Below are 122,240 nucleotides of genomic sequence, written 5' to 3'. Positions count from 1 at the left end.
TTTTTAGAGTGTGGCCATTTTCACATTGTTCTTCCTGTCCATGAACAATGGATATCTTGGGAGAAAAAAATGGCAGCTTGCTAGGAGGCTGAGTGCAGTCTCTATGGAGAAATCAGATCAGATGCTAGAATATGACAACATGGAGAGGGCCAGACAAATAGATAACGATTCTTATTAACCAAGGTGGGAACCGAAGGGAAAAATAAAACTAGGAAGAGGGAGGAAAAGCGTGGGTAGAGAGTTGAAGCCCAACATGCTCACTGAGCCCTGTTCTGTGCTGTACTAGGTGCGCCTGGACATCCAAGGTCACGCTGAGACCATGGCTGCCGATAACGGGAATCAGCAAATCCTGCACCCTTAACAGGAGGATGCATCACAGTGAGCAGTGGGTCCAAGGGGAAAAGCTCTTGGCAACTGCTGGAAATTGAGACCTGGGGCCCTGTGAAGCAGCCAAAGCCACTTGGCTGCATGGGAGGAGACTACAAGAAGCTCCTGGGCTCTGAAGCCAGACACTGTGCAGTTTTCTGACTGATCTGCACTGGGAATGCAGTGAAGACATGTGGTGCAGTGTGCAGTGGACCCAAGAAGATCTGCGTTGATTTCCGGTGAGTACTAGGGACTGGATTCTGAGGCTGCTGTCACTGGCTGAAGGACATCTTGGAATTGGGCAGAGCCTGCCACAATGGTGGCATCAGGACACAGAACTGGTGGAGGACATCTTGAAGTTGGGCAGAGCCTGGCCCTGGCCCAATAAGCAGATACAAAATTGTTGCAACTCTATGATGCCCACAAGGTACAGCCTAACTGGCAGATTGACTGGCACAGAGGCTGGAGGCTCATGTGCACCATCCCTGCATCCCTGCCTGTACCTCAGATAACAGCAAATTGTGGAGGGCAGCAGAAACTCAAGTCAGCATGCTTCAGAAAGACCCTAAGCAATACAGAGAGGGCCAGAGACCCCCAAGACACACCAGTCTGAAAGAAACCAGAAACATGACAAGAGACAGAAATTTAAAAAATCTCCAGCTGCTGAACCTGGGAAAATAAGCCCAGGAAAAGTAAATACAGAAAAGAACCAGCACAGTAACCATCCAATACTAGACACAACATCAGCTGATATAAAGAAATACCTTCATAACTTCATAGACAAATTTAAAACTGTACTTCTGATCCAAGTGAGGCAAGATATAAAGAGATTAATTGAAGAAATTATAAGCCCCTCCCAAGAGAACACAGATGGAAGAACGGAGGAAATCAGAAAAGAAAGAGAAACCTCTGATGAAGAATTTAAACAAAACCTAGAATACATGAAACAGATCCAAAGAGATTACCAGGAAACTAAAAACTCCATTGAAAACTGGCAGAATGCCTTGACAGAAACTAAAGTTAGCCTTTTGAAACTTGAAGAGAGATTTATGATATATGATTGTGAAAGAAAAGACCTCTTAAAAATAACAAGGAACCAGAAAGAAACAATTCAAAGGCTAGAAGATGACAAAAGGATGCATAACTTAAGAATAAAGCACACGCGCGAGGAAGCAGGAGTAACCAAAAATGAACTACAAAGAATATTCACTGATATATTAAAGGAAAACTTTCCAAGCATAGGAAAAAGAAATGATATCCAGATGAGGCATACAGAACTCCAGCCACCTATAACCAAAACAGATCTACAACCAGACATATAATAATCAAGGTTCCAGAAATCCACCAAAAGAACAGAATACTAAAAGCAGCCAGAGAAAAGAAGCAGATTACCTACAACAGAAAAATTATCAAAATAATAACAGACTTATCAACACAAACTATCAAACTGAGAAGAACCTGGGGAGAAATTATCCAAGCTTTGAAAGAAAATAATTTGCAATCAAGACTGATGTACCCAGAAAAACTCTCTCTCAGAATTAATGGAGAAATAAGATGTTTCCAAGACAAGGAGGAACTGTGGGAGCTCATGGCCACCAATCCAATCCTACAGAGAGTGCTGAAGGACATTCCAGAGAGAGAGAGGAAGGGATACCAGGATTCCAGCAACAGTGGCAGAGAGGCCTCAATGAACGGGGCAGACAGTGGAATGAGGGATTAAGGTGGACAAATTATAGCAGTAAAGTGGAGTAGCAGACATAAGGCAGAGACGGTAAGATATAATCTTTAATATAGATAGCCTTGATACACTAAAATAAAAAAACAGGCAGAGTAGATTAGGAGTCCATTGAGATGCTCTGAATGGGAAATACACTCAGCCCGAGGAGGGTTAATAAACTGAAAGCCAAAGATGAGAAAGCGAAGCTATATGTGACAGGAAACCAGAGAGAAATTGGGACAACTCATCCAGCAGCCGCAGATAAGATTGTAAAGCTATGACACTTTTGGGCAGACTAGAACTACACAGCTGGAAGGAAGGAAAACCCTATGACTTTAGAGTGTAAAGCAGTACAGCTCAAGATCAAGCTCAGAGGTAGAAAGGTTCAGCAACACTCAGAGAGACAACAGGCTGGCCCCTAATCTAAAAACTAAAGGTGTTAGTGAGACTCAAAACATACAAAGCATCCTGAGAAGGGGAAAGGTGAAAAATAGCCTAAAAAAGGAAGGCAGAGGTCATTATTAATAGTGTTTCATGATTTAAAAGTCACAGTAGTCTTATCACTCTTTAGTTTGAATTTATTTTGTTCCGGTCTGTCTACTCATATCAGACTTGAGGGCAGACATCTAACCCAAAAATAGCAGGTTATACCACGGTAACTATCTTTAATTTCCTATTAACTTAAACTGAAACCCTGTATTACTTACATTGTCTTACTATGACTGATCTTATTTGAATCTGGTTTGTTAGACTGCGGTTTTGCCTTGGCTGATTTTATTCGAATTTGGTATGCTTGATAGTATCAAGTCTGAGAGTAGAGGCAACTGCTCTGAAGATGACAAGATGTAAAAGATACCCATTCTGGTTTGAGTATTAACTGCTTTCGAAGTTCTACAATGTCTCCAAAGTTTTATTTTTATTAAAATAGCTATGTATATAATGCTATGTTCAATTATATTATGTCTGATGATGTAGACAATTCTATTGAAAATAACAAGAGAAAGCATAGTAACTATTGTAGATCACCTAATATATATCTTTTTCTTATATGTCTTTTATGATCTTATATGTCTTTTTCATTTCATGTTTTTCTAGGAATTCGTTTTGTTGTCTTGTTATGATCTGTTTTTCCTTATAATACAGAAAGGATAGATATACATATAGAGATTCACACATGGGGAGAATTTCTAAACTATTTACAGGAACAAATTATATAATGCACAATATGATGAACAGATACTCTGAAGAAGAGACACTAAGAAACCCCAATGCTAATTCTGTAGCATTATGATATAAAATCTAGCAATACTATTATTCACTGTTCAGAGTGATATTAGTCTAGTCTCTTATCTTCAATTTTTCAGCATATGTAAAGATAAGGACAGCTACTATGAAGAGAATGAGAGACACTATGGTAGTCATTATTATCTTCCCCAATGTCAGATCTTGAAGACCTAAAAAGCCTTCATCATCCTGTAATGATTTGATTAGTTCTATAATATGCAGTATCTCATTTTTGGTTTGAAGTTCACATTGTCTGCAAACAGAATAGCTACCCTTGCTTTTTTTTTGATTCTTGTCACATGGAATATTGTTTTCCATCCTTTGACTTTCAGTCTATGAGTTTCTTTTTCATTTTATATGTGTTTCTTTTATACAACATAATGCTGAATCCTGTTTCTTGATCCATTCCACCAATCTATTTCTTTTAATTGCTGAACTGAGGCCATTAACATTGATGGCTATAACTGACATGTATTGGCTTAACTCTGTCATGTTATTTTCTTGATGTTGGTTCCCTGCATTCCCCTCTTGTTTAATTGCTTGACCTGCCTGGTGATTTCTTTCTGTTGTTCTGTGAATTGTGTTGTCTAGTATGTCTTTCAGTGCTCTTTCTAGGGTTGATTTGGTGGATGTGAATTTCTTCAGTTGTTCTTTATCATGCAAGTATTTTATTTCTCCATTAATTTTGAAAGAAAGTTTTGCAGGGTTGAAAGCTGTTTTCTTTCAGGTTCTTGAAATACTTCATTCCAAGCTTGTTTTGACTTGAGGGTTTGTGTTGAGAAGTTGACTGTGATACTAATGGGCTTTCCTTGATAGGTGAGCTATTTCTTTTCTCTTAACAGCTTTTTGTATTCTGTTTTTATGCTGCATTTCTGTGATCTTGATTATTATATGTCTGGGTGTAGATTTATTTTCATTATGGCTGTTTGGAGTTCTATATGCCTCACTTACCTACATATCAGATTCTTTTCCCATGTTTGGGAGATTTCTGGTAATTCTTCTGCAAATAGTTTTTTTAATGTTCTTTGCATTGTCTGCTGCATTTTCATTAACACCTATTGATCTTATATTGTTTTTCATTGCATGTCTTGGAACTGTTGAATTGTTTTTCATGGTCCTGGTCCCTTGCTATTTTTAAGAGTTATTTCCTTTAGTGTTTGCTAGCTGTGATTCTCTTTTCAAGGTCTGAAAGTCTATCTTCTGTTTCATTCAAGCAGTTTTGCCAACTTTCAATGGAATTTTTAATTTCCTGGATATCTCTCTAAATTTGTTTCATTCCTTCTATTTCTTTCCTATATTGTTCATTCAAGGGTCCCATCATTTTCTCATGCTTCTGTACTTTTTTATCTCTGTCTTCTCTAGCTATGTTGAGAAACTCCTTTATTAAGGTTGTCAATTCTTTCTTTACCTGAGAGATTATTTCTAACATGATTTCCTCTATAGCTTCATGGATTTCTTTCTTTATTTCTTTTGCTGTCTTTTCAGAAATTTCAAGTGTGCAACTACCTCTGTTTTGAAGTCTCTTGTACTTGTTCTGGGTGGGCTGGGTGTTTGAGATTGCATTTTCATTTTGTCATTTCACCTCTTGGGTTAATATTTTGCTCTTTTCAATCCCACTAGTCTTGAGTGTCTGTCATGTGTGTCTTAGGGTCCTACTGTGTGGTTGATGCTTCCCCAACTGCTGGGTCCTACACTGTAGGGGATGGGCCAGTCACCTGAAGTCCTCCTGCAAGGCCTATTGGGTGAATCCCATATTCTTCCTAGGCTGACTAATGTAGGAGTGTTGATGTGAACCATTCACTAGCTCATATTGTTGCTGTAGCTTCAGGATGTTCCAGGCAGCTGAACCCACCTGCCTATATTACATACCCCAGCTGGTTCCTCCAGGTGGGGTAAGGCCTTTCCAGTGCTCTGGCCAGCCCACCCACTGTTCTCTGTATGGAAGAAAGACTCAACCACACTCTTGGCAGCTCACCAAGGTGCTTCAGGCAGGAGGAAGACTTGTCAAGGCTCTGCTGACCCACTGAGATCCTCTGCTTTGGTGGGATCACACCACATTCTTGCCAGCCTGCTGAGGTCCCCTGGGTGAATGCAGAGCCTGCTGAGGCTCCCACCAGCTCACAGAGGCACTGCAAGTGGTACTGTGGGCTGCTGAAGTCTTTCAGGTGAGGAGGGGGATGTCTGAGCCTCTTCTCAGCTGGTGAGGTCATCTGGGTGGAGGTGAGGCTATCACAGTAGTTTTATAGAATAATTTTAAGCCAGGTCTTGCCTTTGTTGCCTAGGATTGGTTTTGCTATTCTAGATCTATTTTGGCTCCAAATAAATTTGGAGGATCTCTTCTCTAGTTCTGAGAGGTATGCTAATGAGTTTGATTGGAATTGTGTTAAATCTGTATGACAATTTTAGGTGTATGCCTCTTTTCACTATGTTGATTCTTCCTACTCATGAGCAAGAGACATCATTCTATTTTCTGATATCCTTTTTGATCTCCTTTTTCAGAGAACTGTAATTTTCACTGTATAGGTCTTTTATTTCCTTTGGTAGATTGATTCCTAAAGGTTTTTTTTTCTATCTTGCTATTGTGAAAGCTATTGTTTCCATAATGTCTCTGTCTCTCTCTCTCTGTGTCTCTCTCTCTCTCTCTTTCTCTCCCTGTCCACTCTGTGTGTGTGTGTGTGTGTTGTTTGTGTACAGGAATGCTATTGATTTCTGATTGTTGGCTTTGTATCCAGCTATACTACTGAATTCAGTTATTAAATCTAGATGTCTTTTTGTGGAGTTTTTTTTTTTCAGTAATGGGAATTGAACTCAGGACCTTGTGCTTGACAGGCAGGCACTTATGCTGCTGAACTATATCCCCAGCCCTTGGTGGAGTTTTCTGGTTTTCCATGTAGAGTATCATGTCATCCACAAAGAATGATAATGTAACTTCTTATTTTATTTTCATTATTCCTTTTATTTCTTTCCCTTGTATAATTGCTCTGGATAATGTTTCTAGATATCTTTGCTTGTTTCTGATTTTGGAATTAACGCTTTCAGTTTTTGACCATTTAGTATAATGTTGGCTATTGGTTTGTGGTAGATAGCTTTTATCAAATTGAGATAAAAATAATGTATTCAACTTTCTTTAGGGTTATTTTATCATTAATAGGTGTTGGATTTTGTCAAATGCTTTTTCTGTGTCTATTTAATTGACTTTGTGAGTTTTGTCTTTGGCTCTGTTGACATGTTGTATTACATTTATTGATTTGCATATCTTGAGCCATTCTTCTATAAGTTTCAGATCATATTCTTAGCTTCAGGGTTTGTAAAGGCTAGTGGTCTGCTAAGCTTAGCATAAGTTCTACAAGTTTTACCTAATATTCATGAGGAAAATAGGTCACAAACAGAGGTTTAGAGTTAGTGAATAGCAAAGGGAGTAGGAGAGCCCAAGATAATTTTGATGAAACTGCAACATTCCATGTTTTCATAACCACAGTGTTTTACTTAGCCAAGATCTTAGCCATGCAGTCTGGAAGAACCTTCAGAGAATCTTGGAGGTGGGGTTACTTTCTTTGATTTCTATTTCATTTGCAAAGAAACTTATGAATAAATACTTATGAAGGTGTTTTTCCACTCTAAAGGCCTGCAATTAATTGATTTTACCCATACTACTGGTTTCAGAGAAGTGAAAGACAGAGTAGCTAAAGGTGTAGACACTGATCAGAATGGGTTTAGCTGCCAGTGCCACTTAAAAAATGAGACTTTTTTTCACATCAACCAATTCTGTGATTCTCTGGACATTAACTGGGTTTTCAAAAATTGAATTCAATTCCGACACTTAACTCCTCAGAATTAGTGCAACCCTACACCTAAAGGGCTAACTTTCATAAAACCACCGCCATTAAGAGGCCAATCTCAAACTCAAGGCCACTTGTCCTTCTGACTGACCAACTGTAAGTCAGGGTTCCCATAACCTCCTCCTTGGGTTCAATAGTTGTTAGACCTGCTCAGGGAGCATTGGAGCAGACTTTAGTTTCACTGGTGAGTTTATTATGAAAAATAACAATCCAGGAACAGACAAAGGAATCAACACTGAAGGGCATGGGGCCTAGAACATCCATGTCTTATCAGATCATGTCTCCCTCCAGGTACCATCTTCCTACCCCAATTCCCTCAAAATCTTCTTTGGAAATCACTGTTCAGAAGGTATTAGAAAACTCAGACTTTATCCATATCCTCTTGTTTTTCCTTCTCAAGGAGATAAGTTAGGGGAAGAGGGCTTTACATTTCTTTACATTCTTTACATTTGTCTAATACAAATGTGTCCAATCCCCGAAGTCCAGCCCATTTCTGTCCCTGAACAACTAGTAATGCTGCTCCATAAGCTCATGAGCTTAAACATTATTGTGTTTAATTCAGTGATTTTTTTTCATGATTCTATTGCATGGAGCTCAGCACAGAAAGTGACAACAGAACACTGTGCAGCAGATGGCACAGTGCAGAGCTAACTCCACCTCCTGCACCTCCTGTGCCTGCTACACATTCAGTCAAATCAAACTTGTCTTACATCATGTGTCATACTGTTTCATTGGTGTGAGAAACTGAAAGAAAAGAACATGTATATGTGTGTGTGTGTGTGTGTGTGTGTGTGTGTATATATATATATATATTTATATATATATGTATAATAGTTAAGATAGTTATACTACTGATTTCTTTGAGTTCACTGAGGAGAAAGATTTGTGCTGGTATTGTTCGGACAACTGAATGCAGATATCTTGTGCTCTGGGTGATTTGGGGATGACAATGTGCAATGTACGTACCATTGTTGTCCTGATTGATGTGCTTTGAAATTTTGTTGTAGTTTCTTCTTCCTTTTCTTTCTCCTTCTCCTTCTCCTTCTCCTTCTCCTTCTCCTTCTTCTTCTTCTTCTTCTTCCTCTTCTTACTTTCTTTCTTTTTATCCTTGAAATACAATGGATTTGAGGAAAAATATCAAACCTGTCCTTATTCAGATGTTACATGTGACATTACATATAATGTGTGTCATGATGACACATAATATTTCAACTTATATATGATAAGATTATATAGTGTGTCCAAAAGATGAGAAGTATAAAACAAAAGAGGCCTTTATTCTGAGAATGCAGAAAGAGAAAACAAAAAAACCCCCCGACCACTGGAGTTTGGCTTTCTCTCTGGCGGACACGTGTCGTGGGGACATATAAGTAACCTAGGTTTGGGGTGGAACCTAAAGGGACGTTAGGGATGCACAAGTAGCCCATTGGTCTTTGTTTGGTGCCATAGGTAAATTCCTAGGGGTGGGGGAGATGGGAGCTCCTTGGCTCCGGCTACAGTGTCCTGTCTGGGCCAAAACTCTTTCATATCCCGTCTTATGATTATTATTATGAAAAGGGGTGAAGATTCCTCTCCTTAACTGCTTCCTGCTAGAAGAGGGCACTGTACTGGGGTCTAGGGGAGTCAACGGGATGACGGTTGATGCCCAGGTAGAAGCTGGTGCCAGGTGTTTTAGCCGGGACAACTCCACTGGTGAATGCACGTATGTTAACCTGGAAAAACAAAGAGACAAAATGTTATGAGGAGGCATGGCACTGTCATATTTAAGGACCCAGGTGAGGTAGAAGGAAAGGTGCCTTTGATTTAGGCATGTCATTATATCAGGACCACATTGAGATATGATCATTTCTATGGTAGGGCAGAATTCTGAAAATTAAACGTGGGGTTATGAGAGGTGATTACTCCCCCATATGAAAGGGTAAAAGTTAAGATGGTAGGTAGGTAAGGCTTGTCTCTGGTATGTATGACGTTGGAGTCTTTAGGAAATACTGTTAAGATCCTGCTGTAAAAAGAATAAGAAATTAGAAACCAAACTGGATAACAAAACATGACAGCCTGAGAGTCGTGGCTCTGAGGCCTTGGTAAGGCAGAGATGAGTAGGCAAAAGGATGGTTAGATCTAGGGCCTGAGTGATGCAAAACCAGAATGGCAGTCTAGCAACTTTGATCACTGTTGAGGTTGCCAAGAATATCAGGTATGGGTTACTGTAACCTGGTTGTAGTCCTTGGAATGATTTGCTGTAACAGAACTTTAGCAAGTATATCAGCAGTCTCCCTGGTTGTGTGAAAGGATTTTTGTATCCTGAAAAAGTATAAACAAAGTGAGAAGACAAAATTTATCTGTCAATCTTGACTAGGGTTGCCTGAGAAATTGGTGAATAAGAAAGGAAGGAGGTAGTCGTATATCACTGAGGAGAGGTTTACTAGCGATAACAGGTGTAAGCTGTTGAGACCTCAGTGTCTGGGTCAGCCTGTATAAACACAAGGGAATAAGAAGCACTTTTTAAGATTTAGGACTGAAGAGTGAGTGGTGGAAGGAAGATTTGGCACCACTGGGTGGACTGGGAAGAAGCACTCTGGGACCTGCATGAAATAGGCCTGTTTGTAAATGGCATAGGTTGACCATCAATACCCCCTAGAGTTTGAGGACTTGTTATAGTGGCCTGAAAACTCAGGAAGAACTCTGTACATATGGCCTCTATGTCCACAAGTATAGAGAATGTCTTACCTAAGATTTTTAGTGGGACTTGGACTCTGAGACGGACACCCATAAAGTGGGCTGTTGTTGGCCCTGAGCCCTGTCAGTCTTTAGCAGCAAGTTTGAGCAGATCAGTCAGTGAAGAATCTGGCATTGATGGAGTCTCCTGTGAGGGCAAGGAGTTAGAGGATGGCTTACCCGCTCACTGGCAGCTAGGACAGTCTCTCTTCCAATGGCCCTTAACGTTGCAGTAGGGAAACGGCCCTAAAGGAATGCCAGGGTTGGGGCAGTCTTTTGCCCAGTGTCCTTGTTTGCTGCATTTAAAGCACAGTCCGGGTGGGGCTCAGGCAGCCACGCCTTGTTTCAGATTTCTTGTCTTAGGAGCCCCAAGTGCCACTGCTAAGAGATCAGACTGATATTTAGCAAACTTTATTTTTTGAGTTTGTTTTTCCTCTTTTTGAATTTTATCTCTGTTGTTGAAGACACAGAAAACTAATTTAAGAAGATCTCCCTGTGGAGGGCTGGAGATTTAGCTCAGCGGCATAAGCGCCTGCCTTGTAAGCAGGCAGTCGTGAGTTCGATCCCTGGTACCGATAAAAACGAAAAAGACAAAAAAAAAAAAAATAGCTAAGAAGATCTCCCTGTGGAGTTTGAGGGCCATGTTCAACCTTTTGTAATTTTGCATGAATATCAGGAGCAGACTGGGAAATAAAATAAGAGTTAACAACAATTATTCCTTCATGAGAGTCTGGGTTTACATTAGTAAACTTAATTAAGGTTTCCTGAAGCTGATTTAGGAACATAGCTGGGTTTTCATTAGCCTTCTGGACCTGTTCTAAAAGTTTGTTACAGTTAGTATGTTTGTGGGCAATCTTATTAAGGCCCACAATTAGACATTCAATCATCTTATGTAATTTTGTTGAACCTTCTCCATTTTGATAGTTCCAGTTAGGATCCTGTTCTGGCACTGTGGAGGCCCAGGGTCATCATCAGTGGTGTTTGCCTTATGTCTGTGATCAGCTTCTTCTCGAGCTGCCTGCCACAGCTGAGTTCGCTCTTGTGAGCTGAGGGTAGTATTTAGAATCACATAAACATCCTTAAAATGCAAATCATAACAAATAGTTATAAATTCAAATTCCCTGATATAATTCTGTGGGTCAACAGACAAGCTACCTAATTTATGGGTAGCTTCTGACTTATGGGTATTATTTCTGACTTGTCTGAGATAAGTCAGAAAGGGAGAAAGGCACATGTATATTAACAAGTCCCTCGGGGCCAGCTTGCTCCTGAAGTGGTAGCAGAGATTGAGGAGAAGATTGTGGAGTAGATGGTCATTGGGCAGCCAACCGTCTGGTAGGCACGTGTGAGCAATTATCTATAAATTGGCTATAAAGTGCCTGCCGGTTAACATGGGATGAGGAAACACAGGCTGTTGGCAACTCACTGTGCCTTGCAGCGATTTAGTTGCTGTTCTCAGCACAGTAAATTGTCATGTGATCCGCAACAGGGTGGCTGTTGCTGATCATAAGAGGAGGCACAAGGGGGCGGCCATTGACTGTGAGATCTGTCCCAAGATGGCAGTGCACTTTCACATGGAGGAGGGCCACAACATGGCAACTGTCCCCTGTGCGAGCTGCAACAGTCATGCAGCCTGCCAGAAGGATAGTGACCAAGACCTAGTATGGTGGGTGGGAGGTGAGAAGGCTGGAGGGGACAAAGAATTCTCAGGAGAGTGAGAGGTTGGAGACTTCGAAGAAGTGCTAACAGAGGGATTAGAGCTGCTGGGAGAATTAGGGACCCCGGGAGATGGAGGGGAAGATGATTGCACAGCAGGAGATAACTGCAAAGATTGATTTTGGAGATAGGGAGGAGGTGACAGATAAAAGACTGGGGGTACTTCCTCCAGTGTATCATGAGGGCAGGAGGAGAGAGTTTGTGGCAGAGTAGAGTTAGCTAAAAATATCTGAGCAGGTGTACAGGATTTAATGAGAGACAGGTGCGTTCTCAGAGTGAGGAAAGCCTATATGTAAGGGATTTCTGTTAACTTGTTGCCAGTTTGACAAAAATCATATAAATTTTTGAGAATACAGGGGTCAAATGTCCCCTCTTTGGGCCATGGGCTGCCGGTGAGTGGGTAGGTCGGCCAAGCCTCCCGGCAGTAAAAGATTAATTGTTTAGTTTTTATGGTTCTTTTAATTTTAAGAGTACTCAGATTGGAAATCAAGCATTGCAAAGGTGTCTTTTGGGAAGTAGAAAAAATGTTTCCCCTGGCAAAATCTCAGGCAAGAAACGGGCCGTGGTCCAGAGGTTGGGCCGTCACCCATCCTTTGGGACAAACAGTGGTTAGGGTTCCAAATCTCGTACTTCTCAGTCGTCACTGAGAGATCCACAAGTGGATTTCTCGTGGGTTTTAGTAACAGCTCTGCCCATGAGAGCTTAAAGCTCTGAAGGACATGAGAGTCTCTCAGTGTGAACCCAGGGTGGTCCACACTGGGTTCTCTGCCTTAGGCTGTCTTAAGGATGTGAGAGTGTCACACAAACCCACAGAAAGGGGGAGAAAACCCGTCTGGGGCCAAGCCCAGCACCAAAGAATTCCCCGGAGTTTGCTCACCTGTGATAAATCAGGCCAGTGTTGTGTGCAATCAGTTGGCAACAAATTAAGCAGGTCCCATGAGTCGAAAAGTGAAGGATTAATCCAGGATGTAATCCGGTTCGTGAATTGGCTGGGGACTCGAACTGGGTGGATCCCAGGAGTCAATTGCCTGCCGATGGAGTCATGGCACCAAATGATAAGATTATATAGTGTGTCCAAAAGATGCGAAGTGTAAAACAAAAGAGGCCTTTATTATGAGAATGCAGAGAGAGAAAACAAAAAACCCCCCGACCACTGAAGTTTGGCTTTCTCTCTGGCAGATACATGTCATGGGGGCATATAAGCAACCTAGGTTTGGGGTGGAACCTAAGGGGGCATTGGGGATGCACAAGTAGCCCATTGGTCTTTGTTTGGTGCCATAGGTAAATTCCTAGGGGTGGGGGAGATGGAGCTCCTTGGTTCCAGCTACAGTGTCCTGTCTGGGCCAAAACTCTTTCAATTTACACATATATGTGCCTATGAGGACAAATTTTACTGTTATTAATCAGACATTTAAGTTTCTTATTTAATTATTAAACTTGGGCTTGTATTATTTCATAAAATAATTTAATGAGTTAAATAGCACTTTATAGTGATACCTGTGCATGAATCAGTAAACATGCAAACGTGTTTATGGCATCACAATTGACAATAATTAAACTGTGAAAATACCCAGAAGCCCAGTCAACATATGAGCGGGTTGTTTTATTTTACCTCAATAGCTATCATCACAGCTTGTGTTTCTCTGGATCAGCCAGTTGCTTACAGTGCAGAGGAGGGGGGCTTGGCTCTTCCTGTCTACCAGGCCATGCAGCGGAAGGGGCTGGTGTCTGGTTCTCCCCTCAGAGGCCCATGCATGGCACTGACTCACAGGGAGGGCTTGTTTCTTGTTGACTTCTAGTTCTCCTCCCCTGTAGTCCACAAATGGTGCTGACTCATGGGGAAAGGCTGACATGTGGTTCTCCCCCAGCAGCCCATGCATGGTTAAGCACAAGTCTTGGTAACACATTAATTAATATTGACATTAAGCATTATTAAATCTACATTGTTGAGGATAAAAGATGACGAATTATTGATCAGAAGAAAAATACAGCTTCTCTTGGCATCTAGCATTAAGATACCTGGACAACAAAACTTGGAGAGAGAAAACAGTAGATTAAAGGGAGTTGAGAAGGAACTGACAGAAAAAATCAGAAATGATAAATAAACTGGAGAAATAGACCAAGATGCAGAGAAAGAACAAAAGCAATCTGGCAGCTCACCTGGTTCCCAAGAAAGGCAACCTGTCTCCATAGACACAATACAAGCCTAGAAGGTTGGCAGCTCTAAGGAAAAATGATGGACTGAGCCAGCCAGCAGTGCTGGACCTAAGAAAAGCCAATGGTTACTGCAACATTGGCATGAGGTTTTACTTTGCAAGTGATTTCTTCCACATTACAGGCTAGAGTTGGAGAAGGAATCTAGTGAGGCACCCACCATGTTTGAGAGGGTTTAAACAAGAGCTATTTTGGGAAGAGGTTAATTATTCAAGACTGAGCCACAGAACAACCTCACGTCAAAGTTTCCAGTGTTACCTACCACAGTGACTGTGGAAGATGCCACAAGAGATGGTCATAGAGAGGTTGCAGACAAGACCTAGACCTGCTGAGAGGTTTAAGCTCAGGCTTGTAAGGTCGTGAGGCTCCACACACTGTGGTGAGAAGCCAGGCCCAGTGCTTGTGGCTTTCAGAAGTGTCTAGGTCCAGCAGTTTAAGTCCTGGATTTAAGCCCAGCAGTCTGCTTGAATACCCATCTTGCTGCCAAAGCAGAGACCAGTGGTCTGATTGTTTTAACCCATCCACCAATATGAGCAAAGACATGGCTTGGTTTGGACAGTTGCCACACCCTGGTTTTATGGACAGAGGGGCTCTAGAATGAGGAGAAGAGCTTCACAAACCCACAAAAGCCAGCCTGATGACTTGTTGATTCTAAGATTGTAGACCCTAGAAAGAAACCACTCATTTAAAAATAGAGGAATTTTTTACTCATTTTCTTTAGGGGGGGGGCTTTTTATTCTTCTTTGTTTCTTATAATTTTTCTTTTTTCTTATACTTTTTCTCCTCTTTTTCTTATTTGTTCTTTTCTTACTTAATTCTATTAAGTTCCTTTTGCTTCTTTATAAACTTTTATCTAACTTTTCTCTCTTCCTTGTTATCTTCCATTACTTTAACTTTTCAACTTTACTTTTTTCATTCTCTTGCTCTCCTCCCCTCCTGTTGAATTCTGTTTTATTGTTAGTGGAGCCATAGTTGCATTTAGTAGATATTTTCATTATACCTGCATTTGGTTGGTCTTAGTGTTTATAATATAACTGTAGATTTCTTTTCTCTGGTAGTTATGGTATGTCAACACCCAGTTTTATTTTTAAACTATTACTGTGGCTAATTTTGTTGCTGTTACTAGAGTAGTGAAGTGGTTGCTATTAATTGGTTTTCTCTTTATGCCAATATTTGAATTCCCTTTGTATCATTAATACAGCAGCTCATTACTAGAGAATTGAGTACTGTGTCAACTATACTGTGTCGTGCCCTCCCACATTAATGGAGATGGTTGAATCTTGGGACAGAGGCAAAGGCCTCTAGTTACACAGAGGATTATTATGTAGAACACATACAGAACTAAAAAATATTAGACCTCCAAGATAAAAGACCCAATCAAAAAAATTGGAAAATAAATAACACTTCTCAGAAAAAGTACAAGGAGCGAATAAATGCATGAAAAAATGTTCAACGTCACTTTCCACTAGAGAAATGAAAATTGACACAACACTAAGATTCTATCTTCAGAAATAATGATTATCATCAATAAATCAAATAGTAATAAATTCTGAAAAGACTGGAGGGGAACAGAACACTTCTTCATTGTTGGTGGGGATGTAAATTAGTACACCAACTATGGAAATCAATATGGCGATTTCTGAAAACACTAAAAATGAAAATTCTGTTTGATCCAGCTATTCGAAGTCTAGGTATCTTCCCAAAAGAGTCAGAAATGTCACACTACAGTGCTACATGCATATGCATGTTTACAGCAGCACAACTGATTTACTGAATTTTAGTAGTGACCTAAACATCCATCAACAGATGGATGGACAAAGAAGATGTAGTATTTATATTCAGTGGAGCACTATTCTGCTGTAAAGGATAAACTTGAGTCATTTGTAAGAAAATGGATGTACCTTATGAAAGTGAAGTAAATCAGACACACAAGGTTAAATATTGCATGGTTTATCTTACATGAAGAACACAAAATATAAGTAAGGAGCAAAATAAAAGATAAATAATAGGATAATAGAAAATAGATCTTTTATGAAAGGAGACCAAGAAGTGAAGGGGAAAGGGATAAAAAGGTAAGTAAATGAAAATAAGAATTAATTGTCATGTATATGACAATTACATATATATATATATATATATATATATATATATATTCCCCATCAGAAATGTAATCATTATGTACTACAAGTATGTATTGATACAAATAAAGCTTTCATGCAATTTTTAAAATATACAGTGTGGGGCCAGGTATAGCTCAGTGGCACAATGCCTACCTGGTAAGCCCAAGGTCCTGAGTTAAATTCCTGGTACCAAAATAAATAAATAGATAAATAAATAAAACATGAAGTGGAAACATAAAGAAATCTACGTTATAACACTTAAATTATGGAATGTCAGGAAAAGAGTAAGCATCATCCTAAGAAAACCTTTGCTTTTCAGGGAAGAAAACTAGTGCTTTTTAACTTGTATGCAGGAAAGTTGTATCGTGTTAGGTGTAATTACAAACTCCTGTTGTATTTGGAGATTCAGTGTGGTTAAGGAGGTGTGTCTGGTTGTCAGCTTGACAAGAGGCGGATTCTGACCACTAACTGTGTTATGACAACTTGACTTGAGTAAGAACTGCCATTATAGCACAGTGCTGGGGGTGTGTGTGGATAACGTATCATTCCAGAAAGCTAAGGGGGAAGACACACTCTAAATGTGTCTTGTACCCTGAGTAGAATAAAAGTAGAAAGAAGAACGAAATGTTTCCTCTTTCAGAGAACTCCAGTCTTTGCTGTTTCTTTTGGACATTGGTCTCCAGTTTCTGCAGCCTTGTGGGGTGCACTTACACTAAGCTCTAAAGTGAGCTTCCAGGCCTTTGATCTTTGGGGCAATATTCTTGATCCCCCTTATTTTGTGGCTTCCATCTTCTTGGACGGAGTAGCTACTGTGTCCTTCAGCTCTCCAAAGAGCAGACGGTCATTGTGTACCATACTGTAAGCCTGCCTAACAAAGCCCCCTACACAATTACACATAATTTTTATTTGTTCTCTAGAGCACTCTAATACAAACTCTAACGCTCCTTACTCTATTTCCCACTCTATGTGGCTTTGGTAAGTTTTTTAACCTACTACTGCTGCTGAACCAGACCTATTTTGCCTACCACACAATATGTCAATCACTAACACGACATGTTTTTCAAAAGAGAGCTTTATTTATGAAGTGGCTATGGTGGAGGCAGAACAGGAAGAGCAATTTTCAAATCTACCTCCCAAGGATGAGGTTAAGGGTATTTATGAGATAAAGAAGCAAAGTAATCTAAGGAATGGCAAGAGATGGTTGGAAGTAAGAAAACAAGCTTTAATCTGTGTGTGAATGATCAAATTTAATGGCTCTTCATCAGATATTTGTTCAGAAAACGGTGGGGTTGCTGTGATGGAGGGGTACAGGTTTCGATCCTCTCATGTCAGAAGGACACCCAACAGACACTTGTACAGGCCCACATGGAGTCATTGGTTTCAACTAATTTTGGCTCATTGAAGTCAGCCTCCACAATCCTGAAAAACAGTTTAGGCAACCATTACTGTGGTGACCAAAGTGTCAGAGGAGTTATCTATAGCAAAGCTAGTGGGAGATTCAATATTGCTTAGCTATGTGACATTAAAAATTGGTAATTCTTTTCGACACTGCAGATTGAACTCAGAAAATGCTGTTACATGCCTAGACCTTTGCCTTTTATTACGTTGAGTCAGGGTTTCACTAAAATTGCCAGGCTGACATTGAACTTACAATCCTCCGTCTCTCAGCTCTCAAGTAGCTGGGATTACAGAAGCACTGTGCCCAGCCTAATGGGTGATTTTAAGTCAACTAAACGCAACTAACTAAAAGCGAGTGAAGAGAGGTAAGTCTAGAAGTTGATCAGATTTTCTCTTAGTTTCACCGCAATGGCAGGCAGAAACACTGGATGACACCCACGATTTGGAGGCAGGTTTATTTATGCTGATCGGCACTGATCAGGATCATGCCCAGAATATCAGGCCCTGATCTCTGATGGTCTAGCACTTTTATATGATGCACACGCAGGAGGTATGAAGGTGTGACAGAATAGCCTGGCAGTTCTTCTGATTAGCTAGCAGGGTGAGATCACTGGTTACAAGGGTAGATTAATGACCATCAGTTTATGAAACTTGGAACAATGGTACAATCAGGCATCCTGCATGTTTAGACATGCTCTCGTGGTACAGGGGTGAAGAAAGTAATTAGAAAGCTACGGAGCAGTTACAGAGCTAGACAGTTGCAAAAGAACAACATTTTAGAAAGAACAATTTCTCTTGTACAGTTTTTTCCTTTCATCACTACGCCCTACAGTTTCCTCAGCTGTAACATGAGCTTGGTAATAATAGGATTTCTCTCAAAAGATGTCACAAGATTAAATGAGTGAAAAGCAGGAAGACAGCAGTTGTCCTTGCTAGACCTTATCCAGTAGCTCCCCTTTATCCGCGGGAGATGTGTTCTATGATAACCAGTTTGCCTGAACTTGCAGATCCTGTCCAACACTGAATGCACTGTTTTTTCCAACATGTACATACTTACGATACAGTTTAACTTATAAGTTGTATACAAAAACAACTAACAACAGTAATAATAAATTAGAATGAATGTAACAATATGATAGGGTAATAAAATTTGTACAAATGTCTAAATATCTTATGGTAGCTGGGTGTGGTGGTGCATGACTATGACCCTAGTGCTTGGGAGACTGAGGCAGAAGGATTACAGAGGGTTCGAGGCCAGTCTAGACTACATGGCAAGACTCTGTCCCCCCTCCAAAAAAGAACTTATTGCTCTTTCCTTTTTTTTTTTTTTTTTTTTTTTTACTGAAAAGAAGTACTTTGTCAGTGTAAAATAATGGCTCTTCTTCCAAGGAAATAAACTAATTGTTTACTGTATTCTGAGATAAATATGAGTGATCAAGGCCCAGAAACACAGATTCAAGTTGCCTTAAAAAGTGTTCTGAAGACGAAGAAGTTGTAATGAACTTTATGGACAGAGAACAAAGGTAACCATAAATTCATACATTCACTGGGTGCCCAGCACTCAGGAAACTGAGGCAGGAAGGTCACCACAAATTCGAGGTCAGACTAGGATATATATTGCGTTCAAGCTCAACCCAAACCACATAGTGAGATCCTATCTCAATATGAGACAAAATGAAAACTAAATAAATCAATATATCCGGGAATACTGTGGTGAAAACATTGCATAATTACTACGTGGGTTAAAGTGAGGAAATTCTTGTCACTGAACCAAGACATCTTACTGCATTCTTAGTGAGAAGACTGGTCAAAAGGATTTGTTTTTTGTCCACTTGTGGCTGATGAACCAAGTCTAGCACTCCATCCTGGAAAATTTACCTAATAGAAATGAGAATGTCAGTTTAGAAACAAAAAGTTAGAAGGAACGGCTTGGCTTCTAAAGGCTCAAAATAGCCTTACGTCACAAGCCTCCCAGTACCTGTCTGTCAGTTTTGAGATGAAGAAGTTGCCCAGCTGGTGCTTGTTTGAAAAAATCTATTGTAATACAGTTTCTTCAGGAATGTGTAATTTCATAACTGAAGGATTACCTTTGACATATTCAAATGCCACTATTAATACTCTTGCATTTGGAGGCCCTTATGAGGTAAAATAAAGATTATGTGAACACAAGTACTGTTATACTGTGAGAGTTGATACAGTAACTGAACGGCAGTGACTAACGGGTGGGTAGTAAATACAGTGTGGATACCCTGGACAGAGGAATGATTCATATCTTAGGCAGGAAGGATTATATGAGATGTTATCATGCTACACATAACAGCAAGCAATTTAAAAGTCATGGATTACTTATTTCTGTTATTGGAGTTGAGACTGGATTGAGGTGAGAGGTCCAAAGCTCTCTGAAATCACTTAAAAATCACCAATGATGGTTGAATTTAAAGTATGAAATTATCTAAACATAACCCTTAAACTGTATTCTTTTTTTCTGAGACAGAGTCTGGCTATGTAGTTCATCGAAGCCTTGAGTTCACTATTTAGCCCAAGATGGCCTCGAACTCATGACAATTCTGTCTCAGGCTCCCAAGTGCTAGCATTACAGGCATGAGCCATCACACCCAGTTTAAAGTTTAATCTAAAATTATAAATTTATCTAAAAATTTTACATTAAAACTCTGGCCAGACCTATTAGAATTATTTATAGTACTGCTTTATTTAAAAAGGAATATGGAATAGGAAGCCTCTTAAATACCCTATGGGAATGATGTGATAAATTACATGAATGTGCAAGAGAAAGACAAGCACTTCTGGGACAGCACTGCATTTTAATAAATCTAAACTAGTGAGTGTGGATAGGAGAAAATTAAACAAAATAGCTCTGGATTAAGTTCACTTAGGGCTGTGCAGAATTTTTTGATACTTCTGTCTAGTGACTCTTCAGAAATAAGTCCTGGTCCATAGTCTTTCCAAATTTGTTTTTCATCAAAACTGGTATACCAGAAGACACATTTTGAAAAATGAAAAATACTTTTCAAAATTCCAGATAGAATACTGGCTATAGTTATCCAGGGATCTCTTAATTTCTTCAAACTCATTTGCCTAAAGGTGCTTCCAGGTTCATGAATTGAGAGATATATAACTTTTTCACAAGGGCAGTTTATTGTTCTTTTGCTCAGATCAAAAGTAAGGTCATATTGTAGCACTTTTGTATTCAAAATGTTTGAAAACTTAGATGTGTCAACAGTCTGCAGTGTTCCTTATGCTTCTGTAAACAGGCTTGCTAACCACGAGACATACCAGAGATACAAGCTGTGCCCACTCTATTTCTGTTTCCAGTTTGTTCCCATGTAAAGTTCCACTGGCTCACAAAAGTCTCCCATTCTACCTGATAAATGGTATAAAAGTAACATCCTATTCTATATCGGGTCTCAGACTTTGGAGTACACAGCTCCTTTGGGTCCACGACATAATAAGGCTTGGTTCCCTCTACTTCTCTGAGTGCTGCTTGGTTTTTTCACCTCTGGTGAACTTAAAATTGTTATAACAATATATGACTTTTTTGCAAACCTTACATTCAATATGAACATTTGTCAGCAAATCTAGCTAGATCTAATTTCAAAATATAGTCTATGCTTGACTTTCTCAGTACCCTGGATTCTGAGCTTGTATTAGTTCTTTATTGCTAACAAAACACCTCAAAACTTAGTGGTTTAAAACCACAATAGGGGAGTGGAAGAGGAAATAAAAATAATTAAAATGCGTTACTTACATGCATCAATTCCTCATGATGAATGAATATGATCATTACGTACTGTAAACATGTACAAAAAAATAAAATAAAATAATGCATAAATAAAAATAAAATAAATAAAGAAAATAATAAAATTTTTAAAATAGCATGGGCTATCTCTCACAGTTTCTGTGAGTCAGAAGCTGGAGCACTTTGGCAGAGGAGTTCTAGTTCAGGGTCTTTTAAGAAATTGCAGTCAAGATATGGCCAGGGCTGGGGTGACCTGGAGGGCTGCCTGATGTTGGAGCTAAACGATCTTCTTCCGAGGTCACTCAGGCACGTGGTTGGAATGTACAGTGCACAGTGATCCTTTTCAGAGGGCTTTCTGAGCATTCACCCGATCCTTATCCACATAAGTGGCTGACATCTTTGCCTTGAAGGAATAATTCAAGAAGCTGAGACGGAAACTGCTGTCTTATATGACCTAGATTAGGAAATTATATCTTTTCACGTTCCTATCACTGGGGAAAAATACCTTCTATATACACCTTAAAGGAGAAGAGCTTTATTTGGCTTCCAGTTTCCAGTTTCTATCATGGTTGAGTGGCTGGAAGGAATGATGAAACATGGCAGAGGGAAGCTGCTCAATCTTTGGTAGCTAAAAAAGCAGAAGGAGGGACCAGGGACAAGAATAAACCTTTATAGGTCAGCTCCCGGTAACCGACCTCCTCCAGTCACTGTGTGAGTCCACTGAGGGGTACAGAGCGCCATGATCTTATCCCATATATTTTTTTTTTATCTTTTTCCTTTTTTATCGGTACCGGGGATCAAACTCACGACTGCCTGCTTGCAAGGCAGGCGCTTATGCCGCTGAGCTAAATCCCCAGCCCCTCTAATCCCATATTTGAACATATGACACTTTGGGGGAACGTTTTAGAACTAAACCACAATACGATTGGTCTTAGTGAAATAGAATGTGAGTACCAAAGGAGAGGGTGGCTAGGAGGCATCTTGTGCTGGCTCCTTCACTGTTACCTCCCATCTGGTTGTACCATTGCTCCTTAACTGACATCCTGTTTCTGCCTTCCTGGTGTCTATTTTCTTTTTGTTTTTAATTTTATTTAAAAGGAAAAAGAGAAAAAACAAAACAAAACAAAGCGGTGTAAGGGTACAAGTAATACAGAACTACAAAAAAAAAAAAAAAAAAAAAAAAAACCAGTAAGAAATCACCAGTTAATAGATTACACATTATCATCTTAGAGATAGTTGTTCAAGTCACAGTATCAAAGCATACAAAGTGCACATTCAAACAGTGAGACTGCAAACAGTTGTGTTCAGTGATCCAACCAAAAACATTAATATGGTCATCTATTTAACACCCCTAAACACACTTGCAGTTGTATCCTTTAGAGCACTTGTTTCCCTCTCTTTTTTACAACAAAATTTACACATTTTGGGTTTTATTACTCCTTATTTCTTATTACTTTTTTTTTGGAAGAGAATAAAGTCAAATATGGCAAAACAAAGCTGTCAGTCAAAACCAATGATAGACATAGCACATGATGTAAAAACAGAGTACAAGGTTATCAACAATGGTTACCATAATGCCTCTTGCTTCCTTAAAAAGAATTGTCTATCTCATTAGGTATTATAAAGTTGAACAACACAGTAAAGAACAAGACCAATAAAACCTAAACCTTATAAACATTACAGGACTTCCAAAGAAGATAATAGTCAAACCAGAATGGGCATCATAGTGAACCTTATTGCCTTCAAAGTAGTTGCCTATACCCTCAAACTTGATACTATCATACAGAAAGGAACAGAGTCTAATCAGTCAAAACAAGATAGTGGGAGTATTACAGGACTTCAAATCAAGTTAATAGGAAATCAAAAAAGTTACTATAATATATCCTGCTAATTTTTTTATTTTTCCCTTAATTAAAAAATCATAAAAAATAACTTAATAATTTTTTAATGAATAAGGGAGAGATTGAGATAAAAGAGGACATAACAACATAACAATACAGGTCAACGCATGACAGTTTCAGCAACCTAGTGCTTCACTACCAAATAACCCGACTTAATAGTAGTTACCATAGTGTCTTTTTCCTTGAAATAATTGAATATAACTTAGCATCAAACATATCAAGTCAGTGTAAAACCATTCAAGTGGATGAAAGCATTGTAGGGTATTTAGAACCAGCTACCAGAAAATGAACAATGGTTTCTATATTATCTCTTTGCCTATAACAATTTTTGTTTATACTATCACATATAATAAAATCCAGCAAGATACATCATGATAAAACCAATAGAGACAGAAGAGCCATAGTTTGGTGGGGCTTCAAAACAAGATGATAGTAAATCAGTACTAGCTATTATGATGACTTATCTTCTTCAAAATAGCTGTTCATTTCATCACAGGCCATAATATCAAGCAGCCCAGAATAAAGCTGTTCCAATTAATAAGTGAAAACTTTACAAGGCTTCAAGGTCACATAATGGGGAATCATGATCACCACATACTTTTATATATTTGAATCATTACTTACTTTAGGGAAACTATTCAGTATTCACAAATGCAAGATTGATTTATTTCACTAATGAGTATGGTCTCAAGCTGCGCCCATTTATTGATAAATATCTCAACATGATCCTTCTTTATAGCTGAGCAATACTCCATTGTATAGAAATACCACAACTTTTTTATCCATTCCTCAGTTGATGGACACTTGGGTTGTTTCCAAGATCTGGCGATTACAAATTGTGCTGCTATAAACATAGGTGCATATATATCACTGTGGTATGATGCTTTCAGTTCTTCTGGGAATATGCCTAGAAGTGGAATAGCTGGAACAAATGGGACTTCCAAACCCAGATTTTTGAGAAATCTCCAGACTGACCTCCACAAAGGTTGTACCAGTCTACACTCCCACCAACAGTGTAGGAAAGTTCCTTTTTCCCCACAGCCTCTCCAGCATTTGTTGTTGTTGGTTTTCTTGATCCTGGTCATTCTTTCAGGAGTGAGATGGAATCTCAGTGTGGTTTTAATTTGCATTTCTCTAATGACCAATGATGACGAACATTTTTTCATGTATTTATTTGCCATTTGTATTTCTTCATCTGAGAAGTGCGTATTCATCTCCTGGCGTCTATTTTCAATACAGCAACAATAAATTTCTTACCATATCATATTGCTTACCTATTGAAAGCCATAAAACAGCCTCCAATAGCCAGAGAAAAGCCGGAGTTTGCCATGGCCAAGACCTTTCATCATTTGGTCCCTATCACTTAAGTGATTTTCTTTCATTTTCTTTTTATTTGCTTTATTTAGCACAAATACTACATCTCTCAAATGCACTAAGCAGATTTTTGCCCCAAGGTCCTTATACTGGCTCTTTCCTATCTGCCTGGAGTTGTTTTTCAGTAACTTGTTCATTTAGATCTCTGTTCCAAAGTGAGACAGGACTTTTATGATAATCACAAATAAAATAAGTGACATAAAATTGCATTCCTGTCGTTTCCTTCTTTATAGTACTTACCAGTTATAACTTACTTTCCTCCACTAGAATGTAAACTCTACAAGAGCAAGGAACTTTAGTTTTTGCTCTTGTTTGCTCTTGAAGCTTTGTCATGAGTGACACAGACTGACACATTTAAGTCTTCCCACAGTGTCAGAACTTATTGACTGTTAATAAATTCACAAGCTGCATCATTTTCAACAGCATTACATCACGGAGCACTTCTAACCAGCTGGTAGTTGTGACCATGGCAATTGCAACTTCTTTATTCCATTTCTTTTTCTCTTTGTTTCTTTTTTTTAAGTACAGAGGATTAAACTCATGGCTTTGCACATGCTAGGAAAGAGCTTTATTATCACCTAGCTACATCTCCAGGGAGCCCCATTCCAATCTTAATCACTACTATCTAAGACACTCAAATCACATCATGCTTCAAAAGGTCTATTCTATTACAGAGAGGCTAAGAAATGGCCAAGATAGCCATAGGACGTAGACATATGGTACAGAGAGCAAAAGTAAAGAGTCAGTACTATAGGAATGTGACTACAGGTGGTCAGATAAAGGGTTACCAGAGCTATCAAGGTGAAAGAATCTGGATGATTTTTAAAGTGGACAGCATTAAAGAGTAAGGAAATCTACACTGAGCTGATTTCCAGAATCAGAGTCAGAAACTTGTCACCATGGTGACCTGCTGGGCAGAGGCTCTGAAGTGTGGTCTGTAACAGGTGATGCTATTGCTATGTTACTAGCCACTTAGGTTCTTAGCTCAGATTCCTTTGCTTTTTGCTGACCAAAACAAGGGAGGCCATATATTTTAAGACAAAGGATGTATTTAAAGTTAGGTTCAAGAGTTAGAGGGGTCTATTTGCCTTATCATCTCACTGTGTAGGGCAAGGGGCTTTTATTGTGAAGGACGAGGGGAGGGGAAGCACAGAGAGACAATGAAGGTCTCCAATTTGCTTTACCGCACTTCCTTTCTCCCATTTCTTGTGAAAAGGAAACTAGACTCCAGGCCTCCTTCTGTCACATTCTGTCACTTCTGTGGGGCTGAGGAGAGGAGAAGGTGTGGTTACATGGTTAGCAAGGCCAAGTTTGGAGAAATAGTCCATCTCTAAAAGAAACAAAATCTAACTTTTAAATTTCCATTTTGCAGGGATGGTTGCACTTTGTGGCAGTCTTTTAGATGTCCCTGGTGAGGGAGGTGCATCTTTCTTTGGTCTGTCTGATAAGTTTATGTGCCTGGTGTCCTTGATGTGGTCCAATAGGTCCAAGTGTCTATGTGCCCCTGGTTTAATTCAGCAAGTTCACAGGTAGTAATTTTTTTATTGACATGAATGGGTTATTTATGCTATTGTACCTTATAACTGTGCTGTGTGTCAATGATGATTGGTCTTCTTAGTAAGTTCTATGTGTCCAGCATCTGGTGGTTGCCTACTTGCACTCACAAGATGGGAAGTCATTTGTCCTTAGAACTGAACTCCCAGGGGCTGGAGATTTAGCTCAGTGGCATAAGCACCTGCCTTGCAAGCAGGCGGTCATGAGTTTGATCCCTGGTACCGATAAAAAAAAAAAAGAATTGCACTCACAATGGAATAACTTAGGGCAAACTGCTGCAAGGTCTTCCATAGTGTCTGGTACATTAGAGACACTCAGTAAATCCTCACTGAATGACTGAACATGTGAGTTCATCAAAAGTAGCTGTTAGTCCCCAGTCTTACCTGCATAAGTGCCTTGCTGACACTGAATTACAAATAGAAGTGAAAACCAAAGGTAGGGAAGAGGAAATAGGAAATGAGTAGGCATGTAGTTATTAGTAAGTGTGTAAGAAAGAAAGAGAGACGGAGGCAAATCAAGGACAAAGGTATGATGTGAAATAGACTTCTGATTTGTAAGTTTATGACATCGTTTTAAAAAGAACAAATTTATTTGAAAAAGAATATTATGTGTAAAACTTATGTAAACCTTGAGAAAAGAATGGTTCATGCATGCGTTAAAAGGAACATTCAGCAGATTAGAACTATAAAAGACTAAGAAAAGATACACTGATGTTAAACAGCTATAGTGGAAATTTATTGGGGCACGCCCTCCGCATGGGATGGATGTTCCGAGGGAGCACAGGCTGGCTGGACAGGATCTTCTGGATCTTTTCCAGGCACTTCTGGTTTGCTGCTATCCCTGCTTCAAACTCTCGGCGAGTCTCTTCCTTCTCTGCCTCTCGGGCTTGCTGCTGGTGAGCTATTTGCATCTGAAGCTGCTTCCTGTACTCCTGAGCTAGACTACAGCGTCTAAAGCATTAGAAACGTTAAATAAAAAATTATAAACGTAAGTATATGAATTTATTTAGAACATTACAATTAAGATCTAACTTGTGAAACCAAATTAAGATTTCCAGTAAAATCAGAATAAGTGCTTGTATGTCTAAAAATTTTCACAGTGAATCGTTTGGAAAGCCAGGCATGGTGATGCATGTCTGTAATCACAGCTCCTCACTGGAATTATAGGCTGAGGCAGAAGGTTTGTTAAATTCAAGGTCGACCCAGGCAATTTACTGAGATTCTGTTTTGAAACAAAATTTTAAAAAGGCTGAAGATGTAGCTCATGACTCAAGGGGTTAATACTCAATACTAGGAAAAAGAAAATGAGGGAGAGTGGCAAACACCAGAAGAAAAACTCAATAATGGGTTTCCACAGGCATGCCACTTTAGCTATTCCTTTGTCCTGTCAGCAGCTGGGCTGCTGTTCTCTTTTCTGCTCAGAATCTAAACAGGGGAGGCCTGCAGTGGTCTGGCACTGCTGCCGACAGGTTGGGTTATTCACCACTCTGTTCAGTGTTAACTCGGTAAGTTTTTGGCTTAAACAATATAAGCTACAATTTTACTATAAAATGATACAATTAAAAATCTCTGAGACAGTTTTTATTGCAGTAAAAAAATCATAACAATATTTACCACCTTAACTGTCTTAAGGGTACAGTCCAGTAATCAAGTATATTGATATGGTTATAAAAAAGATCTCCAAAATGTTTCCACCATGCAAATATGAAACATCATAAACGTTAAGCTCCAACTCAATTTTCCCCTCTTCCCTCAGCTTCTGATAACCACGTTCTACTTAATGTTGGATTAGACATCTCAGAAAGGTAGAGCCATGCAGTATTCGTGTTTTTGTGAGTGGCTTGCCTATTATAGCATTTTCCTTTCTTTTAAAGTCTATGTTATAGTCCATTGTATTGCATAAGAAAAATTTTTGAGATGTGCCAAATTTACTTACAAGGGCCCAAGGATGGAGGAGGAGAGAGATAAGAAAAGTCAAACTGTTAGAAGCCGTGGACCAAACCAACAAAAGAGTATTTCAACATTCCCCAGTGATGAAACCGTAAATCCTATCGTGACCCTGTAAGTCACACTCAAGACCTGGTCCTTCTTCTAGATACCATCTGTAATATATCAATTACTGCTTTTATTTCAGAGATCTCTTGATCTCTAAAATTTTATACGTGCAACATTTTGTTTAGCTTTTCATTTGCTGATGGATATTTGAGTTTCTTCTACTTAATAATGCAGACAATGCTACTGTGAATATGGATGTGTAAATACTTCCTTGAGTCCTTGCTCTCAATTCCTTTGGAATACCAGATATGGGATTGCTGGATCACGTGACAGTTCTACTTTTAATCTTTTTAAAAAGGAAACTCCATACTGTTTTCCATCGAGGCTGCATCATTTCACAACAATAAATCACATTTTTAATACTAGCTGTGGCATAAGAAGAATTTTATTTGGCTTTTGTTCCCAGTTCCTGATACAGAGCTCCTAAAACCCTTGGAATTTCCCAAGGACCAGGAGTTTCTTATGTTATTCCTAAGAGCACCTTCGTCAAGGGGACTTGGGGGAGACCCCTAGAAAACCTTAGGATGGAGCTGTCAGTAACACATTAATTATCGCACATTGTTCTCTGTGTTAAAAATCTGGTGGTATAAATTTGGGGATATAAATGATAACTAAAATGTAATTGTACCTTGCAAAATTCTCCTCCTCTTGACGGTTAAGTTCTTTAAGACCTTCATTTATGCGTTCCTGTTCCATAGCACGTTCTTCCCGTTCTTTGGTTTTCCGTTGTACTGAGGAAGGCAAAAGGAATATTTGTCAAGGTCTTTTCTTAAGACCTGCTCATATTTTTCTGAGTAGCAAAGTCATAATGTCTTCAAGAAGGCGGAACTTGGAGTGACTGGGCTGGACCTTGGGTCAAGAAGGGAGAAGCAGTCCTCTCCAGGAAGTAAAGAATAGGCTTGGCATAACACACGCACGATCCACACTGACTTCCTCCTGACCAATGTTTCTTATTAAAAGAGATTATAAAATAAATATTTTACAATAGAAAAAATCTTGTAAATTGATAAAAAAATGTAGGCATCCCAATAGAAAAATAAGACAAAGAAAACAAAGAATATTCACAAAAAGGATAAATGCAATCAACCACATATTCCTAATCTGTGAAGGAAAATTTATACCTAGTAGAAATACTCAGAGTTGTGAATTAAAGAATTCTTGGGTGGTGGAGTTATGTTTGATTTCATTTCTTTGTTTATAAATTATTGTAGTCATGGGTTGGGAGGAGAACAATTACAATCAGGACACAGAATTTATAATATTATTTTATGATATCACCCAGAGTTAAAACAAGAAAGTGTAGGAAATCTATCCACAACACTAGAGACCCAAACAGAATATTCAGCCAATGGCCTGGATCCTACAGCAATGTCCTGCGTGAGTCCAGCTGAAGACCTTGAGCCCATGACAATGCCTCCCACAAGTCCAACTAGAGGTCTAGAACCACAAGGACTCACGCCAGTCTCTATTATGGGTCTGCTGGGAATGGCTAGGTGGAAGCCAGAAAGTCTGTGCCAGTGAATAAAGAAGCTGTGCTGGTAGGTTGTGGGTTCTACACTGGAGCTGAGAAGTCACACTCAAAATAAGGACCAGGGCTGCCTTGAAAAGTACCACAGACATCCTTAGCAACAAGGAGGTCTTGAGCTCCTCCAATGATGAGAACAGTCAAGTTCTCAAATTTGAACACAGGAAGCCAGCATGACAAGTTTCTCCTGGAGATTAGACAGCACACATCTTCTCCTTTGGAGCCAGGAAGTGATGCTCAATGTAAGGACCAGAGCTTCCCCAAGGTGAACCATAGCCACCCTCAACGACAAGGACCTGAACTCCTCTGATGATAATGGCCGAATTCATATCAGGGAAGCTAGCATGACAAGCTCCTCCAGAAGAACCAGAGGCTTAAAACAGCAACACTTAGGAGAACCCGCAGCACCGAGCTCTTGTTTTCCACATCTGTATTTATGCTGGCAACTTTCCTCTGGTGGGCCATCTACACTTAGCACTGTGTTGATTTAATTCAGCTGGTGTTAAATTGACCACTAGGTTTTTAAATCCATAACATACATGATACAAAAATTCAAATTTTTCATGTTTTCCACTGAGTTCAAATTATCATTGATGAATACAAAAATCTTGTCTGTAAACTCTTATCATTTTCTAAAAAGTTCCATTTAATACTGGCTTAACAATTTTTGAATGCTGTGATAATTCCTGGAGTGGAGAATTAATCACTAGAACCAAGACTAGTTATAGGAATGTACTGTTACCCTATAATTAAATGTGTCTATATATTACATCTCTAGCATGTGACAGAAATCTGAAGGTAGCAGTTAACTCTCTCAAAAACATTACACTGTGACCAACCTGAGGCTGAGGAGATAGTAATGTACTATATTATAATAGACATACAGTAACTATGAGATTAAAAGTAGTCTTAATGCTCACTTAAGCACCTCACAGGGTAGATACTACATGTCACCTGGTAGCATGATGCAGCCAGGTCTAGTGAGTTCCATGAGTTCCATGAGACAGGGCCACCTCTGCACAGATGTAACTCTCAGAAAACTGAAAACAAATCTTATCCTTGCAAGAATACTTCAAGCTTTCTTTATGAAAGAAAAACTTAGTAACTGATACGGACTGGATTCAGGCATCAAAAAGTGGAAGAATTCCCCGAATTTCAAGAATGCTCTTCAGATGGAAACTGTCCTGGTCAGCTAAGATATGAGCAAAGCACAGTGAAAGCCCTGGCAAGAGGACTCATTTTGACTGGAGAAATACAAATATTTGAGCTGGCCTTGGGTCTGAAGATCAAGATCAAGGGCATCCATATGCAGAAACAGTTTAGTAAGCAAAGATATGGAAATAGGGAAATATTACAGAAAGAAAAAGGGGAAGATAAAAGGTTGAGGGGAAGAGGATATCCCATCTTCTCCTGTGTTTTATAATCTTCAAGGTGCACAAAATTCAAATGACATATTTTCCCTTTAACTTTGAGAATATCTCTTTGGGTACTGCTCAGAATCTGCTGGAATATGAAATTCTTCATATTCATTTAAAGTTTACAAAAGAAAGGATCTTACTTTAAATAATTTGTGACTCCCTCCCAATATATCACCCGATTTATCACCCCTACTTAAATATGTTCATTGTTATCTAAGCCAAAGTAAGAGTAAACAGTATAATAACTGTAATCCAGTTCCTTACACTTTTCTTGAACTTGGAGTTTTCTTGTACACGTGACTTCATTCATGAGCTGTTTCCTTGCTTCCTTTTCAAGTCTCAGCATCTTGTCCTTCTCAGCCAACTTTTTTTGCTTCTCTTCCTCTAACATTCTATCTAATTCTTTCTCCTGAGCTTTTTCTTCCTGGCGTCGCTGTTCCAAATATTTAAGATATATCTTCTGTTCTCTCAGCATATCTTCCTACATAAAGAGAAATTTAGAATTTTTAGGTGTGACAATGATACTAAGGATACATTTTTTAAAAAGACATATTTCAATCCTTTAGAGCCATCCACTAAAATATTTGTAGCTGAACTAATATGTCTAGAGTTTATTTCAAAATACTGAAGAGTGCTGGTGAGAATAGATCAAACCAGAAAGGCTGGGCATGATGATGGACATCTGTAATTCCAGCATTTGGAAGGCTGAGGCAGAAAGACTACTATGAGTTCAATGGCATCTTGAACTACACAGTGAGATCTGAAAGGAAGGAGGAAGGAAGGAAGGAAGGAAGGAAGGAAGGAAGGAAGGAAGGAAGGAAGGAAGGCAGGCCATTAACTGATGATTTCTGAAGCTAGGTGATGGATACATAGGGACTCAGTATACTGTTTTTTGTATCTGTTTGAAATATTTCACAATGCTTTTTTGAATAAATTAAAATACTTTCCCAAAGTGTTTCTCAAAGCAATTGCCAAATCATTTTCAATGATAAAGGTTATTTTCCTTTAGGTTGATGAACTCTTACACTTATAAAATAAGTCACTGTCTTCCTAAATGGAAATCACCTAACTGGAGAATAATTATACTCTGGAATAACCTAGGGAAACTTTAATAAGTACTGGGGAGGACTGAGGGTGTAGCTTTGCTTTATAGCACATACTTAGCATGCACAAGGTCTTAGGTTTGATCCCTACTACCTGGAGGAGGAAAACAAAAGCACTGAAAGCCGAGTCTCATCCCAAGCCTTCATTTTAATGGATAAATTTTAAGCTCCCAGGTGAATATAATGTGCAGATGTGGTAAACAAGTCTTAGTATATAATGCAGTTATTTTTAGTTGATTACTGTCCAGTAGCATAGTACCTGAGGTTTGAACCCAGGGCCTCATGCATGCCAGGAAGTGCTCCCATGGTGAATTACCATCTCAGCCCCTTTTATTTTGAAAGAGGGCCTCACTAAATTGTCCAAATTGGGTTCAAATCTGTGATCCTTCCTCTTCGTGCTCCTGAAATTATAGGCGTGCATCACTGAGCCTGCCATGAGTTCAACTAAATAATAAAAGACAATTGACCAACTAAAAAAAGGACAAAAGAGGTCAACAGACTTCAGAGTTTTCCAATAAGATGTGAAAATGGCCAGTCAGCACAAGAAAAAAAGGTTCAATACAATTAGTTTTAGGGAAATGTAAATCAAAACCATAATGAAATATCACTTCCAGTGTTAGGGCAGCTAAAACAACAATGATAAAAAGACAATGAGCATTTGTAGAAATCCCAATCCTCATGCTCTACTGGTAATAATGTACAATGGTATTACCATTTTGAAAAATAGTTCAGCAATTACCAAAAAGTTAAACCTTATGATCCCCTGATTCTACTCCAGTATGTGCAAAAAAAATGAAAGCATTTGTCCAAGTAAAAATAGTAAATGAATGTTCACAGCAGCATTATTTATAATAACACTAAAGTGATAACAACTCAAATGTCCATCAGCTGGCATAGATAAACAAAATGTGATACAGCCATATGATGGAATATTAGATAGTCAAATAAGGAATAAATAAAATGATACATGTTATAACATGGATAAAAATGGAAAACACTATGTTAAGTAAAAAGAAGCCAGTGAAAAGATCACATAAAGTATAATTTCATTCATATAGAATTTCTCTCCTATGAAATTCATAGGAGAGAAATCTATAGAGACAGATAGTAGGTTAGTAGTGGCTTAGGGGTTTGGGGTAGGTAAGCAAGAAGCACCAATGAAAATGTTTTAAAATACACTGTGGTGATGATTTCACATTGCCTATAAATGCCCTAAACTCCACTGAACTGTGCACTCTAAATGGGTGTGCTGTACTTTATGAATCTTATTTCAATATATTCTCAAAATGATTCAATTGAAAGCAAAAACTTAATAAAAAAATAAAACAAGCAAGTCAATTACTAAATGGGCAAGAGACATGAAGAGATCTTTCACTAAAGACTATATACAGATGCCCGAAAGTTGTTCAGCATCATTTGCCATTAGACAAATGCAAATTAAAAAAATGCTAATGACATACTGCTATACATCTACCAAAATAAAGGTATCACTACATATCTTTCAGGATAAAATAAAAATAGTTTTAGCATCAAATGGTAATCTGAATGTGGAGAAGCCAAATGGCTCTTGTACTGCTGGTGGGAAGTACTACTATACTGAAAAACAATTTTACACCTTCCTTCCTTCCTTCCTTCCTTCCTTCCTTCCTTCCTTCCTTCCTTCCTTCTCCTCTTCTTCTGCCCTCCTCCCTCTCTTCCCTCCCTCCCTCTTTCCCTCTCCCATCCCTCTCTGTTGGAGATTAAACTCAGGGGCTTCCAGTGCATAGAGAATACTATGTTCTACCACTGGGTCACACCGCACACCCCAACCCTTTCAATTTCTTCATAAATTAAACATGTAACTACCATATGACCTAGCAATTATACTTCTCGGTATTTATTCCCAAAAATGAAAATTTGTGTCCACACAAAAACCTATAGTCAAATGTTCATAGTAGTTTTACTCAGAATAGCCATAAACTGGAAGCAGTACAAATACATTCACATTGAGAGGTTAAACAACATGTGAGAGGTTAAACAATTTTTAATACATTTATACTATGACTTCTACTCAAGAATTAAAAGAAATTAATCGCTGATGTGTATAATAGCTTGGAAAATCTTGGAGGTTATGTGCAATGAAAAATCAACAGATTATATACTATATCCTTTCTTTCATGTAACATTCTTGAAATAAAATTATCAAAAATAAAAAGTTATGGTTTGTAAAGGGTTACTCAAGGAGCTGGTCAGGCAAGAGAGTGATTACAAAAAGGCTACAGGACAGATCCTTGTGGTGATGAAAATGTTCTGTATTTTGACTGGATCAATGTCAGTATTGCAACCTTGCTATTGTACTGGAGTTTTGCAAGATATTATGATTAGTTCTTAAAACAGCATGTAAATTTAAATTTACAATCATCTGAAAAAGTTTCATTGAGAAACAGGGACTAAGGTGAAACTCAGTGGCACAATGTGCTTTAGCATCTGGAGGCTCTGTATTCAAGCTCCAAGACTCCCAAAATAAAGCTTCTATAGGAGGGGCTGGGGATTTAGTGCGGTCCTGTAAGAAAAGCACAAAACTTTTCCAAGTTCAGTACAAATTGCAAAGGCACAAGTGGCTAAATAAATGTAAAATGCTTTTCCCTAATCTCTTTACCTGACCCTAAGACTTTACATATTCTGTAAGTTTCAACTCAAATGCCACTTTCTCAGTAATGTCTTCCCAAATTCTAGGAATTCTCAAACTTCAGTGAGCATGAGAAAGACCTAGGGTTGCTCATTGAAACACAGATTTCTTATTCCTGCCAAGATTTGATTTGAAGATTCTAATTCTGGTGCTGTGAAATTGCTTCCAGTCCCCTTCAGATGGTGCCAGTGCTCAGTACCATAATTTTGGGTCACTTTCCACATGACTGAGAACTCAACAGGAAATCCTGTCCAGCACCTAGTATGCATTAAATAAATGTCTTACTCTTTTGTGCTTCTTTTTATCTGCCTCTTCCTGTAAGTCTTGAAGGGCTCTTTGCACAAGTTCCATGTTCAAAGCCTGCTCTTGTCTGTATTCCTGCTGAATAAACTCCATCTTCTCTTGTAAGGTCTTCTGCAAGTTGTTTCTAACTTCCTGTTTTGTCTTCTGTTTCTTTAGCTTTTCTTGTTCACTTTCAAGTTTAATCTGTGCATTGTCCTTTTCCTAAGGTTGAACAGTAATAAAGATAATGCCTCAATCACTACAGGTAGACAAAACTTGCTGTAAGAAACGAGACTGAGGGATTTCTTAGAAATTAGACATATGCACCCGTACACACACACCTAAATTCACAGGTACTGTAAGAAATAAAACGTGTTTTCATTGCAGAGTCAGCAATAAAGCTTCTAAAAACTGGTGCATCTGTATGTGATTATTAGGTAATAAGTAACTGTGGATTTTGAAGATGCAAAAAAAGTATAAAGAGGAATCACGTTTAATCCCAGGACTCAGCATCCACCACTACTCTCAATATTGTGGTGTACTGACCTTCCAGCCTTTGTGCATCTGTGCACATCTGCACATCTAGGTGTGACTGAAAAATATGGTTTAATTTTTTTAAAATGTATTACAGTAAAAGATGCATTGCCTTTAATCCCCCCCAACTTACTTGCCCTCACTTCCAACATGCTTGATCCGTTGCTCTTGTCACTTTCTGAAGCAGTTTTGGAGATCCTTTTCCTAGAGTATCTTTAGTTGCCCTGTCATGGCTGCTTCAGTGTCCTTAACTGATTCAAAATGTTTATCTCTGGCTGGGAATGTAGCTCACGGCATAAGCGTGTGCCTGGTAAGTATAAGGTCCTGAGTTTGAGGCCCAGTGAAAAACAACAACAACAAAACCCAACTTTACCTTCCATGGTCACTTTGACTTTGGGGAAGACCGAAAGCTGCATGGTGCCAGATCCAGGGAATCAGATAAATGAACACTCAGCGTAATGTTTTATATGAGCCTGCCTTTCCCTTGGCTGGCACCAGGCAGCAGCATTCATCGTAGAGTATTTTTGTGTCACACCTCATAAAGACACTCATGAAATAAGATTTTTCAGAACTGCTTCAGAATGTGACAAGAATGATGGTTTAAGTGTGTTTGAAACAAGGAGTGTTTTGAAGAAGATTAATGGCAATGTCTTTTATTAAAATAAAATTTCTAAAATTTAAACATTCAGTCTATATTTTGATCCTACCTCACAGATTTATACACATTATTAAACAGCAATAAGAATCCCAAGACGGAAACGTGCTCCCTGTAAACCTCCCAGGCTCTCAGGCAAACTGTACAGCTGAGCCTGCAAGGTGTACTCCACCCAAAACGCCTTCGCCCACACGGTGCAGGGAAATGCCCACCAGCAGGCGCGCCTCCTCTTCCTTCAGGCGCTGTGCAGCCTGCCTTTGCGCCTGGATGCTGGTGACCTGGGCGTTCAGTCCCAGGCGTGTGTTCTCCACCAGCTCCTTCTGTTTCCTCTCCTCTTGGGCTTCTCGCCTTTCTTTAGCTAAGCGGTCTTCCTCCCAGAGCCTCGCGAACATCTGCTCTTCTATCACCTTTTGCCTCTTCTGCTCCTCGTTAAATGCTATTTGTGCTTTCCGCTCCTCGCACACTGTCTTCCGGTGGATGCGGAACAACTGATTCCGGAGCTCGTCACAGCATTCCCTAAAGAACAGTTTTGGAAAAGACAAACAGCCTTTCGTCAGGCACGCCTCTATTTAGATCCCTCCTTACAGTCACTCACAGCAATGAGAAAAGTCCAGGACCTGGAAGCAGGTCATCTGTGTGCAGGAAACACTAGGGAGCCGCAGGGAGGCAGGGCCAGGAAGCTCTGCGCCAGCTCAGGCGATGGAGGCAGGAAGAGCAGGCTTTGAAAACTAGTTTTGCCGTTTCCTGTATGGCTGTGGATCAAAAACTGCTTATTGGAGCTTGTTTCCTCATCTGTAAAATAACTGCCATTCAGGCTCTAGTATAGATGAAAGAGAACAGATGTAAATACCTGACAGATGGGGGCTCAATAAATGGTGGCTATTACCTATCACTGTTAATATTACTAGTATTATTAACTATTACTATAGAGGAAACAGAAGTGACGGGTACTGCGGCCTTACGTGTTACCACGGAATGGGCTGATATAGTCCAGGCTTTTGTGTACCACAAGGAAAGAATTGCCAAGTGTGTATCCAGTAGCAAGCAGCAAGCAGCTATATTTGTTGAAGATCACAGGAAGCTGTGCATAGGGCAAGTCCGTCCCACAAAAGATAAGGCACAGACAGAGAAAGGTAGTTGGGTGACAGAAAAGACACTGCATACAAACCATAGCACACAGAAACAGCAATAGCAGCATCACACTTCGATAAATCAGGCTTTCAGAACTACAAGGATTTGCATCTCAGCCCAGGTATCTCTCCCTGAATCTGTAGGTGTGATTGACAGGAATGATTGACAGGGTGCTGAGTCATCTCAGGGGCTCTTAACATGCATGCTTTGTCCCAGAATTCACTCTGATCTTAATTAGTGAATGATATATTTGTGAGGTGAGAATAGGGTGAATGTGACTAAGGTCAGGCTAGGAGATCTAACAGGCATGTATTGTCACCTAGAGCATTTAAGATCTGCTGGGGTTTTATTTTATTTTCTACCCCTCTTAGGACAGTGTAAGCAAGAATGACCACAGGCTGCTGCTTAGCATTAAGTCAGGGAGAGAGTGACTCCCTCAGCCCCATTGTTTATAGCATTAGTTAAGAGACATTGGTACCACTTCCAAGGAAGCTTTACAGATGGGGTCAGCATGTCACAGTGAAGCTTCTCTACTGCTCTGATAACTCTGACAGGGTACATGCTCACAAAGAGGTTCCTGCTCAAGCTGAGTGAACAGCCCTATTGCGGCTGCCTTCTTTCCTTTTCAGACCCAGCCAGATGCAACATTCAGGAAGAAATGCTCTTCAGTAAGTGTTCAGATCCCATCATTTCTTTCAATTTAATAAGTCAACTGTCTTCAAAAGTTGTTTCTTGAGCCCACTATGGTTGGAATATGCCTTACAAAGGTTAATGTACTAGAAGTCTGGTCCTCAGTGGTGTTGGGAAGTGGTGAGACTAAAAAGGAGGGACCTAGTCAAAGGTAGTTGGGTCATGGGCACCACCCTTTAAAGAGCAAGATCCCCTGTCATCTCTTGCTTTTTCACTTGCACATGTCTGTACACAGAAGATTCCTTTGCCATTTCTCCATCATGTTATGTGGTTGCCAGAGGACCCATGCCAGGACACTGGAACTATACTATTTGAATCTTCTCTCCACCAAATTAGTGAACCAAATAAATCTCTTTACTTTATAAGTTATCCAGTCTCAAAAATTTTGTTATATCTTAAGTTACAGATAGCATGGGAATCTCTAGGTTAGCTGAGTCTAAATTGGCTCAGCCTGCCTTTCCTGATATTAATATATTGTCAGGTTATAATTTTTTAAATTTCCTTTACATAAAAACTTGGAAGGACTTCAAAGGTGGAAAAGGCCAACTTCCAAAGATCACCTATAATGACTCCAATTATAGAACATTTTAAAAATTGATGAAATTATGGAAGTATAGATTTAGTGGTTGACAGAGGTTAAGAATGCTGTGAGATGCCTGGGATGAGAAAAAAAAGGGTAGCATCAGAGGAATCTCTGTAGAAATGAATGAGTATTTCCTTTCTTCTGTACTGTTTATTATGGCTTATATCTAGTTGTGCCCTCCAGAGCCTCACATAATTTAGTGTGTGTGTGTGTGTGTGTGTGTGTGTGTGTGTGTGTGTGGTGGGGGAGGGTTCAGAGGTGGCTGGATCTAGGGTATGTGAGGCTGGGATTAAGGATTTCCAACTCTGGATGTGGGGCACTAATCAATAAGATTATAGACTGCTTAGAATATAAGGGAAACTTCTGCTACTGCTGCTTGCTGTTTTCTGCCTCCTCTGCCATGCCATGGACCATTTCTCCTCTCTGGCATGCTGCTGTGCCTTGGAGCCAGCTGCTTATGGACTGAAACTTCTACAAACTTTGGAATGAAATAAATATTTTCTCCTTTACCTTTGGGTATTGGACATTTTGTCTTAGCAATGGGAAGATTAACTAAAATATCCCTTAAAACCTCAGGCACTCAAGTGGAGCTTTTGGAAAATCACTGGATTGTGGATGTGGGATAGTGGATTAGTTTACTGATGGGCTGATAGCTAGCATGATATTGGAAGGCTGGAAGGTGAAATCTGGTGGGGGGAAGGTGAGTCATAGTGACATGGTCTGGAAGAGTACATCGTCCTCCTCTGATGGCTCACTGATTTTTAACTCCCACATCCCACTCTCATGCCACTATGCCTTCCAACTACAGAATGAAACCTCTACAAATGGTGAGCTAAAATAAACCTTTTCCTCTTTAAATTGTAGGAGTGGGATATTGTGTCTCAGCAATGAGAAAACTAAGTAGGGCTTTTCTTTTTGGGGGAAGGGAACTAGGGATTGAACCCAAGGCTTTGCACAGGATAGGTAAGTGCTACGCCACTTACCTATATCCCTCAACCTTTTAAAATTTTGAGACAGGGTCTTACTAAGTGGCTCACAATGGCCTTGAACTTGTGATCCTCCCATTTTAGCCGTTCAGGTAACAGGGATTACATGCCTGAGCCACAGCACCAGCAGAGTGATGTGTACCTTGAATGTGATGGTGCTCACAGAAGTACACACTCACTGCACCAGTGTCGGTTCCTTCTTTCTACTGCTGTGCTACAGTTACACAAGATGTAACCACTGAGGGAAAGTGAGTGAAGGGTACCTGGGACCTCTGAAATTACCTTTCCATTTTCTATGACTACATAATTGTTTGAACATTAAAAACTTTAAAAAAGTAAAAAGAAGTCACTGGCAATCTTTTTGTCATTATTTATTTTATTATTAGTGAAAATAATTTTCAGTGCAAATGACTGCAATCACTGATAATGATCCACTTCAGGTATCAAATATTTTAGGAATCTCACTTAGTATACATCTAAGGGAAATGAATGCATTTATTTACATGCATCAAAAGATAATATGCATAGCATCTTTCTTCATAAAAGTCCAAATAAAACTAATAAAATGCCTATCACTTGGAGAATAGACAAATATACCATGTTATATAAAAATAAATAGAAGAAAAATTTTGTTTTATACATATTAAAGCCTCACTTACATTCAGTAATGAGACATAATATAGCACCCTGACTCAAAAATATGTTTGATGTTCTGTATCAAAGATTTGGCTGTCTTGCATTAAAAATTACTGAAAAGAATTTGTTTTCAGATTAATTATATTACTGAAGGATGAATTTATTCCTTTAAAAGTACTATAAATTTATCTAACTAGCAAATAGTCATAAAAGTAAAATTTGTAATATGTTGCTAAATTGATTAATTTTGGGGGGATACCAGGGATTGAACTCATGACCCCACACTTGCCAGGCAGAGTTCATTCATTTTTAAGAACACAAATCTCTTATGAGCATTCTTTTTTTATTAATATAATGAGAAACAATTCTAAGGAATAGAAAGTAGTAGGCCATTGTGAGTTAGTTCACTAGTATCCCCACTACCTTCCCAGCATCTTTCCCTCATTGCAAGTAGGGAGGATGTCCAAGTTCCACTGAGAATGTGGTGTAGGTATGTATGTACTTTATGTAGTACTTAAAATCTAAGTCAAACTCTGCTTTAACTGTTACAAGCTTAAAGACCTAGGCAAACTCCTGTCTTGGAAACTCCACTTCCTCTGCAGGACAGTGCAAATGGTCTCTCTGGCCCTACATATCCTGACTCTGGTTTTCTTTATGGCCCTCTTTAGCATCTCCCCCTGCAACCTGTACCCTCTGCTCCTTGCAGTAGCTTACTTCTCCTGCAGGCCCCTGTAGGAGGGATTAGAGCACTCTGTATTGCTAATAGCAACTTTATGGAGTTGCTGTCAATAATAGAGAGATTTCAAAAGCTTTTCTTTGATCCCTCCATGTGTCTGGTTGTCACCTGGTGACCTCTAGATTTCTTACCTACTTCGATTTTTAATACTGTGAAAAATTAACTCTTGTATCTTTTCTGTATTCTGCCAGGTTTTTAACCCAGAGCTTACATTACTGTTGGGCCATCTGTTCCTGAATCCAGTTTGCCCCACACTCTTGTGCCACTCAGTCAGTTACTTGATGATTTAAGTGACATTAATTTTTCATAAGCCAATCAATTTTTCTATCACAGAGTCCAGCATAAAGGAGAGTCTCAAAAATTTTACTAAATGGGGCAACTCATTTGGGATACCTTCTGTTTCTCAAGACCTATTCCTATTCCCCATATCCACCTCAAATCTTCCTCCTCCTAACCTCTATTGTCCCTTAAAATTCATTCTTCCACTTTGGGGAACAAGAACTCAGTGTGTCTGACATCAAGCACCTCCCCTAAATGATCTTGGAGGGTCCACCAAGGTATTTGGGAGGAGAGGCTACCAAACTCCAATGATCATGCAGATGGAACAATGGCAGAGGTGTCATACACCTTTTACTAGGGTCACTAGATTGACCGCATAAAGGGAATTCATAACTGCTGAACTGCAATTGCTAGGTTAGCTCTCTAAAGCAGACCCCTGTCCGCGGTTTCCCCTACACCGACCCTTCTCAGCTCAAAGCAGCTAGATGGAAACTACATCTCTTCTCCCGTAACCACACTTAGGGGGGATATCTGATCAGAGAAGGGATTATTACACACAGATAGGTCAGGTAGAAATACATAGTAGGCAGTGAGACAGGGCTGAGTCCTTCAGGGAATGATTCAGTGCAGAAGATGGAAATGCATCAAAACTGGCTGAAGGTGCATCTGAAGAAGATTAAAGTCACAATGGCTAGATTTACTTCCCTAAGGGATAAACAAGCTTGAGATTCTTGGTAATACCTTTTTGAGATTTCTCACTATCTCATTAGGAGTGGGTCATTCCTTAAGAATACTAAAACTATGACTGAAGACCAGACTAAGACTATAGATTATTGACCAAGGTTACTGATGTCACCTATATGCTCTTGCTATCATTGGGTCAATGTTACCTAAGTGAATACTTGCAGTCTTATTGGTGAATTATAATCATAATTATAATTATGACCCACATTCTACCTTCCTCACAATTTTGCTCTATAAAACTTAAGTATTGAATGAACTCTAATGACTATGTTATAAACCCTTCTGGATAACATTTGAATTTTAAAAATCCTTTCTGAAGATAAAATTTTAATCAGTTACTCTAAAATTAAAAGGCACATGACGCGGATGATTTTGATGTGACCCATGACAGTCCATGGGTCACATCATAACCATTACTGCATTGAAAGGAGCAAAATGAATAAACCAAACAAACCTCAAAAATAAAAGACAGCAATTCTATCGCCTTATTAGAAGTATAAGACACACTAAACATATGGTTGTAGAATGTAATTAAATTATAAATTAGAAGTATGTTCTTTCTCTAAGAGTTGTAACTCTAGGGAGGCACTGACAATTTCTGTAATATCTTTGCTGCAAAGGTAGGGCATCTCTTAGTTTGTGAAGCTAAAATCATGCAGCAAGCTTTCGATGATGTGATGCTATAGGTCATCTCAGAAGACTGTCTTTCCTGCAGATCTTCCAAGTGTAAGCGCACAGCACTGGGCTGAAATTAGGGTATAGATTCAAGAACCTACATATGTAAAAACAAGATGAAAAGGCAGATGTAGATAGCCATAGAATCAGAGTGAGTACATTGAAGGCCCAGGATCTAAACTGGGGATCATCATGGCTAGGGGTCGGAAGTGAGTCCGAAGTCCAGGTTATCAGACCCTGAGTATCAGAATACAGGTATTCAATAAAGAAGAGGGAGCCTAATACACATTCAGCACAGAAAGAGATTACAGCAGTAGAGAGCAAGCCCAACTTTATCAAAGACTTCCCAGGACAGGGCTTTAAAAGAACTTCTGGCCAACAGCAAGAATAAGGTTAACAGCCAAAATCAGTACCAAAATCTCACTTGGTACTTCAGTCTAATTGGAAAACAAGCATAGAACTCTACAGATGAATTTTCAGAAAAATTCAGTACTTGCGTCTTATCTATAAATTAGCAAAGCTATGATTACTGTGATTACTCCCCTATAATTTACTGCAAATTAGAATTTCTAAGCCTTTTTAATATGCTAAATTCAGAATCTATGTGTTTCACTATTCGATTACCTGAATTGTTGGTCTAACTTTTCAGCCACAAAATCCTGTCTTTCTTTTTCTTTCTTCTCTTTCAATAATTTGGTTTTCTCTCTCATTCTGTCTTTTTTCTCCTCAATGGTTTCTTCTTTCTGTTGCATTTCAGTAAAATACTCCTTTTCTTCTGATGCTAAAAGTTCACGTAGCCTAAAACAATAGACAAAAAAATTAAAACTGTCATGCCATTTTATTGATTGTTGCTATATTAAATTTCAAAATGTCAAATCATAAACTTTGTAGCAGAAAAAGATTTTAGCCCTCCATAAAATGACATTGATCTGTGTTATATTTTATTTGACCGTATACAGATGAAATATGATATATGTATCTTCAACAAAAGAAGCAAAATGGATAGATTTCAATTAAAGAAACAAAATGTACCCAGCACTCAGGAGGCTGAGGCAGGAGGATCACCATGAGTTGGAGGCCAACCTGAACTACAAAGTGAAATCTTGTCTGGAAAAAAAGTAAAATAATGTATTCTTTGGTTTTCTAGCAAAAGCAAAAATATTTACTACTGATTTAACTATGAATAACTCAGCCATGATCTTGACTATACTTGAATTCTTACATATTTGTGTGTGTGTGTGTGTGTGTGTGTGTGTGTGTGTGTGTGTACTGGGCTTTCATACTGAGCTATATCCTCAAGTCTTTTCCTATTTTCCATTTTGAGACAGGGACTTGCTATGTCATTAAATGTTGTTTGACCAAAGTGGGCTTGAATTTGTGACTCTCTCACTGCAACATATTGTGCCAGAAAGGCTGGGATTACAGCTCTATATCACCATGTTCGCCTTACACTTGATTTTCTGACAGGCCAATATCAATGTATGGTTTCAGAAATGCTTCATAGTATGGGCCTTACTTATTTCGCCTTTCTTCAGTGTTGATGATAAACCCTTGCATGGCATCTTTAATTCTTGTTTGCACAAGGCTGTTTAAAAACTTGCGGTCAATGTGTTGATCCCAGTCAACTTTGAGGCGATCCTGCTCAATTGACTTAATGGAAGCCAGAGTAGCATGATACTTCTGGTGGCTGCGTTGGATTCTTTCCAGATGTTGCTCAGCCCCTGGGCCTTTGGGAGGCTTGGCTCTCTTAAAATAAAAACGCAACTATTACTTACAATAAGCCAAATATCAATAGTGTATTTTCAACTAATTATGACCTTTAACAATATTCATAATCATACTAGATAAAATTGGGCATAAAAACTAATTACATTAAGATGAAAACATCTTAAGCACCTTAAGGAGTAATCTGTTTCATTCTGAACTCATACTTAAGATGTCATAAAATCAGTCTCAAATACTGATGCTTCTTGACATAAGATGGGATATGTCCTGACAAATTCATTGTAAGATGAAAAACTGTATGCATAAAAACCACACCTAACTCACTGAACGTGACAGTTTGGCAACACAATACACTGTAGAGAGATTCATATGCACCCTCATGATATTATGGTCACTGAAGGCTATGTGACTTGATGCTCTCCCCAGCATCTTGAGATTATCACACTATCTATTGTTAGCCTGTGTCTTAGTTACTTTTGTATTGCTGAGACAAAATACCTGACATCCGTAAGTTAAAGGAGGAACAAGTTTATTTTAGCTCACAGTTTACAGACATGTCAGTCAATAATAGCTTGGCTCCAAGGTAGTTTGGCATAGCAAAGGAGAAACAGTCCATAGCAGAAAGGAATTAAGCAGCAAAGCAGAGAGCCTTCCTTTTCTTTTATAATTTGTTCAGGCTACAAACCTATTGGTTGATGCCACCCGTACCCAGTGTGGTCCTTCTGTCTTCCATAAATCCATTCAGCCATGTCCAGAAGAACCATGCTAAATCAATCAGTTATCAATGAGTTATCACACACCTATAGTCAATATTCACACACCAAACAGTCAATAATCACATGTCCTAGATCCCATCTCTGAAAATCTCACCTATGAGTGATAAACTTTGGGGGGAACATTTAGACACAAGCCATAACATTTTAGAGAGGACCCAAATTCAAAATTCAAATTAGAGTTTCTATTTAATGCCTACTGCTTTTGCACCATCATGAAAAAATTTTGTAGATTGTTATTTTAAAAATATTGTTTGAAATTAAAAACTTCAAATTTTTATCAGACTCTATAGAGTACCATGTGCCCAAAGTGCTTCAAATAGTAAAGGTAGACCTGGGTAGAATTAGAAGGAGAAGTTTTTAGCCAGGTGTGGTGGTACATGCCTATAATTCCAGCATTTGAGAATCTGAGGCAGGATTGCTGCAATTTCAAGGCCAGTCCTGGGCTACAGAATGAGTTCAAGGCCAGCATGAACTATATAGTGAGACCCAACCTAAAAAAAAACTAGAGGTTATTTCATTCCTTACCGTGATCTTGACACCTGCTGTTACATATTGTTATACCACAGGACCACTATCAAAATATTTTCAATGAGGAAGGGCTACTACCTAAGTTTATAGGCTATATAAAAAGGGGTGTCATAGAATAAGAGAGAGAAAGTTTTGAAAATGAAAAGCTAAGTAGGAAAGAAGCAGTAAAGAGAGGAAGGAGGAGGGAGAGTAAGGAAAAGAAAAAGAAAGCTGTGGTACAACTTTATGCATGTATTTCCATGATTTTCAGAAGTTCGGATACAAGAGCTCTGTTCCTGTTATTTTGGGGTAGCATCTATTTCTATAAATGTATTGTTTTTATACAATATGTTGTGTAAAACCATTAAAAGGTTGGAAATGCACGCGAGCTTTGAATACGTACTAAACAAAATCTTACAAAGTACTGTATTCTTAGCGTTTTTGTATTCTTAGCATTGAACACAGTTCCTACCTCGGTCAGGTTCTCCATACAAATGGATGAGTGGATAATAAAAGTTTATGGATGGATTTGATACTATTTCTGCATCTCCTGAAGCCACCATGCAATTAATATTTTGAGTTTTATGTTTTCTTTCCTTTTCTCTCTCCTTTAATCCTAGGGATTAAACCCAAGCACTTTACCACTGAGCTATGCTTCCAGTCCAAGCTTGGCCTTTCCACCAACAGTTTTATTCAGTCATCCTTAGGTAGGGTGTGAGCCTTGGGGGTGCTGATTCACAGTAAAAATATTCTTGAACTTATGAGGTAAAGAATCAACCAGATAAATTATATTTAAAATTTATCAGTATCAGGATTACCAGCATATGGGTGTTTGGTATTTGTGATAAGATCTCTGGGGAAAATAAAATCAATATTGGAAGATAGTTTGATGAAAAGATTTTGGGCTTGGGGGTCATATATAGGGCATCTATATGTAACCGAGCAAAATGAGGTTAGTCTGAAGAAGGGAGTCAAAAAATGATGCTGGGTGTTATATGAGAAGTACCTAATTTATACCAGAACTACTTGGAGCCAGTTAACTACTATTCTCTAATAATTTTTGGCATTTTGTGAATGCAGCATCTGTGACACCAAAGCAGAGCAGGGCCATAATGGTATTCAAGCTCCTGGTATACATGTGGGCTGAGAATAGGAACCATGAACTAAAGTCATCTATAAGCAACTGTCTTAAGTCTTCAGGAAGGCAGACTAGGCCCAGAACTAGGCTCTGGGATACCTTTTGTCCAAAGAGAGAAATTGGGGTGATGGGTGGCATAAAACAACATGAGCAGTAGCTAGGGGACCAGGAAGGCCTTTAAGGCTTGAGGCTTTCTATCGAGACCCCAATTTGGGAATGACTCCGTTTCCAGATGAATAAAGTATGACCTAGAGTTCTCTAATCAGGAAGCATAATCCAAGCCATCTTGTCATTGCTCAAAATCTGCATTAATTAGGGGCTGGGGATCTAGCTCAGTGGCATAAGCACCTGCCTTGCAAGCAGGTGGTTGTGAGTTCAATCCCCAGTACCGATAAAAAAGAAAAAGACAAAAAAAATCTGCATTAATTAGTAGAAACATAATATAAAACATATATGCAATTACTAGTAGCAATATTTAAAAAGTAAAAAGAAACAAATGCATTTTGATAATATATTTTTATTTAATCAATATATCCAAAATGTTATCATTTCAACATGTGACTCTAGGAACATTTTGAGTGGTCAAAAACCAGGTACAAAACTGCATGGGAAAAACTTCAAAGAATCAACAACTGAGATCTCATATTACTAAAAAGTTTTCGCACTTCAAAAGAAATCACCAAGAAAGTGAAAAAAAACCTCACAGAATGGGAAAGAATTTTAGCCAGCAATCCCTCAGACAAAGGACATATCTGGAATATATAAAGAAGTGAGAAACATCGAGCCCCCCAAATTCAAAGATCCTCTCCAAAAATGGGTATCCAAGATGAACACACAGTTCCCAGATGAAGATATACAAATGGCAAATAAATCTATGAAGAAATGTTCACCATTACTGGTCCTTCGAGAAATACAAATTGAAACAGCATTGAGATTTCATCTCACCCCAAAAGAATGGCTGCCATAAAGAAATCAACTGATAACAAATGTTGGCCAGGATGTGGGGGGGAAAAGGAAAACTTTTCCACTGTTGGTGGGTGTGCAGGACTGGTGCTACCATTGTGGAAATCAATATGGAGATTCCTCAAAACACTAGGATTGAAGGTTCAATTGAGCTATTCCCCTTCTGGTTATTTTCCCCAAAAAATTGAAAAGGTCATGTCACAGAGATATATGTGCACCCATGTTCATAGCAGCACAATTTGTAATAGCTAATTCTTGGAAACAACCAAAATGCCCATCAGCTGCAGAGTGGATGAAAAAAATGAGTTATTTTTACACAATGGAGTACCACTTGGCTATAAAAAGGATGATCTTGAGGCCTTTATAGGTAAATGGAGGCAACTTGAGAATATCCTCATTAGTGAAATAAACAGGACACACATTAGTAAATATCACATTGTCTTTCTAGTGTAAAAAATAATAAAAACTGTCAGGTAATAAGATCCAAGAAGTATAACAGATATTGTAAAAGTGAAAGGGAAGGAAAGTGCTTTAAAGGATATAACGGTATGAATAAGTGTGTAAGATAGATAACCATATTACTGAATTTCTGTTCGTGAACAGAATGATTTGCACTGTCAATGTTTGAGTGTCTAGCCACTTTTTTGCTTTGATTTTGTAACAACTGTTTTTAAGATGACAATATGTAATGTATCAACTAGTGATTTTACGATGTTAATTTTTTTTGAATTCTGTATTATTCTACCTTTTTCTTGTTTTTTCTATTCTTTCTTTAAATAAAAAAAAAAACAGGTGTGAGACATGGTGGCATATATCTGTAATCCCATCACTCAGGAGGCTGAGGCAAGAGGATTACCAAGAGTTCAAGCCTGGGCTACAAAGCAAGACTCTCTCAAAAAAAAAAAGAATGTGCCACGTGTGTGTGGCTAGATGGCTACTGTAGTGGACACTTAAGATCTGAAACATGCAAAAGGCAGGATAACACAGGATTTACTAATAACTTTGTATTTTCAAGGTCATTGAAAGCTTCTGTTACTATTATAGTTTTCAGAAGTACAGTTTATAGTTTAATGTTTTAAGAAGAAGAATGCCTTCATCCTAAATTTGATTCTGGCCTTCATCCATCACAAGCAGTGTTCAGCAAGTTAATTAAATCTCAGTGAGCCTCAGTTTTTTCATTTGTCACATAAGCAGGATAAATGCACTTTCAGTAGATATTCACATTACATTTGAAATTGTTTTCTTCTGGGTAATTGTTTAGGGAACAAGCCTTACCTCTTAGTGACTTTCTTTCTCTAACATTATTCTGTTACTCTCTAACATCTGTATTTATCATACACTGACACCTGAAGAACATACGTACCAACTCTGGCTTCTACTTTTTTTTCTTAATTCTTCTTTAAGCACAAGTCTTTAATAGCCTTGCTTTTTTCATTTGGAGGTATTTTTTTCTGTTCTTTATTGGTTTTCAACATAAGTAACAATCAGCACCCAAAAAATAGTCTAGCCCCCACTGTTTAGATATAGGATCTAAAGATCAGTTTCGGTTCTTAATTCTGTCTAGATTATCACCTTGAACCCTCCAGCCTAAGGAAGCTTCTATACATACCACTGCTTTCCAGCTCCTTAATTTACAGTCCTTTGGACCTAGAGGAGGAGGAACAGGTCTGTAGCTGGACTGAAATTTGCTGTTCACAGTGGAGAATAATATAATTGTATCCTTGATTATTCCTGATCTTTTTTCTACAAACTGCCATTACAGAGATATAGATTATAATTTACTGTTAATCTCTAATGGTTCATGCATGAGCAAGTTGGTTCTGCAACTCGAGTATAAGCTCTGGTGAAGGCAGGGATAATGCTTCTAATGAGTAAACTTTCTAGGGTCACTGGACTCACTTTTGTATCTTCCATGTTGCTGTGCACAGAGCTGGGGCCTCAGGGAATAGCTAACTGCCTAATGATAAAGGTAGATTTTCTGGCCTGAAGAAACTAGTTTGTAGGAACAAAGGACTGCGGTCCTTGGACCAGTATTTAGGGGTTCTCAGCAAGATTTATCAAGTTCTGCAGCACAGAACATTCCCTTGACCTATCACTACCATCCAGTTACTTGCCCAGTTTGCAAAGAAAAGGTTCCATAGCCACACACAACCCCCCACAGTTCACGTCCCCTTTCACAGCTGACTTTCCTAGGGGCACAAGGCTCAGCCCAAGATCATTCTGCTAAATCACTACCACCTCAGATCTCGGAAATGGCTCCCACCTAGTGCTTTTCCGGTTCTTGAGAGACTGAAAATCCCAAGACCTTAAGTGGTCAGTCTCCAAATACAGACCGTTTATGTACTGTGACTAGACGTTGGGTGGGAGAGCAGGATGAGAGGGGATGAGTGGAAGGGAGGATAAGTAGGTGAGCCACCTTTCTTCTTTTAATCAACCCTCCATATCCAGCACTTGCTGTCTACAGAAAACCCCAACTAGGGGATAAGCGCTGTGCTAAGCTGGAGAGCAAAGAGATGGAGAAAAATGCAGGCTACTGTATCCCTGTCTTGCGCTTACCATAATTACTACTTTGGGAGTGGGGCCTTTGACTTCCCGCTGTTCGATCCCAAACCGCTGGCTGTACATTTTTGAGTCCCGTCGGTATGACGGCGGCTGCGAGGATCTACCGTGACCAGCCGACCCTGCCTCTTCCACCAACGCAGAGATCCCGTTGCTATGGTGAGCCTCGAGGTGACAGCAGCAGAGGTGGGTCGGTCAGCCGGAAGCCGGTCTCGTTGCCATGGGGCCCACAGACGCCATCTCTTGCTATTTCCTCTTGCAGCCCAGGACTTGGGTCTGCGCCAGTCGGCTGAGTTCCCGCCCCTGGCCAGACTGCCAAGGGCCTGGCTCCTCCAGAGCCCAGAATGGCCGGAAAAACCCATTTAAACCGAGGAAAGTTGGTCTAATTTTAATTCCACTCCACTCTATTTATAGACTGTGTTGGCCAAAAAGTACAAAGACTAGCGGACATTTTGTGGTAAGGCGAAATTTTGTACCTGTTGTTCTCCATAAAGGCGAAAATAATCACAAGACAACCTTGTATTTGTGTAGTTCTTTACAATTTGCAAGATATTTTCACAGATACAACCTTTGAGCCTGACAAATATCTTACAGGGTGGATGGAACAGCAGGTATTACTATTCTCATTTTACATTGAAATAAATTTAAGGCCCAGGGAGCCAAAGTGCTTTATCAAATCATCCAAACAGTAATAATAAATCTCTTAAGAAAGTCATTGTACTGCACTGGGCAGAAACCAGGTCATAGACATAGGGTTACCCTTGGAAAGAGATATCAAATGGGCTGGTGGGGGCACTGATGTGACCTGGCTGGGCACATTTTTTAAAAAGTCTGAATCGAGGGGTCACTGTGGACCAGGGTCAGGACACCGCTCGTAAGTTGGTTCCCGAGCATCAGGATACCAGGCAGGAGAACTGGCAACAGAGATCAGGAAACTAGACTGGGCCCTCAGCATGGGTGGAACCCACAGTTTTATTTCCCTTCAAGAGCAAAATGGTAGTTAGTACCTAAAAGCCAATTAAGAATGACACTTTGGTACTCCCATTCTAAAGTGGGGCAACACAGAACACTAACTAGAGCACAGGAAAAATATCAGTAACTACGCCAGTCACTGAGGTATACTATTAACCACCTTACGACTAATGTTTACACCCTCTTAAAGGCCGCAGTAAATTAGCATTCCTTAATCATTTGTAATCCACCTGCTTCTGATTTTCTATATGGTACATTTCTAGATTTGGAATCCATTTCCTGAATTGCTGGTTCAGCGTTTCAGTCACAAAATATGTCTTTCTTCTAATAATTTCTTTTAAGTATCCTTTTTTTTTCCTCCTATAATGCTTCTTCTTTCAATTGCAGTTCGGTAAAATACTCATTTTCATTTACTGTTAAGAGTTTACGTAGCCTGAAACAAACAAACAAAAAAAGAAGTTAGGAAATTCTCTGGGTTCCCTGAACGGTGCCCTGAGGGGCTGTGGCTCCATCTTTAAGGGTTCTGGGCCACTAGTGAGCCTGGGCAGACCCTAACCCCTTCTCCAGAAGAGAGACACTGAAAACAGCAGGCACCCAGCACCCTCACCCCAGAGAAAATTACAGAAGGGTCACCGACGTGCTGATATTCGGAGCTGCCCATCAGAACATGTTTTCAGAGGCCAAGAGAAAGCCCATAGGCAGCCAGCTGCCTTTGTGAAGTCCCTTCTTCAGTTCTGAGGCTGTCATGACTCACCCTCACCTTGGGTGAGCCTGGCAATTTAACTCTGGCTTAATGTTGCCTTTTTCTCCACTATTTGAAGAGGGAGAGTCGCTTCCTTCTGACCTCAGCCCAAGAATGGGCCATGCACAGGCTAGAGGCCCCACCCCAGGGCAGCCAGGCCAGCAGCAGGCAAGGGTAGTGTGGCTCAGCTGGTCAGATGTCTTCAGTCCAGAACCACCCCCTGGTGGGCCCCTGGGGAAATGAGAGGGCTGGGCCAGGTGTCCAGCACCAGGAGCTTCGGACTGCAGTCACCACCTCACAAGCCTGTAAGAGTGATGCACCTGGGTTCTTCAAGAGAACTAATCTTGATTCTGCCACCCACTTGCCTTAGTTTCTCCAAGTCAGTCAACACTGTTAGCATCAAGACACACACCACAGAAATGCTAAACATACAAATCAATAAATGGGACAATAAAAATTATTTTAAAATAATTTTTAAATAGAACTGCTTAGAGTCAGAAACTAAATTTCCAATTCTTTCTATGCCCCAACAAAGTTCTCATAGACTGGCTTAACCATATTTTCATGAGTTCTGTATTTGCAGCATTACATTCCATGACAAATTTGGAAACCCATTCACCACTTGTAACACACACTGATACATTAAAAGAGTTGCATGGACTGTATCTTAATTTCTGTATCCTAATATTAAGTACAGCGCCAACATGGGCCAGGCTCTCAATACTTAAGTAGCACGAAAACAGCTGAGATAGCAAGTTTATTCTGGGTGAGCTGAGTGGAATTTCTATACTTGCTGTGGTCTTCAGCTTTGCATTTTCATTTAGTTTTATAGTTATCCTCAGGTGAGTAATGAGACCCTCAGGAAGTGATTCATGGCAGGGTGGCTTTGTAACATATCACCTTGACTAGGCTGTTTCCAGAACTCCATTCTGTGTGCTTCTGGAGAGGTCAGCTCACAACACACATTTTGCCTGAGAACTGAAGCAGCAGCATATTGTTTTTATACTTGGAAGACTGGTAAAAGGACACCAGGTGCTCCTGCAGTCCACTTGTACTGTCACTTATTTGCTGGCTCACTCTGTTGGTATGGGGGTAGCAGACAGGCCTGCGGCTGCTCCACTTTCTCTGGGATCTTCCATCAGCCTCTCTAATCCTGGGCCAGATCTATTAATTGTGAAGAAGGGAACCAGTTTCTTCTGCAGGATACCCACATCGTCAAAGTGGGAAACAGTCGTATCCATAAACTGTGAGGAAGAGAACCAGTTTTCTTCTGCAGGATACCCACATCATCAAAGTGGGAAACGGCAAGACTGACATAGGTTCCAGACCACCTTTTTGGTGCTGACTCTTGCATGTGGGCTCCAATGTGTCCATCTTCCCTTCCCGACTGCCTCCCTGCAGGCTTCAAGCTCCAACATTAGATGAACAATAGCCTTATAGTGACTGCTTAATCAGCCCTCATAATCACATAAATTCAAATCCCTCTGACAAATCCCTTAAAATACACATGTGTATCATCTGTATTCTGGTAGTTCTGCTCTTCTGATTGTACCCTAATTCATCCATATGGTAATCACTCTTCACTCAGGAGTTAAAATGACAGTCAAATAAATTTTCCTGAGAACATCACCGTCAGAATTACCAGAGTACTAAGGTTGGGTGTTAGACCCAAGGGGAAAAAAGCAGTAACAGATTACTCAGTCTTGGCTGGGGCTGGGCTAAATAAGGCAAGGCAGAGGAACAGGAGAGTGGCAGAGAACTGTATCTTTTGAGTTACAAAAGAAAAAATGACTAATCCATATCTGAATTAATTCCTGCTGCAGGACTGGGACTAGGTAAGGAAAAGAAGGTACGAGGGAGGACATAACATTTAAGCAAGCACTATCAGTCTTGGCCCTGTAAAGCTAAGTAACAAATTACATGTCTAATCTTTTTGGCATGTTATGAATGAAGCATGCTGAGTGAGGTAAGGCTGAGCCAAGACTGGCCCTACAGCAGAACTGGAGGCAGGAATTAGCCTTCTACTAGACATTTGGGTTGAGTGACAGCAACCAAGAAGAGAGGTCATGAGAAGGCGGGAGACAGACACCTATTGTCAGGAGATGGGCCAGGCTGGCAGCTTTAGTTCCAAAGACTGCTCTGACTGAGGTTGGTGAGTCAATTTGAAAAGCAAAATGGACAGTAGGCAATTGAGAAGATAGCTTTTAGGGTTTGAAGATTACTATGTAGCATATGGGGCTTGTGAACCCAGTTTCTACAAGAATAGCTGCTCTGAAAACAAGGTGACCCCATTCGTATAGCTTTGGCACTCCTTAAACCATGCTAAAGGCAGGAGTATAACGGATTTATACATTATTTACAGTAATCCATTGTCTAATTGCACTGAAAACTATTACTGCAATATTACACATTATTGCACTTAGGATTGCAGTTAACAGTTTAGTGCCTTAAAGAACAAAGCCTTTATAATCCGTGTATAATTCTACTTTACCAAGTTAGTTATTTGATATTGGCAAAGTTCATCGTATTTGAGTCTCATCTGAAAATTGCACACATTGATGTTGCCTAAAAAGACTGCTTTGAGGATTCAAAACATTGGATCCACGGGTCAATGAACAGCAGTTACTTTTCTCATTTATTCACATTGCATTTTCAATTGTTGTCTCCCTGAGAAAATGTTTAGAGACGCTGCCAGGTCTCATCAGAAGCCACTTAATTTATGAAGATGGCTTGTTTAGGTTGTTTATGGTGGCTTTATTTGCATCCCCTTTTCTACCCAACCTCCTTAAACCCCTCTATCCAATCTCTCCTTTTGGGAGGAGATGCACCAACTTTCTATTCTGACTTTTTCTTTCCAGCTGCTTCCCGTAAGTTTGAAGTACTGAATATGCCTGTTCCTCAAGTTTGCTGGCAAGTTTTCCTTTTAGGGTTGATACACAGCCCTGCAACCAATCTATGGTCCAGTCCCTAGGAGATCAGGGTTGTCTTGTGAAGCCGGTCTGCAAATATCACCTTGAGTTCTATAGTCTGCAGAAGCCTCCAGTCTACTGTTTTCTAGCTCCAGGTTTTTTAAGGTAGTTGGACCTAGAGAAGAGGGAGCAGGTCTGTATGTTGAATGAGGTTTGCTATGTACAAAATGGAGTATCACAAAACCATTTCCTACTGTTCTGCATCCTCCACCCATATCCACTTAATTATCCTGTATCTCTTTCCTTTTTTCTTAAATATTACCACTTCAGGCAGCCCAGCATCTTCTCTGTAACTTAATTATTTTGCGTACAGAGAAATGATAAGATCAAGCAGGGATCCTGTGTCTTCTGAAGGCTAAGCTTTATGGACTCAATGATGTCACTACTAGGCCTCTTAAACTGCTTTGCACCAGCAGAGCTCAGTCAGTAACTATGTCATCGCCTGGATGTAGCTGAAGGGGGTCTGATCTGAACTGGTTTGTAGGAACAAGGGAATCCAGGTGCTTAGCCAACAGTTTCTGCTCTGTCTCTGAAGTTCTGTGTAAGGCCTTCTACAGGAGTCAGCATTCCCGTTTTACTTCCACCACCTCAGGCCTTATAAGCATCTACCTTTCATCTTATTGCCAGTTCTAACAGAAAAGTTCTGCATATTACCTGAAATAGTAACCTCAACAGGAAAGGCTCAAGAAACATGACCTAAGTCCTTCCACAGAGGCTGCTCTGGGAGGCATACGATAAGCCAGAGGTCATGTAGCTCTGTCCACCAATAGAGTCAGCTTGATGATCCATACTCCCTACTGAACTATCAACCAGGCCAGCACTTTCTCTGATATAACCTCCTTCTATTGCCTGGGATACCCAGTGACCTCTCAAGAGTCTCCAAAGGCCTTGAAGACCTCAAATAATGATCCTCTGAGTAAGAGCTTATATGCTATTAAATTAGGCCCTTACAGGATTTTCTTAGGGTGGACCAGGTTCTCCATACATTTATTTTTCTTTCAAATCTCATCAGAGCATCAAGTCTTTTCTCCTTTCCCCAAAATGAGATCCTGATCTGGAATGCTATTGTACTGAGTCTCAGCAGAAATCTCTAGGATGCTATAAATCCCTCTGTACTAATTGTGAACAGCACAACAGGTGGGCCTTTAGCTCTCCCTGCACCCAAATTGCTGGCTGTACTTTCTGGCCGACACCCACCCCATCCCCACCCTTCACTGTGTGGGGCACACCTTGGCAACCAGGCTGCTGTGTCCCGGAAGCGGGTTCCACCCAGGCTGAAAATCTCCGTGATCTAGGGAAGAATTAACATCATGGGTCAATATGGCTGGAGGGGCTAAGGCAAGATCAGGGCAGGGACTCGAGTCCCCCAGCACTGACCACGGGTGTCCCAGCCCCTCCTGCCTCCTCCTCTGGGGCCGATTCGGAGACACAGCCATCCTTGTTCTCCTCCTTTCCCTCCTCAGGGTCAGGTGGCTCTTGCTTCACAGGTGACAGGCCCGGGTCTACTGCCTGGGAGAAGTGGGAAAGGGCAGCAGTTAGAAGGACAGGGTTGGACTGAGGAAAGTCCCTATCAGTCAACCCGTCATTGTGACAGATCTTACTTCGTTCACAGTTCAGCACAGAAATGCCAGCTTGGGCCTATAATCCTTTACCATTCCTTACTGGTCTCCATTTTCCTTTTAGCTGGGCAGCAAGGTAGGCAAAGCTAGTTGCCTATGGATAACTATGCAGAACAGCCACAATCAGCATACCTGTCACTCACAATGCTACCATCACAGCTCACTAGCACTCTGCTTAAAGACCACCCATTATGGCACCAACAGAACATCTATCACTGCCCCCACCTTGCTAGGGCAGTCAGGCTGCAATGTGGGAGAAGTCAGGACGGCTGTGCCCGGTGTCCACTCTTCGTGGGCATCTGCCTTTTCTTGCTTCACCTGAGGTAAGGCCACAACCCAACTCAGGCCAGAGCACTGGGCCTCCTGCATGAGGGAGGATGGCAGCAGACATGGTCTCAGCTCCCTGGCAGGAGGCTGGGCAGCACTGGGAAGGAAGAGTACAGTGGGGGCCCTCACCTGCAGTGGAGCTTCTGTAGAAGCTGTAGCAGGACCCGGCACCTGCACAGGACTGCTGGCACCCTCCCGTAAAAACACAAGGTCGGTGCCAGGCGGAGGCAGCACAAAGCCACCACCAGCTTCCTGCTTCAGTGGAGCCTGGGCACGACCTGGTCGGGCTGTGCGCGTAGCCAAAGGGGACTTCAGAGTAGGGCCCGGACGGGGCCGGCGAGCAGAACCTGGCCTCTTTCGACGAGGGTAAAGTGAGGGTGATCCTGCCCACTCCTCAGACCCTGACCCGGTACTGGGCAGCAGCCGCTTCTGTAAGGAGAGATAGGGTACTATGGCCACCTAGTATCTTGACCAACCACACCCACCCTTCCCTGTACAGCGTGCCTGCTAACTTCCCATTAGTACCACAACAGAATTCCTTTATGTATCAGCCCTCATCATTGAGCCTGCCAGTCTCCCATTAGCAATGCCTGTGTAACCTAGGTTCACTCACCCCAGCATAATGTCTACCACTAATCCTTGGCAGGAGCCACTGCACCTCCCAACCACCTAACAGGACTGCCCACCACTCCCAGGCACAGGAGTACCTGGCCCAACCTATCCCATCCATTTGACCCTTCCTGCCCCACCCACCATGGCAAACTGCAGGCACTGGCGCCAACGACACTTCTGGCGCTTCTGGTTGCTGCCCCCGAATTTGGGCTTGTCGCAGCAGAAGTCGCAGTGGCCACAGTCCATCCGCCGTAGGCAGGCTGCACAGGCCCCGCACTTGCGGTTCTGCCGGCGGTTCGTGTAGGGCTGCTGGGCGGGGGGGAATGGTGGTGCTGTCACTAGGGCTAGGAGAGGCTATTCTCGATGCCCATTCCAGTTTTGTTCCTGGTGCTCCTTTAGTCCCACTGGGGGAACTAGGTGTACACTAGTTTCAGTTTGTTGACTTCCCATTTGTCACACTTCAGCATTGCTAAGTTTGACATTCACCAATATCATGGTGCCAGCTGGCCTTCAAAACCATTAGGACTGTGGCTGCTTCATCATAGTATCATCACAGTATCTGCTGCTCTTTCACCGGTTATCAGGACAATGTTTTTGACCCTACTTCCAGCAGGACTTTGTTAACCCTCAGTTAGCTCCTATCAATTGCTGGTTATATCTGCTCATTCTACATGAACACTAGTCACTAAGCTCCCTGCTCCTCTATCGGCTCCACCATTGGATCTGCTGGTCCTGTGTGACCACCAGTGTTGATTCACCTGACATTATGCATTATCGCTGTACCTGTTGATCCCATATTATTCCTTCCCTATTATTGTTCATCCTTATTCTAGTACCCTTTTCTGAGGCTTGTAGTGCCCCTATTAGGCCCATTACGGCAACTGCTTTTTTCGGGTTAACCAAGCATCTAGAATATCTAGGCTTAGCCAAGTAGGGTGGGGCCACTCACTAGCTCGTCCTCGTCTACCCAGTAATAGATGACTTCGGCAGGTGGTGAGGGCACCAGAGCGCTGGCATGCTGCAGAGGCAAACGGGGAGGGGTCAGGGTAGGTATTGGGTAAGGTTAGGGCTGTGCTTTCCCCCTGCCCATCAGGGCCTCACCAGTTCTGCAGGCTCTGGGGTCTCTGTTGCAGGAGGTGTAGGCAGTGCTTGAGCTTGAGAGTGCTGCTGGGCAACCATCTTGGAATCAGAGCCTCCCCTGCGACGGCCACGTTTACCCTGGGAGACAACCAAAAGAATTGTCAGGGCTTGGTACACCAATCAGATCCCCTGGGAATACAGAAAGCATGCACGTCAGGCCAGGCATAGTGGCACACCCATGCAATACTAGCAGTTGGGAAGCTAAGGCAGGAGGATCACATGTTCAAGGCCAGCCTTTCCCAGGGTAGTGAGACTCTTATCTCAAACAAATAAAACAAAAGCATGCATAAGACACGCAGGGACAGAACAAAGTGGGCACTCACAGCAGGGGGTGCCACAGCCAGGGGAGGGCGTCGCTGACATCGCTGGCGATGGCGACTGAGACGGTGAGCAAGGTGCTGGCAGACAAAGGCAGGTAGGCGGGGTCAGGAAGGTGAGTGTAAGATGGAAAAGAAAAGAAGATATGAGGTGGGCAATGCCAGGTTGAGAGGAAGCAGCAGTGGCGGTAACTTTTATAGCAGAATGAGCTCTGGCCCAGCCTTGGTCCCGCCAGTGCTGGCCCCTCCAGCCTGACTCACCCGAAGGCAGCGCCGCTGCACACACCTCCACTGGCGCCTAAGACCAGGGCGGGGAGGGCGAAGGCAGACTCGGCACCGGCCACAGTCCTCTTGGGTCTGACAGCCCCGGCACACTCCACACCCTCGGCTCTGTGGGGGGCCGAAGGCGTGATGCAAGGAGTCAGGGCTATGAGAGCCAGAAGCTGGGGTGAGCCTTGGGCCCACCCCACCTGCTGAACTCACCCTCTCCACAATCCGGAGGCAGCGTCTCTGTTCACACTTGCAGAAGAGCCCTGAGGCCACATCATGGGGCAGCTGCAAGAGGCAGGTGGAACAGGCCCCGCAGTCCTCGGTTACACGGCAGGCTGTACACTCTCCACAGCCCACACGCTGCCAGAAATGAGTGGCACAAGTCATAAGTCCAAGCAGGGTAGCTCCAGGACCCCATTCCTCCTGTCTGCTGAGCTCCTAGCACCAAGTCCTGTTAGTCTCTCATTAATCTGACCACTGTATCTTCTGATTACTGATTAGCCACCAACACTGAGTCTACAATGTCTAATGGTCCCATTAACTTCATGCCTGTATCTGTAGATAGACAACTTATTCTCTTTACTATGTCTGCTAACCAACCCATGGGTGGATCCCTAAAAAAGGACTCACATATCCAGTGGAACTATCACAAATCCTTCAGAACTTTTACTAGCCCTACTGCATCTTGCTCCCATTGCAGAGCTATGAGGAGAAAGCATACTGTTCTTACCTTAAACATCCTCTGCTCCCGGTTGAAGGCAATTCTCTGTGCTGGGAAAGGGAGGAGAAAAGTGGGAAGGTTAGAATAGATATCTAGCTTTACACGCTACCTCAGCTCAACTGGCTACCACCATTCAATCTCTATCCTCATTTCATACTTCCTGAATCCAACCTCCAACCATGCCAATAGTCTGTCCTGACACACTCTAGTCAACCACCAACCTAGCCTGACCCTGGGCCTTTCCCAACTTCTGTCTTCCAATGTCCCATCCCCTAAGGGGGCCAGCCACCTCTGCAGTCCTTGCACAATGTTTTGAGCCGCTGTCTTCCAGAACCATCCCCTGAGAAGCTGATTCCACAGTTCTCACAGCACCTGCAATGGGAGACAGGTGTGGGGCCCTAAGAGCTCTTCTGGTTTCAACTCTCCTACTGGCTCAACTTAGGCCAATACTCACCCAGGCGCAGGTAATGCAGTGGCTGGCTCAGCCTTGTCAGTATCAGTCTTGGTTTCTTCTTCTCGGGTCTCTTTCCTGATCTTACTTTTCTGGGGTCCAACAGGACTTTTCTGGGGTTCAACATGACTTTTCTGGGGTCCAACATGACTTTTCTGGGGTCCAACATGACTTTTCTGGGGTCCAACATGACTTTTCTGGGGTCCAACATGACGTTTCTGAGCCTTGGCTGGCTTTGAAGCCTTCTTTCGTTTCTTACTGGGCACAGGCACAGAACGAGCCTGGAGATGAGGGTGGGGACAGGAAGAATATGTGTCAGCATATGGATGTTAGGAAGCAGAGCCAACCTTACCCTGGATACCCCACATTATGAAGTACCTTAGGGGATGAATAGCACAAGATGCCTTGTTTGAAGTCGAAAAGGCTGAGATCACACGAAGGGCCCAGGTATCGGGTGAGTTCAACTTTACTTCGGATCCTATCTCCTGTGGGGCTGGGGATGGGCCAGGATGAGTTGGTACCTGGGTAGAGCCAATGCCATTCTACCCATTCAACCTTCCCACACTTAGTGGAATACAAGAAGCAATCTGGAATGGCCCTGTGAGGCCCACTCTGGTTCCACCCCAACTAATCCTGAGTAATGGAAATACAAATAAAATATGACAACCTGTATAGAAACATAGTCATGAGCTGTACAACGTTTTGGTCAATGACAAACTACATATTGTATGGCAGTCCAATAAGATAATACAGCTAGGGCTGGGGATTTAGCTCAGCGGCATAAGTGCCTGCCTTGCAAGCAGGCAGTCGTGAGTTCGATCCCTGGTACCGATAAAAACAAAAAAGCCAAAAAAAAAAGATAATACAGCTAAAAATTATTGTCTATCAACACTGCTGTCATGTCATAGCACAATGTGTTACATTCTGTGTTGAGGCTGATGTAAACCTGTGCTAATAGAAGTATAGCAAATATAACTATATATAGTTCATAATGCTTGATAAAATAAGTGATTACTGGTTTATATATTTACTATATGCTTTTTATCACTTGAATATATTCCTATTTATAAAAAAAATTTACCATAAAGTAGTATGCCATGTAAAACAGGCAGCAGTTTTATTCAGCTCATGTTTACTACAAGTTTTAATTTCATCAGTTTCTCTAATTCTTAATTTTGTTTTGTACATCACAGCCCAAGGAGTAAAAGGCAATAGTGTATACATACATGTGTGTACATACATATGCCACATGTTACGATCAATGGTGAAGTGAATATATAAAAGTGGTCTCAGAAAGTATCTCCAGTGACGGTACTAGCTGTCCTAGTCTGTATAAGTACATTCTATAATGCCTGCGTAATGAAATTGCCTGCCCTGTTCTTTAGGACACATCTCTGTCCTTAAGCAGTGCACCGCTGTATCATCTATATCACCTAGCTGGTGTAATTACACTGTGATGTTGGCACAATGAGTACAATTAACAATGCATTTCTCAAAATGTATTTTGGCTGTTAAAAACAACATATAACTATATAAATGCCAACAGCTAGAAATGATAGTACAAACCTGTAATCCTAGCTATTTGAGAAGCTAGAGGAGGAAAAACGAGTTTGAGACCAGTCTGGGCAACATGGTCTCAAAAATACATTAAAAAACAGAAGCTCAGGTGCAGTGGTGCACATATATAATATCAACTACTTGAGAGAGGCGGAGGCAGGAGACTGACTAAACACAGGAGTTCAACATTGCCCTGAGTAATAGTCTGACTTATCTTAAACAAAAAAGAAAATTGAGAGACCCTAGGAACCTTTTACAGCCAAGTGCTCAAACTACAACTCAAAACCCACTTATCTATTGCAAAGTGCCCAGACTACAACTAAACCTGAATACCTCAATTTTAGTTTAGAATAAACAACTCATCCATTACCATCTTTTATCTTAAAAGAAAAACAAGTAACACACATAGGTTTGCTACCACTGCCATAGGAGCTTCTGGGGCTACAGCTCAGTGGCATGGTGCTTGCCTAGATGTGCAAAGCCCTGGATTTGATTTCCAGCAGCCAAAAAAAAAAAAAAAAAAAAGAAAGAAAAGAAAAGAAAGAAAAAAAGAATGTTAAAAACTTTTAGAAAAATAAATGTAGAGAGTGTAGTTCTTTGGAAGAGTGCCTGTCTAGCAAGCACAAAATGCTGAGCTCAATTCCCAGCACCAAAAAGGAGAAAAAAAAGACCTATTTACAACACAATACTATTGAAAATATTTTATATAAAAACACAAATGAGAACATATCAAATAATTTAAAATATGTAAGCATTTCATAATCAAATCAAGAAAATGTATAACAAATGTGTAAAAATATACAAAAATGTAACTACATAAAATATAAGTATTTGACAATGGGAAAAAAATATAGCCTGGATCTATTAATTTCTGTGTAAGGTATTGATTGTCCTTTATAATAAACAATCTTTTTCTTTTTCAAGAACATTTGTAAAGCAAACTTTGGAAGATAAAAGATGGGATCTCCTTGCAAAGCAAAAAGAAAGCATATTTACTATCCTAATAATAAAAAAGGTTTAATTCCATAAATTCAATTGTTTCCCTGTAATACAATCTATTTTTATTTTACATGCAGTACATGTTACTTGACCCTTTTCATGTCACTAGGTGGAAACTGAGATTCAAGGTATCAGCACAAAAGTGTGACACCCTGTATCTTGCTAATGGTGCAATAAACTGTTTTCCATCTCTGACGGAACTCTCATATTTTCTACCAGCATCCACAGAACTATCATGAATGTACTTGTCTAAGATAAATTCTCAGATCCCATACAAGTTCTAAATGTTCTATACATACATGTAAGTATGTTTAAAAGTTAATTAAACATAAACAAAAGTTTTTATGGTTCTACAACATTCCTTTGGGAAATGGCAACTTTGATGCAAAAAGGAAACAGTATAGAAAGTTTAATAATTGTACCGCTACTGTGTCTAAAAATACATGTTTATAAACGTTTTTTATACTTACAGTCGATTCATATTATTCATGATAGCTACGGTTCTTAATGCTACCACGAACCCTGAATTAGTGAACAAGGAATTAACGTTCCAGGAAAAACACAAGCTTAAGTTACAACAAATCATTGGTCACATTTTCTTTAACTCATCAATGCATAAATTGTTTCAAGTATTTGTTTAAAGATACTTATCTTAATCTATGTATTTTTATAAATGATTGCTAAGTCTCTAAACGATTCAAAACCAGGAGTTTTGGAGGCTGTTTTGTCATATCGGTTCATCTGCCAATGTCCTCACCAAACAAGTCACACTCACTGGCATTGAAAATCTATTAAAAAACTCTTTTATCCTGTACAACATGAAGCAAATACTTTTATGCCTTTTCCCCACAGGTAACTGATCTATACCTGCATAGTATGTAAGTTTTTTGCCATATGATCTTTTGAAATATGCCGACCAGCAATAGCTGAGATAGGCTTATATTTTCCTAATACTGTAACATTTTTTGCTTTTCTCATAATAATGTTGTCCAAAATGCTTTACTGTTTATTTTATGGCTCCACAAATTTAGCTGCTTTTTCATCCTTCCCACAGCTTGATCAAGTAATACAGATGTTACTTTTTGTACTTCCTGAGCAGCCTCACATACATTGTGGCAAGTTTCCACTTTGTTTTCTGGATGTACCACATTTCTGATTGGTAACACTGCACTCACAGGTAACAATATTACCACTTTTGCTCAAATGAAGCTTATCTGACAGGTATTTTCTCCAGGTACTTCATTCTTTACCAGTCACTTTAAATAGCAAAATCACAAGAAAAACACACAAAAATGAGAAAAAATATGGCACTACCTAGAACACATAAAGGATGCTTATTTACAATACGAAAGCTGACATAAAAAGGTCTTATTTAATGTGACTGGAAATATGTGATTGGGTAACTCAAATTTTTAACTGCTCTGTGTGTCTGTGAATAACCACGAAAGTACCATATTAACTTTGGTCAAATAAATTTTATTAAGTAGGTGAATTTTCAAATATGAAATCTTTTGAATAATGAGCATTAACTATGGGCAAAATTTAAAGTCTACCCATAAATTTAACCAGTTTCTTTTAACCTGCAGCTAACCAGGCTCAAACCCTCCCCTGACTCTGCCCACACCCACCCAGTACCTCTGGTAATAGGTGTCTGAGCGTCCACAGGTGGCCCCTGACTTGCGATAGACTTCACGTCGCTTCCAGCCAGGGCCCAGAGCTGGGCAGTCCAGCCAGTCCTCAGCCATGGAGACCTCAGAAAGCAGCAGCAGCCTGCAAAATGGGGAAGGGTGGGATATGGGAGAAACTATGGCCCTAGAGAGGGGTGGAGAAAAACTGAGACTCTGGAAAGGGTAAACTGTCCCAGTCCACAAAAATCATTGGCATCCTTTCATTCTCTAAAACCTAACACCTGCCAAGGGGAACCAGCGCATCTATGGGAGAAAAAAACCCATTCCCTCCCTTATTTTTCCCTATCCTGGATTCAGGAGTTCTTCGATCCTCCTGAGAATCAGTCACTTCTTCCCACCACCAAGACCCTTTTATTGTTCTCCCTCATTCCTACCTGTCGTCGGCACAGGAGACCCTGCCTGACTTTAACCTAAGAGATCCTATCTTTTCCTTGTCACCCTAACACTCTCATAGTTCTCATCTTCAGCCTGAGAAGACTCATTTCTCTGACCTCCTATTCCTCTTCTTTTTGACCCTAGAGTTCCAATTTTTCTCTTTCAGGATTTTAACTGTCCCACTTCTCCTCCAGTATGATATCCCCACAATTATCCTGCTGTTGCAGTATTATGACTTCCACTTCCCCCTGTGAGCAAGCCCCCTGCTCCGCCCCATCACTGCCTTGAACAGCCCCCTCATTCTTCCTATTCCTCAGTCTGGAAACCTCCGACATCTCCTTGTCACAGCTCAAAAGCTGCCCTATTCTGTTTCCGTTCCTTCAGCGTTCTGATCCACAACTGCCCCAATTTCTGCCCCTAACCCTCTCCACTCTTCCCTTTATAGCCAGAAAGTTATCCACGCTTCCCCTTCAATGTTTTCATCCTCCATTCCTCTTACCCGCCCGAGAACCCTGACTTCTCTTTCAGCACTCCACACTGTCCCCACCTCCCTCACCGTCCCTGTCCCAGGATCATGACACCTCTGCCGGGCTTCTGATGCTCTATTTATGCTCCATATGAGTCCCCATTTCTCTCTGTCAGCAGCCTAAGTACCCCTTATTTTTCCCTCTGAGCATCATGAACCTCCACTTTTCTCCCAACTTAGCCCGGTGTCTCCCCTGCACTTTCTAATCTGCCCCATTCCACTCCGTCTACGCTCGAGACCCTGATACGCCCACAGCATTCTGAGCCACATTCCATCCTGTCCTCAGTCTAACTCCTTCTGTTCTTCCCTTTTAATGTGCCGAAGCCGCCATTCCTCCACCTCCTCGGCCTGAGGGCCTTTCATTCCTCCCGTCAGCGTTCTGAGCCTCAACTGCTTCCTACCCTCGGCTGAGCGCTCACCGCTCCTATGCCTGTCTCACCAGCTTGGCACCGGGCCGTAGCTTCCGCCGCTCTAGGGCCTCGGACCCATGGTCAGGGTCCCGCCCGCCCGCGCGTCCCGCCTAGCTCTACTGTTCTTCCTCCGCTGCCGCCTCCTCGGAAACGGTAGCAGTCTCCGCCGCTGTTCGTTGCTCCCGGAACCGGAAATCCGTTGCCTGCCTCCCAGGCTCCGCCCCTGATGTGAAACCTGGGCGCTGCATTGGCGGTGCTTGCCCCTACTGGAGAGGCCGCGGCGCCCAAGTGCTGAAGCTCCACAACGGCGCGCGCCCTTTGCGTGCTGCGCCTGCGCACTGACTGCAACCGCGGTTTGCGCCCCGCGTCGGCGGTGGGAGGAATGGGGGTAATTGTAGTGCCTTCGCTGCGTGCTTTCCCAGCTGGTGCGTCCTCCTCAAGCAATCCAGTCTCAACCTAAGAGGGTGTGGATGGTGTGGTTTGCACCCATATCACACCCTATGATCCTTGTCTCCACGAGTAGTTGGAAGCACCAGCCAAGCCTGGCGCCGTCCTTGAGCACCTCCCTAACCCAGCTAACACTCCCTGCCTGCCCTGGGGGGCACGCAACCCCTAAGTTAGAGTCCCACTTAGTGTCCTGCCTTCTTCCTGCGTGGCTCCAGCTTCTTCTGCGGGAACCAGGTCGGGGCACAGGGAGGCAGGGGAGACGATGGCACACTACAGGTAGACTTAGGGAGGGGGTGGTCGTGCCCCAAAGGCCATGCTGTGCACCTCAATGGGAAAGGGTGGGGTGCGGCTCCCCGCACAAGCCTAGTGGACTTGTGAAAACGCATCCCTAACCTAGGGAAAGACAGCTCCACGCAACTCGGCCAGCACAGGGGAGCCAGTTCACTGCAGGTATTAGTGCTGACCCACAGTCACCACTACCCCCAACAGGAAGCTGCACATAAAGGTCACTGGGCTTATCTCCCTTGACAGGTCAGACCCCACAGCCCAAGGAAGCAGAGGGGTGCGAACTAGATACTCACAGCCTAGCGCACTGCGGCCCTCCTGTGCACAGGTGTGCCACTGCCATCTTACGCTGGGGCTGACAATACAGTTGCAACTGCAGCAAGCATGAAGACCATCAGGAGTTATCTTCCTTTGTTCTTCAAAATTTTATTAACAAAATGCAGGGTAGGGGAAAGCCAAGGGTGATTAGACTCCATTGTCCCACCCAGGCACAGAGAACAGAGAAACAGAGGAGACACTGAGGAAAATTCTGAGAACCTTTTGAAAGGGCAAGTGGGCAGTCAAAAGGTAGCTAGGTACAGGGAGAGAAGGAACAAAAGGGGCCTCAGGGCCACTCTCCCGACTGGAATGCAGGATGTGAGGGGCTCTGGGCTGGTGAGGCTCAGCGGTCAGCACTAGAGCGCAGGTCGGTAGTGAGTGGGTCATGCTGGATCGTTTGGTGCAGCATTAGGGCCAGTAGCCCTGCCCGGTTTGTCATGGCCGTCCGTACATTGCGCTCCTGCTCAAATAGCTCGTCCAGCTTGTACCACTGCCAAAGAGTGGAAGGAGCCATGAGAAACAGCTCCGGTGGCTCCCCCAACCCTTGCCAGCGTCAACACCTACCACCCGCACACGCTCCAAGTCCACTTCTGCACGCCGAAGCTTTTCCCAACAGTAATGGCGATTGCACTGGCGCTTGGGTAGGCGGCAAAAGTCACCCGTGAGCTCAAAGACATCACGTACCAGAGGGCACCCACATACCTCGTCAGCGGGCACCTGTAGAGAACCCAAGAGCAGGATGAGTAACAGTGGCAAGGGTGAAGGAAGCATGGGGCAGTGCTTACAGAGAGAAGGAGCAGAATTCTGGGACAGGGAAATGGGGAAGAATAAGAGGTGATTCAGGAAAGGAATGAAAGTTGTCAATTAGGAGAAAGGAAGGGAAGGAAAATGAGATAGGGAGAGGCAGAATAGGGTGAATTAAGGGAAAACCTTACTTTGGGGTCCCGTGAGTGCTCGGGGCATAGCACCTGGAGCCGCTTACAGTATGTTTTGCTCTGAGGATTATAGACATCACAGAAGAGTCGGGTGGCCCTAGGAGTTTAGAGATGGTAATGGAGAGTAAGAAGAGGCCCACCCTTCCTTGCTCATGCCCATTTCCTGTCTCAGCTCCACACATATTCCATTTCTATCCCCATCCTTACTCCCTTCCTTTAACTGCCTATATCACCTTCACTCACCCTTCAATGCGTGTAGGGTACATGGACCCAAAGGACGTCTGGCTCTCATACTGGAGGGTTGAACAAAAATGAAGGTGATTGTGAATGCATGCTGCATGCCCTCCCAAGACACAACCAAAACAAAACATCTGTCCCTTATTGGTCCACTAATATCCCCACACCATTCACCCCCTAGGCTAACACCCTGACCTTGGCATAGCAGCGCTCCATGTGGCGCAAGGCAACACGTGGGTTGATAGGGTGCCCGCAAGAGACACAGAAGATCTGTAAGTCTGTATCATCACTGTCATTCTCATTGCTCTGCATGGGGTAGAAGGAATGATAAGGCCAGGTGTGACCAGGTGATTGACCCTGCCCTGCTAGGACCGTGTTTCCTAACCTCCTCATCCTCTCGAACAGCCTGCTGCTTGGCACGCAGAATGATGGCCTCGAGCTCATGGAATCTGCGTTCCATTTCCTGAAGGCGGGTACGGGCACTCTGCTGCTCACGGCGAATGCGTTCTAGTAGCTTTTTGCCGTGCTCTTCAGCAATGCAAGGGCTCTGTTGCCACTGCTGGATGCGCTGGGGCAGGATTTCATAGATGCGGCTGCAAAGAGGCAAGAAAGAAAGGTAGCAATTAACAAGATGGATTATGAGTTGGTGAAAGGATAATAGCTGAACAGTCAAATGGTAGGTGGATGGATAGATGGACAGATACGTAGACAGGGTGACCATCCAAATGCTGGATAGGTGACTGACTGGTAGATATACACAGGGGCTCTGCCCTACTCTGTACTTCCTGACTCCCCTCCAGCTCCAAGAAAGACTCACTTGGCTGCCAGCTTCATGCCACAGTCATCTGAGCAATACTTGGAGCCTGGCTGAGCAGCACGCACACAGCCAGGTCCCAGGCACTGTGGTAGTGACGCAGGGTCCTTGGCATCAGCCCTCTCTGGGTGTTTCCATTTATCCTTGTGTTTCTGTTTCTGCCGATGCCGCTTATATCTTTCCTCCTTCTGTGGGAAAAGACAAGTGAGGTCACAGTGGAAATCAAGAATCATCCTCAGACCCTCTCCATTCCAACGTTTTCTGGCTCTTACCCCATCCAACCCTGGACCTCTACATCTCCCACTCCACCCTGCTCATGCCTTCCCATATCCCTTTTACCCTCTCCATCACCTTCTTCTCAGACTTCTTCTCCCGACGCTTTACATGTTTCACTTTCACTGCTCTCTTCCTAAGTGCAGGGTCCAGGAATGGAGACTCTTCTGTGTCACTCATCCAGGGCTGTAAGCAGGGTGTGCAGTGACTCACCTGCCCCATTTTGGACAATCCCGCCACTTACTCACTTCCCAAAGCAACCCTGCATACTCTCTGCATTTCTCTCTCTCTCCTTAAGAATCTCTGCTTCTACAATCTTCACCTTTCTACTAAGGGAGGTTACTGTGCTTACCAGGCCATGGTCATCAAAGGCCCCTGCACAGAAATCTTGGTACAGGTCAGGATCGAGTGTTAGGTCCTCATCTGAGAGTGGCTCAGGTGTGGCTGTAGCCTCAGGTGGTTCCTTGACGGTGGATGATGCCACTGCCCCCTCATCTTCACGGATGCGGCCCAGCTTCTGTGATGGCTGTGGCTGCTGTTGAGTGGGCGGTGGCCGGCGGGGCCTTGGCAAGGACTCTGAAGGTGTCACCGGCGAGAGCTGCAGGGCAGAATCTCAGGACTGGCCCTGACCGCCCTGCCCGCATGCCCTGCCCCGCCCTGGGGGGCTGGACTCACCGAGGAAGGGAAGTACTTGTACGATTCCTGTGCCGGCAGGAGGAAGGCCTAGGTCAGCCCCAGATAGATGGAGGGTACCCCTGCCCTAGCCCCACCCTTTTCATTTTCCCTTGACACGCCTGTCCCCATAGCCCTCACCATCAGGACGTGTTCATTTTTGCCTACTGTGTCCTGACATGCCCAACAACCTACACACACCTGTGCCTACCCTGCTCATCTAGGGTTCAGGGGTTCTTCTGCCAGCCCAGCATATTTAGTAATGCAACATTCATCTATACATGCTAGGCCCTTTCCTCCTGCTTAGATAAAACCAGGCTTCGTCCCACCTGGTCCCACCATTCCTTAATGGCCCTACCAGGACCTCCCATCCATGTATTCCCACCTGACCCTGACCAGTTCTGTCCATGCTCACCCGGGCTCGCAGCTGGCACTGGCGCAGCCGGCACTTCTGCCGGATCTTGTTTGGGCCTCCAAACTTCTTCATGTCACGGCAGAAGTCACAGTGGCCACAGTCCTCTGTACGCCGGCAGGCCTCACACTCACCACACATTCGGGCTGACCTTTTGATCTGCTGTTGCTGCTGGTGATGCTAAGAGATGTCACCCAGTATACAAATCAGGAATTTAGGCATGGCCTAAGATGGGACCACTATACTCACCCCAACCACTGCCACTCACCTGACTAGGTGTGGCCACTAAGGGCTGTGGAGAGGATTTGTGGGGTGAAGCAGAGCCCCGAGCAAGCATGGCCCCAACCCCTGTCCCTGATCCTGCCCGGCGCTGCAGGTCTGGATCTGGGACAGGCCTCTTGCGCCCTCCACCCTCATCCCGGGGCTCACTGCTGTCCCGTTCATTGCCATCCCGCTCCCGTGACTTTTTGTGCCGATAGCGAATCTCCAGCTTAGGGTCCTTCTCTGTGGGGTAAAGGGATAGTTGGTCTGGAATGGTGGCCTTTTTTTTTTGAAAGTTTCATTATATGTAGTTCAGGCTGGCTTTGTACTATGTAGTCCAGTCTGGCCTTGAACTCTCAATGATCCTCCTGCCTCAGCCTCCTGAGTGCTGGGATTACAAGTGTGGGCCATCACATCTAGTGAAAAGGGACAGATGACACATTGGCTTCAACTGTCCCAGAATCCTCCCCTCTCTCTCTCTCTCTCTGAGACTATGCAGTACAGACTGGCCTTAAGCTCCCTTTGTATCCCACGATGGTCTTGAACTCAAAATGATCCTCCTGCCTCTGCCTCCCAAATGCTGGGATTACAGACATGTGCCACCACACCCAGCACAGAATCCCTTTCTTCCTTTTCTCTCTTACTGTCTGACCTACCTGAATTACTTATATGTCAGTAAGCATGTCAGTGTTTACAATGCAGCCCACATTCCAGCTTACCAAAAACCAACACTCAGCCCACAGACATACACCACCTACTATGCATGATACCTTCTACCATAGCTCTTCCTCCTCCCTGGTAGCCCAGCCTGCTCTCCATAATCATCCCAGCATATGACCTCACCTCGGCACTCCCGACAGTACCACTCTCGGATGGCCTTTGCCATCTTCTCAGTGATCCGGATGCAGTCCCCATGGAACCACTCATTACAGCTGTCACACCCACTGCAGAGGATGGGGTGGATGGTAGAGATGTGAAGCATATGCCCAATTGGTCTCCCCAACCTTGCCAGATGTCAGCCCCACCAGCCTTTCCCTAACTTACATCATGAAACAGTTGATGTCCGGTTTTCGGCAGATGCAATAGATGGGTGCATTCTCCCCATTCTCTGACTTGCTGTCCTCCCCAGCGTCTGGAGGTTCTGGGTCTGAACCGTCCCCTTCCTGTGAGACACCCCCATTATGGCTCCTTAGACAACCCAAGTTATAGTAGGTCATCTCTCCACTACAGCTCCACCATGGCTTGCCACAGATCCCTATTCTGCCTATGAACTGTCCATCATAGCTTCCTGTAAGTCTCTCTGTTGTGGTTCCCATAGATCCCCATCACTAAGCCAGATTCCTCATTATGCTCCTTGAAGCTCTCTAAAACTCTGTCATAGACCTGTGCCGAACATCCTATCCTCCCATATGTTCATCACATCCTAATGCCCCAGCCGGAGTTTTAACCGAATCCCACCAGGGATACTACACAGTTAACACCTAAATTACTCTGCACACTTTCCTTCATGGTCCCACAGATTTCACCAGGTTAAGGGTCCACATAGTAGCATCCCTGACACAGACTGTCCATACGGCTCACCACAAACCCCTTAACCCTCTGTGCAAAGAACCCGCGCCACAGCTGCCCACAGAACTACGGTCTGAGGTATCCGCTAAACTTCCACTACGGACCCTGTAATGGCTCAGCACAGAGCCACAAGAAGGTTCACCCCACAGTCCATCACTGTTTCACAGACTCTCATCATACGGCCCACAAACACTAGTTTCTGCTCCCCAAAGACCCCCGCGCGTCTGCCCAGACACCAGTTTTAACCCCATCGACCTCTATTGCCAAACCTCTGCCTGGATCCTGTACTCACCATATCTCCGCTCCCGACTCACTCACACACTGCAAGTGGAGTCCCGCGAACCTACACAAACACCTCGGGGTCGTCCGCGGCGGTTGCAAAAGCGCCTACAACTACTTCCGCTACTGGCTGCACCTCCCGGACACCGTAGTTCTACTGCGCATGCCCAATGCGACGGCTCTGTGTCAAATACTAGCGCGCCCTCCTAGTGTTTCTGAATGTCCCTCAGGAGCCACCATCTTGACTAACCAGTACGTAGGCTTGCCGATTTTATAGGTTCGTGGGAAACATGGTCGCACCTGTAATGTTGCGTTTGCTGAGGGCTCTGCCATCTTGTAAATCGAGTCCGTACAGTGGCTACTTAGGATTCCTGCTTACAGGCAATATGGCCGCACCTACTTCGTGACTTCCACACAAATGTCGTCATTTTTGGAATCTGATTCCGTCAGGGGGCTAACTTCCTATGTTTCCATGGGAAACATGGCGTCGTTCTAATCGTGTATTTTACGATGTAGCATTTTGGGAGCAGACGCCTTCTGCTGGCTGCAACAAGCAACTGCTCCCCAAATTCTTCTTAGATCAAGTGTCATTCATTTCTTCATTCAAGTATTTTCCCCTTCACGTGTATCATTGAGACACTGGCAGGTTGTGTGCCTTACCCTGGCAAAGGAAATCAGTTTCCCTTGTGATTTCCAACATAACCAGCCTCTGCTATTACCCTAGTTCTCACTCCTTGAGGTTCTGCTCAGCCAGATCTCGAGCAGTTCCACTTTTATTTAATTTAAAGATGATCCTGAAAATATTTGAAAATTTCATTTTAGTTCTGTAAGCTGAACAATAGCCTAAGTATGGCACATTTTATTATTGTTGTTCAATATGTAGGACTGAAGACATGCAAAAGAGAGGGGGCTGCCTAAGGACTTCTATCTATAATATACAAAGAATTGAAAAAAAAATCAGACTTTGCAAATTCTAAGACCCAGTCCAGAAATGGGCACCTGAAATGAATGCACACTTCACAGAGGAAGATACAAATAGCAAATAAATACATGAAAAAATATTCAACATCATTGGTCATCCAAGAAATGCAAATTAAAGCAACACTGAGATTCCACCTCACTCCAGAAAGAATGGCTATCATCAAGAAATCAGCCAATAACAAATTCCAGTGGGGCTGTGAGGGAAAAGAAACTCTTCTCCACTGTTTGTGGGAGTGTAGATTGGTACAACCACTTTGGAAATCAGCGTGGAGATTCCTCACAAAACTAGCATTAGAGGTCCCATTTGATCCAGCTATTCACCTTCTTCCAGAAGAATTTAAAACATACCACAGCAGCATATGTGCACTCAAGTTTATAGCAGCACAATTTGTAATAGCTAGATCTTGAAACAAGATCATCAGCCAAAGAATGGATAAACAAATATGTGATATAGTTATATAATGGGGTACTCTTCAGCTTTGAAGAAGTACAAACTCAAGGCTTTTAAAGCTAAATGGATGCAGCCAGAGATCATACTCATAAGTGAAATAAATTAAATACACGTGTATAAGCACCATCTTGCTTCCCTAGTGTAAGACACTAAAAGAGTAAGATATAAAATTTGCAATAGATATTGAGAAAGGGAAAGAAATTGCTCACAAGGGAAGAACTGGGATGAGAGAAAGGAGAAATGAAGGAAGGGAAAATAATATATATGCACACACACATATATATATACAAGATAATTAACATACCACTAATTTCTTTGAGGGATCAATTGGTGCTTATATTGATTGGTTAATTTTGCATGCCTATATCTTATAATCTGAGCAACTACTTTGAGGACAATATATGAATCATTGTTAATTTCTTATCCTGTTTTGGAATGCTGTGTTATTGTTTTTATTTTTATTTACTTATCTCTTTAAAATAAATTTAAAAAAAAAAAGAGGGTCTGCAAATTCCTGTCAGGTCTGGAGGACAATTGAACAGCAGTCAAATCCTTCCAGAGTCCCATCTCACAATGTAGTTAATTTTAACTTTTAACTAAGTTTCATCTTAGTTCTTGACACCATTAGAGTAATAAATAATTTGGAATATGACATTATCACCACTTTCCTGAATGTGTCACAGAAATGCAAAAAGACCAATCAATGACCTATTCTATCTTTGCCTACTAATATAACTGAACAGTTTGCTGCACACTGTCCCACCACATACACCCCAAAGGCTTCATGGCATTATCAGAGCACTTATTCTGGGTGATTAGATTAAGTGTTTCCTGGATGGCCATTCTCATTCTTGGCTTAAACTCCTTTTATTACACATTCTTACATAAGATTCTGTTTTAGGCTGACAAAACATTTCCACATGTCATTCTAAAAGTTGTTGTAAATGTTACAAATACAGATCTTACAACTATTGCTGGTTATCTTCTTAGAGGTTATGGGGGAAAAAAACCATAAAGGTGAAACCAAGGGAAAATCTGAAAGAAAAAACAACAAAACAAAACAAAAACACTCTTAGTGTCACTTACTTGTAATTACTTGTCTTTGTCACCAGTTTTAGAGACTGTGTAATTATGCAATATAGTCCTATTATCTTTACTATAAGAACCCCTCTGCCTTAGGGTCATAGTAGTAATGATGAACTAACCTGTTTTTTAGGAACTTTAGGGGGTCACTTTTGTGTATCTTAAACTCATTGAAATCATACTTGGTTCTGCGCAATTTCCAATAGGAAACCTATGAACGTTAGAGAGCCAAAGTCACCTACTTCAAAGCACCCTATCTTAGTGTTTCTGAACACATGCTTTATGAAGAGCCTTGTTTAAATATGCACACGCAGAATGGTAACTTTTCCTTACTTGCAATCACCTTTTCATGTCCCAGACTATCCTGTTTCTTTATTTCACAAATAACACTGAACTGATTTCCCCAGGAAGCATACCTTAGGTTAGGATCTCTGAATGATTGGTTGCCTTGTGAATAAACTCTGTCTTTTGCAAAACTCTTTATTTTAGACATTGGCATTATGTGCAGTGAGCGAAATGGACCTGGATTGCTAAAAAAAGCAACACTGAAGAAATCAATTTTTTTTACTAAAATGGAGTGTGTAAGCCAGTAAGGGAGCGAGATCTATGCAGGTCTCAAATAGCTGCCTAGAAATATGAACATGTGTCCCCACTTCTGACCTGTAACATGGGTTCACTGCCAGATGAGAATGGAAGCCAACAACAGCATAGCAAAAATAAAATCTTTCTTTCAGCGCACTCGATCATCATTAGACAGACAGCAGGCTTGATTCTGTGCCACCAGTCAGGGAAAAGGATTTTTAAAGGCTTTGGAGAGTCGATGGATTTAATAATATCCTGGGTCTAAATCCAACACAATTACCATGTATCTTTCCTGGTTTTTCCTATTATAGTTCTATGCTGTAATTTTATGGTCCACACTTGAAGTGGACTGGTAACTAGTGCTCAATGTAAACAGCAGCTGCACTGAATCAGCTGAGCATGGATGGCCCACCTGAGGATTGTAGCCAGCATAAAAAAGGAGACCTAGAAGGAAACAGTGGCATTGTAGGTTCTTCTAAGTGTTAGGGAACAGTGGCATTGTGGGTTCTCCTAAGTGTTGCTGTTTAGAGCTGTTGGTTTTTCAGGAAGAACTTGTCATGCTGGCTCCCCTGATAGGAACTTGGCTATTATCATCGGAGGAGCTTGGAACCTTATTGCTGAGAATGGCTGCAATTCACTTTGGGGAAACTGTAGTCCTTACTTTGAGCATCACTTGAGCATCACTTCCTGGTTCCAGAAGGGAAGATGTGTGCTGTTCAATCCCCAGGAGAAACTTGTCACACTAGCTTCCTGAACTCGGCTCTTATGGTCAGAGGCACACAGGACTCATCATCACTGAGGATGGCTGTGGCACTTTACAGGGGAGCCATGGTCCTTATTTTGAGTGTCACTTCTTGTTTTCAGTACACAACACTCAGTCTACTGTCATAGATCCTTCATCCCCCTGGCATAGATCCTTCATTCCACTGAATAGAGTTTTTAGCTTCTACCACTGACCTTTGGGCCTTCCCAGCACAGATCAGTGGGATAAACTTGCATGGATCATTGTTGTGGATTCTAGGTTTTTAGTTGAATTTATGCAAGTTATCACCATGGAATCCAGGTTCTTGGCTGGATTTTCTAGGTCTTTAATGTTGTGGACAGATTTTCTGTACTTTCTTTCTATTTGACTCCTTGGATGCCTATTGCAAATAATACTATAAATTATGTGTCCTACATGCAATTATTCTTCTTTCAACCCTTTACTACAGCAGCACCCCATCTCAATTTTGGTCCACAGAACTCCTTGTCTTTAGTCTAAGCTTCCATCAGCTTGAAATTTTTAGTTCTGTCTAGCTCAGAGAACAGCCTTAGACATTAAAGTATTTGTCAGTATGTATGGTGGCTTAAACAATGGTCAACCAGTAACACCCAGGTGAACTGAGTCAGTGTGGTGCTGGGTGTGGAAGATCCACCTGAGGATTGTTGCAGTAGCATAAAAAGAGAATTGGAGGCAAAGATAGTTGAGGCTATCTTTGAGGCTCCTAGAGAAGCTTATCACAATGACCTTCCTGATATGAGCTCAGCTGTTCTCATCATGAGTGGAGCTGAGGACCTCACTGTTGCGGAGGATGGCGTGGTTCTTTTCTCAGGATCTTGCATCTTTACTTTGAGCATCTCTTCCTTGATTCAGTGCAGATTCTTCAGTCTGCTGGCACAGACTTTCTAGCATCCACCAATGACCTTTGGGCCTTTCGAATGACTATCCTTGAAACAGATATACATGAGATATTCCAACTGAACTCATGGAGGGCATTGCCATGGGCTCCAGGACATTGCTATGAGATCGAGGCCCTCAGCTGGATTCTTTGGGTCTCTATTGTATGAACAGATGTCTTGCACTCTTTAAGTATTATAAAATAATCCTATAAATTATGCATCCTGTATTGAATCTTTTCTCTTGAGTACATACCATGCCTTCCTCTGAAAAACATCTTACCCAACAGATAGGAAAAAAGAAGTTACCATTTAAAATATCTAACAAGCCCTGAAGAAGAAAAGTTGTTTCATTACTATCCTTTCACTGCAGGATCTGCAGCAACCAGAACTAGACAATTATGGAGTGCCCAGAGGCTCAAGAGGCATAATTAAATTTTATTTCACTCTCATATACATTTTCAGTATATACATTCTCTTTCTTTATTTGACATAGTTTCCTGTGAGACTATTGAGACTTTGAGATAGGAGTATATTGTAATACAAACAAATTTAATAGAAAATTTTCAGAAATTTAAAAATCAGTTAATAGCCTTTTGCTATATTGAGAGAGGGTATGTTCATCCTGCCTGTCACCTAGTTAGACTGCTAAACTCAATCAGCCTTGACTGTCTGTGTCTACCTGCTTTTCACAGATGCCAGGTCAACTTGACCCTGTCCAATGGCAATGTATGTTTTTCCCCACCTAAAAACATATCCTGTTTTTTTTTTTAACAGTTTCAAGGACTTTCTACCTAGAATGGACTGACCCAGTCAAGAACACATTTAACTCTACCCGCTCTGCTCAATACCCTCTCCCAGCATTTTCCTGCCTTATGAAAAACAATTCCTTTTAAGTAAAGCTGCTTAAAACAAATCTGCCTGGCAACACATGACTTGATTCATGTAACCAATTATAGAATCACCTACTATCAGATTAAGTATTTCCTACTTGCAAATCCTATATAACCTAAACCCAAATCTGACTCAGGGCTGGTGATTTGAACTGGACTTCTCACCAGCCTGCCAGTGAAATAAACAGTTTGTCCTCTAACTTCTTTGTGTAGAGTATCTTCCTTTCAGTTCAATACTGGGTTTCTGAAACACTATGTTGTCCAGTCTGGCCTCACAATTATAATCATCCTATCTCAGCCTCCTGAGTGGCTGAGGTTAGAGGCAGTCTCACCATACCTGGATAAGTATATGTATTTTTTGTCTTATACTGGTCATGCTGTCTCTATTCTATCTTAAAAGTGATTCCTATCAAATCATTTTTTCTGCTTTTCACTAAGTCAACCCTGCTTACCTATATGCACGCCCATGTTCTCTACCTTCTTTGGAAAACTCATTCAGATCTATCTGCAGCTCCTAAATTTCAATTCCTAAGACTAATAAGACTCTTTGTTTTATAGCATGTGAGACCAACATGCAGCCCAGAGATCAAATGCTGCCATTTACAACTAGTAATGTGGCCCCACAAGATGGTGAACTTTTAACATTATTTTACAGATTTTAGAGGCTTTTCAAGTCTCAATTGCATAATTCTAGAGCATGAGCTGCATGGGTGCCAACAGAATTCTGTGTAGAGGAGGACTCAATACAGAGCTAACTCCACATCCTGCATCTTCCATACACAGTCACTCTAACCAAAACTGGTGTATATGTCCATTACATGTACTTGTATAACTTGCCAAGTAAATGCAATGATTACTGAAAATAGTATTTCTACTACATACATGTGTGCATAGCTGTAAAGATAGATATTTAGGCTGGAATGGTGGTGCACACCGGTAATCACAACACTCAAGAAGCTGAGGCAAGAGGATTTCCACAAGTTAGGCCAGTTTATATTACACAGTGAGTTCAAGGCCAGCCTGAACTATGAAGCAAAACTCCGTCAAAAAAATAGATGTTTATATTGTAGAAATTCAGTACCAAACTGAAAGGATACAAAGTCAACACTCAAAAGTCAGTAGCATTCCTGTACATGAACAACAAACTCACTGAGAGAGAAATAATGAAAACCAACACCCTTCATAATAGCACCCCCCAAAATGAAATAGGAATCAATCTAACAAAGGAAGTAAAAGATCTATACATTGAAAATGACAATACTCTGCAAAAAGAAATCAGAGAGCATTTCAGAAAATGGAAAGACATCCCTTGTTCATGGATAGGAAGAACAAACGTTATGAAAATGGCCACACTCTAAAAATTGTTATATAGATTTAGTGCAATTCTAATCAAAATTCCATTAGCATACCTCACAGACCTAGAGAAATCATGCCTAAAATTCATCTGGAGCCAGAAGAGACCTAGAATAGCAAAAGCAATGCTGGGCAACAAAGGGGGAGACATCACAATCTCTTCCTTAAAATGATACTAGAAAGCCACTGTGATAAAATTAGCATGGTACTGGCAAAAACAAAACAAAACAAATCTGAAGACCAATGTAATTGATTAGAAGATACAACAACAACTACAAACACACTCAGTTACCTTATCTTTGATGAAGGAGTCAAACATGTTCACTGGAAGAAAGACAGCGTCTTTAATAAATGGTGCTAAAAAAACTGGCTTTCCATATGCTGAAAGCTAAAACTAGACCCGTGTCTACCACCATGCATCTAACTAAAGTCAAAGTGATCAAAGAGACAAAGTTGGTAGGAATCTTGAAGAATTGGGCTAGGCAGGGAGTTCATGAACAAAAACCAAACTGCATGGGAAATACTTCACAGAACCAACAATTGGGATGTTGTCTTATTAAAAAGCTTTTGCACGTCAAAAGAAACCTCCAATGGAAAGAAAAGAAAATCCATGAATTGGGAAAGAATCTTGTCCATTGAATCTTTAGCTGTATGAGGTGGACTTGCTAGCTTCTGGAGTGGTGAGAGCGAAGCTTTGAGTGCCTTGTCTCTTTAAACTGGTTTTCAATTCTTGACTTGTCACAGTAGGCTTTCCGACAATTGTCTACATGAGTCCATTTGATCCTGGAGTGATGAAATCTAGGGCTGGAGCTCTGCCACTTTTATTACAGCCAGAGTAGTCAAAATAATTAAATAGAGGCCTTTCCAAACAGGGGATGGGGCATTGTTTTTCTAAACCTTAACCCAGACCATGTCACCTGGGCCGTGTGTATGTGTGTGTGTGTGTGTGCACATGTATTTGTATGTATGGGTGATCCTTCTGCTATGTTTTTATGTATCTGAGAGAAAGTTTTTCTACCTGAATAAGTTGTTACTGTAAAGAAACATTTCCTAATGTTAGTGTAGATCCTGCTGAGAGCTTTTAATTAAAGATGAGAGTCTTCCAACTAAGACTTCAAAGGGAGTGGATCCAGTGGATCCTGGTGACGTTTTGACTTTGAGGAAGACCATGGGCAGCAAATCTATCCCTAGTGCCTGAGTCTCGATAATATTTAGTCAGTATTGACTTTAGGGCTCTATTCACTGATTCAACTTTGCTGAAACTCAGGACCCTATAGGTACTGTGGAGATTCCACTTAATTTTTGGCTCCTCAACTAGTTTCTGAGTCATTTCTGATGCAAATGACAGCCCATTGTCATTGCCTAAGGTCAGAGGCAGTCCATATCTAGGAATAATTTCTCTCACTAATATCCTGCATGCTTCAGAGGCCTTTTTAGTCTTAGTGAGGAATACCTCCTGCCACCCAGAATAAGTAACTATCCACAAGGACCAGTAAATATTTACAGCTCCAGCATTGCTTAATGTCAGTAAAGTCTATTTGGAGATCCTCAGAAAGAGACTCCTGTGTGTTTGATTCCAGGTCACAGGCCTGTCGAAGTCTCAGTCTTTGCACAAATTGGACAGCTTTGGCTAATGGTTGCATAAATTGAAGTGAATTTTGGGATATAATTATAGTGACCCAGAAGCTGAGCCCTAGCAGTCTTTCCACTGTGGGTGATGTCGCGATGACGTTTTACCCAAGTATAGGCTAACTCCTTTGGAATGATCTTTCAATTGTCCTGTAGTGCCCAAGTGCTACTTGGGTTTACACTTGCCCATTCCTGTTGTGCCCATTTTATTTTTCTTCATTTAAATAGAGGAGACCTCAGTGCAAACTGAGAACAGTTTTGGACATACTTCATGTGGGATTTCTAAGTTTTGAACTAAGCCAAGGTCTCCCCATGTTGAGCCTTCAGGGGCCATTTTAGTGGGCTTGTCTGCTTTTTTGCTTCCAAGGGTAATGGTGACTTTTACTTTTTGATGTCCATTGAATGTATGATGGCCACCATTTTGGGTTTCCATACAGCAAGTGAAAGTTGTGTAATTTCATCCTTGTTTTTAATTTGCTTTCTTTCGGCTGTCAAAAGGTCATATTCCTTGTATAACATCCCATGGACAAGAACTGTAGTGAAGGCATATCAGGAATTGGTGTATATATTTACTTTTTTATCCTTGGCTCAGTTGAGGGCTTGTATGAGTGCCTGGAGCTTGGCTCATTGAGCTGATCTATTTTAGGGAAGTAGCTCTGTTCTGCTAGGAGCAACTTTGCAGTGATAACAACACCAAAGCTTGCCCTATGGGTTTTTCCCCCCCATATCAGGGATTGAACTAATAACTTTGCACTTGCTATGCAAGTACTTCTGAGGTACTGTGCTGCTGAGCTAAATCCCCAGCCTGCTGTCCATTTTTAACAGAGCTACTTCCATCCAAAATCAGGGTGTGAGTATACTTAGCATCTGTTAAAGGCTCCATTTAGAGTTTGGGCTGGCTAGCAAAGAGTTCATTGGTCAATGTTACGCATTCGTGGTCTGGTTGTTCAAGCTCTGTGGGTGGATAAGTGACTGGGTCCAGAACTTTCACTGGATGAAAATTAAGTTGAGGATTTCCGACAAGGTACTGAGTGATGTCACTGTTTGAGCCAATGGTGCCCTTGACTGCTGAGAAGCTCAAGAACAGCATGTAGCATTTGGATAGTTAAATTTTGTCATAAAGTCAGTTTTTCTGCCTCCTTCATCAGGAGGATCACAGTACTGAGTGCCCACAATCTGGGATGCCATCCTTGTGACATTGAGTCCAGTATTTTTAGACAGGTGAGTGACTGGCCTCTCCTAGGGCCCCACCATTTGGGTTAAGACCCCTGAGGCTATATATCTTTTATCAATGAATAGGTTAAAGGTACAGGTTACATCAGGGATACCCAGGGTTGGAGCTGAGGCTAAAGACTATTTGATTTGTTTAAATGCTTCAGTTTCTTCCAAATTCCAATTCATTATTTCTGTTTTTATAAAAGGCATCCTTAACGTATCGAAGAGGGGCCTTGCCTTTTCAGCAAATCTGGGTATCCAGATCCAGCAGAACCTTAACACTCCAAGGAATTCTCTAAGTTTCTTTTTATAAACAATCAGGCTATGGAATAGAACAGATGACTTATTTTCTTTCTGGACCTAAGTGATAGAATTGTGGGGATGGCAGTGCAGCTGAAAAGATAAGAAGTATGAAATATAAATGACCTTTATTTTGAGAATGCAGGGAGAGACCCCCCTCCCACACACACACCCTAGGGCGCGGCATTAACACTCCCCCCATCAGCAATCTCTCCATGGAACATGTGGAGTGGAGGCATATAAGTAGCCTAGGTTTGGGTGGAACCTAAGGGGCATTAGTGATGCACAGGTATCCCATTGGCACTCATTTAGCACCAGAGGTAAAATCCTAGGGGTGGGGAAGATACAGTGACAGGTAAATTCCTAGGAGTGGGGAAGATGGAGCTCCTTGGTTCAGCCTGAGGCTTTACCAGCTACAGTGTCCTGTCTGGACCAAAACTCTTTCCCTAAGATTTGGAGTCCCTTTTCTGAGTCAAACCCTAAGTATCTGACATTTTGTTTACAGATTTGAGACTTTTTCCAGGAGACCTTATATCCAGTGTCATATAAGTGATAGAGGAGGACTCAGGTTCCCTCCTCCCAATAGTCTTGTCTAGTGGGACTGTCAGGCAATAAGTCATCAACATACTGAAGGAGTGTGCAGTTGAATCTTCTTTGGGGGAATTTGACCAGTTTGGCACCCAAAACTTCCTCAAACTGTGAGAGAGTTCTTGAAACCTTGAGGGAGGCAATTCCATGTGAATTGCCCCTTTTGTCCTATGTCAGGGTCTTCTCATTCAAAAGTAAAAAGGGATTACTGTCAGGAACCACTCACAGGCAGAAAAAATCATCTTTTAAATCTAGGTGGGAAAACCAGGCAGTTTCAGGAGGATGCAGGCCTAGGAGAGTATATGGATTTGGGGTCACTGAGTATAAAGTCACTTTTACTTTAGTTACAGTGTGGAGATCTTGCACTGGACAATAATCTCCATTGGGCTTTTTAATGGTAAGTAATGGGGTGTTTCAGGGAGACTGAATGTCTATTAGAAATCCAAATTGTTTAAGGTGAGCAGTGTGGGGCTGAAATCCAAGATGGGCTTCCTTAGACATGGGTATTGTTTTATAGCAACTGGAGTGGCAGTGGGGTAGAGGCCAATAATAATGGGGTTATGGTTTATAGCAAGCCCTGGAGGCAAATCTTCTGCCCATACCCTTGGATTAGAGTTTTTAAAGTCCTTGTTTGTCATATGTTTGGTTTGATATAACCACCATTCCTTTCAGGGAACTGTTAAAGTCAATATCAGGCCTGTAGTCTCTGGTTGGAAAGAAAGACAAGCTTGTTTGTCTGAACTGAAGGTTATTGTGGCTCTCAGTTTAGCAAGATGATCTTGCCCTAGGAGGGGTATGGACTATTCAGGCAGATATAAGAACTGGTGTTTGATGTGATGGCCTCCAATTTCACAAGTCTGGCTGAGGAAAAATCTCTTTTCAGAAGATACTCCTGTGGCCCCAACTACCAGGATTTTCTTTGAAGTCAGGGATGTAATATGTTGGATGACAACAGAATGTTCAGCTCAACTATCTACAATGAAAGTCATTGGTTTTCCCCTGATTTTGATTATGACCACGGACACCCAGGAGCCCAATGGACAGCCCAGTCTTTCCTACTCATTGTTGTTGAAAAGAGGAAGCAGAGGTTCATGTACTGGCAAATTTAGTTCCTCAGAATCCTATTGGTCTTTCAAGTACAGAGAGCAGTTTGTCTTTCTGCTGCATACTAACACAGCTCTTGAAGTTCCTTGGGGGGAAGGATGGTGAGGGAATGGGAAAATAAAGAATAGAGACAAAACTAGAGGTCAGGTGGAGCCTTCTCTCCAGATGGGAGGAAAAGAACTCTCAACCACTGTAGCATGTTTATTTAAATGTTAGCCATTTAGTATCACATGACAGCCCATTGCCAATAATCTGCATCCAATGAAACCTAAGAGTTTGGTGTTCTTGGAACTGGAACACTTGTCTGCCTGGAGTACTTATTGTTCTCTGACTGGGCTTGCCTTGCTCCCACATCTGTGATTAATTTCCAACTTCAGCCCCTCTACATATTTCTAGTGTCCCAGTTGTTTGCCTTGGCCACATTGGTTTGGGACCCAAACATAGGGGCCAATGCCAGTTTTGAATTGAGGTCCCTTTAAGTTCTGTTGTTGCCCTGCTCGTGATGTGACTGACGTATCTGGTGCCCTTTAGGGAATGGCTTTCCCATGACTGAGCAAAAAGATCAGTCCAATGTGGTCCATATTCTTTTTTCTCTTCCTTGTCTCAGTGTATACAAAACTTTGGGGCTCTCTGGAGCAGCTGAGAGCTGCTGTCATGCTGACAACCCCATTGACTTTCTGGATCTTTCTCTGAATGTCTGGACTAGGTTGAGTTATGAAGACTGAATTTGCTATCTGTTTATTTTCTGGAGTCAATGGATCAGATGGGGAGTAGCCTCACACAGTCACTCATAAAACTTTGCTGGGCTCTTAGTAGTTTCTTGGATTACTTTATTAGCAATCTTTCACATGTTTGTTGCCTTTTTTCCTCCCTCTTGGAGACCAGATTGAAAATCTGAGTGATACTATTAAAGAGCGTCTTCATCCTCATACATATTAGAGTTTCAGTCTCACCTGGTCACTGGAAGTGAATCATTCATCTAGCAACAGTGGGTTGAATCAACAACTGTGTCAGGGGCATGAGCCTCTTCCTATATCAGAGACATTCTTCAGTATTGAAGAGAGTCAGTCATCCTAGGTGGTCTGATGTGTTTGGAAGACTGAGGTCAACAGACCACTCTTGGCCTGGGGCTTTTCCAAGTAGGAGAAAATATGATGTTTCCAACTAAGGAGGTCAGTGGACCTGAAAGGCTGGTAGTTGAATTGGTTTGGTATCCCCTGTCCACCAGGCTATCCCTGCAGGGGCATTTGGAGATGGTTTGGGCAGAGTCTGTGGCAAATGGGGCTTGAATCAGGTGTTTCCAGAGAGCTGGGTGATGCTGAAGATATCATTGTCAGTAGTAGAGGTGATAGGGTAGGAGAGTCTGGAGAAACAGCTGACTGCTGACTAGGCTACCTCCTGGGGCAGTGGTGTTGGTAGTCCCATTATGTTGGTAGTCCCATTAGGGCAGCCATACAGATACAGAGGAGGAAAATCTTCATTAGGACCATCAGGCAGGATGGGGTAAATTTTTTTAGCTCTTTGGACTTTTTATATGGGGTTTGTGATCTGGCTGCTCAGCTTTGACCACTCGGGGAGTCCTTTTTTCCTGACAAGTACCAAGACAGGGGCTTCTTATACAGTCCAAGCCATGAATCGATGTAAAGGAATTGACTGTGGTGCCTGTTTCATGAGAGGCTTGTGACCTTGCCCCAGACTTGTCAGATGATTTCTGCATGCAGGATTCTTTCTGGAGGTCATGCAGTACATAGGCACATCCAATTAACCTCAGAAAAAGTATGTAGCTGCTGGGGTTTCATTTTTACTCTGTAATCATCTAGGAAGTCTTTCATGAAGTTCTCCATTATGTAGTCTAAGACAGTGGGCTTGCTCTAGCTTGCACCCATACTGACTACCTATGCTACGTGTACTGTGCCCTTCAGTGGTGTTATGACAAAGGGCGGGTCCCTCCTAAAGGAGAGACCACACAGTTGCCCACCTGGCCCCTTGCCTCTTGTCAATGTTGGGACTCTCCAGACTAAGAAGAAGCATCAATAGTTTCTGCAAAACTACAGTTTGAAGCTCATTTAGGCTCTGTGACTCTGAGCTTTTGGAGGGATTTTGCTGTGGAGCACAAATGGAATGACCTATTGCTTATGTCATCTGTTCACATTCAGTCCACATATTCCCACACAAACACACAGAGGTTAATACACTCAGCCACCACCATCCTCAAAAGTGGGAAGGTCTAACTAAGAGCAATGCTGACTGACCTGACTAATTCAGATAAAGAATGATCAGTTCTTCCTTCATCCCATGCAAGGGATCAATACTATCAAACTGACTGAGGGATGTTCTGGGGCAATCCTACATTGTCCAAGGGCCTGAACCAGTTTTGTTCCATCTCCTTCCACTGGTCCAATGAGGTCTCTGCTGTCACACAGGGCATTTTCCCCCTGAAACACTGAGGAGGATCCTAGAAAATGGACTGGAAGTCATGCCATCTGGTCTGCAGGTTGGAGAGTGAGCCCTCCCTGTGCCCTGAAGGCCTCCATTAGTGATCCAAAGTGATCAACACAGTGTCTTCCCAGCCAACACACCAAAGAATGTTGTGGAAACCTGGTACTAAACCAAAAAGAAGATGCCTTGAACCAAGCTGTTGGAAGGCAAACTGTTTATTATGCCAGCAGCCTGATGGGAAGACCAGTACCAAATCACCAGCCTTGAGTCAGCTTTGGGTTTATAATATATAGGATTTGCAAGTAGGAAGTACTTAATCTGATAGCAGTTCATTATGTAAGTGGTTACATGAATCAAGTCATATGTTGTCAGGCAGATTTTTTTAAGGCAGTTTTACTTAAAAGGAATTGTTTTTCATAAGGCAGGAAAATCCTGGGAGAGGGTATTAAGTGGAATAAGGAGAGTTAAATGTACCCTTGACTGGGCCAGTCTATTCTAGGTAGAAAGTCCTTGAAACATGTTTTTAAAAAAAACAGGATATATTTTTAGGTGAGGAAACACAGATATTGCCACTGGACAGGGTCAGATTGACCTGGCACCTGTGAAAAGCAGCTGAACAGTCAAGACTGATTGAGTTTATCAGTCTAACTATTTGACAGACAGAATGAACATGTCCTGTTTCAATATATTACTAATTGATTTTTACATTTCTGATAAATTTCTATTACAATTAAATATAAATATTGCAATAGTTATTAAGCAGACATCTAAGTCTCCATATTTAATGATTAAATTTGGGCTTGTTTTAGTTTGTTTTGTTTTGGTTTTTGGTGAAGGAATAACTTTTATTTAGTAGCAACACATGGTTCAGAATCTCAACACATTAAGAAACACGTGTGCTCATGGTACAATGCAATGATTAAGGCTGGTAGGATTAAGGATGGGTGATTACTAAACCAGTCCACTGATTGGCTTGGCACTATCCTAATTTCAGTATCCTGGATACAATATGAGGGACAGATTCATTGCTTACTTTTGCTGTCTTCTCCCTACCATGAACTGTTTCTCCTGTGATACCTCTCTTCCATGCCAACCTGTGTTGGATTCAACCAGTTATGGACCGAAACCTCTGCAAAATGTGAGCCAAACAAGCCTTTCTTCTCTTAAAAAGGAAGAAGAAGAGGAGGAGGAGGAGGAGAAAAAGGAGGAAGAGGAGGAGAAAGATGAAGTATATGAACAATGAGGAAGTTCAAAGTTAAAATTAACCACCTGATATATTTTGCCATTGAATAATCAGTACTCTTCTAATTTTGTACCATAAATCATGTTGTGTTATTTAGTTTCAGTGTCATAATAAAATAAATTTATTATAAAATAGTAAAGTAAGTTTTGTTACTATTGTACTGTTATATATTTCATTTGTGGCCCAAGACAATTTCTCTTCACTCAATGCAGCCCAAGCCAGCCAAAAAGTGTTTTATATTTTTCAAACTTGAATTTATCAGCATTACATATTGTCTATCTTGTGATCTGAAGTGACTCATCTCTATCTCCAATACTGCTGAGGACATGTGTTCTGGTTGATAAATTATGTCAATTTGAGATCAGAAATTTCAGCAATTCAGCAAGAGCCCTCAGCCTGTGCAAGAGGAGGGCACCCAGATGGTGTGAGTGCTACACTCACACCAGGGGCATAGCCTGCTTACAGTAAAAGGGATAAAAAGAGATGTTCTCTCCCCTTTCGCCCTTTTGCTCTTTTCACCTTTGTTATCTGCCACAGCTACTATGAATGGTTGTCCCTCTGCATGCCACTCTGTGTTGGAGCCAGCTGAGTATGGACTGAAACCTCCACAAACTTTAAGCTAAATATAAACCTTTCCTTCTTTCATTTTGGGCATCAAGTGTTTTGTCTTAGCAATGACAGAAAAGTAATCAAGACAGAATTTGGTGCCAGAAGATGCAGTCATTGCTGTGACTGTATGTAATCATGTGGTTCAAGAGCCTTTGGAAGGAAGAGTATGGAAAGATTCAAAGATGTCACCTGAAAGAGTAGCATTGTAACATCTTAGGCAGTATTGTATGGAAGAGTCTAGTCAGAGCTCAGAAGACTAGAAGAGTTACAGAAACCCTATCAGAAAAGACCCGGTGAAGGAGGTTTCTCCTGGGAAGAAGGATTTCATTAGTCATTGGACTCCAGGTGATGTGTGTTATGGCTCAGCAGAAAGTTTGCCTGCATTTTGCTCCTATCCAGAGATTTTGCCTGATACTGAGATTAATGGTGGTTGCTTAATTAATGTGACAAAAGAAATTTCAAGGCAGTCAAATGTTGAGGCTTTGGCTTGTGTATTGTTGGGGGCTTTTATCCAGGTTTGTGTTACAAATCAAGGGCAAAGAGCCCTACATAATGTTTTAAAATGTTGTGAGTTTGATCAGAAAGGAAACTTCACTAAAACGCGGAAAGATATAGCAGAGGACATGTCAGTTGTTCATAAGGAATAGGAGATTAAAAAAATGATCTGAAGGTGTCATGGAAAGCAGAAAATCTCCATCCTTTGCAGCCTCAATATTGCCAAAGTGAATGACTTCACCTTGAGGAGAAAGCTGAAGAGCATCATGTTTTGGAAGGGCAGCAGCCACATCATGTTTCAGAATGGCTACTGAAGCCACACTAGGTTTCAGAATGGTGGTGGCATAGAGAATTTGTTCCTCACAATCAGGTTCAGAGTGCTCAGCAATACAGGTATTCAACTCCTACAGCCAAGAGACAGAAAAGCCTGGATATTGTTCTATCTGGCAGCCCTCCTTGGCATCACCCATATGGTGCTGGGTTTAGGTGCATATAGAATTCAAGAGTTCTGAGGTTTAAAAGGCTTCTGCCTTGATTTCAGAAGGCCTGGGCTCCCTGAGAGGGTAATCTGTGAAGCTGTGAGTGTGAAGCCAAAAGTACAGTGGAGAACCCAGACATTTGGAAAATCCAGGAACATAGATCATCTAAGGAAACCTTCAAGGAGGGAGCAAACACTGTCCAATACTCCCAAGCCATAGGAGCTATGCACCAGAAGCGCTATGAGGGTAGAGTCACTCAAGCTGTTTGGATCTCACAACCAGATTGCTTCAGATGCTGGACATGGAACTACAGGACTTAATGTTTGCCCTAATGGATTTTGGACTTGCTTTTGTCCCCCAATTCTTTGTATGCTCCTGTTTGTAACTTTGGTAATGAAAATATGTATCTTTAATGTTGGAAGTGTTTAACTTTGTTTTCATTTGTGCAAGGGATTGCAGCTAAGAGTTTTCCTTACTTCTTAGAAAAGATGTGGGACGTAGACTTTTCAGCAATGCTGAAGCTTCTAGGACTTTTGCAACTTTCACAGATGGACTAAATACCTTTTAAATAAAGGGATGTGCATGAATCTTTGACGGGCCAAGAGCAGAATGTTATGATTCTAATATAATGTAATGTAATATAATATTAATTAGACAACGATGGTTCTTAAGGACTGTTAAACCTGTATTACAATGTTCCAAATTGTAAAGTCATAAAAATAAACATGTCTTCATATCTGGAAACTGATTTAAAGAAATATGTCTGGTTACCAAATTAACAAGGGGTGGATTGTTATGGTTGATACACTACCAAGTTGAGAAGGTCAGAAGTTTAAGTGATTCAACAAGAGACCAAGGTCCTTACTTTGTAATATCCTCAGCCTCTGCAAGAGGAGTATACTCAGATGGTACCAGTGCTACTCCCACCAGGGGTCACAGCTCTCTTACAGTATAAGAGGGAAAAGAGGTGTGCTTCTCCTTTGGCATTTATCACTTTTGGTATCTGCTGCAGCTGCCGTGAGTGGTTGCCCCTCAGCCATAACATCCTGCATTGGAGCTGGCTTCATCCTTGGGAGTTTACATTCTGTACTGGCAGTTGCCATCTCAGGCTCTGCCTGTCCTCTATGCTGGAAGGGTATACTTTTATTCTAGCAGTTGGCCATCACCTGAAGTTTTCTACTTTGTATTTTTTTTCAAGTGTACTTTAATATCAAACCTAAAACAAATGGGCCCAATGTGAGTCAAACTCACTCTTGCATGAGAGTGACATTAAAGGCAATGACATTAAAGAATAATTAAATTGGCAGAGATATTTTTAAGGCACTCCCAATGTACAGGCTATGGTATGGATACTGCTGACTCCTTTTAGTGAGATTTACTATGAAAATCAGGAGCAAATGGATGAGATGAATAGTTGGAAAACCTTGCAATTTCACTGAAAGGAAGCACCTGAATAGTTGTGGCAAAGGACATCATGGTTTTGGAAAAGATTAGCATTAAAAGAAGTCACGTGCTTTTTATGGGGACAAGAAGAAAAATGCCTTGAGGGCATTACAGGAATCGGTAAGACCCCACTCACTGAAGAATAAAGGATACAAAAAATGTAAATGTTTCATTTGAAACATGAGCTCCGAGACATCTGCTCATTCAGGGGTGCCTAGAGAAGTGTATATCTCCATGGTCATCCATCCTGGCATTCAGAGGCCCCTACAGCCATGATCCAAGGAGACTCAGTTACTGATCATGCTGGCAGTTAACTTTGCATCATTCATGTGGTGCTGGTTTTTAAAACATGCAGGAAATAACAGTTATGGCATCGAGGAAGCTTCCAACAAGTTTTCAGAAGGCCTGGGAGACCAGGTAAAAATGTGTGACAGAGTTATAGACCCAGCTAGGAGTCCATGAAAAGGCTGTGTGTGAGTGTGATGTGAATGTGATGTTGAAGATGCAGTGGAAATTCAAGGAAATTAGAAATGCCAAAAATGTGAACTGTTTACTGAGGAAACCTCTAGGCAGCAAGTACAGACAGCCCAAGAGAGACACCATGTGAGCTGAAACCAGCAACACCATAGGGGTGAGTTTTTTAAGCCCAATATGAACTTCCCAGAGGGCAGGCCATGCAGTACAGCAGTTATGGCTTGCCCTGCTAGGTTTCTGTGTTGCTTTGATTCTAATTCTACTTCCCTATTCCTTCATTTTGGAGTAGGAATACTTACCCTGTTGTATTGAATGCTACACACACTCACAGAAAAGAGTTTGCCTTCAGGCTCCGAGGAGACTTTACATGTGGACTTTTCAGCAATGCTGGAACTATTCAGACTTTGGAAACATTTTGAGATGGTTAAGTGAGCTTTGCTTAATGAGATGGACATGAGTCTTTTGGAAGCCAGAGCAGCATGTTACAATTTATATCTAAAATGTTCCCCAATGTGGAGAGTGGCTGAAGCTGAAGATAGATTACATGTGCAGGGCTAAAGCAAGGCCAGCCCTGAGAACACAGAATGCCCAGGTAATCCTTGGGTACAAGCTGATAGGCAGAGGGATGTCATGTGACATCAACCTTCCAAGAGTATAAATAGAAATGCTGCAGTCATTGGTAGCTCTTTTCTCTCATCTGGAGAGAGAGCTTATCTTGATTATTTGTCTCTCATTGCTAAGGCAAAAAACCTCATGCTCAAAATGAAGGCAGGAAAAGTTTATTTAGCTTACAGGTTTTTTTGAGGTTCCAGTCTATACTGAGAGACACTCTTTATAGCAGCTGCAAGCAACGTGAGCAAAAAGGGCAAAAGAGGAAAATGTGCCTCATTTTCTCCTATATATTGTATGCCAGCTACCTGCCCCTGGATGGGTGCAGCACTCAAGCTGCCAATCCCAGCACTAGACAATGAGCTAATCATAAATGTTAGACTCAGCTGCCTTCAAAAGGCCTGCATGAGGCTTTGGAGAGACATTTAAACACAAATCATAACATTCCACTCCTGCTTCCTCAAAGACTCACGCATATCCTTTATGCAAAAGACATTTAGTCCATCTCCAAGAGGTGTCAAAGTTCTAACAGTTTTATCATTGCTGAAAAGTCCAAATCCCAAATCTCCTCCAAGATTAAGGCAAATTCTTAGCTGTAACCCTCATACAAATGAAAACAAAGCTAAACATTTTCAACATTCAATGGCACAAGATAAACATTACCATTCTAGAGGGTACAAACGGGGATACAAAGGATACAAAGCATTTTTCCTTTATTTTTTAACTGTATAATTTTTGTTGATTTATATTTAAATTCCACAACCTTTTTCTTTCTCATTTACTTGCTGCTATTGAATGAATTAAATGTCTCTATTTTTCACTAATTTAGTTTTTAATTTTTCATTTCAGAAAGTTCCTTGAGTATCTTTTCCATAATTCTAATTTTCCCTGTGGAGAATTGCTGATTTTTTATTCACTTAAAATTTATTTACCCTTATTTTAGAGAAGGTAGTCAATTTAAAAATTATGTATGATAATTCTAGTTTCTAAATTTTCTTTTGGAAAGTCTATAAAAAGGGTAGCAAAGAACTTTGTAGCCCAAAGAAAGAACTTTAAAGCCCACTTTAAAGCCAACTTTAAAGCCCAACTTCACTGAGAGAAAGAGCCTCAACTAGAAGAGAAACTATGCCTCTCTATGAAGCAAGCTCCACCATGCTGATGGGCAAGAGCTTCAGCCCAAAGGGAAACCACATTTTTCTCTGAAGCAAGCTCCACCTTTTTGATCAGAAAGAGCCTCAGCCAGTAGAGAAACCATGCGTTCCCATGAATCAGCCAATCTGTGGGCTAAAAAACCAGAAGAGCATTTCCCGTGCTCACCTGCTGATTTGGAGGACTCAGGGTGAGATGACAGAAACTGAGGTGAAAGAAATAGCTTGATGCTTGTATTGTTTAGTTGACTCTGCAAGCCTGGGGCTGATGATTTGGGTATCTACTTGGAGGATGGCAGTGTGCATTGTGACAACGTGGGGAATATCCTCCTGTCTTGTTTTGGGAACCCAGTGTTTTATTCCATTTACTGGTATTTTTTAAAATCTCTGTGTCTGGTAACCTGAGCAATTATTTTAAAGATAACAATGTGCAGTATTGTTCTCACTGCTTTGTTTTGTTTCAGGTCATTGTTTTGTTTTATTCAATGTTATGTTTTGATTGATTTTATTCTGTTTTGTTTTGTTTGATTTTGTTTTGTCTGATGGTACAGACAACTGCTGTGAAGATAGTAAGATGTATTGTGATAGCCATTGTTAATTTCCTATTTTCCTGTTTTGAAGTCCTGTATTCACTGGTCTGTTTTGATTGGGTTTATTCTGTTTTGTTTTGTGGGGTCTTATTCTCTTTAAAATAAAACAAAACAGAAAAATCAAACATCTCTCACTCTCACTTGCCTCTGCCTCTTCAGGGATGGTCTAGGGTGATGGTGGTAACTTTAGGGCTCCTATTCCACAGTGGGCTGTTTGTATCGTTGAAAGCTCTAAGGTTCTCTATCACTTGCCTGGAGTGTCTACCCCAACACCCTGGAGTTACTTTGGTGGCTGCCTTCTCGGCTACATTAACAGGAACCAAAGCTCAGCTGTAAGTGCAATGCCCACTCTGCCAATCCAGACCTAGAAGTCACACTTGACAGGGCAGTGATCAGACAGGGAGTTAAAGTCTTAGTCCCAAACTTAATACTACTGGGAGGTGGTGGAAACTTCCAGAGACATGGCCTATGAGGAGAACTTCAGTTCAGTGGAGGCCTGCCCTTGAGGGAGTAGTGCCTCTTCTTGCTTTTTCTTCCCCACCTCTATGAGATGCACAACTTGCTCCACCATGTGGTCCTGCATGGTATAATCCCTCTTCGCTGGCCTAAAAATAATGAAGCCAACCAACCACAGAGTGCAACCTCCAAAACTGAGCCAGAATAAGTGATTTTTTTCTAAGCTATGTATCTCAGGTATTTGGTCACAAATGTATACACTGCCAAAAACAATAGCATGACTAAGATGTAATTGTAAATCAAGGGACTTACCTGGGAAGATAAGTCTTTTAAGGGGCTTATAAGAAGACATGACCAAATTTTTCTTTCAGTTGACCTTCTGATTACAACTGTACACACTCCAAAAATTGATAAATAGCCATTTTTAGTATTAACAGTGTTATAAATGTAGTTATAACAATAGTGTGAGCAATAAAAACCTATTTGATATTTAATTTATTTAACAAAATAACAGAACCAAAACAAGTTTAATAACTAAATAAGAAAAATTACATGTCTTCTTAGTGAGTGCCTGTCTTCACAGGCACAAACATGTATAGCTAAGTGGGAATACTATTATCAGTAATCACTGCACTTCACCCTTGGGTATTATACAATACCCTTGGGTTTCAGTTTGACTGTGTGTGGTGGATGTGGTAGGTGGAGTTAACACAGTGTTCTGTTGTCACCTCCACAGTCCTTTCCTGAGCACTGTGTAATCAAATCATGAAAAACATTGTTGAACAACCACATACTAATAGTAAAAGTTTCTGATCTTGTTGGGGCCTCATTACTAGCTGTCTAGGGCTGCATGCTGCTGCCTGGCTAACGGTTAAACACATGAATGGCAGAAACTTACCATTGCTTATTGTTTTCCCATAGTCTTCCTACAGTTTTGCAATAATCCAAGATATTTTCCCTGTTTTTTTTTTTTATGAATTAACTATTTCTTTCAAAGTATTATTACAAAATCTCTGACATAAAAACTGGAGAAATTTCTTCTAGGGAAGATCCTGTGTTGACACATCTTTACTTTTGTTTAAATAAGAAACCAGTGCTCTCATTTCCAGTCACCTCTGAGCCTCTCCCATCTGGCTCACATTGCAGAATGTCAGAATTTCAGAGATCGTTCAGACCATGGCCATTGTTTGAATTGAATAATTTATCTTCTAGGTAGAAATATTTCAATAAAATAAGTATCACAATGTATGTATTCTAACTTCAAATGATTCAGAAAAAAAATAAAATATCAAAAATAAAAACTAATGTAAAACTATATTTAGAGATGGAAATAAATGAAATAATGTTGGGTAATAAACCTTGGTGCCAGTATATATAGTACTGCTTATTCCACTTTTTATTTTCAGATTTGAAGTAAAATGTTAAGGGGAAACATTTTTGTGAGAGAAATTTTGGCCATTCTGACTTTTCAGCTGTGTATGTCATTTCTTTTTTCTGCTCTAAAAATTGCATACACTTTTTTGAAGTTCATTATGTCAATGAAATTATATTTCTGCCTTGTGAATTAAAAACCGGTGGTCAACTTAATACCAGCCGAATTAAATCAGCATGGTGCTGAGCATAGACAGCCCGCCTGAGGAAAGTTGCCAGCATAAATAGAGACATTGAGAAGAAGAGCTGGACATTGTGGGTTCTTCTAAGTGTTGCAGTTTTAAGCCATTGGTTCTGTTATAACCTAAGCCCCCGTAATTATCAGCGCCGAAGCCGGTGGCCCGTCACAAATTGTGTTAATTGCATTAGATTGTATTAGATTGTATTATTCTTCACAAAAATAGCTTCATTATATTTGTATCATCACAATACCTGTAACTTGGCCTTACTGTCTGTGTTTTCCTATTCCCTTTGGATGACCTAATTGATACGTTAATCAATGCTCTCCTCTGTAAAGAATTGTAAAATCTTACCTAATTGATATGTTAACCATTGTTGCCCTCTACAAATAACAGTTGTGGTGCTAAAGTAAGGTAACTAAAGTTGTTAACTGCTGTTAGACTTCTCTGTTCTTTGCTAAGAAAAACAAGATTTCTTCTTATCTAAACTTGCTTGTATGCAGGGAAACTTGCAATTGCTGTTTCTGCTTTGTAGTGCGTCACACCTCCATCCCCTTCCTTACATTGTGTGACCAGCAGCTGTTTGTGGATTTACAAGATAAAAGACCTGACTTTTAGCTGTGAGGTGCGCAGTCTCCAAATTGGCTCCCGGAGACTTGTTACCAGGCCTGGAAATAAAGCTTTTGCTTCCCAAATTTTAATTTCTTGCTTCCTTGGATTTTATACCGGGGTCCGAGTTATCACAGGTTCTCCTTGAGAAGCTTGTCATGGCTAGCTTCCTCACATGAATTTGGCCATTATTGTTGCAGGCAACTGAGTTAGTCAGAAATATTATAGGTGGTGAAATAAGGTTAGGTCCTCAAAGGAGTCAGCACAGACACCTGGCAACTGCAGGGGGTGAGGGGGTGGAGATAGACACCTCCTGCTGTGGGCCAGGCCTCAAGACAAAGGATCAAACAAATGCATCTACATCTTAATGATTGATATTCTAATTAGTTCCCTATCATCATCCCATCCCCCTAGGGGAAAGGTCACAGCTCCAAGAATGCCCATTTCCTACGTGACTTGCTCTTCCATTTGTTCCTAATGTAATCAATTTTACCTGAACTGTTGATCTTATTGGCTAACTATAGTTATGTCCCACCTTATGCCCATCTGCTTTATGAGTTCCCAGTCTTCGCCCACCTTTAACCTATGGTTTTACTCTATAAAAGTCATTGAAAAAGGCAGATTCCTGGGCAACCCGCTCAGGTCCTCTTTTGTCTCTCTTCAGACAGAAGCTTTCTTTCAATAAATATATTCTACTCTACACCTCTGTTGTTTCTAAAATTCATTCTTCGGTTTTAGAGAACATGAACTTGTGGACATAGTAAGTAGGAGTTTCATTCCCCTATATCATTATCATTGGAGGAGCTTGGGACCTTGTTGCTGAGAGTGGCTGTAGTTCACTATGAGGAGTTTTGCTCCATATATTAAGCATCGCTTCCTGGGTTTGGAGGGGAAGATGTGTACTGTTTAATCTCCAGGGGAAGCTCATCATGCTGGCTTTCTGGCATGTACTCAACAGTTCTCATTATCAGAGAAGCTTGGAACCTCCTTGTCACTGAGCATGGCAGGGGGTACTTTTCAGGACAGCACTGGTCCTTATTTTGAGCTCGACTTCTTGGCTCCAAGTGTAAATCCCTCAACTTACAGGCACAGCTCCTTCATCCTGCTGTCATAGACTTTCTAGCTTCCATCACTGACCTTTGGCCCTTCCAAGTGCAGATCCATAAAACAGACTAGTGTGAGTCCTTCTCGTGGGCTCTAGATCTCTAGTTAGACTCGTGGGAGGCATTGTCATGGGCTCTAGGTCTTCAGCTGGACTCATGCAGGACATTGCTGTGGGATCCAGGCTCTTGGCTGAATATTCTGAGTCTTTAGTGCTGCAGGTGAGTTTCTTGCACTTTCTTGTGTTAAAATGTAGGTGATCACCATAAAATAATATTATAAATTCTGTGTCCTGATTGTAAGTGTTCTCCTCACAACCCCTGACTACAACATTCTGAATTAAGGATCTTACATTAAAACTTCTTAGATGGTGTGCAATCATAGTGTGTTAGGGCCGACGCCGCAGGGAAAGAGACCCCAAGGACTCAACTCTTGGTGAGGCAAAAAAGTTTATTTCCATGCGCATGGGGTCCCCCAGGCAAACGAGTGCGGAGGGCCCCAAGGGGAATTTGTGCAGGGTTTTTAAGGGCACAAGCGGGAAGCAAGCAGGTTTACAGAAGCAGATCGCATTGGTTAATTTTGAACGGCGCAGGACTTGGCAGATGCTGATTCGAGGGGTCTGGGGCTGAGTAACAATGGAGACTGAGGGTCCTGGTCTAATCTCAGAGTGCCAGGTACAACTCGGTCTCGTTTGAACAGCACATTCCTTTACTTATCTTTATCTTTACAGAGGACAGAACATCTTGTGGTTAATGACTAGCAGATGCATTCCTTCCTGTCCTGCCCCGATATCTCAAGGAGGAATTAGGGAGTGAAGCATTCCTTACTGCTCTGTTCTATAGCTCTGGGGGGGGGGGTTACATTACAAACGGGGAGTCGATTCTCTCAAGTGTAGCTTGCATGTTTACCTATTTTCACAGAATCATAAATATTAAAAAATTGGGAATTAACAAAAGAGACTCAAATTTAGGGTGACAATTTGAATTATTTAAAACTTTGTGAAAGAAGGTCCGGGGGTGCAGCAGGCTACTAACACCATATCAAAGACATTTTTAAAATGGAGAAGGAAAACAAGTGTCAGCCCAGAACTGCATATCCAGCAGTATCATTCAAAGGTAGAAATGAGATTAAAGCATTTTAAATAAATAAGAGAACTATGACAGAAGACTGCACAAAAAATACTAAAAGATTTTCTTCAGACTAAGGGAGAAATGATATCCGATATAAATGAAGAAATCAGGAAAAAATAAAGAGTGTCTAGAACATTTCATATTTGGATAAAGTAAAAATATTTTAAAGTCATTAACATTACTGTGGATATGTTAATGTAATACATATGATAATGTACCTGAAAGAACAGAGCGGGGAAAATAGACTTATATGCTTTAAGGTTCTTAAATTTATACAAAGTTAAATACTAATCATAAGTACAATAAAAAAGTTAAACATAGGTATGGTGTTTCCTAGAATAACTCAAAAATCATGCAAGAAGAAACAAATAAAAATTAATTTGATAAATTTTAAAAAGAAATTTTAAAAACATTGAACTAGCCCATAAGGAATAAGAAAGTAGGAACTGAGTGACATAGGGGGAAAAAAACTGGTGGGAAAAACGTACATACACACAAAGGGACACTGTACATCTGAATTTAGCTGTATCAATAATTAAATTAAATGATAAGGGGAAAACTCTTCAAGTTAAATAAGACCTAATTATGTGCTTTATACAAAAACTACTTCTTTAATACAAAGAGACAAGCTAACAGTAAATGCATGAAAAAAAAAATGTACCAATGAGGGAAAAACTTTTAGAGACTGAGTACCCAAACTGCAACTTGAAAGAGTTTTGGCCCAGACAGGACACTGTAGCTGGTAAAGCCAAGGAGCTCCATCTTCCCCACCCCTAGGAATTTACCTATGGCTCCAAAAGAATACCAATGGGCTACCTGTGCATCTCTAATGCCCCTCAGGCACCACCCCCAACCTAAGCTACATGTATGCCTCCACGGGAGGGGGGGGGATATAGCACGCCCCAGGAGATCAGAGGTGTCTCTCCCCGCATTCTCAAAATAAAGGTCATTTATATTTCATACTTTGGGACTGGGGATTTACCTCAGCGGCATAAGCGTCTGCCTTGCAAGCAGGCAGTCGTGAGTTCGATTCCTGATACTGATAAAAAGGAAAAAGACAAAAAAAAGATGCATTATATTTCATACTTCTTATCTTTTCAGCTGCCACTGGTCCCCCACAGTCGTATCACAACTCAAAACCCACTTGTTCATTGCAAAGTATAAACACTGCATTAAGTCTGAATACTGAGGTTTTAGTTTAGAAAAAGCAGCTCATATATTAACATCTTGACTTAAGATAAAAATAATAACAGCTTTTAATGACAGAAACAACTTTTTATTAAGAGGTAAAAGTTTGCATTTGGTGTATATTTGCGTAATTAATGTGATCCTTGCTGTTGTATGCATGCTGATACTTTGTCAAAACCTGGCTGGTGACTTGGCTTGCATGCCAACAGAGAGGTCTCTTTGAACCCTCTTGGGCACATGTTTGCCACCACTGACCCAGAGTCCCAACAGTTTTTAAATTTTGAAATGAGGTCTTGTTAAATTGCCCAGGCTGGGCTCAAACTTGCAATCCTCCTGCCTCAAATTCCTGCATACTGGGATTACAGAAATGTGTTAAACCTGGCTGAAATCAGAAAAATTTTAAGATCTCAACCTTTGTTTTTATTTATCATTTTGGCATTGAATGTGTAGGTCAGTTTGGGAGGCACTGGCAAGTAAACAACAATGCAAAACATGATAATGGTATGTGACCTTTGCTTCAATGTGGAATTTTTTAATCATATGTTTACATAATTTACCTGTTAATAGTGGCTGGTTCTAACAGCTAGTTTATAAAGTTTGTAGAAATTTGCAAATTGCCTCTCTATGAGGCATCTCTAGTACACCACTGCCTTATTATCTTTTTTGCAGTTTAAGAACACGCAGCCACGAACAACGAGTCTAGCTGGATCAAGATGGGAGTCACAGCAGAAACTCCACCTCCAGAACCTGAGTCAAGAAGGGAAGGTGGCTCATGGGTAGAACAGACAGAGTGAGCAGCTGCAGCACTGAGAATCCTAACTTGGCTGAGAAGGGCAAATGGGGATGACAAGCAGCACAAACGGCAACTTACAATATATCCTTGAAGTCTTGGGACATCTTATGCGGAGAGCATCCCTAGTTTGGGAAGAACTGTTTCCAGCGGAATGTCGAATGACCTACGACATGGAATGTCCTCTGATGACAAAGTGATGCCCACTCAGGCTTAGCTTTGTGTTTTCAAAACCATAAAAGGGCCACATAATGAAGGGTTTAGTGAGTACTTGGGTTTTTAAGATCTCAAATAATAGCTTCTAAAACCAAAGTCTACAACTTACAGTTCTGTGGTTTAAAGAACTAAGTCTTTTTTTTTTTCATCTTGGGTTAGGTTTTAGGATTTGCCAATATTAGTGGATCAATAGTGTAAAATTTAATTATTGTTATTCTCAATTATGAACAATGAACAAAATAAATATCCTCCTTATGAAAGCTCTTATAAGCATTAAATAAAGGGAGTTAAGGGGAAAAGAAGTGCTTTTTTACTTGAAATATTACATTTTTAATTACTGGATCACAAAGATGTTTAGAGTCACCATTAACTGCATTAATTATTCATTTTCATGGATGTCCAATCTTTTGTCTTGGCTGGTCCTCACTGAGTTAACAATTGTCATGGGCTGCATATAAAGTATATCTTATTCTTAATGTATATAAATAACAAAACTTTCTTTTCAAAATATTTTTGTTTTGTAACGTTTTTTAAAAAGAGGGCAATATAAACATAAAACTAGTGCATAATCCCCCTTTTGCAAACTAATGCATCAATGTTTGGTTCAATGGAAGTGGTTGTAATTCTTTTTTTATTTTTTATTTTTATTTTTTATTATTTAAAAAGAAAGAAAAAACACACGGAGAAAGAAAAAAGGGGTAGAAATAATACAGAATTACAGAAAAATAAACAGTAAGAAATCACTAGTTGATAAGTTACATATTGTCATCTTAGAAATAGCTGTTTGGTTGTAATTCTTTATTCTCAAGGTACTCACAAACATTTGATCTGACTTTATTTACTCTTCATGTGCTTCATCATTGAAGCTAGTTGTTCACAAATGTACTACCAAAAAGTGGTGACATTAAGGGATGATTGTGAAGTGCAGGCTATTTTTCTTTGGGACGATAAGATTTATAAAAGTGTCATATGGAGATATGATCAGATTATTCCTTCCAGAATAGAGCACTGCAGAATAAAGTCATGGGAAATACTGCTAAAATTCATATAGTAATGTTGAAAGTTTATGATCTTGTGAGACCACATTATTAACTGTCCAGAACTGCATGAGCTCCTTCTGCCTTGGGCTGGACATAACTACAAATCATTTATGAGGATAAATTGGTTGGGTGCTTTTGGCAATTTCAAATCCTTCCCCTGCCCCAAGTCCTTTTGTTCAACTCACATCTGCACACCTACTTCACTTAGCACATTCTGACTCCTGGAGAGGCTCAGAGGCACCATATTTCTACTCTTGCCTTCTCTTCTTTGCCTTTATTTCCTTCATTATACAAAGTGTTAAATTGATTTGCACCTCTGACTGATTGGTAGATTTTTCCTATTTCTGTTGATTCCAACTACCAAGGTCTGAAGCTCAATATCTGAGCTGGAAAGCTGATTCCTATGTGTGACTATGGTACCTGATAAAACTGTATCTCTTGATAAAAAGAAATATACCCACAAAGAGATAAACTTACAAAGCTGATCTGTAAATGCCCATTCTTGTGCCAGAAGCACTGAAGATAGTATTCTCTGGCTGGTACCAGCTCAGGGCTTGGAAACTGTTCTGGGTATGTCCTGAACAGTCAGATTGACAAGCCACGGTGGCTCGTCCAGCTGCTTCACCCCATCCCAATATCCTGCCTTGAGTATCTCCTTGAATATGGAGAAGGGTGTCACAGAGCAAGCTTCTGGCACAAGAATGGGAGTATAAAAGATGATGGCCATTGACTTTGTGGCCACTGCCTTCTTTCCTTCTCAGTGGACCAGCTCTGCAGCTTTTTTCCCCCCTGCTTTAATTGACCCATACTTACTCTGCATAAATGTTCTTTTCAGAATATTTCTCTCTTCTTTTCTTATATTGAATAGCTTTAATAAGTGCAAAACGTTGCTATTTTGTTTCCTGTTTAATTCTTTGTTCAGGAAAATAAAAGTCTAAAAAGCTTCCCTAGAGAACACAAAACACCAGCACCCCATTAACACCTTCTCAGAAAAGTCTTTCAAAACTCAACCAACCAGACAGCATATATAGAACTGATAAATGAGACAACAAATATGGAACTGATAGATAAGATGGATTCAAGCCATCAGCGGTGGTTAGTAAAGGTGTTTCTTCAAATATGAAGTCATATCTTCTCTTAAACAGAGCTCTAACTATTGGCCCATTGGGATGGGCTGTGTATCCCCAGTGCCTAGTTTACCGTGATAATGACATAGGCACTGGGCCCTTCAGCTGTGGCTGCACCAAGCCAAATGACTGACTGGATACATTTCTGTTCCTTTCATGTGCATTGGTTTGGTTGTCCCAGCAGCCACACTCAGAGAAGAGTGACTATTCAGGTGGAGACATTGGCCAGAAACGGGACCAGTAGGCTTGAGACCCAAAGAGGCTGGAACCTGTGATTTCTTTCTATCCAGGAAGCCCTGGCTGCATCTCTGCCTGAGCTTCTGCACTACAGAAAGAATTTCTAGTGGCTGCTGTTAGATTTTCTTAACTTATAGAGGAAATTTTCAAGGTCTAATTTCTGAATTTATATAATTTTATCTTACAATATATACATAGTATTGGAAACCTATTCCTCTGTTTATCCTGCTTATTGGCCATTGTTGTATGTTACCACAAAACTTTCTCTACACCTAACGATGAGTTTTTGTTTTCTTTGTGGGGTTTTTTGGGCTTATTAAAGAAATTTTATCTATTTTTTAAAAGTACATCAATCAGGGGATAACAATGATACATATGTTGAGCCTTGTCATCCCCAAATCTTCACTCAGAGTACAAAACATCTATCTTCAATTGTCCAAACAATACCAGTATAAGACTGTTAGACAGGAACTCAAACCCTCCTCCATCACTTATGTGACACTGGATATAAGATTTTCTGGAAAAACGCTCAAATCTGCAAGCATAAGATCAAAAACTTAGGGTCTGACTTAGAGAAGGGATTCTGAAGTTTAGGCCCAGAGATAAAGGAAGTCTTTTGCTCCATTCCATGGCCCAATTGTGAAAAGAAAGTTAGAGAATCTCTAGGAGCAGCCGTGTCTTGGGCATGCTGAAAAGGCCAGATGACTATGACATATTGATAAGGTCTACGATCAAAAGAGAGGTATTCAGATGGATTTCAGAAAAAACTGAAGCATTGGAGCAGATCAAAAGTGCCTTAGCCTCAGCTCCAGCCCTAGGCATCTCAGATGTGACTCACCCTTTTAACCTGTTCACTGAGGAAAAATGACATATAGCCTCAGGAGTCTTAACTCAAATGGTGGGACCCTGGGGGAGGCTGGTCCCATATCTGTCTAAAACATTACACACAGTCTCAAAAGGGATGACCTCCCTATTTGTGTGTGCTTATTGCTAGAGTCCTCCTGATTAAGAAAACAGACAAATTGACTAAGGCCTGATTGTTTAGGTGCCACACACTGTTCGTGAGATTCTCAGCAGTCAAGGATACCACTGAATCTTCAACAGCCACATCACCCAGTATCAAGGATTGCTTTTAGGGAATCCCCAACTCACTTTCAATCCAGTTTAAAGCCACCCATCTACCCACAGAGCTCAGTCAACTACCTCATGACTGTCTTGCACTGACTGATGAACTCTTTGCCAATTAACCCAACCTCCAGATGGAGCCTTTAAGAGATACTGAGCATAATCTGTTCACAGATGGAAGTAGCTTTGTTAAAAATGGATAACATAGGGCTGGCTATGCTGTTGTCACCACTGAAAAGATGCTTCTAACAGGGCCACTGCCCAAAAAATGGTCAGTTCAATGAGCTGAGCTTTGCACACTCATATATGCCCTACCCTGGGTCAAAGACAAAAAAGTAAATATCTATACAGATTCCAGGTGTATCTTCACCACAGTGCATGTCCATGGGATATTATATAAAGAATGTGGCCTTTTGAAAGCTGAAAAAATCAAAAACAAAGATGACATTAACTTTTAGCTGCTGTGGAAATCCAAGAATGTAGCCATAATGCATGTAAGAGACATCAGAAGATAAAAGACACCATCACCCTTGGAAATCAAAAAGCAAACAAAGCCATTAAGATGGACACTGAAAGCTCTACCTTGGAAGACAAGGACTTAGTCCAAAACTTCAAATCTCTAATTGAGATACTTCCAAAGACTGTACTTAGTCTCCACCAAGGATCTGCTAATTATACTGAAGAAAAAATAAAATGGGCACAACATAAAGGACCCAAATGGTGCCTGTACCCTACCAGATGATCCAAAGATCATCCCAAAGGAGTTAGTCTATACCTGGGTTAGGCATCACCATGACAGCACTCATGGAGGAAAGACCACTAAGGCCCAGCTGTTGGTCAAAGACATCGTGTCTGTGCAAGAACTGAGGCCTCAACAGGCCCTTGATCACCAACAGATGGGAATTGAACACATGGGACTTTATCCTTTCAGAGACCTCCAAATAGATTTCACTGAGGTTAAGCCATGCTGAGGCTAAAAATATATATTGATTCTTATTTGCACTTATTCTGGGTGGCTGAAAGCATTTCCCCATCAAGACTGAAAAGTATGCAGGGTGTTAATGAGAGAAATTATTCCTAGTTATGGGCTACTCCTGACCATAATCAGTGATAATGGACCATCATCAGAAATTAGCTAAGGAGTTAAAGATTAAATGGAATCTCCACACTACTTATAGGCCCTAGAGTTCTGGCAAAGTTGAACAGATGAACAGAATCCTAAAATCAATCTTGATTAAGTACCACCAAGAAACTCAGTAACCATGGGTAGACTTATTGCCCATGGCCTTCTGAAAAGTTGAGATGTCACCAGGACCTACTGAATATCTCTCTCTTGCAGTCTTATTTGGAAGAGGCCCACCTCTCATTAAGGACATCCTAGGGACTCTATGCAAGTTGGGAAATATCACTTTATAAAAACAACTTGTTAAGAGAGGAAAAGAAAGTGCTCTAAAGGATATAACTGTATGTATATTTAAGTGTGTAAGGAACATAACCATATTACTTTTTGTTGGGTCATTGAACAGAACTGTTTGCAGTCTCACTGTTTGAATGTCCACTTTGTATGCTTTAACTTTGTAATTTGAACAACTATTTCTAAAATGACAATATGTAATCTATTAACTAGTGATTTCTTACTGTTTATTTTTTTGAAATTCTGTATTACTTGTACCCTTTTTCTGTTTTTTTTTTCTATCTAAATAAAATTTTTAAAAAAACAACTTGTTACAATATCTATTGTACATTTTGGGTCTTATTACTCTTTCAGTTTTTTATTATTATTTATTTTTTACACTAGAGAGACAATAAGATATTTACAAATGTGAGTCCAATTTATTTCCCCTATGAGGACAGCCTCAAGTCGCCTCCATTTGCCTAGGAAGGCCTTAAGATCATCCTTTTTTATAGCTGAGTAATATTCCATTGTATAAAAATACCACATCTTTTTCATGCACTCTGTGATTGATGGGCATTTTGGTTGTTTCCAAGATTTAGATATTACAAATTGTGCTGCTATAAACATGGGTGCACATATATCTCTGTGACATGACCTTTTCAATTTTGACGGAAAAATACTCAAATTTTTTTAAAAAGCCAAATTTTTTAAAAAACTTGTTAAATTAGGAAAGACCTTCTCCCAGACACATAAAAATATAGCAGAAAGAGTAGCCTTTCTCATTGACATAGCTCTTCATGCTCACAGTCCAGGTGATATGATTTGACTTAAAAATTGGAAAATAGACACTCTGTTTCCAATTTGGAAAGGCCCTTATTTAATTATTTTCACTACTACCACTGCAATAAAAGTGGCAAAATCCACCCCTAGATTCATCATTCCAGGATCAAGCAGGCCTGTCCCAAGGCAGGCCTGTCCCTGTTGGAAGGCCTGTCCTGATGAGTCAAGTCCCTTAAAGACCTTGAAGAGTGAATGCACTCAAAGCTTTGCTCTTACCATTCCAGAGGCTAGTGAGTCCTTGCACAGCTAAAGATTGAATGGACATCGTGCACTGGAGTATCTGTCTTAATTGACTCAATAATAGCCACATTGGCTATTATTCCCCTTCTCTTGTTTATCTTGGTTCTTGCCACAGGACCCTGGTCTGTATCCCCAGAGGACTGGCAAATCTCCACAATTCAGGTCTCTGTGCCTAAGGTTTTTTGCAAATGTTAGAACCACTCCAGCCAAAGATAATACTACCCAAAACTCCTTTCTGCTTGCTCAACACCTGTTATGATTGGTCAGTGGGATGCATATTGTCCTCCAAAAGGTTGATACAGGCCTGGGAGAAGACTGCTGGCTCTGCAGGGCCCTCCCTGCCCTATCCTAATGGGCTCTAGGACTAACCCCAAGTGCTCCCTGGTTTAATACTACCCATTCTCCAGCAGACCTATGTCAAGCTTACTCAACCCAAATAAAGGGAAATTGCATCCATTTTCTAGAAAATGGAGGCTCTCCTAATGCATCAACCGACTGCCTCGGTAACTTGGCCCATTTCTTCACTCCATTCTAATACTAGAACCTTTTAAATATGTTTTAATGGAATATATCATGTATTTTTCCTGCAAAACATGAGCCTTTGTGATGTTGCCTTCCTGGTCCTGGATCTCAACATCTACTTGGGTGATCAAGGCTCCTTGCCTCTCTAAGAGTCACACATGAAATGAGATCCCATGTTCCTGTCTTTCTGAGCTGGCATAGCAATAGCAGGAGGTTTAGCTATGGGGAGAACAGCCTCGATATGGAGCAAAGTCAATGCACACACTTAATCCACCAAGTAATAGGAGATTTTGAAACCATTCATAGCTCTATTGACACCCTCCAGGAACAGACTGATTCTTTAGCTGTAGCTGTTTCATAAAACTGACGGGTCTTGGATCTCTTAATAGCCCAACAGTGAAGCTCCTGCCTTTTCCTAGAAGAAGAATTTTGCTATTATGCCAACAAGTCACGGGTAGTAACAGAAAACTCAGTTGTGGAAGTGATTCAAATAAAGGGCTAAAAATATAATGCGTGACTCTTCCTGGTGGGGCTCCCTGAACTTTCTGCCCTCATGGAAAGGGGCCTTGCTTGGAACTCTAATGGATCTCCTGACATTCCTCCTTCTAGACCCTTATGTGATCTGCATCCCGACCCAATTTCTGACCAAATACTTTGAGGCTGTACACCAGCTTCTCTTAAAAGTTAAATCTTCTTATCAGCAATTTGAAAGTGAGGAAACTGAGGAATAAGAATATTCCCCATGAAAAAACAAGGGGAATGTGACAGAAGTTGTAAAAACTAACCAGCAGCCTGATATCATATTGGAACAAGGTATATTCTTCCTGCCTACCACATAACTAAACCTCAACAACCTTGGCTGGCTGCACCCAGCTATTTTCATAGACAGCCTAACCTAGGTCAACCTGACTATGACCAGCTCCAGGGTCTGTGTTTTCCCACTTAAATATATATCCTGTTTGTCTAACATACTTCAAGGACTTTGTACCCAGCGATAGACAATGACTAACCAAAACCAATGAAAATCAACCACACTCTCAAACTCTTGAAAAACCTGACTAGGGGCTGGTGATCTGGAAATCAATGATTATGTAATAAATGTGTGTCTTTGTACTTGGTGTGAAGAATCTTCCTTTTGGCTTGCTTTCATGTTCTGCAACAGACCTATGACAAGGATGGTGCTGTTCTGCCATCTTGTGGCCATAATGCAAAGGAGCCTTCCAGCCGTTAGTACAAAGCAGCAAAACTCTGTTCTATCAAGTTTGAAGATGACATTGAATATACAGAGTTCTAGGTAAACTTTGATTTGGTTGAAACTTAGTGATGCTAAACATAGACAAAGTATTCCATTTTATGGTACTGTTACCTTATGATGAATTCAGTAGATAAATTCTTGGCTTTTTGTGTACCAAAAAAATGGAAAATACACAGTCCAAATGGCAAATGAAAAGTAGCTACATTTATTGAATATCACAGGAAGCTGTGCTCAGAGCAAGTCTGTGCCAACAAAAATATGGCATGAACAGAATAGTGGTGATGAAGTGACAGGAAAGCAAAGCACCACAGGAGTACACAGGAGCCCTCTGATAAATCAGGTTTTCAGAATTCAAAGGTGGTGCGTGTTAGCCCAGATGCCTCTCCTGAGTCTCTAAGTAAGACTGACAGGAGCAATTGACAGCATGCTGTGTATCAGAAGGCTCTTAACACACACTCTTGTCCCACAATCTTAATTATAGACATGATATGCAGTGCATATGTATGACTCCTTAATAAGATTTGAGTAGGGTAAAGATGATGGAATGTCACACCAGCAGATCCTGAGCTCCTCTGAAGAAAACAGCTGAGTTCATGCCAGGAGGCTCATGTGACAAACTTCTCCAGGAAAAACAATAGCACACCATCTTCTCCTCTAGTTTCTCTCTCTCTCTGTCTCTCTCTGTGTCTCTGTGTCTCTCTCTGTCTGTCTCTGTCTCTGTCTTTCCTTCTCTCTTTCTCTTGCTCTCTTCTGTTTTTAATGATCCCCAAGTGAGATTTACACAACCGGAACTATGCTGATTCAGTTTAGCGAGGTGTTACAAGTTGACCATTAGTTAACCTACCACAGATGGAACTACACAAAGGTTAAATGAATTTTCTTGCACATTTCTTTTTCCTCTCTCTCTCTCTCTCTCTCTCTCTCTCTCTCTCTCTCTCTGTGTGTGTGTGTGTGTGTGTGTGTGTCTCTGTCTCTCTCTCTTCCTCTTTTTTTCTTTCTTTTTTAGAAGTAGGGAGTCTCATCATATTTCTCATAATCCCCCACTCTAAATTTCTGAAGCAACTCAGATTATAGGAATCCACCACTGCTTGGCCCTCACCCACTTCTTAAACAGCACATTATTTTTAAAAACTATATTTCCTCAATGTGTGAAGAAGTTCCATCCACCACCAGGATTTTTAATATCTAATCAATAAAGAGAATCTGGGCAATGGTGCAGAATTTTCTTGTTTCTCCTGTATTCATTTGCTTGGGTTGCCATATGAAGTATCACAAACTCAGTGGCTTAAACAACAGAAACTTATTGTTTCATGATTTTACAAGATAAAGTCTAAAATCAAGGTGCTGGTAGGGCTCTTCTTCTTTGAGGGCTGTGAGGGAGGGATTTTCTCCAGACCTTTATCATTGACTTGTAGATATCTATCTTCTCCCTGTGTCTTTTCATATCATCTTACTTTCAAGCCTAGCTATGTATACAGGTTTCCTTTTTATAATGACAACAGCGTCTAGTTTTCTCATTGCTGAGACAAAATACCAACACCCAAAGGTAAAGGGTAAAATGTGTATTTAGCTCACAGTTAGTGGAGGTTTCAATCCATAATCAGATGGCTCTAAGGCAGTATGTCATAGCAGAGAAGCAACTGTTAATGGCATCAGAAAACATCAAGAGCAATAAAGGAGAGAGAGAATAGACAAGCCTCTTTCTGTCCCTTAGACTGTATGCGAGGTACTCACCCTAGGGCATATCCTTAATCCCAGCACTGGACTGTGAATCAATCACTATCTCTAGATTCAGCCCACATCTGAAAAGCCTGCCCCCCATGACTGCGTGAGACTTTGTGGCGGAACATTTAGACACAAACCATAATGGTCATATTGGATGAATATGGCGTGTATGTATTATATATGAATATTTATTATATTGGCTTACATAATTGGAGGCGGAATATTCACCATTCATAGGCTGAAGATCCAGAAAAACTGTAGCTTCTCAGCCTAAGAAGGTGCAAGCTTCCAAAAAAGAGAGACAAATGATGTAGCCCAGTTCAAGGCTGATGGCTTAGAAATCCCTTTGGAGAATCAGTGGTGCAATCTCATATTCGAGGGTGGAAGAACCTGGAATCTGAGTGCCATGAAGACAGTGGCAGCAAAATAAGCTATCAATCCAGAAGGATCAAATATACACATATTTGCTTCCTCCTTACTCTATTTTTCATGCTCTTCAGGCCCATAGCCTACTGGATGACACTACCTATTTTGGGGACTAGTCTTCCTCACTTGGTTTGTTCACCTCGATACCAGTTTTCTGGGAGAACACCTTGATGGATACACCCAGAAGTGTGCTTTACCAATTTTGTAGGTGTTTCTCACTGCTGTCAAATTGGTAACCAAAATTAAGTACTACTCTAACAAGGCATTAAGAAAGACTTATACTAGGAATATATTAATTACTAAATCTTGAAATAGAAAATAAAGAATGGTACAGACAGATCAACATAAACAAAGATGTTGAGCTATGAAACAATGTGGATGAGCTGGCAGGGCTTGAGATTGTCTCTGTGGGTGTCAGAGGGTCACCACACACACACACACACACACACACACACACACACACACACACACACAACATGGGGAAACCCTACAAGCAGATTTTGCTGTAAGATAAATTTCCAAGAAAGAGCTACTGGGAGATGAAGTTAATGAAGAAGATAGGACCAGCTCAGGGAAACACTAAGGTGCCTAGGCTTCTATATTCGTATTTTAGAAAAAAAGCCTTTACACCTGCCACAATTGCTGTTGCAGAATTTAAGAGATGGGAGAGACAATTGGGAAACAGGAGGATTTTATTAGTTGCGCCTGACTCAGTCGGGCTTCTGTCCAAAAGACAGTATCGAACAAAAGAAAGGCTTCAGGTTTTATACAGGTATCCGGGGTCTAGCCTGCTCAGGGATGTGAAAGCAAATGGGGTTACAGACAAAGGAAGTTATTCATATAGTGACCATTTTATAACCTCTTGAGTCTTATGGGGATAGGATATCATAGACATGGATGCTGTGGATGTCACAGGATGCTACAGGCATTCTTAACACAAACAGAGCAGTATTCAGCCTTAAAGGAAAACAGACTCTGGTGGGAATAAGATTCCACAGGATTCTGGTTACAGGAATATTGTTGTTAACCTTCTCTGTAACCTCACAGAGATATGTACTTTCAGGGAGGGGAGTTCAGGAGAGAATTAAATTTGGTTTTCTTCTGAATTCTGCTTTATTACTGAGCTCATTCCTGACCATCATGCTCCACTTTTGATGGTTTGTATGTTAAGTCACAATGCTAATGTAATTTTTTTATAAATAATGACAAATTCTGGCCATAAGTCAACTGACACAAAAAGGGATGCTACTGTTAATGCCAGAGCTGCCATGGATGGCAGTAAGTCAGGGCCAAGTGAAAAAGGGCAAGACTAAAACCTGGACAAGATCAGTGGAGTAGAATGGACAGTAAGGAGTCTGGACTCAGACAAACAATCAGAAAGGCAGATAGTTAAAAATTTCATTTTTGTGCGGTACAGGTGCATGAGGTAGACAGATAATATGTAATATGTTAGGACTCAGACATTGAAATAAAGCTGATGCTTTGCCAGAAGGTGTACAAACCCATGCTAATAAAATAGAAAGGTCAAGAGTAAAAATCTAGTTCAGTGAAAGGGAGCCAAGTCACTCAACGGCAGTGGGTACATGTAACTACCACACTGGACAAAGGAGACATGAGCTTGGCTGCTTTGCACACCACCCTGGCAAGGGCTTATATGATCTGAAATGATTGTGCTGTTCTCTTTGTGAGTATCCAGGCTGTGAGTTAGCCACAGCTCTGTCTCTTCCTGAATGGCTGTAGATTCCTTCAAATCCACTAAAAGTAAATACACTATACCTGAGCCTACATTAATACTGCAACATCAGAGAGAGCCCATCACTTTCTAGATTAGCTAGGAAGTTTATTTGGAAGTTTTAGGGTGTTCAAATTATGTATGATAAATATTTGATGTATGCATCTAAAATCTTGTAATTTATCGTATCTTTGAAGTACGTGAGTTACTAGTTTAGCCCTCTATAAGACTTATATGAGATTTATAAATATATTCATTATATGGAATGTGTACTTAGTTTATCTTTATAGACAAGGATTTTCTGAAATATGGGAACTACCTTATATAGACTTGGACATTATAAGAGTAGTTAATAAAATGAAATTCTATGTTTTACTTTTTATTATTAAATTTCCTTTAAAGAAAAGAATTTTGGGGCTAGGGATTTAGCTTAGTGGTAAAATGCTTGTCTAGCAAGCTGGAAGCCCTGGGTTTGGTCCTTAGCACCAAAAAATTTTTAAAAATTTTAAAAGAAAAAGAAAAAAGTTTCAGTTTTAATGTTTAGACATTTGTTCCATTTTGATTTTTTAAAAACAGAAACAGTAAATCCACTGAAAGACAAAATAGATAAACACTTGAAGACATACATGTAGGAAAGGACTTTCTAAACATAATTCCATTGCATAAGACATAACAGCAAGAATCAACACATGAGATTATATCAGACTAAAAATATTCTGTACAGCAAAATAATCAGTAGAATGAAGGGACAACCTACAGAATGGGGGAAAAGTTTCTAGCTGATTCTCAGACAGAAGACTAATATCTGGAATATACAAAGAACTTAAAAATATTATACCACCTAAAATAAAAAATCCAGTCAAGAAATGGGCAAGAGAAATGAGCAGACACTTCATAGAGCAAGAAATACAAATGGTCAATAACTATATGAAAGAGTATTCAACAGTATGTTGTATACAAGAAATATGCTTAACTCAAGAAACTCATAAACTGAAAGTCAAAGGATGGAAAATGAAACGTCATGCCATAGGAACCCAGAAAAAAGCAGGAGCAGCTATCCAGTTTGTAGACACTGTGAACTTCAAAACAAAAATGATCAAAAGAAATAAAGAAGATCACTCCATACTTATTTGGGGGAAAATTCAACAAGAAGAGATAACAAACATAAATATATGTGCCCCAAACATGGAAGCACCCATCTGTATAAGACAAATATTAATAAACATGAAAAATCAAATAAGCAATAACACAATTATAATGGAGGACTTGAACACCCCACTGTCACAAAGAGATAGATCAACTAGACAAAAAATCAGCAAAGAAAAAACAGAATTGAATCAAATATATGAATAAATGGACTTAGTAGATTGTTACAGAGTATTCCATCCAACAACATCAGAGTACATATTCTTTTCAGTTGCACATATTCTTATAGACCATATACTCATAGAATATGCTAAGTAAAATCAAAGGAATGGAAAGTATCCCATACATATTATCTGACCATAGTGCAATGACACAAGAAATTATTGGCAAAAGAAACCACAAAAATCCATAAACACATGAAAATTAAATAACACCCTCCTGAATAACCAATAGGTCACAGATGAAATTAAAGAATAAATTAAAAAATATCTACAATCAAATGAAAATGTAAACACAACATATCAGAACCTGTGGGGTGCAATGAAAGCAGTCCTAAGAGGAAAATTCATAGTGATGAATTCTCACATTGGGAAAACAGAAAGAGCACAAATAATCTAATACTGCAATTCAAATTTCTAGTAAAAGAAGAACAAGTTAAGTCCAAATCCCATAGAAGGAAGGAAATTATAAAGATAAAAGTAGAAATTAATGTAATTGAGAGTAAGAAAACAATACAAAGAATTAATGAATCAAAGAACTGGTTCTTTGAAAGAAAAAATGATAACTCTATAACCAACTTTATCAAAAAAAGAAAAGAAAAATTGTAAATTCATGCACTGAGGAATGAAAACCGGGAAATCACTACAGATCATGTGGAGAATCAGAATATCATTCATACCTACTTTGAAAATCTATACTCACATAGGAAGGAAAATACAGAAGAAATGAACAGATTCCTAAAAATGAATGAATGACCAAAAGTGAGCCAAGTTGTAAAAATTCTGAATAACCCAATATCAGTTAGTGGAATTGAAAATGTAATTAAAAATTACCAACAAAGTAAAGCCCAGGTCCTGACGGATTCATAGGTTAATTCTACAAGTAAGTTAGAGATAATTTAATGCAAATACTTCTCAAAGTCTAATGAAATTGAAAAAAAGCAATTTTTCTTAACTCATTGCTGGAGATAAGTATTACCCCCATACCAAAAGCAGAGAAAGACCCAACCAAAAAAGAAAAATACAGGCCAATCTCTCTAATGAACATAGATGCAAAGATCCTCGATAAAATACTACCAGAGTGCAGCAAATCATTGAGACGATTGCACAAATCAACTAAGTGGGATTCCTAGTGATGTAGAATGGTTCCACATATGCAAACAAATAAATGTACACCATATTAACAGAGTCAAAGACAAAAACCACATGATCATCTCAATAGATAAATAAAAAGCTTTTGATAAAATCCAACACTCTTTCATGATAAAAACTCCATAGAAAATCAGAATAAATACCCTGCCTCAATCTGATAAAAGCCATCTATGACAAGCTAACATCATACTAAATGGGCAAAAACTGAAAACTTTTACCCTAAAATCAGAAACTAAATAAGGATGTTCACTATCATCACTCCTATTCAATATAGTTCTGGAAACATTAGCCAGAGCAATTGCACAAAAAAGAAATATAAAAGGAATAAGGATAGGAAAGGAAGAAGTTAAATTATCATTATTTGCTGATGACATGATACTCTGCATAGAAGACCCCAAAGACTCCATGTTATGGATTAACAACTGGTGGTCAACTTAGTGCCATCTCAATTACATCAGCATGGTGCCGAGTAATTTATGTTGGCAACTTTTATGTTGGCAACTTTCCTCCCACCTGAAGAAAGTTGCCAACATAAATAGAGAAGTGAAGAAGGAGAAGCTGTTTCGTTGAGGCATTGTGGGTTCCTACGAATTGCTGTTTGAGCTGTTCTGGAGAAGCTTTGGTCTGCACATCGAGCATTGCTTCCCGCTCTTGAGGGGAAGACCTGTGCCACTTGATCTCCAAGATGAACTCGTCAGGCTGGCTTCCTGGCATGCACCTGACTGTGCTTGTCGTCAGGGCCTCCATGTCACTGAGGATGGCTGTAGTGCTTTGCAGGACAGTCCTGGTCTTTGTTATGAGTGTGGCTTCTTGGCTCCAGCGTAGAATACTCAACCTACCAGCACAGCTCCTTCACCCCGCTGGCATGGACTTTCTGGCTTCCACTGCTGACCTTTGTGCCTTCCCAGCATGGATCCATAAAAGACACTGGCATGAGTCCTTCTTGTGAGCTCCCGACCTCCAGGTGGACTTGTGGGAAGCATTGTCATGAGCTCTGGGTTTTCATCTGGACTCATGTGGGACTTTGCTGTGGAATTTAGGCCCATTAGTAAATATTCTATGTCTTTGGTGTTGCAGATAGATTTCCTGCAGTTTCTTGTGTTAACTCTGGGTAACCATCATAAAACAGTATTATAAATTCCATGTCCTGATTCTAATTATTTTCTACACAACCCCTGACTACAACAATCCATCAAAAAACTACTAGAGTTAATAAGAAAATTCAGAAGCATACCTGCATACAAAGTCAACACTCAAAAATCAATAGCATCCCTGTACATGAACAACAAACTGACTGAAAGAAAAATTAAGGAAACAACATCATTCACAATTACATACAAAAATTGAAATGTTTTGGAATCAGTCTAACAAAGGAAGTAAAAGATCTATATATTGAATATTACAGTTCTCTGAAAAAGGAGATCAAAAAGGATCTCAGAATATGGGAAGATACTACTCGCTCATAAATAGGAAGAACCAATGTGCTTTCTAAGCAGCTTTCTAAGAATGGGAAGTGATTCCACCATCTGTTCATGTGAAAATACAGCTTCTGCAAGTTAACTGTAGGACACTCACCAGGAATCAAGTTAACTGGCACCTTGACCATATACCTCTTGGCTTCCAGAAATATGAGAAGTAAATGTCTTCTGTTTAAGTCATGTAGGTTATAGCTTTGTTACTATTATTTTTGGTTATTTGAGGCAGGCTTTCACTATATAGTTCAGGCTGGCCTTGAACTCATGGCAATCCTGCCTCAACTTCCTAAGTGCTGGGATTACAACATAAGCCACCTTGCCTCATTGTTATAGCATTTAATTATACTATCCTGAGCTCTTTGAATTCTGATGTAACCAATCATTTTAAAAATGAATACTTTTATGATCATTGAGTTTTTATTCAAGGATACAGGTTTAAAAATTTGTTTGTTAAATATCTATAGTAGTTTTTAAATTTTTTTATATAGGAGAGAAATATAGATATGTTTATGGGTAAAAACATACAATATTTGAGACTTTGTAAATTTGCCTTAAAATAGTCCCATAGGTAAGGGTGGAAAGGAGAAGGGACTTAGATTAGAAAAACTCTGTGATAAATTAGTAATGTTTTAAGTTGGACTTTATTATACCATTCCTTTTTTTTTCTTATTAGGATCTTTATTCCCCTGATATTATGGTTGATACATTGTGTCAACTTGAAAAGTTAGGAAGTTAACTAAGAGACTCAGCAGGGAGCCAAGATCCTTACTTTGTAAATACCCTCAATCTGTGCAAGAGAAGGGCATAGAGATTTTGCAAGTGCTACATCCATCCTGGGGTGGGGAGTAGCCTGCATACACTGTGAGGGAGGAAAAGAGGCTTGCTCTTCCCTCCTTTTTGTTCTGGCTGCTTTTGCAGCTGCTACCTTGAAGTGTTGTCCCTGTGCCACACTACCCTACCTTGGAGCCAACTGATTATGGACCGAAACCTCCACAAACAGTGAGCTAAATAAACCTTGGCTTCCTTCATTTTGGGTGTTGGATGTTTTGTCCCAGCAACAAGAGAAAAGTAACCAAGACACCAGAACATGGAGAACAAAGTAGATCTATATTAACATCTAACTCCTGTCTTTGACAATTTTGACTTGTGTACCATTCTTTCTAACTTTACATGTTTGGAAATTTTTATGATAAGATGATTCTTGAGGTTTTCCTCCAATTTTTAAATTTTGTTGAAATATGTATTGTCATCACCAAACATGGTGGCAGATGCTGGTAATCCCAGCCCTCGGAAGTCTGAGGGAGGAGGATCACTGTGAGTTTGAGGCCATCCTTGGTGGCTACATAGAGAATTCACTTAGCTTGAATTGTATAGGGAGACTATATTAAAAAAAAAAAAAAGAAAAAGAAAAAAAGCTAAGCTAAACTAAATAAACATATAAATTTACAAAATATGTATTGAGATCAAGGGGAAAGGACCATGTGTAGGGAGCCACCAAAGCTGGAAATGATCACACTTGTAGGGCTGGGGCATGGCCATCCTTGGAACAGAGAGTGCTTGGGTCAAGCCATGTGAAGAAGCTGCTCCAGCCTAGAGGACACCTAGTCTCAAGACAATCCAAACAGTGGTTTTCTAGGATAAGGGGTACGACATGATCTTAATTTTCAAAGTGTATAAATAAATACCCCTACAGTGAGAGGGCTGTTTCTTTCCTCCCACCCAGAGAACAAAGGCTCCACCCGACCCCAGCTTTCATCTTTTCTTTATTTTCTGATCCTCTCATGATCCTTCTCCCCGGGAATCTCAAGAGCCTTGCTGGTTGTGGCAGTCATGTTTGCTTATTCACAAACTAACAACTGTATTCTTTTCTTGTAAGAGAAGCCTAGCCAATCAAAATTGCTTATCCATACTTTTCCTATATGGGAGACTTACACACCATACTAATCATGCTTTCTTCATTATGCATCTGAAATCAGGCAGTTAGTCAACTGACTACACAACCCCCAGGAACAGCACAAGATGAAACCAGGCCAGACCAGCTTCAGCTTCAGCTGCAGTGTGAACCATGTTGAGTGATTTTGTTTAACGTAGCCATAACGTGGCCATCTTGTACTACATTTCTCTATTGTGTCATGAAAGTTGACAATCTCTATAAGGTACTGACTGGAAAAACCATAAAAGACAAAAAGAGAAGGCATTTGAGTCATTCAAAATCTTTGCACATTCTTAGGAATGTCATACATATTCCTCTTCTCCATCAGGTTAACCTATGAGGTATGATAAAAAAGAAAACCAGTGAAAGTTCAAAAATAATTTATAGTAAAAGACACATTGTCATTGCTATTGATCCCTCTCAAACCATTTCCCTTTGCTTTAAATACACTTTTCCCTTCTTCCTCACCACTTTCTGAAGCAGTTCTGAAAGTCCTCTTTCAGATGTGCTTAAGTTGGATTGTAGTGACTGCCTCAACATTCTGAATCAATTCAAAACATTCACCTTTCATTGTCATTTTGACTTTGGGGAAGAATCAAAGTCACAGATTGACAGATCTGGTGAGTGTACATAAAGGTTTTATTTGACAAAAATTGCCAAAAATACTTAATCAGTGAGGAACAATGAAAATACATAGTAAATGTTTAAATTAAAATTTATTAGAGTAAAAGAGACATTACCATTAACTCCCTCTCCCAAATACTCAGAATATACTTCTGCATTTGGACATTCTTATCCTGACCTTGGAAATGTGTCTTTTAAAATAATTTTTAAAAATGTAAATATTCACTGCATTTTTGATTACCTCATATATCTAGGACAGCCTCTATTTGGAGAAGTTAATTTTCTTTTTTTTTTGTGATTATGTAACAGAAATTTTTATTATTAGAAAATACACATTAATATATCTGTAGGTAAAAGAACATAATTTCTACAACTTGCTCTCAAGTAATTCAGAAAAAGTATATCAATACCTACCCATTAATAGGATGATAAAAACAAAAGGAAAAGGGTGGGATTTAGCTCAGCAGCATAAGCGCCTGCCTTGCAAGCAAGCAGTCCTGAGTTCGATCCCTGGTATCGATAAAAATTAAAAAAAAAAAAGGAAAACAGCATTAACAATGGTAAATCAAGATAAAGAACATTTGGGAATTTTTAAAAATATTTTTCATAGTATTTATGTAACATAACATTTAAATTATTTCAATAATTGTTTACATTTTAAAATTATCTTGCTTGATTTTTTGACTTTCTTATTACTTTATAACATGTTTAATCAAGGCGTAACTTCTGAATCACATTCTGTGGATAAATATGTGTCTATCCACGTGTTACATTTTTGTCACATGTCTATATGTATTGGCAATTCTTTTTTTTTTTAAGAGAATAAAACCAAATGTGACAAAATAAAATAGAGTCAGTCCAAACAAAAGGATGGACATAGTACATGACATAAAAACAAAATACAAGGTGATCAACAATGGTTACCATAATCCTTTAGCTATCTTCAAAAAAACTGCCCATATCATCAGGTATAATAAAATTAAACAAAACAGTACAGAACAAAGCCAATAAAATGAAACACTGGAGATATTACAGGACTTCAAAAGAAGATAATAGTCAAACCAGAATGGGTATCATAGTGAATCTTATTGTCTTCAAAGTAGTTGTCTATACCCTCAGACTTGATACTATCAAACAAAACAGAATAAAATCAGCCAAAACAAGACAGTGAAAGCAATACAGGGCTTCAAATCAAGTTAATAGGAAATAAACAATAATTACCATAATATTATCTGCTATCTTTAGAATAGCTGTCAATGCCATCAAATCTAATACAAGTAGATAAATTAGAACAGAATAAAACCAAACTAAACAGAGCAATGAAAACAATATGGGTTTCAAATCATGACAAAAGATTAACAATGGCCACTATCTTTCCTTTTTTAGACAATTCCTCCCCTTTCACTTTCACAGGGTGTATTTTACATTTCGCATCCCACTAATTCCTTTAGTTTTTAGATTAGGGAGGCAGCCCGCTATTCACCTAAGTGATTCTGAAACTTTTTACCCCTGAGCATGATTTTAACTTGTATCCATTTCCCTACAAAACCCTCAAGGTTTTCTTTCTTTATAGCTGAGTAATTTTCCATTGTATAAAAATGTTATGGCTTTCTAGCCAATCTGCAGCTGATGGGCAAGCTACCCCCACTATTATCTGGTTCCCTGTCACACAGAGCATTGTTTTCTTTATCTTTGATTTTCAGGCATAAACTCTGTATCAAGTTAATTGTATTTCTTATATAGAGCACATTGATAGACCCTATCTCCTGACCCACACTGCCAGTTTCTTTTTATTGGTGAATCCTGGCCATCCATTTTAGTGATTATAACCAACCTTCTCTGCCTCATTTTTGCCATGTTATTTTTCTGCTGTTGGTTGTCTACTTTTCCCCTTGCTCCTGCTGTCTGCCCTGGTCAGTGCCCCCTCTGCCACCTTTCCTGAAACCATGATCTTTTCTCTCTCTCTCTAGAATGTCCTTCAGTATTTTTTGTTGGTTTGGTGGTCATGAACTCCCCCAGTTCCTTTTTGTCATGGAAGTATCTTATTTCTCCATTAATTATGAGAGATAGTTTTGCAGGATACATCAATCTAGGTTGGAAATTATTTTCTTTCAAGACTCAGAATACTTCAAACTCTTCTTGATTTGATGGTTTGTGTTGAGGAATCTGCCATGATTCTGATGGGTTTTCCTTTATAGGTGATCTGTTTCTTTTCTCTGACAGCTTTTAATATTCTGTTCTTGCGTTGAATTTCTGGGATCTTGATTATTATACATCTGGATATAGATCTATTTTGGTTATAGCTGGCAGGAGTTCTGTATGCCTCATATATCTGAATATCATTTCCTTTTCTTATGCTTAGAAAGTTCTCTTTAATTATTTCTTTGTATTTCATTTGTGTTTACCCTGCTTCTTCACTCACATTTTTTATTCTTAAGTTATAAATCCTCTTGTCATCTTCTAGCCTTTGTATCATTACTTCCTGGTTCTTTGTTATTTTTAAGAGATCTTTCCTTTCAGGATTGCAAGCTTCAAACCTGTCTTCAAGGTTTGATAGTCTATCTTTAGTTTCTTTCAAGCAGTTTTGCCAGCTTTCAGTTTTTAATTTCTTGGTATTCTCTTTGAATCTGTTTCATGTGTTCTAAATTTTTTTTATAGTCTTCATTGAAGGTTTCCCTCCTTTTTCTATGCTCCTATATTCTTTCATCTGTGTCTTCTTTAGAGGTGCTTAACAATTCTTTTATTATGTTTATCATATCTTCTTTTACCTGTAATAGTATTTCTGTTCTAAGTTCTTTTATAGCTTCATGGAAGCTATATCAGTTGCTGTTGCTTCAAAAACTGCAGGTGTGCAATTCCCCAGCACATCCATGGTTATACTTACTCCAAAGTGTGTTGGCTAGGTATTTCTGCTGTTTGCTGCTTTCTCCAGTCTGTTGGTTGCTAGTGGAATGTAAGCAGGGATGGGGCAAGCTAGCCCTTCCCTTCTAAACTGGTTAACCACAGGGAGTCTTCATCAAATTAGTGTAAACCAGGCGGGTGGG

The 122,240-nt window shown here is 40.6% G+C and overlaps 3 protein-coding genes across 48 annotated transcripts; all 3 read right to left on the bottom strand.

Annotated features, from left to right (window-relative positions):
• Positions 1–24,946: 24,946 nt before the first annotated feature.
• Cfap53 (cilia and flagella associated protein 53) lies at positions 24,947–50,687 on the bottom strand. The gene is made up of 8 exons (XM_003474049.5): positions 50,320–50,687; positions 44,171–44,400; positions 43,279–43,452; positions 36,407–36,710; positions 35,009–35,227; positions 31,217–31,433; positions 28,638–28,740; positions 24,947–26,905 (listed from the first exon to the last, which is right to left on the bottom strand). The coding sequence occupies exons 1-8, from the start codon at positions 50,386–50,388 to the stop codon at positions 26,677–26,679; spliced, it is 1,545 nt and encodes a 514-aa protein (XP_003474097.1). The 5' UTR covers positions 50,389–50,687; the 3' UTR covers positions 24,947–26,676.
• A 152-nt stretch (positions 50,688–50,839) lies between these two features.
• On the bottom strand, positions 50,840–66,302 carry Mbd1 (methyl-CpG binding domain protein 1). 44 transcript variants are annotated; one of them, XM_063231655.1, is made up of 18 exons: positions 66,047–66,286; positions 64,654–64,788; positions 60,841–60,955; positions 60,466–60,743; positions 60,301–60,383; positions 60,021–60,061; positions 59,504–59,650; positions 59,282–59,410; positions 59,027–59,101; positions 58,665–58,781; positions 58,513–58,581; positions 57,705–57,872; positions 57,081–57,380; positions 56,850–56,987; positions 56,383–56,514; positions 56,235–56,296; positions 55,049–55,120; positions 51,698–51,727 (listed from the first exon to the last, which is right to left on the bottom strand). In XM_063231655.1, exons 2-17 carry the CDS (start codon positions 64,761–64,763, stop codon positions 55,081–55,083), a joined length of 2,004 nt encoding a protein of 667 aa, XP_063087725.1. In that variant the 5' UTR covers positions 64,764–64,788; positions 66,047–66,286; the 3' UTR covers positions 51,698–51,727; positions 55,049–55,080. The 44 variants fall into 44 exon arrangements, with proteins under 44 accessions (XP_063087722.1, XP_063087724.1, XP_063087720.1 ...); XM_063231652.1 differs by lacking the exon at positions 55,049–55,120 and having other exon boundaries at positions 50,840–51,727; positions 66,027–66,289; XM_063231654.1 differs by lacking the exon at positions 55,049–55,120 and having other exon boundaries at positions 50,840–51,727; positions 57,705–57,869; positions 66,047–66,288.
• Positions 66,303–67,150: 848 nt separating this feature from the next.
• On the bottom strand, positions 67,151–72,734 carry Cxxc1 (CXXC finger protein 1). Of its 3 annotated transcripts, none has more exons than XM_063231696.1 (15): positions 72,533–72,734; positions 71,716–71,834; positions 71,515–71,615; positions 70,679–70,914; positions 70,414–70,590; positions 70,002–70,028; positions 69,679–69,924; positions 69,393–69,512; positions 69,057–69,241; positions 68,625–68,832; positions 68,435–68,545; positions 68,246–68,295; positions 68,003–68,099; positions 67,632–67,784; positions 67,151–67,557 (listed from the first exon to the last, which is right to left on the bottom strand). In XM_063231696.1, the coding sequence occupies exons 1-15, from the start codon at positions 72,533–72,535 to the stop codon at positions 67,411–67,413; spliced, it is 1,980 nt and encodes a 659-aa protein (XP_063087766.1). In that variant the 5' UTR covers positions 72,536–72,734; the 3' UTR covers positions 67,151–67,410. The 3 variants fall into 3 exon arrangements, with proteins under 3 accessions (XP_063087766.1, XP_063087767.1, XP_063087769.1); XM_063231697.1 differs by having other exon boundaries at positions 69,405–69,512; XM_063231699.1 differs by lacking the exon at positions 70,002–70,028.
• Positions 72,735–122,240: the final 49,506 nt, after the last annotated feature.

Source organism: Cavia porcellus, unplaced genomic scaffold (genome assembly GCF_034190915.1).
Source record: "Cavia porcellus strain 051 isolate PalLab524CR breed Dunkin Hartley unplaced genomic scaffold, mCavPor4.1 scaffold_20, whole genome shotgun sequence".
NCBI classification, from domain to species: Eukaryota; Metazoa; Chordata; class Mammalia; order Rodentia; family Caviidae; genus Cavia; species Cavia porcellus.
The sequence above is the reverse complement of the archived record's forward strand: the minus strand, read 5'-3'. Positions and strand labels throughout refer to the sequence as shown.

Bases quoted from the DNA above. Each gene is read 5' to 3' on its own strand.
- Cfap53 (XM_003474049.5), bottom strand. From the start codon at position 50,388: ATGTACAGCCAGCGGTTTGGGATCGAACAGCGGGAAGTCAAAGGCCCC. The intron at 44,401-50,319 runs GTAAGCGCAAGA...TTTTATTTTAAG, and splicing joins CTCCCAAAGTAGTAATTATG to AGAGCCAAGCCTCCCAAAGG. The intron at 28,741-31,216 runs GTAAGGAACTGG...TGCCTTCCTCAG, and splicing joins ACTCCAAGTTCAAGAAAAGT to TACAACGGAAAACCAAAGAA.
- Mbd1 (XM_063231652.1), bottom strand. From the start codon at position 64,763: ATGGCTGAGGACTGGCTGGACTGCCCAGCTCTGGGCCCTGGCTGGAAG. The intron at 56,515-56,849 runs GTGGGGGCAGTG...CACTTCTCCCAG, and splicing joins AGCCTGACTGCCCTAGCAAG to GCAGTAGACCCGGGCCTGTC. The intron at 56,297-56,382 runs GTCAGTGCTGGG...ATTCTTCCCTAG, and splicing joins GAGGGGCTGGGACACCCGTG to ATCACGGAGATTTTCAGCCT.
- Cxxc1 (XM_063231696.1), bottom strand. The intron at 69,513-69,678 runs GTAAGCACAGTA...CCCTGCTTACAG, and splicing joins CCTTTGATGACCATGGCCTG to CCCTGGATGAGTGACACAGA. The intron at 69,242-69,392 runs GTAAAAGGGATA...CTTTTCCCACAG, and splicing joins AGAAGAAGGTGATGGAGAGG to AAGGAGGAAAGATATAAGCG.